This window comes from Lepus europaeus, chromosome 12 (genome assembly GCF_033115175.1).
Source record: "Lepus europaeus isolate LE1 chromosome 12, mLepTim1.pri, whole genome shotgun sequence".
Classification (NCBI taxonomy): Eukaryota; Metazoa; Chordata; class Mammalia; order Lagomorpha; family Leporidae; genus Lepus; species Lepus europaeus.
Genome location: NC_084838.1, coordinates 37,940,662 through 38,083,031, shown reverse-complemented (window position 1 = coordinate 38,083,031; position 142,370 = coordinate 37,940,662). Strand labels below are relative to the sequence as shown.

Genomic DNA, 142,370 nt, shown 5'->3' with positions numbered 1-142,370 from the left:
CCTGGCGAAGCCTTAGGGCTTTTACCCCAAGTAGTTAAACAAACGGCAGTCATGAGGGGTTTCCTATGGGACTTGTTTGTGGTAACAGCAGCAGGCAGATTAAGTCCAGTGAAAAGCTAAAGGGAGAAGTTATATCTGTTCGTCTTTGAGTTCCCAGCATGTAGCCGTGTCTGGGACATAGCAGGGACTTGCCATATATTTAGGAAGTGGAACCAGGCTGAGCATAAACTCTCAATGAAGCAATTTCAAAAAACCGTCAGAACCACCTGAGAAGACGGGCTGCTTAGCGACACAGTGGTTTCCCTGTCATTGGGGCTGTTCAGTCACGTTGGGTAGCCATTCGTGGCATACGTCATGGGAGGAGTTAAGAACGGAGTAAAAGGCTGGTGTCCTGAAGCTCCTCTCATCCTTCGCGGCTGTGATCCAGGAGCAGCGCGGGAGATGCTGGACCAGGCTGTGGCGGCTGGGAGTAGAGCGACAGGAGCCTCGACAGCAGCATTTTAGACAGTCTGGGCTTTTTGGGATTTGGGGATGATGGAACACATTGTGTTTGCTGGGTGTAATAGGGGGAAGTGAAATAGCAATCTTGGTAGCTATCATAGTGAGCATCCAGAACGTGCCAGACCCCACCTGCACTGGCGGATTTGTACCAGAGATCAGCCAACAGTGTTCTGTGGTCTGGCCCGTGGCCACATGTTTTTTTGGGTAAGTTTTATAATGACACAGCTATGCTTGCGTTGTCTTTTGTGATTACAGTGGCAGAGTTGTGTAGTTTTGTCAGCGATTGTATGGCCTGGAAACTATAAAAATTTTTACCATCTAGGGGCTGGCATTGTGGCACAGTGGGTTGAGATGCCACCTGTGGTGGAAGCACCAGTTCAAGTCCCAGCTGCTCCACTTCAGATCCAGCTCCCTGATAATACACCTGGGAAAGCAACGGAAGATGGCCCAAGTGCTTGGGCCCCTGCAGCCTTGGAGACGCAAGTGGAGTTCTGGGCTCCTGGCTTTGGCCTAGCCCAGCCCTGGCTATTGTGACCATTTGTTGAATGAACTAGTGGATGGAAGGTCTCTCTCTCTCTCTCTCTCTCTAACTTTGTCGAGTGTTATTTATTTATTTTTACTGTCTGAACCTTTATGAAAAAAATTTGCTGGGACTGATTCTGATAAAGATTTTTCAAACCGTCGCCACAGCCCTGGATAGTATACAAATCAGCCCGTGTAGTCTTTACATCAGCAAGGTCGGTGGCTTCCCTTTTCACAGAGGCCGGTGAGGCTCAAACAGGTGAGGCCATAGACCTTCCAGGTACATTGGATTTGGACGATGTGTGATGGGGTCTTGCCTGTTCTAGAACTAGAAATACTTTCTCCTCGAGTTGTACCGTATAGGAAAGCAGGAGTGTGTGCCTTCTGATAGCAACGGTCTTAAGGAGGCGGTGGGGATGTAGGAGAACTTGACCAAGCCGACCATAGTGCTGTGCAGCTTACTACAGCTGAATGTGTTGTGTGAATCTGATTAATAAAAGTAACAGCTTCACAGTGTCTTCCTCTGAAAGACTCTAGGCTCCTCAGAACAGAACTGAAAGACTGAGTTCCTGGATTCCATAGTAATTTTCTGTGTTTGAAAAGCTTGGGTTAAGTAATAGCCAACGAAATCATATATTTAAAAGTAAACAAATACTGCTTCATGATTTGCAATTCTAATATTTAATAGGCTGATCTCTGTAGTGGAATGAGAAGGCCATGCGAAGGTGGCCACTGGCAAGCGAGCGTCAGTTAGTCAGGAATGGCTTTGAAACCCACCTGGCTTTGGAAACTGCCTGGCAACAGGCTGTGATTGGATGGCTTTGGAAACTGCCTGGCGACAGGCTGTGATTGGATGGATTTGAAACTGCCTGGCGACAGGCTGTGATTGGATGGCTCTGGAAACTGCCTGGCGACAGGCTGTGATTGGTTGGGGTATAGACCGCCCCTTGACCAGATTGGCTGGTCTTGGCTATATAAGCTGTTGTACCAACTGTAATAAACGAGTCTGCGGGCTGCTCGCCTCAAGCCTGCTTTCACCCGACTCCCGGAGTCTGTGTGTTGACTCCGCGCCTCTTGCCCCCACCACGCTGCTCCTCTCAGAAATGAACCCACTGCAACATTGTGGAGAAATCAACTGCAACAGATCTCTTTCCCCATCTCTTTACAAACTAGTAAGGATTTATGTTATTTTTAAAGAAGCATGTAATTTAAGTACGTCTGAATTTGTTCATTTAGGTTGTTGCATAGATGCCCTCAGGAAAAATATACACTTGTTACAATTCTCTTCTCTGAAGAGGGAAAATGTGCTCAGCACTCAGATCATTGTTATTGGCTTTGAAGTATATTTGGACTGAGGGAGATCCTGGGATACATGGGAAGTGATGAAGCCACGCCAAAGGGCAGCTTCAGCAGAGAGAGCACCGGACACGGAGTCAGAAGTCTGGCGTCTAGCTCGGACTCCTGCTCACCGCCCACAGTCTTGGATGAGTTTCCTTTCTCTGCTCTAACCATCAGTTGTCTAATCTCTGTAATAGAATAATACTCTGCCCAGCAGGCAAGAAAGTGGATATAGTGATCTTTTAGCGACCATAAAGATAAAAAGAGATCAAGATAGAAAGGGATGGCATTACTAGTTCTTTGGATGTGGTATTACACAGAACAGATAGGTGGTGCCTGTGGCCACACGTGGGACTCTGACGCTGACCACAGTGAAGGTGGGACTTGCCTTCCTAGGATATGGGACAGACATGTGGTATCTGCTGCTCCTTTTCCCAGTAGTGCACTGTACCCGGGGCTCTTCCGATTGGCCCACTGCTCACCCAGCAGGCTCCAGGGCAGGATTTGGGATTCATTTCATATATATGAAACACGCTGAGCTTTGGCAAAGCCTTATTTAGCTTGTTCCTCAGTTAGGGGGCTTGGAGGAGGCCGCGGGGCAGGGTCTGAGTTCCTTGGGAAGGGTCGGGAGTGTGCTGCGAGTCGGCCCTGTACTCATTGGTGTTCGCCGAGTGTTCCGTGTTCGAGGTTGTGCGGCACCTTTCTTGGGAGAGTCAGCTTACTGCCAGGAGCATCCTTCGTGGCGTTCCTGTTTAATCCCCTGCCACCCTCCCCTACTGCCACTGCTAAAAGTGTTTGGGATAACCCCAAGCAGAGGATTGAGGGTTAATGTACTAAGATAGTGCCATCCAGTGCCATCAATGTTTCTGAGTCTGGCGAGGCTGTGGAGCAGGTGCTGGAGTGATGGCACGTGATGATGGTGACGGTTCACACGAGGTGAACGCCGCGCCCTGAGAAGCTCTCCGTGTGCTGGCTTATGGGGTCCTCAGAACCCGAGTGACCTAATGATGTTGAGAACATGGTGAGAAACTAAGGCAAATGTATAGGACAGTGGATTCGCCAAGGAAATGAGACGATGTAGAGAAGCCTCGGGGAGCAGAAGGGGCTGAGAATGAGGACCTGAAAGCCACAACGCACGCACACCTGCTCCGGGAAGGGCTGTGCCCACTGACCGGCCACTGGGGCGTCTGCTGGAGCCAGGAACGGAAAGGGAGAGGACCTGGGATTCAAGCTCAGAATCCCGACTACCAAGATGCAGCCTAGATATTCAGATCAGCTGGGACAAGAGACCTTCTGTTAGGTGGCAGGGCTCTGGGGAAGAGTTCATGCTTCCGACAGGTGCTTGACTCAGGGCATCCAGGATGTCTGGTGCTTGCTTCGGGGAGGCGCGGTGGGGGACCCATACCCTTGAACTCACCTCTGGAAATGAGTTCAATGATGTGGGTTGGGGAAGAGGACTGTGGTGGGAGGAGGGACTCAGCAGTCGCTCGAATGTTTCGTTCAGCCCTCGGATGTCGTCAGCCGTTGCCTGAAAGGGATCGGGGGACGGGAGGAACACTTGGCTGTGGCGAAGTCCTTCTGCTAGTCCTGTCTTTTCCATGCTTTCTGAGTTGCCTGGCCCTGGACTGATGTGTGAGGAGGACAGAGGCAAAGTGGCCCCGTGAGGAGAATTGGGTGCGACGCTGTCCCGGCCAGTGTTAGCCATGAAGCTGAGTTAAGCCTCTTTGGTCTCTTTAATTGCTTTCGTAATGCCTGTGAGACAGTCATTTTACGAGGAAGTTGGAATGTATTGGAATATCCTGTAAATGACCCAGACTCATATATTGAATCATAGAACTTTGCACAAAGTGGGTGTTTTGAAAAATGCACTAAGCAGGCTGGGTGGGGGGCAGGGGGATTTGGCACAGCCCTTATACACCACCTGGGACATCTGTATTCCAATCCAAGTGCCAGGGTTCAAGTTCTGGCTCGACTCCTGATTCCAGCTTCCTGCTAATGCATGCCCTGGGGAGCAGCAGGTGATGATTCAAGGAGTTGGGTCCCTGCCACCCACGTGGGAGACCTGGATTGAGTTCTTGGCTCCTGGCCTGGCCCAGCTCTGGCTGTTGCAGGCATTTGTGGGAGTGAATCAGCAGATGGGAGATCTCTTTCAGGTAAATAAAATTGATTAAAACTGTTTTAAAAATTTACTTATTTGAAAGGCAGATACAGAGAGGAGAGAGATAAAGAGATATCTTCCGGGGCTGGCACTGTTGTGCAGCGGATTATTGCCCTGGCCTGGGGTGCCGGCATCCCATATGGGCACCGGTTCTAGTCCCGGCTGCTCCTCCTCTTTTCCAGATCTCTGCTATGGCCTGGGAAAGCAGTGGACAATGGCCCAAGTCCTTTGGGCCCCTGCACCCGTATGGGAGACCTGGAGGAAGTTCCTGGCTCCTGGCTTCAGATTGGCGCAGCTCTGGCCATTGTGGCCATCTGGGGAGTGAACCATTGGACGGAAGACCTCTCTCTCTGCCTCTCCTCTCTGTGTAACTCTGACTTTCAAATAAATAAATCTTTAAAAAAAAAAGAAAAGAGATATCTTCCATCTGCTGGTTCACTCACCAAATGGCTGCAACATTTTTAAATGTGCTGGAAGTTGACTTCAAATCCAAAAATAAATTAATGTAATATACCTTTTTATAGAATAAGAGAAATCACATGATCATCTCAACAGATGCAGAAAAAGCATTGACAAAACCTAACACCCTTCTCTGGTAGAAACATTCAACAAACTAGGATAAGAGGGAACTTTCTCAGTCTGATAAGGGCCACCTGCAAAAAACACAAAGTTAAAATCATACTTTGTGGTGATTGGATGCTTTCTTCCCTAAGATCAAGTACAAATCAAGAATGTGCTTGCCACATCTATTTAGATTTTTACTAGAGGATCTAGCCAGAAATTAAGCTAGAAAAAGAAAGAAAAGGCATCTAGAGTGGAGAGGAAGAATAACATGATCTTGTATATAGCAAACACTAAGAAATACGTGCACACACACAATTAGAACTAATAAATTTGGCAAAGTTGAGGGATACAAGGTCATTATATAAAAATCAATTGTGTTCCTGTACACTAACAATGAGAAATCTGAAAATGAAATTAAGAGAACCAAGATCAATTCAAAAAAGAAAATATGTAGAAAAAAGAATTGTAAGATATCAACAAAAAATTATAAAACAAGAATGAGAGAAATAAGACCTAAGTAATGGAGAGACAGCCCATGTTCATGGATTGCAAGACTTAATTTGGTTAAGATGGCAGTACTCCTAAATGGGGCTGGCATTGTCATGTAACAGGTTGAGCAACTGCCTGAGATGTCAGGATCCCATATGGGCTCTGGTTGGAGTCCCAGCTGCTCTGTTTGTTGTTTTTTTTTTTTTTTTTTTTTTTAAGATTTTATTTATTTATTTGAGAGGTAGATTTACAGACAGTAAGAGGGAAAGAGAGAGAAAGGTTCGGTCCATTGGTTCACTCCCCAAATGGTCACAACAGCCGGAGCTGTGCCAATCTGAAGCCAGGAGCCAGGAGCTTCTTCTGGGTCTCCCATGTAGGTGCAGGGGCCCAATGACTTGGGCTATCTTCTACTGCTTTCCCAGACCATACAGAGAGCTGAATTGGAAGAGGAGCAGCCGGGACTAGAACCGATGCCCATATGGGATGCTGGCGCCACAAGCGGAGGATTAACCTGCGCCATGACGCCAGCCACTGCTCTGCTTCTGATCCAGCTCCCTGTTAATGTGCCTGGGAAAGCAGTGGAAGATGCCGCAAGTGCTTGGGCCCCTGAACCCATGTGGGAGATCTGCATGTACCTCCTGGCTTCTGGCTTCAGTCCTGGCCGTTGCAGCCATCTGGGGAGTGAACGCTGCGGATGGAAGATCTCTCTCTCTGTCTCTTCTTTTCCTTCTCTCTGTAACTCTGCCTTTAAGATAAAATAATAAATACATCTTTTAAAAAATCCCAGCTGATTTTTTTTTAAGAAATGGACAAGCTCGGCCGGCGCCGTGGCTTAACAGGCTAATCCTCCGCCTTGCGGTGCCGGCACACCGGGTTCTAGTCCCGGTCGGGGCGCCGGATTCTATCCCATTTGCCCCTCTTCCAGGCCAGCTCTCTGCTATGGCCCGGGAAGGCAGTGGAGGATGGCCCAAGTGCTTGGGCCCTGCACCCGCGTGGGAGACCAGGAGAAGCACCTGGCTCCTGGCTTTGGATCAGCACGATGCGCTGGCCGCAGCGGCCATTGGAGGGTGAACCAACGGCAAAAAGGAAGACCTTTCTCTCTGTCTCTCTCTCTCACTATCCACTCTGCCTGTCAAAATAAATAAATAAATTAAAAAATTAAAAAAAAAGAATAAAAAAGAAATGGACAAGCTGATTCAAAAATTCATATGAAAATTTAAGAGACCCAAAATAGCCAGAACAATCTTGAAAAACAAATAGAATTGGGGAATTTACATCTCCTGATTTCAAAATGTACTACAAAGCTATAGTAATCAGGGCAGTGGTAGTGCTGTAAGTACATAACTATAAATCAGTGGAACAGGAGAGTCCAAAAATGAACATTTATGATGGTCCTAATTTTTTCACTCAGTCATCACAAATATAGTGACTTAAAACAAACAAACAAACAAGATTTATTATCTTCTAGAGTTAGGAGGTCTACCAGTTGTTTCCCTGGGATAAAATGAAGGCATCAACAGGCTGAATTCCTTTCTGTTCTGGGCAGATCCATTTCCTTGTCTTTTTTTTACTTTTAGGAGCTTCCCACAATCATTGGCTCATGGTTCCCTTCCTTTATTTCTGGAAGTCAGAAACGAGTCAGTTCTTGTCACAACACGTCACTCTGACTTCTTCCATACTCACATTTCCCTCTGACTCTGAACTCTTATGCTTTCTTTTGCCACTTTTAAGGGTACTTATGAGGCCGGCGCCACAGCTCAAGTGCTTGGGCCCTGCACCCCATGGGAGACCAGGAGAAGCACCTGGCTCCTGGCTTCGGATCAGCGCAGTGCGCCGGCTGCAGCACGCCAGCTGCGGCAGCCATTGGAGGGTGAACCAACGGCAAAGGAAGACCTTTCTCTCTGTCTCTCTCTCTCTCACTGTCCACTCTGCCTGTCAAAAAAAAAAAAAAAAAAAAAGGGTACTTACGATTACATAGGGTCCACCCAGACGTGCAGGACCATGTCCTTATGTGTGTTTTTTTAAATTTTATTTATTTGAAAGGCATAGTTAGAGAGAGAGAGAGAGAGATCTCCCATACCCTGGTTCACTCCCCAAATGGCCCCAGTGGCCAGGGCTGGGGCAAACCAAAGCCGAGAACCAAGAGCTTCTTCTGGGTCTCCCACATGGGTGCAGGGGCCCCAGCACTTGGGCCATCTTCCCCTGCTTTCCCAGGTCATTAGCATCTTCCCCTGCTTTCCCAGGTCATTAGCAGGGAGCTGAATGGGAAGTGGAGCAGCTGGGACTTAAACCAGCACGCATATGGGATGCCAGTGCCGTAGGCAGCAGCTCAACCGGCTACACCACAGCACTGACCCTCATTTCCTTATTTTTTTTTATTTTTTTTTTTAAGATTTATTTATTTGAAAGAGAGTTACAGAGAGAGGTAGAAACAGAGAGATCTTCTAAGCTGGTTCACTCCCCAGATGGCCTCAACGGCCGGAGCTGCGCCGATCTGAAGCTAGGAGCCAGGAGCTTCTTCCGGGTCACCCACGCAGGTGCAGGGGCACAAGGACTTGGGCCATCTTCTACTGCCATCCCAGGCCATAGCAGAGAGCTGGATCAGAAGAGGAGCAGCCGGGGCTAGAACCGGCGCCCATATGGGATGCCGGCGTTCCAGGCCAGGGCTTTAACCTGCTGCACCACAGTGCCAGCCCCTCATTTCCTTATCTTAAGGTCAGCTGATTGGCAACTTTAATTCCATCAGAAACCTTAATTCTCATGAGACAATGTCACATTCACAAATCCTGGATGATAGGGTGTTATTCTGCCTATTGCAAAGGCCAACTCCTTTTTTTTTTTTTTTTTTTTTTTTTTGACAGGCAGAGTTAGAGAGAGAGAGAGACAGAGAAAAAGGTCTTCCTTCTGTTGGTTCATCCCTAAATGGCCACTACGGCCGGCACTGCGCTGATCCGAAGCCAGGAGCCAGGTGCTTCCTCCTGGTCTCCCATGTGGGTGCAGGGGCCCAAGGACTTAGGCCATCTTCTACTGCTTTCCCAGGCCATAGCAGAGAGCTGGATCGGAAGTAGAGCAGCCGGGACTAGAACCGGTGCCCATATGGGATGCCGGTGCCGCAGGCAGAGGATTAACCTGCCCCCAAGCCAACTCATTTTTGACAAATACATCAGGACAATTTAAAAGGGGAAAGAATAGGCCGGCCCCGCGGCTCAATAGGCTAATCCTCCACCTAGCGGCGCCGGCACACCAGGTTCTAGTCCCAGTCAGGGCACCGGATTCTGTCCCGGTTGCCCCTCTTCCAGGCCAGCTCTCTGCTGTGGCCAGGGAGTGCAGTGGAGGATGGCCCAAGTCCTTGGGTCCTGCACCCCATGGGAGACCAGGAAAAGCCCCTGGCTCCTGCCATCGGATCAGCGCGGTGCGCCGGCCGCAGCGCGCCAGCCGCAGCGGCCATTGGAGGGTGAACCAACGGCAAAAGGAATACCTTTCTCTCTGTCTCTCTCTCTCTCACTGTCCACTCTGCCTGTCAAAAATAAATAAATTTAAAAAAAAAAAGGGGGGGAAAGAATAGCGTTTGGAGCCAGCATTGTGATGCACCAGGTTAGGACACCGCCTGTGACACTGGCGCTGATTCAAGTCCTGACTGCTTCACTTCCAGTCCAGCTCCCTGCTAATGGCCTGGGAAAGCAGTGGAGGATGGCCCCAGTGCTTGGTCCCCTGCACCCATGTGGGAGACCTGGAAGAAGCTCCTGGCTCCTGGCTTTTGGATCAGCCCTGCTCTGGCTGTTAAGCGGCTGTTTAGGGAATGAACTAGCGAATGGAAGACTTTTCTCTGTCTCTCTGTCTCTCCGTCACTCTGCCTCTCAAATAAATAAATACAATCTAAAAAAAAATGAATCAGGGACCTGGGGGCCTTTGTGGTATAGTGGATTAAACTCCCTCCCCAATGCCAGCATTCCATATCAGAGTGCTGGTTGAAGCCCCAGCTGTTCCACTTCCAATCCAGCTTCCTGCTAATGCTACTGGGAAGGCAGCAAAAACCAAACCCAAGTACTTGGGGCCCCTGCCATCCGTGTTAGAGACCTGGATGGAGTTCCTGGCTCCTGGCTTCAGCCAGACTTGGCTGTTGTGGACATTTGGAGAGTAAGCCAGCAGATGGAAGACTTTCTATCTCTTTCTCTCTCTCTCTCTCTCTCTCTCTCTCTCTCTCTCTCTCTGTGTCCCCCTCTTTCTGCCTTTCAAATAAAAATATTTTTTAAAAGGCAATATAAAAATGGATCAGGGGGCCGGCGCTGTGACTCACTTGGCTAATCCTCTGCCTGCGGCACCGGCACCCCAGGTTCTAGTCCCGGTCGGGGCGCTGGATTCTGTCCCAGTTGCCCCTCTTCCAGGCCAGCTCTCTGCTGTGGCCCGGGAGTGCAGTGGAGGATGGCCCAAGTGCTTGGGCCCTGCACCCCATGGGAGACCAGGATAAGCACAGCGTGCTGGCCATAGTGGCCAGTTGGGGGGTGAACCAACAGAAGGAAGACCTTTCTCTCTGTCTCTCTCTCACTGTCCACTCTGCCTGTCCAAAAAAAAAAAAAAAAAAAATGGATCAGGGGCTTACATGTAAGAGCTAAAATGATTTAAAATTTCTTAGAACAAAATATAGGAGTAAATAATTTATTTTATTTTTTATTTTTTGACAGGCAGAGTGGACAGTGAGAGAGAGAGACAGAGAGAAAGGTCTTCCTTTGCCGTTGGTTCACCCTCCAATGGCCGCCGCGGCTGGCGCGCTGCGGCCAGTGCACTGTGCTGATCCCAAGGCAGGAGTCAGGTGCTTTTCCTGGTCTCCCATGGGGTGCAGGGCCCAAGGACTTGGGCCATCCTCCACTGCACTCCCTGGCCACAGCAGAGAGCTGGCCTGGAAGAGGGGCAACCGGGACATAATCTGGTGCCCCGACCGGGACTAGAACCTGGTGTGCCAGCGCCGCAAGCGGAGGATTAGCCTAGTGAGCTGTGGCGCGGACCAGGAGTAAATAATTTAGATCTTGGATTAGGCAGTAGTTTCACAGATACTACACTAAAGGCACAAGAAGTGAGGAAAAATAGATACGCAGGGCTTCACAAGTTTTTTTTTAAAAAAAAGTTTTGCTTCAAAGGACACCATCAGGAAACCACAACCCACAGAATCAGAGAAAATGTAAAGCATGTTTGATAAATGATTTGTATCTAAAATATAAAAACTTCTTTAAAGTCAACAGTTGGGGCCACTGTTGTGGCATAGTGGGTAAAGTCACTTCCTGCAATGCTAGAATCCCATATGAGTGCTGGTCGAGTCCTGGCTGCTCCAACTCTGACCCAGCTCCCTGCTGATACGCCTGGGAAAGCAGCAGAGGATGGCCCAAGTGTTTGGGCCCCTGCACCCACGTGGGAGACCCGGGTGGAGCCTGGCTACAGCATAGCAGTGTGGCCATTTGTGGAGTGGACCAGTGGATGGAAGATTCTTTCTTTCTCTCTCTCTAACCCCTTTCAAATACATAAATAAAATAAAACATCTTCTGCAGCTTTTCCCAGGCCACTAGCAGAGACCTGGATCAGAAACAGAGCAGCTGGGACACAAACAAGCACTCCTATGGGATGCCGGCATCACAGGCAGCAGCCTTACCCACTGTGCCACGACGCTGGCCGTAAATAAACCTTAAAAAACAACAACCAACTTTAATAGGCAAAAGGTCTGAGCAGATACCTTACCAATGATAGATAGTTGGTAAATAAACACAGGCAAGATGCATAATATCATGTGTCCTCAGGGAATTTCAAATTAAAACAATATGATACACGTCCCCAGTAGAATGGCTAAAATCCAAAAAAAATCCTGACAATACCAAATGCTGACAAGGACATAGAGCAGCAGGAACTCTCTCTCATTGTTAGCAGAAGTACAAAATGGTCCATTCACTCTGGAAAACATTTTTATGGTTTCTAACAAAGCCACACATAATCATAAACATAAGTAATTATGCTTGTAGGTCTTTACCCAACTGATTTAAAAACATAAAAACTTGGGGCTGGTGCTGTGGCGCAACAGGTAAAGCAGCTGTCTGTGGCACCAGCTTCTCATCTGGGTGCCAGCTGCAGTCCCAGCTGCTCCACTCTGATCCAGCTCCCTGCCAACGTGCCTGGCTAGAGCTGGGCAGATCCGAAGCCAGGAGCCAGGAGCTTCTTCTGGGTCTCCCACATGGGTGCTGGTGCCCAAGCACTAGGGCCATCCTCCACTGCTTTCCCAGGCACTTTAGCAGGGAGCTGGATTGGAAGTGGAGCAGCCGAATCTCAAACCAGCACCCATGTGGGATGCCAGCATTGCAGGTGGCGGCTTAACCCACTCCTCCACAGCGCCGCCCCGTTGATGGCAGTTTCAAATGAAAAGCTCTGTTATGTCCTAGCAGCGTGACTTTAAGCAGTTGGTTGGTTTCTTACAGCTTCAGGCTGTCAGCTGCAAGTGCCTTCCTCGAAGTGAGGCCGTAAGGTTAGGATACATGAGCTCCTCGGAGCACAGGGTCTGCCCGAAGGGAGCCCCGTAAGCTCACAGCTGCCTCCCGCCTGACCTCCGTGGGGTGTGACCTGTTCCAGACACAAATCTGATACGTGTTCCCACCCTGACTCGTTCTGTTCTTGACTCACCTATTCAGTCAGCTTTCCTGCATTTGCACGTCGTGGTTGGCGCGGGATGGGGTACGAAAGAGAATACGTGTGTCCTCCTGCCATCAAGGTGTGTGTGGTCTCCAAGAGAAAGACGCAGGGTGGCAGGCAGGTGCACCCACATCCACACACAGGCTGTCTTTGAGCCTCCTTGCTACACAATCTAAGTCAACTTTCCAGGAGAACGGCATGCTATGGTCCTCACAGTGTATGGGTGGGACCTCCTACTCCTTGGGTGCTGCAAAGGATTCGCCAAGAGCAGCAGTGGTCATCCGCGTCACTGTGTGTCGGCTGGCAAAGCACCCAAGCTTGGAGCGCAGACCTGGCTCTGCCATTGCCAGGATTCTTTCTTCACACATGGCACCCACAGGCAAGCAGACGACACATCTATTTTCCAGTCCCTCTGAGCTGACATCACAAGGGGACATCAAGGGTCCGTGTGTCATTTGGGATGATGAATGGTCGTTTCAGCCAGGATAACTGGCTCCAACATTGTGACCTCACTATATGATGTCATCCACACCCCGGGCACAGTGCTCCCTCTGGCCTGGATGACACACCTCTGATGACATTCCGCTGCCCTGCTTGGTGTTCCGAGCTCCCATTCTGGTTTATTCAAAGCCTCAGTCATCCCCTTGATGGAGAGAAGCTGCCTGCATGGAAACAGAATCCAAGTTACCAAACCCAGAGTCACAGAGCGGGAATTTGATGGTTGATCTCCCATGTGAAGTGTCCAGCAGGCCAGGTGCACTGATGGGGGCAGTGGATTTCAATGTTTTATTTCTCAAGGTGCAAAGAACATTTTTGGGGAGTTTTAAAGGAGTGCCTCTCAGGATTTAATATTTTTATTTCTACATTTTAAAAAATTATTCATTTGAAAGGTAGAGTTATATAGACAGAGGGAGAGAGATGGAGAGTGATCTTCCATCTGCTGGTTCATTCCCCAAATGGCCACAACAGCCAGGCCTGGGCCAGGCTGAAGTCAGGATCCTGCAACTCCATCAGGGTCTCCTACATGGGTGCAGGGGCCCAAGCTCTTGAGCCACCTTCTGCTGCCTTCCCAGGAGCATTAGCAGGGAGCTGGACTGGAAGCAGAGCATGTGGGACTCGAACTGGTGCTCATATGGAAGGCTGAGGCTGCAGGCAGCAGTTTAACCCGCTGCCCCACTTGGCCAGCCCCTTTACTCCTCCATTCTAGTGCATGTTTAATGTTAAATGTGGTATCGTTTGGGGCCTGGGTTTTGGAATTAGGAAGCACTGATTTGTAGAATTTCAGAGCCACAAGGGGCCCTTGAGGTGAAGGTCTACTTTTCTGGGCCTCCCCCCTAGCCTGTCCCCGCCATGTCCTTAGCTGGGGGGAGGATCTTTTATTTTTTTCTAGCGAGAGAGATGGAAAGAAATTGCAGGGGGACAAGGCCAGGGTGACGAGAGCCGCCATTCATCATGGCTCCTGACCACGAACAGTTGGAGCCTTTCTCTTTACACTGTGGGCTTTTTTTTTTAATTAACCTTTTTTCATTTTTCCTCCTTTAGAATTTCACATTATAGTCCTTTGTTCATTCTCCTCTTTTCTCTCGATAATGAAAATGGATATAATATGAACTTAAACTCACTTGCCCTGGGTCATTGCCGGTGCTTAATAAAAGTGTATTAGTATTTGTAGTAATGATAATAACCCACAGATAATGATGTCGCTAAAGACCAAAGGGTCCCCTTGCGTGAGAAGTCCTCCCCCTTTCGTCGCCTGGCTTAGCTGGATTTAACGGAGACCTTGACTGCCTCAGATGGTCATTGTCTCTTTTAAATTACCAAGGTTTCATGGAGACAAGCATTCTTCACGTAAGGGTTTTCCAGACGGTCTGACGCGCCGGGCTCCTGGATAACCTTGTTTCTATGTCATCATATGTCATGCTGCCTCTTGGAGGTTGTCCCCTGATGTTCGCAAAAACGAACTACTTAAAGGAAAAACTGAAAGATAGTCCTTTTGTTCCCTAAGCACATACACGCGTGCGTGCACACATTTCATGCTCTTGGAGATGGTTACACCCAGGCGAGTGGGCCGGGGCTGTGAGGGATCTGCGGCTGGGTGATGTGAGGCACAGAGGAAAGAATGGAGGAGGCTGGATGGAGCAGGAGATATGATGGGCACCTTCATGACCCTGGAGATGTATGGAAGAGGGACTTGACCTCTGCTGGTTGGACCCATGGGACATAGAGAAGACCGAAGGCCTGGGTAGAATAAGAAGGCAGGTTTGGCCTGGTAGGAGGTGAGACACTGTTCTTAGCTGTTTGCCCTGGAACTGGCGAGCTCTCCATCCCTGGGTGCCTGGGCAGAGGCAGAAGGAGGTGTTACAAGGAGTAAGCGATGTCTGCCCACAGCAGTTGAGGTCCTCTTCAATCAAACCCAAGAGGCACTAATTCTTTGAGATTCTCAGCATGAGAATCTAGGACCTGGATTTGAGGTTAGAGAGTGGGAGACCTCAGAGTTTCTTGAGAGCAAATTCAAATTTAGGGTGTGGCTTGAGGAAGAGGAAATTGGGCCCTTTCCAACAGGCCAGCACCTGCCCTGACCCCACGGTTCTGTGGCTAGATCCAAGCCCCAGCAGACTGTGACTGCACTCAGCCATGGCAAACCACAGCTCTGAGCCTAGTGAAGGAGTCAAAGAGAGAGGGGAGAGGAAGTAGGGGGAGAGCAAAGTCAAGATGGAGCCCTGGGAAGCTGGCAGCACCGGAGGTGGCAGGGGACAGGCAGGCCAGGGACCAAGAGGGGAGCACTGGCTGTGTCTGGGAGGAAGCAAGCGTGGCCGCCACACTGCGGCAGGGGCAGAAGCTGGGCCGCAGGGAAGTTCCCACCGCGTGCTCATGGCCTTGGCTGCAAGAATGGCTGGGTGGAGGCTACACCACCAAGCCCTAAAGCTGAAATAAGAGGAAAATGGGATAGAAATTGAAAGCGGAAGGGGAAGAGGGTGGGGATGAGCAAAAACGGCTGTATGCTGGAGACAGAAAGGGTGTGAGGTAGGGAAGAGGGGAAGGGAACCCAGTAAAGTAATTACCACTTGCAAAGAACGCTTTAGGTCCCGGGTGCAATTTGGGTTTTGAATGTCATCTCTGCTTCCAGAGGCACAGACTCCACACAGGTGGGACTAGATTTTTTTTTTTTTTTAAGATTTATTTATTTATTTGAAAGGCAGAGTTACAGAGAGACAAACTCAGAGAGAGAGGGAGAAGTCTTCCATCCACTGGTTCACTCCCCAGATGGCCACAATGGCCGGAGCTGTGCCGATCCAAAGCCAGGAGCCTGGAGCTTCTTTAGGGTCTCCCACATGGGTGCAGGGGCCCAAGAACTTGGGCCATCTTCTACTGCTTTCCAGGCCATAGGACAGAGCTGGATTGGAAGTGGAGCAGCTGGGTCTCGAACCGGCACCCATATGGGATGCCGGCACTGCAGGTGGTGGCTTTACCAACTGCACCACAGCGCCGGCTCTGGGACTAGCTTTAAAGAGAAGGTGGAGAGTCTTGGTTTCAAGGGCCTTATACAGGGGGGCTGTGTTGGACACTGCCCGGAGGGCACTTCCGGGGGCACCTGTGGCTGACTTGCTCCATGCCAGGACTCTGCCTCCCACACTGTTGGCCCCTTCCACCACCTGGAGGCCTCCCTGTAACCTCTGTATCATTTTCAACCCTTTCCTCTGCCTACCCCCCACCCATATTAATTCCAGGCATCCAATTCTGGCCCTCCTCCCCTTATATTCTTTTTTCCTTTCTTTTTCTTTTGTAAGATTTATCTATTCACTTGAAAGAGTTACAGAGAGGGAGAGAGAAAGAAAGAGGGAGAGAGAGAGAGAGAGAGATCTGCCAGCTGTTGGGTGGCTCCCCAAATGGCCCCAGTAACCAGGGCTGGGCAAGGCCAAAGCCAGGAGCCAGGAGCTTTTTCCAGGTCTCCCATGCGGGTGCAGGGGCACAAGGACTTGGGCCTTCCGCTGCTGCTTTCCCAGGTGCATTATCAGGGAACTGGACCAAAGTGGTGCAACTGGGACTCAAACCAGCACCCATATAGGATGCAAGCTTCAATGTGGTGGCTTTATCTGCTGTGCCATCTTGCCAGCCCCTGTTCTTCTGATTCTCTGGATGATCTAGACATCCTATGACTCTTGATGGCTCCTAGCTCTGTGTCTCTCCTTAGTTCCAAGCCCCTTTGCCTACCTTGCCACTGTGCAGCTCCAGTTGGGTGTTCCACAGACACGTGACAGGCAGTATTTCTAGACTGAAATTTATTATGCCCCAGATGTTATCCTCCCCAGGCCCCATCTGTAGGATGACCATACATGCAGGTTGCCTGGGACAATCTTAGTGGAAGACTAATTTATAACTTATTTATTTATTTACTTATTTGAAAGGTAGAATTACAGACAGTGAGAGGGAGGGACAGAGAGAAAGGTCTTCCATTTACTGGTTCACTCCCCAAATGGCTGCAACAGCCGGAGCTGTGCCAATCAGAAGCCAGGAGCCAGGAGCCAGGAGCATCTTCCATGTCTCTCATGTGGGTGCAGGGGCCCAAGTACTTGGGCCATCTTCCACTGCTTTCCCAGGCCACAGCAGAGAGCTGAATGGGAAGTGGAACAGCCAGGACTGGAATCGGTGCTCATATGGGATGCTGGCACTGCAGGTGGAGGATTAACCTACTGCGCCACAGCGCCAGCCCCCCAGCGTAACAACTGATAACCCGCCTCTTTTACTTCAAAGTTTCCTGGTCTACAAGAGACGTGAAATGGCCACTCTATCCATTTTGGACAGTGACATGAGCACCTGCTCACATGGCCACGCTGGAAACCCCTCTTGCTCAGCTTGCTCAGTCTATGTCGTTTGTCTCCCGCAGACGCTGGGCCCCGGTGAGTTTGTCACTCACTCTGACACCCATGCCCAGCACAGACTTGCCTAGAGAAGACAGGACACAAGATGGAGCTAAGGGATGGGAGGTGCCATGCCCTTGGGCCTAACTTCTCATTCAGCTGTTGAGGAACCTGAAGCCTAGCGTGGGAAGTGGACTTGACCCAGGTCACATGGCCAGTCCTTGGCAGGGTCGGTGTTAGTCACCAGATTGCTTGGGGCCTATCCAAGGCTCTTTCCTAGGTGCTTCCAATGTTCCTCACTAAATAGCGGGAGGGCTCTGCCGTCAGTCTTCAGTATGCATGTGTGCATGTATGTGTGTGCATGTAAGTGTGTGTGTGTATGATCTGGGGAGTGGCATGGAGGGGAAGAATGAGGTTCTCACTTCCACCAGTGTCCAGGGGAGCTGTGCAGAGCCTGCAAGTCCTCTCTGAGATGCCTTCGCTAGTTTTCTCTTGAAGACATTTTCGCCTTCTACCTGCAGCCAGGCAGGGTTAGAATCAAATCTGATCTCAGAGTCCCCAGGTATTTTTTTTTTTCTGCTTTGTTTTTAAGCTAAGAACCACACGCCCTGACATTCCCGCTCAGCGGGGCAGGGAACAGGAGCCCAGGAACCACGGGAGCTGACTGCACGTCCAGGCCCTTGTGTCGGATGTGGGGCCCACAAAGAGACTGGCTGAGGGGTAGGACAATTCCTTCCCTCGTGCCTCTAAGGTCCCTTCTGATTCTTCTCTTAGCCTGGTCTTGGATAATAAATCATTTGATTTTGAAAATCAAGATTGGGCCAGCGCTGTGGCATAGCTGCCACCTGAAATGCCGGCATCCCATATGGGTACTAGTTCAAGTCCCAGCTGCTCCTCTTCCGATCCAGCTCTCTGCTGTGGCCTGGGAAAGCAGTGGAAGATGATCTAAGTCCTTGGGCCCCTGCACCCGTGTGGGAGACCTGGAAGAAACTCCTGGCTCCTGGCTCCTGGCTTCGGATCGGCGCAGCTCCGGCTGTTGCAGCCATTTGGGGAGTGAACCAGCAGATGGAAGACCTCTCTCTCCACCCCCCCTGTGTAACTCTGACATTCAAATACATAAATAAATCTTAAAAAAAAAAAAAAGAAAGCCAAGAAGCACCTCCCTTTTCTGCACCCTGGACTCCTGCTCTGTGAGCTGAGGCCGTGGCAGGAGATGCCCTCATAGCAGCTCCAGCCTGGGCTCCTGCACGTCCACGCTCGCTCTTCGCGTCTACCGCATAGCTCTCTAGTGCGCGTTCTTGAATAATAAATAATATGTACATTTAAATCATCAAAGTCTGTTTCATCTTAGCCAGATTGAGTGTCTCTCCTTTTCTCCTATTGGATACTGAAGTTCACGATTCTTTAAATTGTGGAGTCTGCTTTCTTTTCTAAATACTCTAATAAGCCTATTATTTCAACCATTTATATTTAACATTAAAGTTTAATCATGAAGTTGTTAACCATAGAAAATTATTAAATAAGTGAGTTCGGAATGAGCCTGGGACAGCTGAAAGAAATGAGGGAGTATTTCAGAATGAGCACTTTGGAAAAGAAATTTATGCATAGAAAACAATGGAGAATTACAATTAAGAACTCTGGGGATCTCAAGCTGATTTGTCCAGCTATTACATAGTCATTTCAATTTAAATTAAAATTGTAACTATTTTCTAGTCTACTAAAAATATGAGGTGTCACATTAAGAGTTTTAATGGTGCGTTCTCTGGGGAATGCAAAAATGTGAGGCTGCAGCACATAAATAACTATACAGTGGGGAGTGAATAAATTCTCTGCCAAAAATGAGTATGATAAGAACAGAAATGACAGTGGATTCTTTTATCCCCTCTAGTGGAGCGCAGCTCCCACATTAGAGCAGAGAAACAGTTCGCAGGGTGTCTAATTCCATATCGCTTTGTCAGAGCTGATGAAAAGAACAACACAAGAACGCCTAGCTGATTGATGAACTCAGGCATAGATGAGGCCGTATATTTCATTCCTAAAGTAAAATGTATTTTTTTCGCCATAGAAAGTAGGTTGATATTAACAGTTGATATCCCTGACTCATAGGAAATTGGATTAGTCAAGGCTTTCACCTTGTGGAACGTGCTTTAGGCCATCAGACTTCCGGGGGAGGAAACCAAGGTGACAGCAGCGGCTGGAGGTGGGACTTCCAGAAGCGTAACCCCTGGTGTGTGTGTGTGTGTGTGTGTACGTGTGGTCGCGTATGCAGAAGCTGGTCAGGCTGGGTGGCAGGTCTGATGGCAGGATGGTTGGAAGACTTGGGATTCTTATTGCATCCTGGTGAATTAAAATAAAAGAAGCAACACCTGGACATATGCAGCAAGGAGAGGGTTAACAGAAACAAGAACCAGGGACCAGGGACTAGGTGGGATGATTGAGCTTCCTGGTGGCCAAGATAGAAGGAAAATTAGTGGGTTTCTTTATTCATATTGTCATATCAATATTTTCCTATTCCTAACATCTTGGGGGAATTTGTTGCTTAGGGCAATGGTTCTCAAACTTTCGATGACTTGGACAATTTCAAAAGTACTGAGGCACAAGCCTCATGCCTAGAAATCCCTTTTAATTGTGTCTAATTTTGTTTAAGGGCTTCTCAGGTGGGTTTGATGCACAGCCCATGGCTCAGTGGTTTATGGAACACAAATGAGTAATTGCTGCTCCTTGGAAGATACAGCAGCTCCGAACACAGCCAATTATCACATTGATTCTTAATGCAAGAGGGGTATTGATTTGTATTTCAGCAAAGGCATTTCTAAAACAATTCAAGCCCAGATTCCTGCCACATGAAATCACAGGTGTCTGTACTTGCGGCAACCCATTCTGAAAAATCCCACGTTCCACACAGAGATGCTGCCTGGGAACCCGTTTTTCCCTTGCTCTTACATTGGAGGAAATACAATGCGTTACAGGCCAGCCCAAACTCTTTAACCAACATGTTCTGTAAGTTGTACAGCATAATCAGAGGCCTTTATTGCTGTTGGAAACGCTCCTCTTAGGAGGTAAGGATGCGTGTACACCCCTTCCTGGCATCCGGTGGTCCACAGGGTCGTTGGTAATTGTGGATGGTGACGAGGCTCCGCCTGGCACGCGTCTTCTCTGGTGATTTCGTAAGCAGCTCTTCGAGATTTCGTCTGGGAGTCTGGGGCTCCAGCGACCGGAGTTGGGCCGTAATTCCAGACTTTGCTCCCACACTGTTTTGTTCGTGATGTCACAGTGAGTTTTTGAAGTCACAAATGTTAAATGTTCCTCTAAGAATACAGACTGAAATAAGATTTTTTTGAAAGGTACATATGTTCTATAAAATTTGGGTATTAAAATGAAGCAGGATTTTATAGGAAAAGATTAAACAGGGAGGCACTTTGTATTCTAATGTATATGCCTTTTTTATAAAAAGATTTTATTTATTTATTTGAAAGTCAGCATTACACAGAGAGAGGAGAGGCAGAGAGAGAGAGAGAGAGAGAGTGGTCTTCCACACGCTGGTTCACTCCCCAGATGGCCGCAAAGGCTGGAGCTGCGCCCATCCGAAGCCAGGAACCAGGAGCTTCTTCCTGGTCTCCCATGTGGGTGCGGGAGCCCAAGGACTTGGGCCATCCTCCACTGCTTTCCCAGGCCATAGCAGAGAGCTGGCCTGGAAGAGGAGCAGCTGGGACTAGAACCGGTGCCCGTATGGGATGGCAGCACTTCAGGCCAGGGCGTTAACCCGCTGCGCCACAGCACCAGCCCCGGCACTTTGTATTCTAAAAGCCCAGGATAGATGGCCCAAGCTGAGACCTGAACTAGTACAGATGGCTGTCTCTTCGGCTGCAAGTAAGAGATCACCCTCCTGGAAGTCAGCGTTCGTCGCGAGACGCCCAGAGGTGGAGGGCTGCAGAAACCGTCCGGTGCCTTAACAAAACAATCAAGGACTGTATGCCTCATCACTTTCCCAGTGAACTCTCACCTCCTGATCACAAGGTGGCTGCGGTCACTCACGGCACCGCATCTGCTCTCCACAAAGCCCCAAAGCAGGAAAGAAGCCCGTGAGAGAACACCTCCTATTTGCCTTTCTTTGTATCAGAAGCACAGTCTTTCTCTCTAGTCTCCCAGCAGAAGTCTCGTTGGTAGAGAGGGGTTACCTGGGCTACTGTGGCTGGGAAGGGGCTGGACCATGGTTATCTGGCAGCCATGACCTCGGTCACGCAAGGAAGAAGGGCGAGGGAGGCCGGGGAGGTCAGTGGAGATGCTGGCACTACTGAGCTGGACGTCTGAGCAGGAGTCTTCCCATCCGGAAACCAGGGTTTTCCAACACGGTACTTTTGCTCACGTTTGAAGACACTACTTATAAAGGCTGTTTTGACTAGGAAGAGGATTTCTCTAGAGATTCTCTGGACACCGTGGCACATAAAAATCTCCAACAAGCACTGCAGTAGAGAGAACGGTTGAACTCTGACCAATCCAGTGTTTCTAAAATACATTTGGCGCTGTGGTACACAGGGTTAAGCTGCAGTCTGCAATGCCAGCATCCCAAATTGGCACAGGCTCAAGTCCTGGCTGCTCCACTTGCAGTCCAGCTCCCTGTGAATGCACTTGGGAAAGCAGCAGAAGACATCAAGTACCTGGGTCCCTGCACCCACCTGGAGACCGGGAAGAAACTCCTTGCTTTGACCTGCCCTAGCATTGACCATTGTAGCCATCTGGGGAGTGAACCAGCAGATGGAAGATTTCTCTTTCTCTCTCCCTCTCCCTCTCCCTCTCTCTCTGCTGTAACTCTGCCTTTCAAATAAATAAATAAATGTTTAAAAAAGAAAATGAATTTGACCTCAGAACCCTTTTTAAAAGATTTATTTATTTAAAAGGCACAGTCTCATTCATCCCAACGAGGATGCTCTCTGAGGACTTTGCCATGGGTGGATGTCTCACCCACGGTGGCCCAGAGAAATGCTGCTGCTTTGTCTCCCAGCACAATACTCTCAGTGTTTTCTTCTAGGATTACCCCTAACCCTTTGTTCTATCCACATGGTGTTCCCACTGGTGATTGGCCCAGGAGTGGGTACCTGGGCCAGTGGGCCCCTTACTGGGACTTCTAAACTTTGAGATGGGCTGGGTGTTTGGTGCAATGGCTATGTCGCCATGTGGGATGCCAGCATCCTGCTCAGTTTCTAATCCAGCTTCCTGCTATCGTGCACCCTGAGAGGCAGCACGTGATGGTTCAAATACTTGAGTCCCTGTCGTTCACGTGGGAGACCAGGATGGAGTTCTGGGCTCCTGGCTTCAGCCTGGCCCAGCTCTGGCTGTTGTGAGCATTGTGGAGTGAACCAGTGGGTGGGAGATCTCATTCGGTCTGCTTCTGTCTCTCTGCCTTTCGAATAAAGTGGAAAAAAAGTTTAAATAAAAAATGAATAAAACTTGAGATAGAAGGAAGGCCAGTATATATTTCATTCTTCCCAGTAGATAGAAATGTAAGAGGCAAAGCTCAGTGAGACAGAGGAGAGAGAGAGAGAGAGGGAGGAAGGGAGGGAGGGAGAGAGAGAAAGAGAGAGAGAGAGGCTATTTTCCTGTTTTGGGTTCCATTTGAGTCTCTTTTCCTTTTTCTTGCCTAAGGTCATTTGAATTGGTTCTCCGCTGCTTGTGAGTCCCACCTAATATAATTTGCTAAGTGAGTTCATTATCAAGCATATTGTCAGATGGACAAAGACAGGGGCCACAGGGCATCTGCGTTCACCATGGTATATGAAAGAGTGAAGCGAGGGACCGAGCTAAACAAACTCGGTGAACCAGGACTCAGCAGAGCATGGCAGGTCCAGGAGAAGGAATCACGTGGTCTGTTTATGTACAAGGTGGTTTTGAGCATCCCGTGAGTTAAGAGGTGCGGGTGTTCTACAAACTGAAATAGAAAGAATTCTCACAGCAAACTCAAATATGCATTGGTGGAGGGGGAGGGGGAAGACTTCAAAAAGCCCAAGCCACGGGCATTAGCGAGGACCTGATGGCCAACAGTCTGTAGCTGTCAACGTCCCCTCGAGTGCCCAGACCTCGGCTGCCTTCCCCACCAAGAGCGTTCAGTCCCACGCTGCCAAACACCTGCTCCACTGCATCGCGCAGGTGTGTTCAAAGTCACTCAGCCTCTTGCTCCTCGTCTGTCCTACCTGGAGACACCACAGGCTGTGTGAAGGACACCATCAGGCCACTGTGGGGTGGCACCTGTGACTGAATAATGCATGAAACCAGCAGTGGCCAAGGGGGGAGGCTTCCCAAGTGGGCGGTGGGTTGAGGACAGGGGCCGGTCTCCACCGGCGGGGACCTGATGTCCCCAGCCGCCAAGGACAAAGCGCCTTCAGTCTGCTTCCCTAAACGAAAGGGGGTGCGGAGGGTGGAAACGCGCAGTGCTGGGAGTTTGCAAAGCACGTGCCTGTCCTATGTGTCTCACGCGGGCCTCCCTCGGCTGTGGAGGCAGAGAGGACGGGATCTACCCGCTACTGCCAAGGAAACGGAGTCCCCCACCGGATGATCTGCCCGGGAGAAGATCGGCCTTCTGGGTCGCCTGCTGAAAACTACCCCTGCAGGAACTGCATTCGCAAGGTTTTCTGTTCTTATGGAAAATTAGAATATAAGAAGGATTTTCTCTTGAAAAAAGTGTGGTGTTGATTCTTTTTTTTTTTTTTAAAGATTTATTTATTTATTTGAAAGGCAGAGTTACAGAGAGGCAGAGGCAGAGAGAGAAAGAGAGAGATCTTCCATCCACTGGTTCATTCTATAGATGGCCACAATAGCTGGAGCTAAGTTGACCTGAAGCCAGGAGCCAGGAGCTTCTTCCAGGTCTCCCACATGGGTGCAGGGGCCCAAGGACTTGGGCCATCTTCTACTGCTTTCCCAGGCCACAGCAGAGAGCTGGATCGGAAGTGGAGCAGATGGGACTCGAACTGGTGTCCACATAGGATGATGGAACTTCAGGCGGCGGATTTACCCGCTAAACCACAGCGCCGGCCCCAGGGTTGATTTTTTTTTTTTTTTAAAGATATAGTGATGTGTCTGTTCATTTTTTTTCTTTTTTTTGTGTGTCTGTTCATTTTTTTAAAAAAATCATTTATTTATTATTGGAATGGCTGAGTTACAGAGAGTCAGAGGCAGAGAGAGAGATGTCTTCCATCGCTGGTTCACTCCCCAAATGGCCGCCACAGCTGGAGCTGCCCCGATCCAAAGCCAGAAGCCAGGAGCTTCCTCCGGGCTTCTTGGACCATCTTTCCTCTGCTTTCCCAGGCCAATGCAGAGAACTGGATTGGAAGTGGAGCAACTGTGATTCGAACCAGTACCCATGTGGGATGCTGGCACTGCATCTGGCCCTGGATTTTTTTTTTTTTTTAATCAGAATTCTGGGATCTACTTCTGGAGAATCTGGTTTAGCCTGGGCAGGCTCTGGGAATCTGCCCATTCATGCATACAATAAAGGAGTTCTTTTTTTTTTTTTTTTTTTTTTTTTTTTTTTTTTTTTTTTTTACAGGCAGAGTGGACAGTGAGAGAGAGAGAGAGAGAAAGGTCTTCCTTTTTACCGTTGGTTCACCCTCCCACGGCCGCCACAGCTGGTGCACTGCGGCCGGCGCACCACGCTGATCCGGAGCCAGGAGCCAGGTGCTTCTCCTGGTCTCCCATGGGGTGCAGGGCCCACGCACTTGGGCCATCCTCCACTGCACTCCCTGGCCACAGCAGAGAGCTGGCCTGGAAGAGGGGCAACCGGGACAGAATCCAGTGCCCCGACCGGGACTAGAACCCAGTGTGCCGGCGCCGCAAGGCGGAGGATTAGCCTAGTGAGCCGTGGCGCCGGCCCAGGAGTTATCTTAAAGCCTCATTCAGTTTTTACATTCTACAAGTCTCTTTAAAAACTGTCCATGGGGACCAGCACTGTGGCATAGCTGGTAAAGCCACCGCCTGCAGTGCCAGCATCCCATTTGGATGCCAGTTTGAGTCCCAGCTGCTCCACTTCCAGTCCAGCTCCCTGGGAAAGCAGCAGAGGATGGCCCAAGTGCTTGGGCCCCTGTTACCCACGTGGGAGACCTGGAAGAAGCTCCTAGCTCCTGGCTTCAGCCTGGCCCAGCTCTAGCCGTGAGGCCATTTGGGAAGTGAACCAGTGGATGGAAGACCCCCCCCCCCCCTCTGTCACTGTGCATTTCAAATAAATAAAAATAAATATTGAAACAAATAAGCAAAATTGTCCACGGAGGGCTGGGCCAGACCCTGGAGGCTCTAGAACAAGGAGAACGTGATAAAAAATGTGGGAGCAGACGCTGGCTGCCATTCTCAGCCTCTGTTCTCTCTCACTGCAGTTCAAGAAAATTCTAATTTTGTTTGGACAGCCTTTCCTCTCTGCGGTCGCCAGGCGCATTCCCTCCCCTTGATGAGAAAGGCGAGTAGAACGGCTCCCTCTACCCAGGCATAGGCTTGATCACAGGCACGCGACTGTTTCCGGCCAGCAGAACACGAGCTGGAGGGTTGCTGGAGGCTTCTGGGAAAGCGGAGGACTTGCTGTTCCCCGAGAGCCTCCGCGGCAGCCCCGTCTTTACCAGGGGCCGTGCACAAGGAAGCCGACGGCCCGGGGTCTCTTGGCAGCCGTCCTGCGTGCAGCGTTCGGGGAGGCTCACGTTGCCGGCAGTCCTGAGAGCTGGCGTGTGGCTCTGGGCTAAGTACAAGGAGCTGCTGTAGGAACCCTCACACCTCCATGTCTCGGCGCCATAGAGGCTTCGTTCTGGCTAGGAGGCTGCGTAAGAGGCCTTCCCTAGGGTGACACGGACTGAACGGGCCTCCCCCAAAATCCATGTCCGAGTCCTGCCCTCAGGCCCCCAGACTGTGAGGGATCGCAGACAGCGGCATACAGGCGCTCTTCCAAGAGGAAATCGTGTCGACGAGTACCCAGGGCCGAGCACGCACAGAGCAGGGCGTGAAGACTCCCCCGAGAAGGCGGCCAGCTGCAAGCCAAGGAGGCCGCCGACCCTACCCTTTGCTCTTGGCCTTCTGGCCTCCAGAACTGGGAGAAAATGCATGTCTGGTATTCAACGCCCCTGTCCACCGTGCTTTGTTGGGGCGACCCTAGCAAACTCAGCACATGCGTGGTTCAGGGAACCTCGCTCTCGGGGTCCAGGCGGTCCTGCCACCCCGTGTGGCCTGGGCTGCCTCTGCACCAGGTGGGCAGGTGGAGGACTGGGTGTGGCAGGCTGCTGTGCAGGGCTTGGAGTGGGCGCACGCATCTACCACACTGAGTTAGATCTCACTCGCGTGGCCACAACCCAAGGGCAAAGGCGGCTGGGAAATGAACCCTAGCTGTGTGTTCTGGGAAAAGACAAAAACAGGTCAGTGAGTTTCCAGTCTTCATTGGAGACAGAAAGATCTCCGATATTTGATGGCAAGGCTGACCCTCCAAATCAACCCAGCCAGGCGACTGCTCTCTCTCTGGCCTGCAGTGATGGGAGCCGAGACATTCCTGGGTTGTTTAGGCCGGTGTTCCCGGTCAGCACAGCTGAACGCATCCTAACTGACGCCTGGGACCATCTTCTCTTTTCTGCTCCCTGCTGGCCCGGGATGCGTTTCGTGGCTGCACTGCAGGACTGTGGTGCGGGTTAGGGTTGGGACTGTCCCTTGGGGTGAAAAGCAGACTTAGCATCCAAAGTAGTTCCAGGCTTTCTTTGTCAGTGCCATTGTGGGGAGGGTCTGCTGCCTTAGAAGAGGATTCTTTTCTTTAAAAAAAATTACTTATTTGAGAAGCAGAGAGAAAAAGAGAGAGAAGAGAGGGAGGGAGGGAGGGAGGGAGGGAGGGAGGGAGAGGGAGAAAGAGAACTCCCTGCTTTAGGCTCATTCCAGAAAGGCCCATGACGGCTGGGCCTGGGCTGGGGCTGGGCCGGGCACTGGGAACACCGTCCAGGTCTACCACGTGGGTGGCAGGAACCAATCACTGGGTTGGGTTACTTCTGCCTCCCAGCCTCTGCAGGGGCAGGAACCTGGAATTAGGAGCTGGAGTTGGGAATTGAACTCATGTACTGAGATGTGGCAGGTGGGTTCTTAACCGCTAAGCTAAACACCTGCCCCAAGAGGATTCTTCGATTTAATATAATAAAGTCAACAAGGGAGGAAATTACTGAGAAATGAGAAGCTCTCCTTTCTATACCCCTCCCCTCTCCTACACACCCCAGAATCTGACACAAGAGTCACAGTGGGCCGGCGCCGTGGCTTAACAGGCTAATCCTCCGCCTTGCGGCGCCAGCACAACGGGTTCTAGTCCCGGTCGGGGCGCCGGATTCTATCCTGGTTGCCCCTCTTCCAGGCCAGCTCTCTGCTATGGCCCGGGAAGGCAGTGGAGGATGGCCCAAGTCCTTGGGCCCTGCACCTGCATGGGAGACCAGGAGAAGCACCTGGCTCCTGGCCTCGGATCAGCGCGATGCACCGGCCGCAGCGGCCATTGGAGGGTGAACCAACGGCAAAAAGGAAGACCTTTCTCTCTCTCTCTCTCACTATCCACTCTGCCTGTCAAAAAAAAAAAAAAAAAAAAAAAGAGTCACAGTGAATGAACAAATGCTCCCCTCAGCTCCCTCCACCTCCTCTTCCGTTCCTCCCCTCACCTGCTCTTCTCTGCAGCCCAACAGGTGTGTGTCCTGATGGCCAGCCCCCCCCCCCAGCACCCCTCCCCCGCACGGAGGACTCCTCCTGGCTCTCTTCCTGGCCAAGGCTCACCCATCGCCCACGCCCAGCTCAAGGGCCTGCCTTTCACGTCCAGTGCCACAGCCTCCCTCCTCGGGGGTCTCTTGCCCCTCCTGGATGCCGCTCCTCAGGTGTGCAGCTTCCTGCCTCTCTGTGCTCCTGTTTCCTCCGTGGAATGGAAGCCCCTGGAGAGCAGGCGTGGCCTGACGCACAAGCATCCTCCGTCCTAGGACCATGTTCTACACGGAAGAAGACTCCTAGAACTGGCCCGGGCTGCCAGTTCTAGGAGGGACTGAACTGAACAGAAGGGAACTGAAGGAACAGATAGACTGAAACACTCCCCCTTGTAGAAAATAACCACCCCCTGCCCGGTGTCTGAGTGCAGCGTGAGTCCAGTGGCTTCCCTCTGCTTCCTTTCCTATCAGAATTTTTTCCCTACAGTGGTAAGGGACGCATAATGTCAAGCCTATGATTTTGACAATGTTTAGGTTCATAGCTCTGTAGCCATAAGTTGTACATTGTCATCTTTCTCTATTTCCAGGACTTTTTCACCGTCTCATGCACCCACTCTATAGCCATTGAACACTGACCCCCCTAATCTGCTCTCCCCCAGCTCCTGGTCACCCCCGTTCTACTGCCTGTGTCTGCGTCCACCTGCTCTAGGTACCTGCCATGCGCGGACTCATACAGCAGGGAACCTCTTGTGCGAGACTCATTCTATTGAGTGTGTTATAAAGGTTCGTCCGTGGGCAGCAGGTACCAGCATCTCCTTCCGTTCTCCAGTTGAGGTCCTTGTTCCCTGCTGTAGAGAGAAAAAGGCCTCTGGACATTAGCAGAGGGAGCCAAGCTGCCGTGGGGGCCATGGGGGCCGGGGGGTCAGGGGGCCGTGGGGGCCAGGGGACGCTGTTCAGAACGTGACTAAGTCGTACCCCAAGTCTACTGCTTCCATGCGAGACGCATCCTCCTCGCCCTCTAGAGGGGCGCCCCCATCAGGACCAGCAGCACCAGGTCCCTCTGCTGCCACTTTGTCCCCATCAGGGCCTAGGTCCTGCGGGACCACGTGACCCATGTGGCTGGAATGCGTCAGGCTCCTGCCGCGGCTTCTCCACAAAGGTGGTGAGGGCTCGACTCCAGGTGCTCTCTGCCAGCCTCAAGCCCAGGCAGAGCTGCCTTCAGGGCCTGGGCCTTTGTGGTCCACTCCGTGCTGGCGGAGCCCCACAGCTCCGCGGGAGCTGGCCACTGCGAGGCAGCGGGTGGAGACTGGAAGGCTGCTGCTCTCTCGGCCTCCTTATCCAAGGCTTCTTCCAGGAGTTTGCAGAGGTTCCCAAACTTCACCTTGCTCCTCAGGCAGTTCCAGGCTCTCCCCAGCAGACGCCCTGAGCTGCAGCACGCAGTGCTTTGCACCAGGCTGGGTCCTGTGCCCTACCGCGAAGCTCGGCGTCCGCACTCACAGCACGAAAGCAGAGCGGCCCCTGCTGTCTGCCTCACCAGTGACACAGGGGACGGACCCCTGCGTCTCCCCCCTGCATAGGCAAGCTCTGCCGCGGAGTCACCTTGGCTGCACACGGGGAGGTGACAGTGCAGCAGCTCAGAGAGGAGCCCTGGCTCCCGGGTTGGTGAGGACCTCACGGAGACCAAGCTTGAGGTTCTCGGAGAGCGCCTTGTAGTTCTCCTTGTCTTCTGCCAGCTCACAGAACTCAAGGCACTTCTTGGCAATGCTTTTGCAAATGGTTTCCAAGGACTTTCTCTCCGCTGGAGCATTTCTCGGGAGAGGTTCAGGGGCAGTCCTCAAAGCCAACCACACCGTGGGTGAAGTTGAGATTCTCTGATGTCACTGCATCTCAGCTGTCCATGGCGAACACGGTGGACACGGAGTTTGGTGTTAGCCCTTTTCTTCTGGTTTGCAAAGAGATCAAGGGCAGCCTGGCAAGGGATGGATAATAATACCCTGACTTCCAACTGACCCAGATAACAATACCCTGACTTCCAACTGACCCGGATAACAATACCCTGACTTCCAACTGACCCGGATAACAATACCCTGACTTCCAACTGACCCGGATAACAATACCCTGACTTCCAACTGACCTTGGATAACAATACCCTGACTTCCAACAAACCCAGATAACAATACCCTGACTTCCAACTGACCCGGATAACAATACCCTGACTTCCAACTGACCCGGATAACAATACCCTGACTTCCAACTGACCCGGATAACAATACCCTGACTTCCAACTGACCCGGATAACAATACCCTGACTTCCAACTGACCCGGATAACAATACCCAGACTTCCAACTGACCTTGGATAACAATACCCTGACTTCCAACTGACCTTGGATAACAATACCCTGACTTCCAACTGACCCGGATAACAATACCCTGACTTCCAATTGACCTTGGATAACAATACCCTGACTTCCAACTGACCTTGGATAACAATACCCTGACTTCCAACTGACCTTGGATAACAATACCCTGACTTCCAACTGACCTTGGATAACAATACCCTGACTTCCAACTGACCTTGGATTACAATACCCTGACTTCCAACTGACCCGGATAACAATACCCAGACTTCCAACTGACCTTGGATAACAATACCCAGACTTCCAACTGACCCGGATAACAATACCCTGACTTCCAACTGACCCAGATAACAATACCCTGACTTCCAACTGACCCGGATAACAATACCCTGACTTCCAACTGACCTGGATAACAATACCCTGACTTCCAACAAACCCAGATAACAATACCCTGACTTCCAACTGACCCGGATAACAATACCCAGATTTCCAACTGACCTGGATAACAATACCCTGACTTCCAACTGACCTGGATAACAATAGCCAGACTTCCAACTGACCTTGGATAACAATACCCTGACTTCCAACTGACCCGGATAACAATACCCTGACTTCCAACTGACCCGGATAACAATACCCTGACTTCCAACTGACCTGGATAACAATACCCTGACTTCCAACTGACCCGGATAACAATAGCCAGACTTCCAACTGACCCGGATAACAATACCCTGACTTCCAACTGACCTGGATAACAATACCCTGACTTCCAACTGACCTTGGATAACAATACCCTGACTTCCAACTGACCTTGGATAACAATACCCAGATTTCCAACTGACCTTGGATAACAATACCCTGACTTCCAACTGACCCAGATAACAATACCCAGACTTCCAACTGACCCGGATAACAATACCCTGACTTCCAACTGACCTTGGATAACAATACCCTGACTTCCAACTGACCCAGATAACAATACCCTGACTTCCAACTGACCTTGGATAACAATACCCTGACTTCCAACTGACCCGGATAACAATACCCTGACTTCCAACAAACCCAGATAACAATACCCTGACTTCCAACTGACCCGGATAACAATACCCTGACTTCCAACTGACCCGGATAACAATACCCTGACTTCCAACTGACCCGGATAACAATACCCTGACTTCCAACTGACCCGGATAACAATACCCTGACTTCCAACTGACCCGGATAACAATACCCAGACTTCCAACTGACCTTGGATAACAATACCCTGACTTCCAACTGACCTTGGATAACAATACCCTGACTTCCAACTGACCCGGATAACAATACCCTGACTTCCAATTGACCTTGGATAACAATACCCTGACTTCCAACTGACCTTGGATAACAATACCCTGACTTCCAACTGACCTTGGATAACAATACCCTGACTTCCAACTGACCTTGGATAACAATACCCTGACTTCCAACTGACCTTGGATTACAATACCCTGACTTCCAACTGACCGGGATAACAATACCCAGACTTCCAACTGACCTTGGATAACAATACCCAGACTTCCAACTGACCCGGATAACAATACCCTGACTTCCAACTGACCCAGATAACAATACCCTGACTTCCAACTGACCCGGATAACAATACCCTGACTTCCAACTGACCTGGATAACAATACCCTGACTTCCAACAAACCCAGATAACAATACCCTGACTTCCAACTGACCCGGATAACAATACCCAGATTTCCAACTGACCTGGATAACAATACCCTGACTTCCAACTGACCTGGATAACAATAGCCAGACTTCCAACTGACCTTGGATAACAATACCCTGACTTCCAACTGACCTGGATAACAATACCCTGACTTCCAACTGACCCGGATAACAATACCCTGACTTCCAACTGACCTGGATAACAATACCCTGACTTCCAACTGACCCGGATAACAATAGCCAGACTTCCAACTGACCCGGATAACAATACCCTGACTTCCAACTGACCTGGATAACAATACCCTGACTTCCAACTGACCTTGGATAACAATACCCTGACTTCCAACTGACCTTGGATAACAATACCCAGATTTCCAACTGACCTTGGATAACAATACCCTGACTTCCAACTGACCCAGATAACAATACCCAGACTTCCAACTGACCCGGATAACAATACCCTGACTTCCAACTGACCTTGGATAACAATACCCTGACTTCCAACTGACCCAGATAACAATACCCTGACTTCCAACTGACCTTGGATAACAATACCCTGACTTCCAACTGACCCGGATAACAATACCCTGACTTCCAACTGACCCGGATAACAATACCCTGACTTCCAACTGACCTGGATAACAATACCCTGACTTCCAACTGACCTTGGATAACAATACCCAGATTTCCAACTGACCTGGATAACAATACCCTGACTTCCAACTGACCCGGATAACAATAGCCAGACTTCCAACTGACCCGGATAACAATAGCCAGACTTCCAACTGACCCGGATAACAATACCCTGACTTCCAACTGACCTTGGATAACAATACCCTGACTTCCAACTGACCCGGATAACAATACCCAGATTTCCAACTGACCTTGGATAACAATACCCTGACTTCCAACTGACCCAGATAACAATACCCTGACTTCCAACTGACCCGGATAACAATACCCTGACTTCCAACTGACCTTGGATAACAATACCCTGACTTCCAACTGACCCGGATAACAATACCCTGACTTCCAACTGACCCGGATAACAATACCCTGACTTCCAATTGATCTTGGATAACAATACCCTGACTTCCAACTGACCTGGATAACAATACCCTGACTTCCAACTGACCTTGTGCAGAGAAGAGCAGGACTGCCAGGTGGCCTCCCCAGTCACCGGTGAGGCTCTTGTGGGGTTCACCATATTCCTCCTGGGTGGTGTCCTCAGCGTCCCTGGCCCAACGTTCTGGTCTTGTTCAGTTCTTCCAGATCAATGATTTTCTCCTTAATCTTCTTGGCATTCTTTTTCTTATCCTTACCACTGCCATCCTCTTCGTCTGATCCCACACCTGCAACCTGGGGCTCATCAGCTTTGTCTTCCTCTTATTTCTCACCTCATCGTCACTGGTTTCCTTCTCTCATTCCTTCTCCAGAAAAGGGTGATAGGACGGGCTACGAACCTCAAGTGTCTGTCGTCACTGCCTGGACCCACCTCTCCTCCGAGCACTCTGCCTGGCAATCTTTCAGACGGAAGACCACTTTGCTGCCACGGCAAACGAGCGCACCATGGCCGGCACAAGCAGCGAAGGAGCTGCCGGCAAAAGACTCCCAGGCAGACCGTGCATCGTCATTGTGTGCCGTGATCACCACCACATTCCCTGCCACTGGGAGGCAGAATACACACCAATGCCAAATCGCCCCCATCACGGAGACGTCTGTTCCGGCTTGAAGAACCTCCATCAATGCATTAGGAGGCGATGAGTCCAAAGTGTTTATGAGATCGGCCTTGACCATGGCAGTGCCCGAGGCTGCCAAGGCCAGGGTGCGTTCCTGGGAGCTGCGGGCGATGTCGCTCTCCAGCTCTCAATCACTGCCCGAATCAGAAGAGCCCTTGAAGCTGTCATGGAGAAGCCTGGCCCCTGCCTCGGAAGCATCCGAGATCAACTTCCGAAGGAAGGATGCTTTGTGGGAACAGAGGTACTGAGGAGACACGAGCTGAGCGGTTTCTGCCTGCAAGGCGGCAGCTCCTTCTCTCCACGGCGCGCGTCTCCACACAGCTTGAAGATAAAGGGCTGCAAACACTGAGGAGCCCCGTGAACCCCGGGCGTCCGACTTGCGAGAGAATCTCCTTTTTAGGGCTGACTAGTACTCCACTGCATGTGTACTCCATGTCGCGTTTAGCCCTTCGTCCACCAGGGGGCGCTGGGATAGCGCCCACCTTCCGCGTATTGTGAACAACGCTGCTATAAACATGGGGATCAAACATCTGGCTGGGTCTCAGGTTTCAGTTCGCTTGGGCGGGGACCCGGGGGTGGCACTGCTGGGTTCTGGACGATGTCTGTGTGTAACTGTTGGAGGAGCTGCCCGCCATGCTGTTTTCCACGGTGGCCGCAGTTTTCCCTCCCCACCACCCCTTTCCTATTTTTCAGCCTCTACCACAGCTCCCCAGCACCTTCCATTCATCTCCACTCCCCGAACACCCGCCCCGGGTACAAAGTGGATGTGGCTGTCCCACTTATTAGAGAGAAAAAGTTGCATTAATAGTTAAAAAGTGTGGTCCAGCGGGCGGGCCTGGCAGCAGGTGATTGATGGTCTCCATTACACCCCATTAGATATTTTATTCTTGTTAAATGAAGAGCAGCCAACTTTGTCAAGTATTTTTAGTTCCCTCTGGTCTTATTGGTCCCATCTATTCTTCAGGCCGGCCTGTAAATGGCCACATATGGCCGAGTGTCTGCAGGACGGATGGCCGTGCAGCTGGTGTTCATTGGCCACCAATTTACCCCGGCCCCTGCATTGTGAGCCTGACAGCGCTGGGGAGCCTTGTAGATCTAACCAAATATATCTATTTTCTAATTGTCTATTTATCACCTTCTGGGGATTTGTGGGCCTCCCATCTGAAGGCAAAGGGGGGATGGCCTTGAACAATGATCCTTGTCAAGGCTTTCGCTCGCTCTAAATTAGGGCCTAGTTGCTAAATAACTAATTTAGTCCTGCTATCAAGCTGAAAAAGTGGGTATTCAGCGCAAAGTGCCAGCTGGGGAATTGATTATGTCTTTTCTCAGCCAGCGTGATAAACCTGCCGCCCGAGCCACCGTGGCAGGCTGGGGACGCTCCCCCGGGGCGGCCCGCATCAGCACGGAGCAGGGGCAGAGGTGCCAGGCCCACTCCCCGCGTGGCGGCTGAAGCTGGGGCCCCAGGGCCTGCCCGCCACGGCGCCCATGGGAGGGTCACGCTCCGGGTCTGTGGTTTCTGCTGGGAGCCGTGGGGGATGTTTGCATCTATCAGGGACGGGGAGACCAAGGTGAGAACCAGAGAGGGGAGAGGAAGGTCACCCTGACAACCCCGATTTCCAATTAGAGCGAGATTATTGAAGGGGGCCCAGGCCGGGGGGCGGGGGAGCTGGGGGGAGACAAATGGGAACGGGAGGCACTTAGGAAAATGTATTAACGACGGCCGCCGGCTTGCGAGCCAGGAAGGGGGAAATAGAGAGTTGAGGTTTACTGCTTGAGAAGTCTAATCATGACAGTGGCGGCAACCGCTTACTCAGGCTGCGCTGCCAGGCGCCGTGCCAGCCGCCCCCAGACCCGGGTCTCCTGGAAGCCGCCCCACGTGCAGGCTCATCCGGGCTCCCACCCCGACGTGCACTCAGAGAAAAGGATGGCAGAATCAACTTGCCTGAGGCTGAGCTCTGTCCCGGAACACGGCCCCCACCCAGCTGTTTGTACGGTGCCTGGAACACCCCCACCGTTCTCCACCCCTCTGATCTTCTTGGGATGCTCTTCTGGGTGCTGGGGGCCGTGGTAGGGAATCGGTGAGACCAGGCCCTGCCTCTGGCGAGCTGCTCTTCCCGGGGCAGGCAGGCTAAGCCCAGACCCGAAGGCCCCTTTATAACAGTTTTTTGAAATTTCCCCTTTATCATCCTGAAATCAAATTCATAGATACAGTAGTCTATGTCTTCACATAATTTTTAAAAATCAATATAACATTTTTACTGGCATTTAATGTAGAAGTGAAAGGCAATCAATTTAAATAAATAATACATATTTAATATTCAAATGTTTGTGCCTAAGGGCACAAGAAAGCCTCATGGAACACTCAGATGCTTACACCTGCTGAAGGTGAGTGTCTGAATTTAAGAAGAGAGCATCCAACTGAATGCTGGTGACAATTTCTCTTTGATAGTTTGGAAAAAGAGTTACAAAAATTGAGGATGCTTAGAATTACCTTGACTGTGATAGCCACAAAGATAGATAGACTGAAAACAAAGGTACCAGTGACAAACCATGAAGTGTTAGCATTGATGGCATTTTCTGAAATGATGAAATCCCAGGCTGGAGAAAGTAAAATCTCTCTCTGTCCCAAAAAACAATAACAACAACAACAAAAAAGCAAAAACAACAACTATAACCACCCCCTCAACGATCCCCTCCCCCCCAACCACCCATCTCCTGTTTCCATGTTGGTTGCATTCCTGGCGAAGTCAGCTTGAATTAGACCAAGCCCGCTCATATTGATCCTTTGTGTTTGTGTGTAGGATGGGGTGGAATTCTGGATCTGGATCAGCAGGAGATGCTTCTGACCCGCACAGATGTCTTGTTGGAATTCTGAAGTTGTGAGACGTGAGCCTGCACATGCCTCCTGGGATGTCTGGTGGCCCTGCCCCTCTCCGCCACCCAGCCCCTGAGACCATGAGAATACCTTCTTGGGGTTAGTTCTGCGCCAACAAGAATCACTGTGCTACATAAAAGACAAGCAAATAAACAAGAAACTACTAAGTGGCAATAACTACAATGATTGGAATAAAACTGGGTGACAGGCTACAAAGAGGATGAGGTCGGGGGGTCGGGGTTTCTGGCTTGGAGTAAGTGGTTCCTCTGGCCCCCGACACTCCTGGGAGGAAGAGGTACCATTCGTTTCTCCCTGAGAACAAAAGGAGGGTCAGGAAGTTGGCTGGCCCGGGGTCCCCAGAAACCCAGGCTGGGCACTGCTCTCTTACCGAGTCACCTTGGGCAAGCAGTGTTTTATCCGTGGGACTCAGCGTTCTCATGTGTTAGAGGGAGAGACTGATTATTGTGTTGTTCTCTCCCCAAGTTAATGAGATCTAAAGTGATGGGAGCAGGTGCTTTAGTCGCTGTAAAATCCCAAGTGGGGGCAGAGGTTTGAGTCTAGTGATGAAGGGTGCTGGTTAAGACACTTGCATCACACCCACCTCCGAGGGACTGGATTTGATGCCTGGCTCTGGCTCCTGACTCCAGCTTCCTGCTAATGCATACCCTGGGAGGCAGCAGGGATGGCTCACGTAATTAGATCCTTGCCACCCACCTGGGAAGCCTGCATTGCACTCCCAGCTCCTGACTTCACAGGCGTTTGAAGAGTGAACCAGCACTCAGACAGAGCTCTCTGTCTCTCTTTATAAAGAAAAATTCCAAGAGGTCTTGTTGGTAAGGAGAAAAACTAGAAACAACTCAAAAGCCTCCACAAAAGGGGATTGGGTTGCAAAACCATGGCACAATCACTCAGTAAAACATAACATCATCATTAAAATGTTGCAAAATCATAGTTGATGCTATAGAAGGATGTTCAGGGAAGGTTGTCAGAGAAGGAAGCTACAGAATAACATTGAGCATACCCTCCTATGTTTGTTATTGAGAGAAGAAAAGCAAGCCAACAAATGAAGCAGTCCTGCACAAAGAAGAAAGAATTAGAAAGGTCTATGTTTTAGGGTAACAATTGGCATCATCACCAGGCATTAGAGTAGGTTTTATCTCTGCTCCTCTGTAGATTGAACTGTGTCATTCTGTTATGAGAAATAAGCCAAGAGCATTTGTAAGGTGCTTGTCACATATCGAGACCTCTGCTAAAGCCACTGGGACTAAGCCTGGGTGGGCGGCCAGTTTAGTTACGAAAGCCTCTCTTCCTCTGGCAATCTCTCACGCGCAGGGATGGATCGGTGTGGTCACTCACTGGCTGGAGACCGAGTGGTTCTCTTTTTAGTTTGTGTTCTTTGCCCTTAGAGCTCAAGTCGGGCAGCTCCAGGCTCTGATGGGCAGGGCATGCAAAGGACCAAGTTCTGGGTCAGGGACTATTATCAAAATCCGTGCAGCAATCCTCGGGCACAGCCATTCTCACCTCTGTTTTATCGGAAGATGAAATGACTCATGACGGCTCATGTCTCCTAGGAGGAAGATCAAGGATTTAAAGCCAGATATCTCATTCCAAAGCCAGCTCTGAGCCACCGGGCAGACATTTGTAACCACAGGGGAGATTAATTATCGACCAGGTTTTCCTGTCTCCACAAATGTGGCTGGAAAATATGCTTCTGTTGCCTTGTGGCTAAAGGTAGGAAAACACCCACCCTGCCGCTGTCTGGCAGAGGGGTGCCCACGTGCTGTTTGTACAGAAGAAGCGCCTGGTCAGTGGGGCTTCCTTTCCCTGGCTTGGGAGTTCCAGCCCTGGTCACCAGCGTCTCTGCCCTCTCTGGACTCCAGCATGCTGGTAGGTCGGCCCTGGAAGTCCCTTGCTAATCCCCGACTTCGGAGGAGGGTCTTGAATGTAGCCAAAGACTCCAACATCTGATGGTTCACTCCCTCCCTTATTGTCTCTCTGAAAAGAGAGATTGACTTCCCATTCAAGTCCTTACTAAATCTGTCGTGTTATAAGACTTTATCTCAATCACTTAATTGTGACCCACAAAGCACTATTTGGGAATGACCTATTAGTCCAACAGAACAGTCAATGCTGTGCTTTCCGTGCTCACAAGGTCACTTACTGGAGCAAAAATGGAGACAAAAACACTAAGCGCCGACTTAGACATTTTTCCTGATAATTGCAAGTGTTGGATGTTGTAAACAAGCCCTTTAAAGATCCCTTTAAAAAACAATACACCAAGTGGTTAGTTCACAGAGCTCATGAATAGAGAATGGGTACTTGGGACTAGGAGTGTAATTTCTAGTGACAGCCGCATCCCCAGATGCTAAACATCCTGTATCTTAAGTGGCTTCGATGGAAGCAAAGCTGATGCGCTCTGGATAGCTGTGCTAGACGACTTGAGAAGCGGCGCTGGTGATGACAGAGACGCCAGTGTTCAAGACGGATGTGAAGAGTGAGCAGAGTTGGTTCATGAATTAAACGTGGACATAGAAAGAGGCAGTGTGTCTGAATAGATGTATTGTTAGCATAGCGTGGGGAACCGCATGCTGGCCACCTGTGAGAACCTCCTCATCTGCATAGCTTGCAGCAATCAGTCGACCACAAGACCTACGAAAACAGCCAGGTGAAACAGATGAAACAGAATGGACTCTGCATAAACAACTAGGAAGAACCAGGTGAAACAGATGAACTTTCAACCTGAGGCTATACGCACCCTTTCATCTGATTGGACAATATCAGCATAAAGGGACATTGGGATCTGGGCGGGGCGCGGCTGCCATTGCTAGCGGCGGCCGCCGCCACGGCCCCTCCTCATCTTTTCTCCTCGCCCCACTTTCCTTTTACCCCCACAAGTAAAAGTTCCTTGAGAACCGATGAACAGTGACCGTGTCGTGACTGTGTTGGACCCTTGCTGGCGAGGGTCCGACAAATGGTGCCATGACTTGGATAGTCGGACCGGTCACTGGAAGCAGGAAAAAAAAATTAGAACACGTGGAAAACGCGGGAATCTAGGCGGTAAAGTCTAGGATTGGTACCAGGAAAAAATTAGGACGTGTGGAAAACACGGGAATCTAGGCAGTAAAGTCTAGGGTTGGCACCAGGAAAAAATTAGAACGTGTGGAAAACACGGGAATCTAGGCGGTGAAGTCTAGGGTTGGTACCGGGAAAAAATTAGAACGTGTGGAAAACACGGGAATCTAGGCGGTGAAGTCTAGGGTTGGTACCGCGGAAAAAAGGGATCCCTCGACAACCAAGTTGTCCTTTAAGAAAAGGAAAAAAAAGTAGCAGGGACGCCCGTGAAAACAGCCGCTGTAAAGCAGTGAGTTAGAACAGGAACAATGGCGTAGGGTCGGAAGACAATTGAGGGCAGCAGAGAAATCGCCTGAAGTCCTTAGGTTACGGCAACTGATCGACCAAGCTAGGAAATAGCAGCCCTCTTAGGTGAAGGGGCTGATTTAACGCAGAGAATCTCAATCTGGGAGCCTAGACGGACAACAAGACGGAGACAGGACCAACATGGGTCAGGACAGAGATAGGGAGGATGAGAGACCCCTTCCTTCCTTCTGTACCCCCCTAGTCAAACCAAGACTCCTCCCCCCCCCTCTGGAGGACTCCTCCATGAGAGACAAAAGGCGGTCTTTCTCCCTGGAGCCTCGAGAAAAATGGGCAGGAGGACGAGGCACTCTAAGTGGGAAGAATATCACCACGTAAATCAGGCTTTCCCTGTGATAGTGGACGCGCAGGGCAAGCGGGGATGGACCAATGGACTAGTCCCAGAGGACTGGAGGAACCTAGCTAAGGCAGTGCTTGGTGGGGGAGACTTCCTCCTCTAGTCTGTGGCTTACAGAGAGCTCACGAGGGCTCAGGCCCATGCTAACGCTAGGAACAGTCAGCCAGCCTGGAATGAGGATAATGACGAACAGGCTCAGGCTAGTTGCCCTAATGAGGTTTTGATGCAAGTGAGTGAACTAGCCCGGAGGGCATGGAAGGTCATTCCAAGGAACGGGCTAGGACGAAAATGTTTAAAGTGTGGAAAAGGTCACAAGGGAATGTACAGGACAGAGACAATTGGGACGCCAACCAGGACTGTGTCCTCGATGTGGTAAAGGTAACCATTGGGCAAATGAGTGCTATTCCAAGCAAGATAAGGCAGGCAATTCGCTTCTACCGCCCACCAGATTAAGTGGCCAGACAAGCGTTTACTGCAGAGCTGCGAGCTACCAACTATTTAGTATTAACACCTCAAATGTGAATCCAGGCAATAGATGTGGAACCTCGAGAGCTCATGGATGATATCCACGGTTTAAGCCTTACTATAGGAAGGGCTACAAATTCATTAACAGGGCCTATTCAGTTGCCTTGTTCACAGCTCAAAGTAATGTTCCAATCTACTAAGGGGATAGTGCAACTGTTGCCATTGCAGCCCGTTGCTCAGCTGTCAACAACAAGCCTTGTAAAGGATACTAGAGGTAATCAAGGAAAGCATTTTGCAGCTCACTATGACTCTTGGCGAGCGCCCACTATGGACTCCTATCAAAAGAAAGGCAATCAAGGGGCTATTAGATACGGGCGCAGATGTTAGTATTATCTCCAAACAAGACTGGCCTCCTTCATGGCCCCTCCAGGAAGGAGATAACACCTTGATTGGGCAACAGCGGTGCCTAATCCTATCTCAAAGCTGTTGCCCAATCTTAAAGCGCGCAAGTGCTAAACTGGAAAGATCAAGAAGGCACCACAGGCAAAGTACAACCTTACGTGTGTGCTATCCCTGTAACTTATGGGAGAGGGATGTCTTAGAGCAACTTCATTTGCTGACGTGCTGTTGGCAGCTATGAGAGAGAGGACACCCTAGAAAGAGCGTTTACCATGCTAACCTCATGCTTGCAGATGGCGGGGTTACAAATTGCACCAGAAAAGATTCAAAAGGGCACCATGGTCCAGTACCTAGGACTAAGGTTAACACCAACTACGGTGGCCCCTTTAGATTTTGTCATATCCACCGCAGGACTTGGGACCTTAAATGACTTACAAAAACTATGTGGTAACTTAAACTGGATACGGCCTTATTGTAAAACATTTTGGAAGGCGATTCACAGCTCGCCTCACCTCGTACAGCTGCAATGTTACAGAAGGTTGAATGCCTTAAAATCACGCAGATGCAAAGACGCCAGAGCTGTTCGCACGTGTCGGTGGACACGTTCTCTGGGATTGTCAGCCACGGCTCTAAAAAGGAACTCAACAGGTTATTCAACACTGTCTACAGTCCTTTGCCGCTTCAGGGGTGCCCAAAATTATCAAAACAGAATGGGTTGGCGTACACTTCGGCCTGTTTTGCTACATTCTTAAAAGAATTCGGCATAAAGCACATTACAGGTGTGCCCTACAATCCCCAAGGGCAGGCAATTGAACACTCACCTGTACTTAAAGACTTTAATAAACAAAGGGGGAATAGGAGAATATATGGTAGCTACTTGCGATGCATTGGCTATAGCTCTATATACTATAAGTCTTTTTGAATAGGAAAAAGTGTGGCAAAACTCCTGAGTTCATGGTGTTTAGTGATGTACTTGCAGTATTGTTTGAAGAATTGTTTTGTCTTAAGGAAAAGACGTTGCACGTGACTTGTACTGCAGCAAATCGGCAAAGTGACCTGAGTTGGATATACTTGAAGGTATTTTGAAAGTTATGCTCAAGGTTGACACCTAAGCTTTGTGTAATGTAAAAATGTGTTTGTATCAGTTTTTTCCTTTGTAAATGGCATTAACATTGCTACTTGGTCTTGCTTAATCACTTTTGTTGTCCTGAGGACTTGAATTTAACAGTGCATATCTGTAGTGGTCCAACAGGCTATGCTTGCTATGTATCACTCTGACCCTCAGCAACAGAAGACAGGCACAACTCCATGCCATAAATAACAAAAAAGGGGGAGCTGTGGGGAACCGCATGCTGGCCACCTGTGAGAACCTCCTCATCTGCATAGCTTGCAGCAATCGGTCGACCACAAGACCTACGAAAACAGCCAGGTGAAACAGATGAAACAGAATGGACTCTGCATAAACAACTAGGAAGAACCAGGTGAAAGATGAACTTTCAACCTGAGGCTATACGCGCCCTTTCATCTGATTGGACGATATCAGCATAAAGGGACATTGGGATCTGGGTGGGCCGCCGTGGTCCCTCTTTTCTCCTCGCCCCACTCTCCTTCTGCTCCCACAAGTAAAAGTTCCTTGAGAACCGATGAACAGTGACCGTGTCGTGACTGCATTGGACCCTTGCTGGCGAGGGTCCGACACAGCACTTTATATGCATATTTTAATTTCCAGTTAACATTGACTTATAATTGCTACATCAGTATACTAATACAGCTCATGTGAATGACTTTAAACATATGTGTAACTAAAAGAAATTAATTGAATATTAAAAGTAGATATTTGATTATCTTGATTCCTGACAGTTTATACACGCAAGCTGGTTGAAAGCTTAGTTTCTGACTTTTCCACTGGGAAAAGGCAGATCTGTCTATAACCTGGGGTTGTCCCATGGTTGGACATCCTACTGTGTGCCAGGCATGGTGTCAGATGTGCAGTGAGGAGAACCCACAGTCCCAAGCTCTCATCTGAATCCTCTTGGGTCTATGTGGGAAGAGGCCTGACGGAACTCCATCACCTTCCCAGGGAGATTACTGGGGCCCAAGGGAGGTGGGTGCTTACAGGTCACACAGGAAAACCCGAGCTCCCCCACAAGGAGCCAGAGCAGACAGCCCACGACCAACTTGATTACAAAACCACACCCCTCTCCGTGACCTTGGCCTAGAGAAGCACAATGCTCGGGTTGCCTGAATCTTGTATTGGCGTTCTGGGCATGAGTCCTGGCTCTGCTCTTGGTCCAGCTTCTTGCTAATGTGCATCCTGAGAGGCAGCAGGTGAGGAACCTGGGCCCCTGCCAGCCACATGGGAGACCTGGATGGAGTTTCTGGCTCCTGGCTTTGGCCGGCCCATCTTCAGCTGTTGTGGGCATCTGGGGAGTGAACCAGTGCTGTTTCTGTCTGCATTCCAAATAAAATGTGAAAAGTAAATAAAATGATAGAGAAAATTATTTTTAAAAAATGGAGTTGACAATCTGAGTACAGTTAATCATTTTTGCTCAATGCCACTGGGATAACTTTGAAAATCTTTGTCCCTTCTTAAACACTTTAAACTTGACACCTAGAATATTTTATAACAGTTTCAAATAATTACAGGGGATGTAACATCTGGCATATTTTAAATATAGACATTATAAGAAACTCTTACATTACGGCTTTAAACGTAGCCAATAAAATACAAATATCACAGCAATTTGATACCCACCACCATCTTTCTAAAAAATACACGAATGAGCTCTTATTTAACAGTAGGAAATTGTATTTCCAATCCGTTTACTCCACAGAATTTTATCCTAATGTAATGTATTTTTATGCTTGAAAGTCTTTTATTGATTTTCCTATCATACTTCTCTACAATAAAAAGATGTATATAAATGGAATTTTTATTTCCTGTGACCATAATCCTTTAAGTATTAAAAAGTTTATCTGGATTGAGTTATAATTCCAACCATTAGTAAGACAAACTTCAAAAAGATGACTATACTGCAAGTATTGATATAAACAGTTAAATTTTATGATTTAATAAACCGAAGTGCTGGAGGAGCTGTCCGCGGTGCTGACCCCACCAGGGCTTTTCACCATTAGCCAGGTCCTCTGTGTCTCCGTCCTGGCTGGCCCTCTGAGCCAGAGCACCAGACCCACAGAGCCCCCCCACAAGGCTTGACCTCTTGACCTTGGCTGTGGGCCTGGTAGATGCCCCATCCCAGGCTAAGGAAGAGCATAATAATCCTGCCCTTGTGCTTAGAACCAAGTCAATGTAGGGCAGCATCCTCACACTTTGCTAATGTCATTTACTTAACCCCCGAGACAAGTGAGTACTCTTGTCCCCATTTTACACATAAGGAAGTAAAGGTTGGCAGATATTCAATAACTTGCCCAAAGCCACACAAGTGTGTGTGTGTGTGTGTGTGCAGAAAGGAGTTTTCAACCTAGCTTAGCTCAGCCTGGCTCTGAAGACTGAGCACTCTTTTCATCCCACCGTGTCTCTTTAAAACATGACAATAGAATGAGACCATTGTATCTGTGGGCCTAATACGAACCAAAGACCTTGCACATGGTAAGCTTTAAAAAGTGTGTATTTATGTGAAAGCCAGGCTGGCAGGAAGGGAGAGACAGATTTTTCACTTGCTGGTTCACTTCCCAAATGTCTGAAAGACCAGGGCTGAACCAGGCTGAGCCTGGGAGTCTGGGACTCTATTCAGATCTCTCACGTGGATGGCAGGAATCCAAGGACTTGGACCATCATCTGCTGCCTCCCAGAATCATTAGCAGGAAGCTGGATGGCAAGTGGAGATGGGACTTAATCCCATACACTTCCATATGGTGTCCCAGAACCACACCTGCCCCTCACACATGGTCAGGTTGAAAGCCCATTCCTGCAAATCCCAATCTTGCAAAGTGACTATAACTGTCTTCTTGTTACAGAGGAGAAAAACAAAATCAGAAGGAGTAAGCAGCAGAGCTGGAGTTTGGCCCTGGACCCATCCAATCCCAAAGAACAGCCTCTTTCCTCTCCCTGAGGCCAACCCTCTGGCCACTGCCTAGCCCAGGACTGGACGCAGAGTCCAGTACCCTTCGTAAGTCCTGGACTGTAAACAGCCTCAGATTTCCCCAGGAAGAGTAAGGGATATAAAAACGTGGAAACCACTGTTGGAAAACTCGGGCTCTGTGTCCATTTGGCCTGGCCCCGCATTTCCCACAATTATATCACTTAATTCCAAGGATGCTCTGAGCCCTGCACATATGCACGGCAGACACTGAGTCAGGCGCAACTGAAGGCCGTGGGGGTGCAGAGAAGGTGATTTGAGCCCGGATGCCGCCTCCTGACCTGCAGCCCCATCTTCCTTTCCAACAAGATGGTGAGCAGCTTGGGGCCGTGGGAGCTGGGGAGGAGGCGTGGATTCCAGTGGGGCCCTGGGGAGGTGTGAACATGGCAGGACCTGAACTAGGATGTCACTGTTGTGTAGTTGAGTCAAACAGGTTTGCACGCCGGGTGCGTGCCTCAGCCTGTCTGCTGTGCTGCCTGGGCGAGTTCTGGGCACTTCTATGCACAGCTCGAGGCTTCCCCGTGCACTGTGCATAGTGTATTCAGTGGAAATAACTTCTGCTAAAACCACCTGAGCTTCTAATAGGACTAGAACAAGGACTGGACTAGTTCCTTCTTTAAAAATTATTTATTTGAAAGGCAGAGTTAGAGAGGAAGAGACCTTCCATCTAATGGGTCACTCCCCAAGTGGGCCCAGGTCTCCAACGTGGGTGCAGGGGCCCAAGCACTTGGGCCATCTTCCCCTGCTTTTCCAGGCACATTAGCAGGGAGCTGGATCAGAAGCGGTGCAGTGGGAACTTGAACCAGCACCCACATGGGATGCCGGTGATGCAGGTGGTGACAACCCACTGTGCCACAGCGCTGGCCCCAAGAACCAGACTTTAACCAGGCTTCATGCCTCATTTCTCTCGCAGGTGGGAGCACTCAGGGTCTTGCTGAGTGGAGTCACCTGAGATCCCTGCAGATCCCAACAGCTCCCTGGGTGTTAGCACATGCGATGTCCATCAGACTGCATGCTCTGGCCAGACATCCTGGGGAGGATGGTGCCTCCCTGGGGTGAGGAGTAAAGCCTCCTATCCTCGCTTCCTGAATGACCCCTGGGCCAGTGGGGGCCTGGCCTAGGACCGCCTCCCCCAGTGGACCCCGCCAGTAGTGAGGGAATCACTCTGCAGAGGGAATCTGCCCACGTGCTCAGAGCCACAGCCTGGGGCGGGCAGCCCCGCTCCCCACGGGGGCTCGAGGGCCCAGCCGGGAGTGATGGAGTGCTGCCCAGGCTGTCTCCACCCTCAGAGCCCATGTTCCTGCTCCAGGGCTGCCGACTCTCTAAGGAAGGGCCACAGGCTTTGCATTGCCCTCTTCTCCTGACTGCTCTGAGGCCTGTCCCTCAGCCACGAGGTTTGGTTCTCACTGCCTTTTCTTTTTGGAGTGAATTTAGAATTTGAAGACAATGAATTGAGTATTAGCACCATTCACTGAGCTTGTTTCTGGTCCCAAGATATCTCATTTCATTTTGCAAATGCAGGCAGAGTTGGACCCATTGTACTGATGAGGTGACTGAGGGTCAGAAACATGGGGGGGGGGGACTTGTAAGGTTCTGGCTGGGGGAGCCAGGATCTGAACCCAGGTCTCTCTGATCCTAAAGAGTATGTTCTCTGCATGGAGACTACTAAGATTTATTTATTTGAAAGGCAGAGTTACAGAGAGGCAGAGAGAGGGAGAAGTCTTCCATCTGCTGGTTCACTCCCCAGATGGCTGCTATGACTGGAGCTGGGCTGATCCAAAGCCAGGAGCCAGGAGCTTCTTCCAGGTCTCCCACGTGGGTGCAGGGGCCCAAGGACTTGGGCCATCTTTTGCTGCTTTCCCAGGCCATAGCGGAGAGCTGGATTGGAAGTGGAGCAGCAAGGACTTTAACTGGCACATATATGGATGCCGCACTGCAGGTGATGGCTTTACTACTATGCCATGGCGCCAGCCCCTGCATGGAGCCTCTCGATCCAGCTCCTCATGTCTGCTCTCCTGCCTCTCAGTGCCATGTAAAGTGTAGCATCTGTCACTAAAGACGCTGTCACTACAGACAGTAGATGGAAGCCCAGGACTTCTCTTGATCTATGTGGCATTAGTGCAGCTTAGGGTCTGGTACCACCTCACTGTGTGACCTTGGGCAAGTCACTCCCCCTCCCTGGACCTGTGGTCCCTCATCTGTACAAAAGGGTGTGGATGACGATCTCCAGGGACAGGGAGCTCCCAAAGTCCTGTGCTTCAAATGCTACAGCAAACTTAGGGGCTTTGTGAAGTCACAGCCCATCCGATACTCTCCCCAACTTGACCTTTTCTTAAATTCATTTCATTAATTCTTGTATTCATAAGAATGCATTTTCATTTCATGGTTCCAATGTTTAGTGCTTTCTCCTGATGATGCTTCTCATCCCCGGTATAATTTTTTGTTCCATTAATTTCCAAGGGCCATTTTGCCAGACCGCAGTGTTAAGAATCAGTCGCACCTCTTCCATTTGTCTAACCAACCGCTCATCCATTTCTCCCCAGAAATAATTGCGTATGGTTCAATAAGTTTATTGTCCAAATCTGTTTACACTTCAGGATGCATCTCATCAGGATCCACCGTAACGGGTGGAAGGCAGCTTCCAATGATCGTCATTGCATCTATTTCTCCAAGTTTGCCAAATATTCATTTTCTACATCTTCAGGAGCTGTTCTTATTTTTGCTCAGTTTATTCGTCTTACACGGTGAAGACAGACTTTAAAAGAAAAAAAAGCGTCGCTTCTTTTAGATTTTCATTGGCGTCTGTTGCCCTGACTCACCTGGGCTGGTGGCTCACCTGGGCGTGATGCCAGCTGGTTCCAGCATGACTCAGCACGTTTTTTCTGAGCAACTCCCCACTGAGGGCAGAGGGCTGAGAAGAGAGAGAGAGAGAGAAGAAAGAGGGGGAAGCAGAAAGGAGTGACAACGGGAAAGGGAGTTTACCACGGGAGACGCTGTTCAGTCTCAGGACAGAAGATGAACTGGCTGCCCAAATGGACAGAGGCTGGGTTCCAGTCCTGTCCCCAGTTAGTAGCGGAGCTGTGTGGACCAGTTCTTACCCTCTCTGTGCTCAGCTCGCCATCTGTAAAGACAGGAGTGATAGTTCCTGCTTTGCAGGATTCTTTGGAGATTTAGTCAAATATTCATTTTTTTCAGGGATTTATTAGGTTCTGAGGCATCGGGGATAGGAGGGAGGGCAAAACCCAGACCGGTCTCTGTTTTTATGGCAGTGTAGTCAGACTGGGATGGCGCGTGGCCATCTATAATCACCTTGACTGACTAGTGCCTTGAATTCTGGGATCCCTGGGGGTCTCCCAGGTGAGGCGGAGCAGGTGCAGCTGGGGTAGAGCGGTGGGGAGCTCAGGTCACTGAGAAGCTGGCTTGGCAGGAGTGGGAAGTGAGTCATGTTCCTCCCAGGAGCTGCTCCCATGGGAACGTGCCCTTGATCGCAGGTTTGTCCCCAGAGCAGCAGCGATGCCTCACTTCCCCCGTGGTAACAGACGTCCTGAAAGCCTCCTGGCCGGCAGTGACAGCCCTGGGGGAAGGGGCCGGGGCCAGGGCTCCCAGTGTGGGGACATTAGGATTCAAGGACGAGCAGCAGGAGGGTCTGGAGTGAGGGGAGGGGCTGTGAGATGAAACTATCTTCAGCTGGAGTTCCTGTTAGCCGGCATCAGTACCACCTGGGGTTTGGTTTTTAAATTTTGTTTATTTTCATCTACTTGAAAGGCAGAGCAACAGAAAGTGAGAGGTTTTCTGTCTGCTGGTTCACTCCCCAAATGTTCCCAGCAACGAGGGCCAGGCCAGGCAGACACCAAGAGCCACGAACTTCATCTGTCTCACCCGTGGGTGCAGGGCCCCAAGCACCTGGGTCTTCTGCTGCCTCCCAAGAGCAGGAAGCTGGATCAGAAGTGGAGGAGCTGGGGCTCGAGCCAGGCACTTGGATACGGGACGTAGGTGACCCAAGTGGCTGCTTCACCTGCCACGCCTCACGTCTAGTCCCGGGGAGTTACTAAAAAGCAGACACTGGGGCTCCACCCCCTGGAGATCAACTTGTCAGATCTGGGTCAGGGGCCAGGAATCTCCATTGTCACAAGAGCTCCAGATGGGGGATTCCACTGGTGGCTTTGCCTTCTGAACGCACTTGGGTTGTGTCTGGGCTCCTGTAGCCTCAGCCGGGGACGCTTCTCACTGGGAAGGGTCCTTCTTGTCTGGGTTGGAATGGGCTCACAACAGCAGTGCCCCCAGAACCTGAGAAAACTGAGCGTCTCATCAAATCCACGCAGCTGTCCCTGCTGCTACTGGCTTGCAAGGAGCTTAGGAAAATTCATGTCAGAATCTGTCAGTCTCCCGAGCTGGTCCCTCATAGCACAATGGCGCCTCTGTCACCCTGGGGTGCTCGGTCCCCTTCCAGGGCAGGCTCTGCAAGGCCAGGTCGTGGGGGCTGCGAGGTCAGCGCACGCTCTCCGTGGGCAGCTGATTTCTCCCACGTGCTCAGAAGCCCATCTGAGTTGAATGCTTGGGGCTGGAGTGGGAGTCTGGGTGGGTGGTGGAGCAGAGTACAGCATGTGGACCACTTTCTGTGGCTCCCTGAGTGACACGCCAGGGCCTCGGGATGCTCAGTGTGGCTGAGTGGGAAGCCACCCCCGGTCCCTCAGGCCGGAGATCTGGGACCGAATCACAGAGCTGTCCCAGGCCCCGGGCTGAGATACACAGTCGTTCCGGGCCGGGCAGGGGCTGGAGGCTGGAGCGCCGCGCCTCTTAAATACACATTGACTGGTGTTTGTTTTCCTGACCAGATATTATGTTTCACTGTACAAAACCTGGAAAAATACAAAGAGAAGAATAAAACCACGGCAACCCCACAATCTAGAGCCATCTTCCTTTAAAATTACAGTGTGCTTTCTATCAGTCTTCTAAAAAATTCTCAGATTTGAGAGGCCCGGGGCAAGAGCACAATTGGAATCCCACGTACCGTATGTTTAAATATTTAATATTTAAATCATTTTTCTCAAAGAATTATTTTTCTTTTAAAACTCTCAAAATTACCTGTTAAGATGAAAAAGAAAAATTCAAATGACAGTAAGTAAGAAATTTAGATCAAAATTGTTCCAATAAAGCTGACATTTTAAATTTAGTTTTTAAACATCTGTCTAAATTCAATTAAATATTAGAAATATCAGGACTCTTCTCTGTCTGAAGGCTCAAGGCCAGTGTAGTGCCAGGGATGGGTAGTGGGTGTGCTTCATGCATAGATGGACATGGGGGCAAATTTAAGAGTAAAATGAGTTGTTAGCTAGTGCAAACTATTCCTGAGCTGTTGCAAATGCCCTGCTAATTAGTGAGTACCTCTGGCACCAGGAGTTAGGACAGAAGGAAGGCAAGGGAATGGACACTCCCGCTGCTGGCGATGATGCTTTGTTACACGGGAAAATGCTGCACTTCATGCTGTCTCAGAGGAATACTTGACAAATGGATTTGTCTTTTCTCTTCCATGCTTATGCACACCCACTGCCCACATCGGCGCTGTGCGTCCACCTCCGACATCAGCGGAGCACAGCCCACACAGGCTGGTGCAACTGGGATCTGTCTCCCCTTGTCTCAGACAGGAGTTTCCTGGGACATGCGGGGTGTCAGGCCCGAGGTGAAGTTCAGGGGCGTGCTATGCAGCGCTGAGCACCACATCCCGAGGCCCACTGTGCCCATGTCTTCTGTGGTGTCTGTTTCCGGGTGTTCTGTGGGTCACGAACACACACAGCAATCAGGGACCCGAGGCAGGGGCTGAGGTTGCCTGGGCATAAGGATATACACTTGCACATATAGGAAGACTCTTATAAAAATTAATGGAAAACAGAACTAGAAGTTTGGTGCGTAAGAAATTGAAATCCAGGCATATGTACAGAATCTTACAAAAGATCACAGAAATTGCACATTAGGAAAAAACTATGCCTGAATTTCAATTTTTTGTATCAAAATTAACTTCATTCTATGTTCTATGAACCTTTTGAAGTATCCTTTCACACATATGTGTATAAAAATGATTTAAAGTAACTATATTTGTTTAAACATAAGGTCTAAATTTTAAAGTTATTCACTTCCACAGCACTAACAGGGAGCTGGAGCAGAAGTGGAGCAGCTGGGACTCGAACTGGTCTCCATATGAGATGCTGGCATCACAGGCAGCAGCTTTACCCATTATGCTACAGTGCTGGCTCCTAAAAATCTTATTTGAACATATTTATGGGGTACAGTCTGAATCCTATACACGCATACAATGGGTAATGGTCAAATCAGGTTAGGTAAGGTGCGTATTTACTTTGAATGATTATACAATATTCCATAACAGATATGTAGCCCTGTACCAGTTGTTTCTAATTTTTCTCTCCTATAAACAGCACCGCAATGAACAGCTGGGGTACCTCTGTGCACGTGGCGTCACTAAGGGGACGCACATTGCGTAGGACTAGATCGGGAAGGGCACCGTGGGAGCATCATGTTGACTGGATCAGCTTTTCTACTGGCTGTTTATTGGTCCCAGGAAGACTGATTTCCTGGCACCAGAATCGGCCCAGGGAATGGGGTCTGGAGTTCTTGGTCCTCAGAGCTCGGGCGAGCCCCTCCCCTGAGTGGGCCTCATTTTCTCCACCAGTGGTAGAGGCATGGCATTAGGTGTTTTCTGAGTCCCCGATGTCTGAAACGCCCATCCGGGGCTCTGTCCTTGAGACCGCCCTGCCCACTGCTGGTCGGTTGCCTGAGGCCAGCCCAGTTCCTGACTCCCTTGGGGAGAGCCCGGGAATTTTCTGGACTTGTCGAAGGTGCATTGATTACCTTGAGTCTAGCAAGTTCGAGGTTGGGAAGAGAGGGCTGTCACCATTGCAATTCATTTGATTGCATTTTCAGAAGTTACTTTAGGCGGTGCTTCCAAATGTCTCATTTTACTCATTTGTTCCGCAAATGTTCCCAAGTTCCTCTTCATGCTAGGGATCTGGGCACTTGGCTTTTGTCCTTGAGGAAATATCCAGGCCAGAAGGGGCACAAGAACCAGCCACAGGTTACTGCCAGGCAGAGCAAAAGGAACGGCACAGAGGACGCGCTGCCCAGCGTCCTGAGCGGGCTCCCGCCGGCTCCCTGCCTCTTCGTATGCACACACAGCCCAGGACCATCATCCCCATCCGTCCTCTCTCCCAGGACCAGGATGGACAATATAGAAGACATTAGGAGCCCTCTGTGGGGTGAGGGGTGGGGGTGGGGAGAGAGGAGGCAGCCGTGTCCGGGTCCATATACCAGGGAGGGAAGCTGTACACGCAGAGCAAGGCCATTCCAATGTCCCCCACCCAAGAGCCCTCTGAGACAGAGGCTGTTAGCCCACTTTACAGACGAGAAAGCTGAGGCTCTAAGAGGGAAGGTGGCTTGCCCGAGGCCACACAGCTAGAGACTGGGAGTTCTGGGATCTGGGCCCACTGGACTGGAGGTTTCTGAACGTCCACTTGGGTCTGGGCTTCTGTTGAACGTGGGCTCAACAGTGAGGGAGTGCACTGTGAGCCTGGGCTCAGAGCACCGGACTCGAGTCCGGGAGTACAGGCTGCCCCGACTGTTCCTCCACGGGCAGTCATCCCAATTCTTAGAACCTCGGTTTCCTTATCTGTATAATGGGGCTGGAGTCCTTGACTCACTCCCGGGGTTAAGAGGTTCCAAGGAAAGCGTATGCAGGGATGTCTGCCACCCTCTCCCCGCAGTGGAGCGGCTGTTGTTCAGATGTCCCTGGACCTGCAAGCTGGGGGTGGCCGTCTGGGAAGAGCTGTGGGTGGGAGCTGGGCCTGCAGACAACAAGGCCACCGTTGCCTCTGAGGGGTGACCCGGGGGGTGCTGCACGCAGGGCCACCTAGCTCTTGGCTGGTGGCGGTTCCAGTTCATTCAACAGGTGTTCACTGGGACAAGCTCTGAGCAGGTGAGGATGGCAAGGCTGGTGCTCCTCACCCTCAGTGACCTCCCAGGCCATCACAGCTGTGAGAGGAGGCAGTGCCTGGTCAGCACTGGCAGAGACGCACACCGTGAGTGGGGACACAGAATCGAGGAGACGACACTGGAAGTCAGATTCTCCACGTGACTCCTCTCTCTCCTTTCCTTTTTCTCTTCCTTCCCTCCCTCTCCCCCTCTCCCCCATTCCTTCCCTCCTACCTTCTTCTCTCCCTCCCTCCCTTCTTGCCTCCCTTCCTCTTTCTTCCTCCTCTCCTACCTCCCTCCCTTCCTAGATTTATTTGAAAGTCGGAGACAGCTCCCATTCCTTGATACGCTCTCAAGTGCCTGCCACAGCTGGCTGGACCGAAGCCAGGAGCCCAGAACGCTGTCCAGGCCTCTTGCAGAAGTAATAGGAACTCAAGCACTGGGGTCGTCATTCCCTCCCTCGCAGGAGCAACAGGAAGCTAGAGCCAGGCCCTCCACTGTGCGATGCTGGCGTCCCGAACAGCAGCTGAACCTGACGTGCTAGACGCCACCCGCCGGCCCCAGGCCCAGGTTCTTTCCTTTCTGAAAAAAGATCTATTTATTTTGTTCAAAAGTCAGAACTACAGAGAGAAGGAGAGACAGAAAGATCTTCTACCCACTGGTTGGTTTACTCCCCAAATAGCCATAACTGCCAGGGCTGACTCCAGGCCTGAGCCAGGAGCTTCTTCCAGGCCTCCCATGTGAGTTCAGGGGCCCAGGGACTTGGGCCATCTTCCACTGCTTTCCCAGGTGCATTAGCAGGGAGCTGGATTGGAAGTAGAGCAGCCAGGACTCTAACTGGTGCCTATATGGGATGCTGGCACTGCAACCGGCAGTTTAATCCGCAGCACCGGCCCCCTGGCTCCAGTTTCTTTAGCTCATCCAGTTTGATCCTCACTCTCACCCTGGGAAGACAGAAAAGGGAGTCGTCATTGCCATAAATCACCTTTAGTGTTTTACGACTTAAAATGTAAGGGCAGGGCCTGCGCTGTGGCATGGTGGGTAGGGCTACTGCCTGCAGTGCCGGCATCCCATATGGGCATCAGTTCGTGCCGTGGCTGCTCCACTTCTGATCCAGCTCTCTGCTATGGCCTGGGAAAACGGCAGAAGATGGCCCAAGTGCTTGGGCCCCTGCGCCCACGTAAGAAGCCCGGAGGGGGCTCCTGTGTCCTGGCTTCGGATGGGGTCGGCTCTGGCCACTGTGGCCAACTGGGGAGTGAACGAGCGGGTGGAAGACCTCTATTTCTCTCTCTCTCCCTCCCTCTCTCTCTCTCTCTCTCTCTCTCTCTCTGCCTCTCTGCCTCTCTGCCTCTCCTCTAACTCTTTCAAATAAATCTTTTTACAAAATGTAAAGGCAAGTGTTTAGCAGTTAATGCCGTTTGGGACACGCACATCTCACATCAAACGTTTGGGTTCAAGTCCCGGTTCCTCTCCTGACTCCATCCTCCTGCCACTGCAGACCCAGGAGGTGGCAGGTGGGTCCCTGCCACCCTGTGGCAGTCCTAGATTGCATTCCTGGCTCCAGCTTTGGCTTGGCCCAGTCCTGGCCATGGTAGGCATGTGGGGAATGAATTGGCAGATGGGAGCTCTTTTTGTCTGTCTCTTAAGCACTCAAGGAATGCTTCAAAAATGCAACGGCCTTTGTTTACATGCATCGCTTCCATGTTCAACAAAAAAGGAAAAATCAGTGCACACCCCTTTGCCCAGCTGTCGGTCCCAGTGCCATAAGGCCAGCATCTCGGTGCCCTAAGGCCAGCATCTCGGTGTGTTTCCTTCTTCCCCACTGTGCACTTTGCCTACTTTTTAGAAAACTTAATGATGGATAATTTTGAGTCACTAGTGCTCTTGCAAACCGAATGTTGATCTTCATCAAACACCTGTATCGTACATACTCCATCCCAAGTGATCGATGGTGAAAGTGTTTCCTTTTGTTATTACAAAGCCAGTCGGGCATAAGAGTCTTCCATCTTGGTTCAGTTATTTCCTCCAATGGAAATCCCAGACCTGGAGTTGCAGTGTCAAAGGGTAAGGCTATCTGAATAGCCACATCTGCCCCCACAAAGGGAGTTCTGCCCCGGGCGCCCCACGTGCGCCAGAGCTGGGCTCTTCTTTCCGTCTTCACCAGTTTGGTCACCAGCAATGATCTCTAATGGGTGTCGGCTGTGTTTCTCAGATGAGCAAGGATTTTGAACATTTTTTCCCTGGAACGTCCCTGGGCACCACCTGTGGGTTTGCGTTTGCCTCGGGAACTGGGAAAGCCCCATGCTGCCCCAGCGCAGGAGTCACCCCACTGATGAGGAGGCTGAGGTTCAAGGAGGGTGAGGGACTTGCCCATGGTGGCCAGGGCACAGAGGAGCCGGCACAGGGACCTCAGCCCTGGGCCCGGGAGCCACTGCCTTGCACTTGGCCCACGGTGTCCCACTGATCGATGACCATCTCTCGTGGTTCTTGGGGGAAAAAAAAATCCAGCTGGTCTTGTTTCAATTTAGTCTCCATTCTTAATCTATCCTGTAACATATAGTAGTGTTAGCAGAGAAAATATGTTCCGCCACTTACTGCTGGGGAAGCCAAGCTCCACGGCGGGCTGTGACCCTGTAAGGGCGTGCCCTCCGTCCTGATAAATCAGGCCCTGGCAGGCTGGGCGGGAGACTAGTGCTGATGCGTGTGCAGACAGTTCGGGTGGTTACGCACGGGACACAAACAGCTGCAGATGAGCCGCAGGATCCTCCAGCCGAGGAGGGACTCTGAGTGCAGCCTGGACTGGGGGCTTCCCACCCCCCCTGCCGCGGTGCCCGGGGACTGCTCTGCTATGTGCATCCAGCCTCCCACTCTGTGCCGTCCGTCTTGTGGCCACTCGCAGTGCCTGGGGAGGGGTTAGGGGGAGCCGGGCCCCAGACCTGGCTCTGCAGGGGTTTGCCTTGGACCCTAAGCAACTCCCTGCTTCTCTCTGCCTTTGCTTCCCCACCTGTCCAGCCGGAAAGTTGCACGCTGTGTGCGCTCAGTCTCTTCCAAGGCTGGGTCTTCCTGCCCTGTGTGGCTGCCTTTCTGGTCTCCTAGCTGCCTGAATACCGGGAAGATGCACAGCCACGGAAGGGGGTGCTTGAAGACCTCGCCATCTGCCCCCAGGTCTAGGCAAGAATGGCATCTTTGGCTTTTGCTCACTTTCTGAGTTGTTCAGCTGTGCAACGGGAAGGAACCTCAGAGCATCTCAAGAGCTCCTGGCTACTCTTCATCCACCAGCTCCTGTCTGAATTTGGGGAGGGAGCTCACCTAGTGCCTTGGCAAAAGAGCCAGCGGCTGGCCTGTGTTCTGGGGGACACCCTCCTGCTGCTGGCCCTTGAGACACAGCTCCGCAGACACTGGAGGCTGAGGCCCACAGCGCCGGCTGCACCGTCAACTTCTCCAGAAAAGATACAATCTGCTAAGGATGATGGGAAAATCCTGTGACAGGAAGCGCTGCCAGGCACTCCCAGGCTCTGTGCCCAGGCGCGCCACACAGCCACTCCTGTGTCCCCCGCACAGCACCCTGGGCGCAGGGCGACTGCACACTTGCTGCCCTGGGCACAGGCTTAGGTCTCTCCTGCCTTCAGATCTCTCTCAATCCGCCGGCGATTTTTGTTCTCCCTGTAACTGCAGGCTCCGGGTGCTGTCCAGCATCGAGCCTGTAATCGGCTCGTTTCCTCTGGCCTAGGGAGGTTTTTCTTTCCTTTTTATTTCTTCTTTTAACAAAGACTTATTTATTTGAAAGGCAGGGTAACAGATAGGGAGAAAGAAAGATCTTCCTGCTGGTTCATTCCCCCAATAACTACAGTAGTCAAGGCTGGGCCAGGCTGAAGCCAGAAGCCAGGAGCTCCATCCAGGCCTCCCACATGGGTTACCAAGCACTTGGGCCAATATCTATCTTCCCAGACACATTAGCAGGGAGCTGGACCAAAAGCAGAGTAGCTGGGACTGAAACCAGCTCAAAGCCTGCATCCCAAGAAGGTTTTGGCTTCCTTTGGGGTGGGGAAAAGCTGACTGACAATGAGGCATTATTCCCAATTCTTTCCAATACTTTTTGTTCTTTTTTCATTGTTCTGACTCTGCTGAAACCTTCTTGTCCATGGCACAATCGGAGTAAGGTAAGAACGAAAGTTATAAGGAACTACAGAGAAACCCCTGCAGTGAGTGGCCCCAACAGCACCTGGCCACGTGGAGACAGGGGCGCTGAGGGGCTCTGTGGGTCCGGGCTGCTCTGCAGCTGAGTCCTGGTTAGCACTTGGATGGGAGACCACCTGGGCCACACCCGGGAGCTGTTTACCTGATTGGTAATCACAAGACCCTTCAACTTCAACAGGGAGCAGGGGTGGGGGAAGGTTCCTGGGGCTCCTGCCACCTGCCAGCAGTCGGGCCATCCTGGGAGCATGGTGTGCCACACCCTCCTACCCCCCTGCAGGGGCTAGGCAGGCAATCCGCCCGCGGGGCGCAGGGTCACCCACACCCCCTCGCACTGCCTGCCTCTGCAGGCAGGCTCAGTGTCAGCCAGCGAACACCATCCCTGTCCGTGTGCTCCCTGCGTTCGCCTCTACCCCAGGCCTGGCAGGGAGCAGCCAGGGAGCTCCCACGGCATCAGCAGGTGCTCTGACGACATGGCCCGGGGGGCTGCTCCTGAGATGATTCAGGTGGGGCCGTGGCAGTGTCCCCCAGTGGCTGTGCTCAGCATCACGGCTCCAGCTCTGAGCCGCCACATTTTACTTAAAAAAAGAGAAGCCCTTTAGTACATCTATTAGGATGCAAGTAGTGCCCATTTATAATACAAATCAGAAAACAGAAGCAAATAAAAACCATACACAACTCCATTATCAAAGGAAACTGCGTGACATCTCGGCCTGTCATTATGGCTGCGTGTGTATTTTTTCCTTTTTATGGAGAAGAGATCAGACCATACACTTTTTTGATAGGTAGTTAGAGAAAGGTCTTCCTTCCGTTGGTTCACCCCCCAAATGGCTGCTACGGCCAGTGCTGCACCAATCCGAAGCCAGGGGCCAGGTGCTTCTTGGTCTTCCATGTAGGTGCAGGGCCCAAGCACCTGGGCTATCCTCCACTGCCTTCCCGGGCCACAGCAGAGAGCTGGACTGGAAGAGGAGCAACTGGGTCTAGAACCCGGTGCTCATATGGGATGTAGGCGCTGCAGGCAGAGGGTTAACCAAGTGAGCCATGGCGCCGGCCCGCATGGTTCTTCACTGACTGCAATCCTAACAGCTTCGTGTTCTGCCAGGTGAACTTCTGCAGCATTATCCCCAACAGCAGGTTGCAGCAGGTGTTGGGACGCAGGCTCCCTATCCCCTATTACTGTGTACTTAGGGACTTTGAAGGTTTTGATTTTATTAAACTGAACAATGAGATTTCTGACAGTTGGCTGCATTGGACCCAAGAAACGGCAATTTCATGATTCATAAATAGCACCGTGATGAACATCCTGGAGGTTGCTCTTCTGATAACTGTTGAATTGCTTTGCATAATTTTTTTCAGTTGCTTCTAGCCCAACCCTCCTAGACATCCACTTGTGGTGTGGAAAGGGAAGCCTGCTCCCAAGTAGTCCCATCCTTTGACGCACTGGCTTCCTGGTTTCAGCCCAAGCAGACGGGGGAGCCCTGGCATGCAAACTGGCACGAGGCGTCGCGTGGGCCTCCGAGGACCGGGCAGAAGTCCTGGCTACTTGGCTTACAAGGAGGTGGCCCTGGACCACTTGCAGCACAGAAGAGCCCGTTACATGGAGGGCACTCAGTGGGGCTTGCCTGGTGGGACAGCCCAGTGGTCTGTTCAAGGGGTATCTGTGGTTCGGCAAAGGCTTGGCCATTTGGAACGCTGCGCAACTTCCATCACACTTGGAAACTCTTTGCTGAGGTTGGGGCCCCTGAGCCTTGGGATTAGAGACTTTCTTTCCCAGGGGAGGGTGACTCGGTCATCGGGCGGTCCTTGCTTCCTGCTCCTTAGAATGAGGCTTTTCAAGGGACTCCTGGTCGCTTGGTGGCTTTGAGCATTTAAAAATGCGACATGGACCTTGGGGTGGACCCAGGTGGCCGGGGAGGGAGGGAGGGAGGGTCTAGTGGGTGTTGGGCAGCAGGCCCCTAGGATCCGCGACCCATGCAGGCTGATTTTTAAAAATAATTGTCCTTTTTAATGATGCAAAACATGTCATCTAGATTACAGAATAAACTTTATAACTTCCTCAGTCCTCTCTGCCCAGCCCCCCGAGGGCCAGATGGGGATTGCTTGAATACTGCTGGCGTATTTCACACACTTAATAACGCCCTCGGAGGTTCTTCCAGATCTGACGGAAGTGTGGAACTGTGCTCTGCTCCTAGACACTGCCCGCAGAAAGAGCTGTGCGCCGGCGTGTGCTGTGTGTGCGCTGTTGTGTATGCTTGTGTGCTGTGTGTTATATGCTTGTGCCGTGTATGTGTGAGTGGTGTGTGTGGTATGTGTGTTTTGCATGTATGTGTGCTGTGTGCGCACTGTGGTGTGCGCGCTGTGTGGTGTGTATTGTGGGTACTGTGTGTATGTGTGTTGTGCATGTATGTGTGCTGTGGGGGGGGTATTGGGGTGGGGCGTGGGGTGCCTCCTCCTCCTCCCCTGGGGAGGCAAAAGGCTGGACTTCATGGAAGGAAACTGTCGCCCTCCCCCTCTCTGCCGAGGAATGGGAAAAACCAGATGGAAGAAAAGGAAAGGGAAGCCTGGGCCGCTGAGAAAGCGCCCCCTCTTTCTGGGGGTCCTGCCTTGCCGACAGTAATGACAGCCTTCATTAATCGTCCCGCTCGGCTGTGGGTGTTGGAAACCTTAGAGGGCCCGAGGGACGAGCACAGCCCAGGGTGAGGGGTGGCCGCCCCGCACCCCCGCAGATCCCCCCCACCCAGTCGCCTTGGCCGGGAGCGATCACCTGGCAAGCAGTGGTGTTGATGGCCTGGGGTTCATTAGCAGGCAGGCTGGGGGCTGGTGAGCACGCGGGCTGCCCGTCAGCTTCCCGCCCTCTTACCTGTTGCCCGGCATCGCCCACCTTCGTGCAGGGCTAGCCCGGGGCTCTCCGATGGCCTGCTTTCTGGGGCTCCCAGGCACCTACCGCTGACCCCACTGTGTGGCCTCTGCTCCCTGCAAAAGCAGCTGCCTCCCTGCACCTTAACCTCAACTGCCTGCTTCCCCGCCCTTGTTCCACCAATGGGCTCTCTCCCCAGCCTGTCCCCCCATGCCCCCAAACCTGGCTCCAGGCCCAAGCAGTCTCCCCTCCTGAGAGACCTTAGCTATCTGCATGCTCCCAGGGAGGGGTCTGGGACCCTAGCCCAACTCTGCCACTTGCTGGCTCTGTGACCTTGGCAATGACCTCACCCGGGCCTTCTGGGGTTCGGAACCCTAAGTTGCCCACCGGGTTGCCATGAGGGTACGCATTCAGACAGCAGGCATCAGGCCTGGTGCTCAGCCCTTGTTCCACCCTGATTGGCCCAGGCCTTCTCCCCCGGCCACAACCCTGTACCCACAAGGTGGCCCAACGCCTGTGCCACTGCCTGCTGTGCTGTGGACCACGGAGTGGAGCCACCTCTGAGTGGCCGCAGGGATCCCCGCTGATCTGGTCTGGGGGAGGGGAGGGGCAGGGTCCCCTCTCCCTTCCTGTGGCAAGCGTTGATGTGTGTTCTCTCCAGGTCTCATCAAGGGTTTAGGAATTCAGACCCTATTGATCGGTTGCAACTCCAAAGCCATCAATCATCATTAAGAAACAAGACCGAGCCCCCGACGGGGCGGCTGGCACTGAGTAAATTAGAGGGCTTTACACACACGCACACGCACACACACCGGGGCTGAAAGTGGCTAAGACAAGCACTGGAGACTCAGGCAGGAGGGGAAAGACCCAGGGGACTTGTCCAGACCGAAGGCAACTGACCAGAGAACGCATCAAATTCTACTTCCTGGTCACAGACGTCTGTGGTTGTCAGACTGGTCTAGAGCCTCTGCCCTTGGCAAATGTGTGTGCCAACGTCTCTGCCACCCTCCTGAGGATGTCTGCCTCTCTTGTTGCTTACAACCATCACTTTTGCCTGGGCCCATGTCCAGGTCTTGGGCCTCTGGTTTGGGCCATCTTGATATTTGCCTTTGAAGGAAAACACCAAGCAACATTTGCCAGGCCACTGTCGCCAGGCACCTTCCCTGGGCCCAGCTGTTACCCAGCGGTGTCCAGCGCCCCCTCGGTGACCGCGGTGTGGCAGAACTCAGCCCTGGGAAGGCAGCCAGGCACTGCAGCTCTAAGCTGGGTGACCTGGGGCGGGCTTGCAGGGAGTGCATGTTGAACCTCGCTGAACTTCATGCTGCATCCATCAAATGGGGATGGTGTTTGTAGGCTCAGTGACTAAGCCCCAGGCAGCAGGAAGTCAGTGGGCAGAAAAGGTAGCGGCAGTGGGCTAAGAGCAGGGCAAAGAGCCAGGGAGGGACCATCCTCCCTCTGCAGGCCCAGGGGTGGCCAAGAGGCCTCCAGGAAGAGGGAGCCTCCTGCTGCTCATTGGAGGGACACAGGAATGGAATGGCTGGGGAAGAGTACCCCAGCAGAGCAGGTGTGAGGGTGAGAGCCCAGTGGGGGACAGGGCAGGGGAGGGGAGGGGAGAGGCAGATGGGAGTTGGGCATGCAGAGCCTTGGGGGCCTGGCTGAGGAGTGTGGCCCCCACTGCAGGTGCCCAGAGCCACAGAAAGATTCTGGAAGTCTTGGGAAGGTGGCAGGTGGTGTGTGGAGCATGGGCTGGAGGGGAGGCAGGGAGGCAGCAACTGTAAGGCCCAGGTTGAGAGATGGTGAGGCCTGAAGGGCCTTAGAGTGTGGGGGCGGTGAGCTGGGTGGGGGTGGAGGCCAAGAGCTTCGGTGGACAGTAAGGGGGAGGGGAGACAGCGGGAGAGGCCTCAGAATTCCATGGAGCAGAGCTGCGGAAGTCCCGGTAATGCAAATGGCCCACAGACTCTTTGCAGAGACCTCCTTCTGTCTGGCCAGAGCCATAGGCACTGTGCTTGCTGGGAGATGATGTTCACAAATGCCTGTGCACCTGCGAGGTGGATGCTTCCTAACACGCATGTCGGCCGCCCCCGTCACAGCACTTGGGCAGGGAACCAACCACAGGAAGAACCATCGGCACAGCCCGATGGGTGGGCTGGGTCAGACCTGGTGCAAACGCTGGCTCCTCCACCTCCCTGCTTGCAGCCCCAGACAAGGTGTGTAACCTCCATGGTCCCATTTTTACAATGGGAAAAAGAATACTGATGAAAATGCATCCGATACTCCCAGAGCCAGGTACTGCACCAAATCCTTCCCAAGAGTCATCGGTCAATCCTCAGCACTGTTGGACAGACGGGACCTCTGTTTCACAGAGCGGGACTAGCCCTTTGTCACTGACGAGGTCCTGCTGTGCCTGCCTGGGAGGCAGCAGATGGGCTCAAGTGCTTGTGTCCCTGCCGCGTATGTGGGAGACAGGGTGGAGTTTCAAGCTCCTGGCTTCAGCCTGGCCCACCCTTGGCTGTTGTGGGCATTTGTGGGAGGGAGTGAACCAGTGGATGGAGTCTCTCTCAAATAAAATGAAAATAAGCTTAAAAATTCCTACCCAAAGCCACCTTTCATCCACCTGTCTTCTTTGGTCTCCAGTTCTTTTTTGGTCTCCACTTCTGCTTAGACCTGCAGTCCATCTGTGAGGGAGACCAGGTGAAAGATCTTCATGCCAGGGAGCCACAGCTCTCCCCACGGGCACAGCACCTGGCAATGTGGCTTCCTTGCTGCTCCCCACAAGGTACAGGTGTACAGCTCTCATCTGGTCCCGAGAGACAGAAGCACTGCCTTGGGCTGTGCTGTAATTCTCACTGAGGCTGGGAAGAAGGAAGGAAGGGAATAAATACATCTTAAAAAAAGGAGGGGGAGGGAGGGTCATAGCTGGTAAGGCCGCCGCCTGCAGTGCCAGCATCCCATATGAGTGCCGGTTCTAGTCCCAGCTGCTCCACTTCCCATCCAGCTCTCTGCTGTGGCCTGGGAAAGCAGTGGAAGATGGCCCAAGCACTTGAGCCCGTGCAACCGCATGGGAGACCCGGAGGAAACTTTGGATCAGCACAGCTCCAGCTATTGTGATCAACTGGGGTGTGAACCATTCGATGGAAGACCCTTCTCTCTGCCTCTCCTCTCTGTCACTCTGACTTTTAAATATTAAAAAACGAAGGAAAGGGACTCCTGTGGCACCAGGACCCTTTCTGGGTAGGCAGGAGTGGGCAGGACATGACAACAATGAGAATGAATTTATTCAGTACCAATCCCATCACTGATGGAAACTCTGCTATGGTTGGAAGTGGTTTATCCCCCAAGATTCATGTGTTGGAGGCTTGGTCCCTGGTGTGGTAATGTTAAGAGGAGGTGGGAGCTTTAAGAGATGGGGCAGGGGCAGACTCCTTGGGTCCCTGGGGTGCTGTCCTCAGAAGGAATTAAGGTGATTCTCTGGGACCCTGTTAGTTCTTGAGAGAGGCTGGCTGTAAGACGGTGACACTGGCTCCTCCCGACCTCCGGCTTGCTGTCTCGCCCTTGAGCCCTGCCTCAGGTGCTCCAGCCCTGCTCCATTCACGACACCATGATGGAAGCAAGGGGCCTTGGCCAGAGCTGGCACTGTGCCCTTTGGACCTTGAGCCTCCAACATTGTGAGCTTCGTAAACCTCTTTTCCTTGCACTTCCCCCAACCTCGGCTATTTCGTTAAGGCAGGGAAAATGGGCAGATGCACTTTTCAGATTTCTGAGATGATCATGGCTCCAAGCTTGGAGTGGCTGGCACGGTATGGAGGGCCACCCCCTCTGCCTGTTGGGGGTGACCTTAATGAGAGCAGAAGACTCCAAGATTGACCTGAGATCGCTGGGCCATTGATTCAGACCTGGGCTTGGTTCCTGAAGATCCTGAGGTCTGGAAGTGGCCCAGCGTGAACCTGCGACTGGAAGAGCCCGCGAGGACTGCTGCCCATGCCCCTCCTCCGCCCCTCCAGGCCTCTGTGCCTGCTCACTCCCTGAGTGATGAGACAGAGGAGCTGCTGTTCTGAATGGGGGTGGTGGGGTAGGCAGCGCGCCGGTCTGCACAGGCGGGCGAGGCTGGCTCTGCTAGGACACAGCTGGCGGGGTTTGGGGAGCAGTGGCGGTTGGCCAGCATGGCCCCTGTGGCTCCCCAGTCTCTATATCCAGCACACAGTAGGTGTCCAGGCAATGTGCTGTTGAGCCAGAGGCTGGCCGAGTAGGGGTGGGGTGGGGGAGCAGAGCAGGGGAGGGGCATCTGGGTGGAAACTTGCTTGGAAAGAAAACAAGAAGTGGTCACATGGAAGATGAGGCTGAAGGTGAGGGCAGGGAACTCCGGTTGGAGGAAGCTGGGGAGCCGCCTCCCCCTTTGCGGCCACTCTGGAGCCGGCAGCCGCCTTCCTGGAGACTCTGTTCACACTTGGACGCCTCTGCAGTGGGGAGCTCAGTCCTCCCTTGATGTCCTTCTGTGTCTTTGTGCGTCCCCAGTGGCTAAAAAGTGAATTTCTCTCCTAAACCAAGTGGGCACTGCCTCCTTCATGAACCCCTGCGCTCCTCAGATGGCCTGCTCCTAAGGGCCACCTCCCGCGGGCCCTGAGTGTCTGGCCAAGGTGTCTGGCCTCTGTTTGCAGTGGGCACCCAGGGCTCTGCTCCGTGAGACAACTCCACTGGCCAGGCTGGGGCCAGAGCACTAGGGACAGGGGTGCCTCATGTCTGCCTGTCTCTGCCTCTGTGCATATCCACAGCTTTAACCCATGACCCGAGGACAGGAAACCAGCGATAACCATTTCTCTCCCCCCCCCCAAAACCAGGTCCAAGGTCACAGCCATCGGTATGGGCTAGGAAGAGGCACCGATAGAAACTTTGCATTTGGGGTCATTCCAAGTCTGGTCATCATGGAAGCCAATGCCCCCAAACCCTGTTGCTCCTCGGGAGTCTGTCTACAGAAGGCCCTGGTCCTGGCTGAAGGGAGTCTCCAGCTCTCCTCTGGCCCTGCTGGAGGGAGGCAGCTGGAGGCCGGAGGCCGATGGCCACGCTGAGGACCAGTGCGTACTGAGAGGGTCAGCAGAGAGCAGGGCCTGTGGCACCTTCACCTGCCCCCGGGTCCCCACTGACCTCTGCTTTCTCCCTAACAAGTCAAGGTGATGACAAGACACATCTATCGCAGCTCAGCCATCATTGCAGTTGAAAGATGGGCCCGGAGCAGGTGGACTGCTTCAATTATGATGGATGGGGACGGTGACAGCTCTCGGGAGAGCCGCGGAGCCAGGCAAGTGTTCACTCAGCTATGACTCCTCTGGTAGCAATCTGACAAGAGCAGAGCACTTTACAGAAGCGGAAAGTTTGGGGGCTTCGGGGTTTACGTGGCCCGGGGGGCCCTGGCTGGGGGAGCCCTTCGCCAACCACACGTGGCCAGCTTGCCACTGCTGGCGGCAACCCTGGGGGCCAACGCGGGGAGAGGGGCAGCTGCGGGGCAGTGCGGGGGGAGTCCCTGCTTCCTGAGGCCTCCTGGCCCTGGGCACGAAGTCTGGGACTTGCCTGCTGCAGTCTTCCTTCCCTGCCGTGAGAATTGTTCCAGCTGCCTGCCTGGGGACAGTCATGGCTACAGCCACAGCCTCCCGGGGTGACCGGACGTTTCCTCCAAGCTGGACGCTATGCTGGGCACTGGCAGACAGCGGCAAGCGGGAGTCAAGCCTGCCTCGTGGTGCTCTCTGTGCAGAGTCCGTGGGGCCCAGGCAGCCCTGTCTGTGTTTGCGTGATGCTGGCATGTCGCCTTTCCTCCCTGAGCTGTGGTTGGGGGATGGTGGCTGAGGGTTCAGTAAAGTGACCGACAGGAAGCAGCAGCTTGTCACAGGCCGGTTTAATAAATGCTGGCTTTCCTCTCTCATGTGTTCAGTTGCGCTTTGATACATTTCTTCATTCGACAGAGTTGGCTGAGAACTCCCTGTGTGCCAGGCACTTGGCCTTGGCTCCTGGGAGTTCAGTGTGGCTGCAGACGAGGGCCTGGCACCTGTCTTCCTAGGGAGTGAAGATGTAGTTGGGTCAGACAGGTCCTCCTGCCCTGCGGAGGCTGCCAGGCTGAGACCAGCGTCTTGCAGAATGATGGTCAGGCCCTGGCTGGCCACACTGCTCCTGGACTGGAAGCTGAGGCCCTGGAGACACCCAGGCACTGATGGGCTTCTCTCCATCAGTCTCAGAAGCCAGGGTGCAGGGGGCTTCTCACCCCAGAGGGGAGCTGTCCTGACACTGGGAAGGAGCCCCCAAAGTGGGCATCTCAGCCCCAAGTACTCAAATTCTTAAAAGACTTCTGTCTACACTGGCAGTGAGGGTGGGCTGGCGGGGAAGTGGAGGAGACTCAGCCAGGCCCTGCCCTCCAGGGACCTTTGAGCTGGCTAAGGGGGAAGCAGGTGTGCTAGTATGGAGGCCCTGCGAGGCTCTGGGCAGCCCTGGGGAGGACGCTGTCCACTCTGGCTGGGGGCCCGGGGAAGGCTTGGAGAAGAGGATTTTCCCTGGACTCTTGGGATGTTCACGACCTCACTGAGAGCGCATGAGCAAAACCTCCCATCCCACAGCCTCAGTGTCCCCATCTGCACGGGGACAGGGCTGTTGGGTAGAAGGTGGGGGTTGCCCCTGGGGTCAGCTCCCCTGGGGAGCCGCCCCACCGTCCTCACCAGTAGTTCCTATGCCAGAGTCCCCTGTGTGCCCCGAGAGGCCCCTGTTGTGTCCCCCACGCCACCGGAGAGCAGCACAGCCTTTCACTCCAGCTTCAGAAGACGCTCGCAGCTACGCGTTTCAGCCAACACCGTGGCTTCACGGGAGAAGAGGAGGTTTTATTTGGCAAGAGTGTGAGAATCGCTCAGCAGCTGTGTGTCCTTGGGAAAGTCGGGCCCTTCCTGGGCCTTCCTTCGTTCCTCTGCCAAGTGGGGATGTGTTTCCTGGGCCTGTCGGTCCTGCCTGGCCCCTGCCCAGTGCCGAGTGGGCACTCCAGGACACCGCTGGGTGAGGAGACCTGGTAGGCGAGGGCTGGGAGGCACGTGGCTTCTGGGAAACTCCGCCCAGGTGCCACACAGGCTCTGCCCTGCTCTTTCTGCCTCTCACGGGCTGGAGGCAGATGTGGAGACTGGGGACAGCTGGGGCTGGGGGTGGAGGTGGGCTGCCCTGTTTCCCTCCCTGGCCCGTGTGCCCAGGTACCAAAAGGGCCGGGTTTCCTTGCACCCACCACAGGCTGCCTCGCAAAGGCGGCCTCTGATCCCACATGTGAATTCTGCAACAAAGAATGTTCAAGGCACAGAAGCCCTGCTCCACACAGACCAGGTCCCCCTGGGCCTTCAAAGCACCCTCAGAATCCAGCCCACGGGCTCGCTGGAGCCACGGTCTCCACCTCCTCCGCCCTAGCAACCTATCCCTGCAGGCAGAGCCATTCCAGATGGCACAGAGCAGGCCTGTGGACCAGAGGGCTCCTGTGCTGCTGCCCCTGCACCCCCCCCCCCCAGGGCTCCTGCTGCTGAGCCAAACGGCCCGAGCCCCTCCAGCACCTCCACGGCTGAGAAGGTGTGATGGTGCCTGTTCCAGCGCATCAGGCTGGTGTTCCACGCTTGGAGGCAAGGAGAATGGGTTTGGGGGTCCAGCTGGCCTGGATCTATTTTTCTACGCCTGGCCCTTCCTCCTTTGGGCTGGGTGACATCGGGCAGATCATGAGGCTCAGTTTCCTCATCTGTGGAGGGGGTGTTCTAACAGTGCCTATTTCACAGAGCGGCTGTGAGGAGTAATGAGTGAACCCTCATAGTTTTTCTGCCCCATCAAACACTCCTCTTTTCCTGGGAAGATCTCATTGTTCCAAGGGCTGCAGGGCACAGTTCTACACATCCATGGCCCAAGCATGTGACCAAGTGGCACCATCTGTCCTGGGGCTGCTGTCCTTGTGCTGGGGAAGAGACTTTCCTCTGCTGTGATGACACAAGAGGTGAGCTGGACACTGCTGCAGACAGGGGTCTGGCCTTAACCCTGGGGGGACAGCTGACACAGCAGAAAAAAACAATCTGGAGAGAAGCATGTAGGGGGAGGGAGAGAGAGGGCAAGTGAGCCCTGATTGCACTTGAACTCTGGTTCCAGTAACCTTGGGCCAGCATCATTTTTGTCCTCCCCATAACATTCCCCTTTAGTTTGGGTTGGGTTTCTATCACTTGTGTCCAGAGGAGGATGCTAATTAAGAAACTATAGCACAGGGGCCAATGCTGTGGTGTAGTAGGTTAAGCATCTGCTTGCGGCACTGGCACCCCATATGGGCACTGGTTTGAGTATTGGCTGCTCCACTTCTGATCTAGCTCCTTGATGATAGTCTGGGAAAGCAGTAGAAGATGGCCCAAGTCCTTGGGCTCCTGCACCTGCATGGGAGACCCAGAAGAAGCTCTTGGCTCCTGGCTTTGGATTGGCCCAGCTCTGGCCTTTGTGGACAACTGGGGAGTGAACCAGTGGGTGGAAGACCTCTCTGTCTCTCCTGTCTGTAGCTCTGCCTCTCAAGTAAAGTAAATATTTTTTAAAAAAAGATTATTAGCATAGTACTTGGCTTAGGGCAAGGGCTCAATAAGTGGGAGCTCACAGTAGTAAGTCAGGCTTTTTGCAGCTGGATCTTGGTGCAGAATTTCTTTTTTTTCCTTGATCACTCTGTCGTGAGCACGTGGTATCCTCCCTGCCACCCTTCCCCCAAGACTCTTGAACTGTCTTTGGGATACACGAAGCTGCCAGGTAGCTCCAGGCCTGAGCCCAGCTAGCAATGAAAGCAGCAGAGCCCGGGTGAAACAGGACCATGGACAGCGGCAGTCCGGAATGCAAATGCCTGCCACAGGACACAGACACAATCAAGCGGCCGACATCCTTCCCCATGTCGGGGCCTGATAATGAACAAGTAATTTATGTCCAGGAGTCAGTGGAGCCTGTCGCAGGCCAGGGCTGAAATGTTGCTACGAGGGATTCCTATGAAGGTCACTGCCCTGCTCTTGTCACTGTTAAGGGTTGTCTGTAAACTGCGTCCCCTAGGAGGTGTCACCTTGTCCTTTTGGCCTCTTCTGGGGGAGAAGGGTGCACCTCTGAGAGGCGGGTTGGGATAAACCTGGGGCTTCCTTTGAGCCAGCCCCTGCAGGGGCCCTGCAGTCTCCACAGTCTGACTTCAGGTTGCCCAAGGTGAGGAGGGCAGAGCCAGGCTGGACTGCACTCAAGCCGCCGTGAGGAATTTGTGAGGGGCAAGGGTGGGGATTTGGCATCTTTCTTTGGGGATGAAGAATAGTGCCAAAGACCTTCTGTCGGAATTGAATCAAGTACCAGGTACAACAGGACGAGTGAGTGCTCCAGCCCAGGATCTCTTCTAAGAGTGGAATGGGGAGGAGACTGGAAGAAAGCGTTAGGGCGCAGAGCAGGTGACCCCTCATCCCCTTCCTTTGGTCCTAGATTTCCCCGCCTGTTAGTGGGCCCACAGGTCTAGGTCATCCTGGGATGTAGTCGGAGCATGTTTTTACAGTCCCATTTCATAGATGAGGACACTGAGGCATAAGGAGGGGTTCAGTCATTCAGTTTCTATGTTCCAGCAGGGGGCTCTGGAGTCTTAGCTCGGTGCTCCAGCCAGCGTGCGGCCCCGTCTGCTCTTTGTGGAGTTTGACATCTTTCTCCAGCAGAGAGATCTTTGTGGCATCTTCTGCAGCAGTGCCAGAGGCCCCCGCACTGTCCTTCGAACATGTCGGCGTAGGCTTCCGCAGGCAGCAGCCCGGGGGGGAGATGGCAGGTGAGAGGTTGCCCTGGAGAATGGGCTTTGCAGACAGTCGGCCTCCTGTGTACACATTGCCCCCACTCAGTTGGGCCAGGTTTGGGTGCAGGGTCTGGAACTGGAACCAACCCCGTCCTTGGGCCATGGCTCCCTCATCAGTGGCTTCCTTTCAGCTCCACAGCCCCACTCCACATGGGCGTTTCTGGTCTGAAACATGCTGAGCACATGCCGAGCTGGGTGCGGTAGCTTCTTTTCCTCCCAGATGGGGATTGCACTAAATCTACTCGAAGGTCAAAAAATACCTTCTGTGGGGTGGGGGGAGGTGAAGGAAAGCAGGCTAGAGTGGGAAGCTGCCTTCCGACAAGGGGCAGTGCCAGCCGCCATCACAGGGCCTGGCATGCAGCTCCTCCACGGTTGTGGGCCAAGCCTGCTCTGGGCACGCGAGCCCTGGGGACCACATCACAGGAACTACTTCACTCCCCAGATGCCTGCAAGGGCTAAGGCAGGGCCCCAGGCTGGGGCTGTGGCCAGGGCAGGAACCAGGAGCTGGCAACGCCATCCAGGTTTCCTATGTGGGTGGCAGGGATCCCAACCACATGAGCCATCACCTGCTGCCTCCCAGGGTCTGCATTAGGGGAAGCGGGGGTCAGAACCTGGAGCTGCGTATCAAACACAGGCACTTCAACATAGGGCACAATCTTGACTAGCATCTTAGTTGCTAGGCTAAATGCCCACCCTAATAAAAGCACTTCCACGGACTTTTTCAAGCCTTTCTCCTGTGAATCCAACTCTATGACAGTCCAGAAAAGGCAATGAACTTTTGCTGGTTTGTTGCTCTGCCTGTTTTCCCCACCGAAGCTCCTATTCATCCTACTACAGCCTCATTCTACCTCTTCCAGGAAGCCCTTCCCCAATACCTCCAAATGAAATGAACCTCCCAGTACTCCGTTTGCACCTGGCAGCCAGCCCTGCAGTCAGAAGGATTCTTTCCTGGCTGCCTCGCTTCTCCTGTGGATGGCGGGCGGCTGGAGGCCAGGGCTTGTGGCTTCCTCATCTCCACCAGCTGCAGAGCCCGGCACAGAGCAGTCGCTCCACTGAGGAGCTTCATTGCCCTGGGAGAGTGGCAGACACCGCCCTCCCATATGGAGGGAGGGCAGAGGCAGGAGGAATCAACCAGCTTGGTGGTGAAAACCCACACACCACGATCCAGGTACACCAGGAGGCAGCAGGTTAGGGCTTCAGAGAAAATGCAGATGCGCTGCTCAACTTGAGTTTCAGATCGACAATTTTTTTAGTACAAGGATGGCCCGTGTTTAGGGCATATAGCACTTACATTACAACATGCTTTGTGGATTACCTGTAAATCAAACGGCGTGGGGCCCCCGGGGTTCTTCTTTGCCACATCTGGCAAACCTGTACGAGAGGAAGGCAGCAATGCTGCGGCGGCAGAGGTGTCATTACCATTTTTTGGGCCATTGCCTCATGAGCAAAGACAGATCGAAGCGTGAGAATCCCCACCGCCCCTGAATGCAGATAAACGTGATGGACGGTAATGGCTCTGGAGGTGCCGACGGGAGCTTTTCCGGGAGCAGGTGAGTGATGGGCGCTGGAAAGTATCAACTGGATGTGGAGCTCACACCCTCGCCTGCCGCCCCTGGGTGGGGGAGCGAGGCTCACAGGAGGTCTCTTCTGAAGGAGAGAGGCCAAAGCCTGGAGAAACATGGCTGGAAGTAGTGGTTAGGTTCCCAGGCTAGCCCACTTAAAGTCTGTTCTCTCTCAAGGGGTGGGGCTTCAGTGCTATTATGAGTGAGACTGGTGTTGGGGGCTGGTGTGGAGCCGATTCCTATTTGGAATCCCATTTCTATGATGATGGGGACTCTTGTCACTGATTGGATGATGGAAGCACAGAGGCGGTTCCTCTGGGCCACGGTCTAAGTGGAAGCGGAGGAAGCACACATTAATGGAAACTTGGGAGTGGAGCCCCTGTCTCTTGTCTCCAGCTGCCAGACCCTCAGGGGAGGAAGCATCCCTTCCTAGGCACCAACCAGGGCTTCCTGCTTGGGGCACATCATTGTGGGTACTTTTCCAGCACTTGTTTGCCAGTATCATTTCATGCAGGTGGAAGTTCAGAGAGGTGGAATAACTTGCCCAGGGCCAGTTCAAAAATGGACTCGAACCTGGGTCTATGCAGCTCCAAAAGCTTGGTTCTTTAGTTTAAGACACACTGGAAGCCACCCCCTGGGAGCCCCAAGGTCTGACTACGAGATGTTCACTCTTGACCCCCTGAACTGCCCACAGTTCCACATGGGCTGGCTGGCCATTCACCCACCCAGGGTGCTTACGCTGCCGGTGCCAAAGCTGGGTGGCTTTGCTGTGGTCCCGGGAGGGACTCAGTGCTGCCGCCGTTTACCCCAAAGCCCCCAAGTGCCCCCTTCATTCCTGAGCAACTCGTTCTGAGCCTTAGCTTGCACCTGTTCATGGACCTCCTGGAATTATTGGTGACCCTGAGTGGAGTGCTCCTGGGGTGGGGACTGGGGCAAGAACGGAGTCTGTTTCCTCTCCCTCCCTGTGCTCCAAATGTCTCCCAGGAAGGAAGAAAACCTTGCAGGTTTCCGGAGCCAGAGCACTTCAGGCGAGAAGAGCTGGGGCCAGCTGTGCTCCCATGGGGATGCTGAACCAGGCTAGACTGAACCTACACTGAGCTCCTCCAGGTGTCCTGCTAAATACAGAATGCCCCAAGAGAGCCACGGTGCATTTGTTATGGTGGTGTTGGCTGCTCCAACAAACACCCAAGTACACGGTGGCTCCAACACAACCCGCATGCACAACTCATGTCCTGCTAGGGGGAGGACTGCTAGGTAGAATTAGGACACGTGGTTACACTCGAATTTCACATAAACAACAAGTGACCTTTTTAAAAAATATTTTGACAGGTAGAGTTATAAACAGTGAGAGGGAAAGACAGAAAGGTCTTCCTTCCGCTGGTTCACTCCCCAAATGGCCACAATGGCCCAAGCTGTGCCGATCCGAAGCCAGGAGCCAGGAGCTTCTTCCTGGTCTCCCAGGGCGCAGGGGTCCAAGGACTTGGGCCATCCTCCACTGTCCCCTCCCCCGCCCAGGCCACAGCAGAGAGCTGGACTGGAAGAGGAGCAGCCAGGACTCAGACCAGCACCCATAAGGGATGCCGGCGCCACAGGCGGAGGATTAACCCACTGCACCACAGCGCCAGCCCCAACAAGTGACCTTTTAGGATGAGTAGTTTCCAAATGCTGACTCTTCCCAGTGATTCTCAGGGCCCCAAACTGGTCCAGCAAGGTGGCTGGGGTTGCCTCCCTCCCGAGTTGGGACATGTTACAACCACAAAGTATTCACTGCTCTGAAATTCCAACGTAGCCAGTGTCCTGGTTTTGCTTCGTTTTTGCCACTTCTAGCAACTCAATGGGTGGGTGGTCCTCCTTCAAAACCGAGTTTGGGACCCCAACTTTCCCTGCCACTCCCCTCCCCCCACTTCAACCTGTGGTTTCTGAGGTCATGCCCCTCATTTGCATAAAATGATAAGGGAGTGAGCTTGGAGGATCTTGGGGCTCTGATCTCATTCCATTGGCCAGGACCAATCACATGGACCTGCCTAACTGCAAGCAAGGGAGGCAGGGAATTGTAGCCTAGCTCTGTGCTCTAGAAGAAATAGTGTCAGGACTAGCTGGCCAATCTGTCATCAAAACCAAAAACTCTTCTAGGAGGAGACACGATGCATTTTCTAGGGTTGTCTTCTTAAGACTCCAGCATGCGTGCGTGTGCGCACACACGCTCCAGTGCTCATACTTGTGGATCACAGCCCTTCCCTCTGCTTCCCGTACGGAAAGCAAACACAACATTCGTAACTTCTGAGAGACCTCAAAGAGTTCCCTTGTTCCTTCACCCCGTGAGGCCATCGGCAAGAAGGGAGCCGTCTATGTATGAGGGGGTGGGCCTTCGCCACACCTGCTGCTCCCTTGAACTTGCACTTCCGGCGGCCCAGAACATGAGAAACACGTTTCTGTCGCTCACAGGCCCCTGGGTCTGAGCGGAAGCAGGTGGGCGGAGCCTGGCACAATCTTCTGACTCCGGGACCTCGGAGCTTCAGCTTGGATGTCAGCGAACCCAAGCTAACAGAATTTGCTGAAGGGGTTGCTATGAAGGCACGGCCTGGGCCAGCCAACACGTGCCATATTTCTGGGGCTCAGCAAACAGGAGCAGGTGACCCCGCCATGCCTGTCCCCTCAGTGCTCCTGTGACGCAAGCCAGACTTGATGAGCTGAGTCTCCAGGGGACCGATCACAGGGTCTTCCTGGGGTCTGCCTGCAGCACCAGGGCCAACGGGACGGAGGACCTCAGCCTGGCAGCCAGGAGCCCCCAAACAGGAGCATCCGCAAACCTCTCTCCCTGTCGGAGCCCCTCACGGACTCATGTCTGGGGAAGGGGCTCAGTGGCTGATGACAGAAAGGACTGTCCCACTAAAGCTGCAAAACACTGGGACAAGAGCGTCCCAGAACTCCCGAGTGGGAGGGAGGCAGCCCCAGCAGAGACTCAAGGCCAGGGAGGGTTGAGACACTTCCAGGGGAGGTACTGCCTGGTGGGAGGCGGCTGAAGCGGGGGAGCGAGGTGGTGTGGGGGGATGCTCCCCGGAGACTTGGCACAAGGCTGAAGGAGGACGGGGACCGGCAGGAGACGACAGGACTTGAGTTTTCCGGAAATAACTGAGACGGTGCTCGAAGCCGCTAGAGAGCCTGAATCACCAAGTGGAGGGCGCCCCTTAAACCAGTGAGAAGCAGTTATCAGTAACGACACACACCACTGTGAGCCCAGAGGTGGGGTGGCTGTTGTCTGCCATGCACAGCTCCCTGCTCCACCTGCCCGCCTTTGCATGGGCCCTTCCCCTTCCCCCTACCCGCCCGTGGGCCTGGCTCCCCTATGGGGGTTGGTCTGTGTCTTTGGGTGGAAAACACTTTGCCATCCTTGGCTCGAACTTGACCCCTGCATCGTCCCCTGCCCATGGCCCACACCCCCCCGCTTACAAGAGATTGTCTTTGGGTCTCTGATTCATTAATTTTGGTTGTGGAGCTCTTGCCTGGTAGAGCTTTCTCTGCTCTGAAAAACTCTGATTATAAATAGTTCAATAATACATGTCCTCCTGAGCTTAAGACTCGGGCTTATGTAATTGGAAGTCTGGATGTGAAGCAAGTGAAAGTTGATGCCATAAAGACAGTAAAATAATTAATCACTTTGCTCTGTTTAATAGATTCAAGGGCACCAGAACAGCCTTGTGCTAGGGTGAGTTGTCAGCAGTGGCACCTGCTGTCAGGGCTGGGGTGAGGGGTGGGGCCTCCCCAGGGTGCATCCCCCATGCTTGCTGAGGCCCTGTTATCACAGTGTCAGGTGTCTGGGCCCCTCTAATCCCTCCCTGTCCTGTCCCAGGATTCTCACAGACCCCCGTGCAGCCTTGCAGGCGTCTCTCCCTGGATGGGTGGCTTTGATGCGGTCGATCCCTCCTGAGCTCACCAAGGACTCAAGTCTGCAGCTGAGTTCTGTCCTCAGGACACTCCACAAGGCAGGCAGAGCAGCTACTGCCTCCCTCTCCGCTGACCCCCAGGGGAAGAGGGGCCTTCGCCTGGCATGAAAGGAAATGGTCCCTCTCGCACTGGTCCATCCCAAACCCACACAGCCAGGGGGCGGAGCTGGGGTCTGCGTTCCGCCTGGGCGACTCCTCAGCCTGTGCTCTCTTGGTTCTGCCTCGCTGCCCGTGGAGGGGCTAGGAGCACAAGGCCGTGGTGTCCCTCTGAGGGCAGGGCCTGGCACGGAGCTGCAAGAGTGACGACTGTTAGAGCACTCACACCGTGGTGGGCACTATGCCAATCACTTTCACACACGGACCTCTGAGTCTTCAGATCATTGCTTAAGGTTGCCACCCAAGTGCCCATTCTATACACAGAAAAATGGAGGCACAAAGAGGGTGCACCATCACACAGCCAGCAAGCGGTAGACTTGGGATTCAAACCTGTGCTCTGAACCGTTGTACCCAAGCCGAGCAACCTGGAGGCAGGGTTGGTCTCTTTCTTGATTTAATGCCTTAGTGTCAAGCCCAGGACCTGGATCAAAGGAGAAGCTCCTGAGATGCTTTGCTGAAGGACTGGGAAGCCTGGCAGGTGGGGTGTGGGAGTTGGAGATGAGGTGTGTCAGGTGGAAGGGCCCAATTACCAAAGGCCATGGGGCAGGGGGTGAGGCTGCTGGGGGACAGAGCCCAGGGCAGAGAGTGGCAGGCGAAGGGCAGGAGAACTAGGAATTTCTCCAGAGCCACTGAGGAGTGGCATGGCCCATGTGGCTTTAGGAATTAGGAAGCTGGGGTGGTGGTGGTGGGGGAGAGATTGAGAGAGAGACTGACTGGGGTCAGGGGCCCCAGGAGCAGAGAGAGGGTATCTGGGCTGTGGCTGTGGAGGGGGAGAGGAAGGGGGTCCTGGGGCCTGGTGTGACCCCATGCCAGCGTGCCGACAGCAGCTTTAAGCTTATTCTGCCAGCGTGCCAACAGGCAGCAGTCGGGATTCGAAGGCTGCTCCTATCTCACTGGGTCAGTCCCTCCCGTCGCTGCCGCAGAGGCCACTTGCGTCAGGAAAGGCTCGGGTCCTGAGGCAGCTCGGGCATCTGTTAGGGGCTGAGAGAGCTGCAGGTATGGCACCGAGGAGCCAGGAGGGAAACGGGAACACGGCGATGGGTGCAAGGTGCGTGTGCATGCGTGTGAGGTCAGAGCTACAGACCGGGCAGCCCCGGCACTTAGCCACTGAGGCTGGGCAAGGGCATTGTGCACCGGGGGGCCGCGTGGGCAAGGGCAGAGGAGGTACAATGCTGTGAAGACGTGGCTCTTCGAGATGTTGGAAGCACAAAATATTGTCATGAAAACGACTGGGGAGGTGGGTTAGGGTATGTCAGCAGGAAGCTGCTTATCAGGAGAGATGAATGATGGGACTCACTCCGAGACGCCTTGGTAGCCATAGTAGGGTTTTAGGCAGATGTGGCTGAAGTGTTTTCCTGGAAGGCGCATCGGGCAGCTCAATGAAAGTGGCCAAGAAGGGGCACAGGATGAGACAGAGGAAGACAGGGGTGAGACAAGGCGGGGAGGGGCCGGTGTGAGAGGCGCCCGGGGACTTTGGGCCTTCTGGCCAAGAAAATTGAGAGGAGACAGCGGTGACAGCAAGAGCAGGGACAAGTTTGGGGAAGACCAGGCCTGCCCTGGGACGTGGCTTCCGGTGCCTCAGGGCAGTTAACTACCCCAAGGCAGTGAGCACATGCCTGTATCTGTGCTGTCTTAGTCCCACTCGCTCATAAGAGAGTGGGGATTTCACTGCCTTGTTCCCAGCGTCCACAAATGTGCCCTGCACATCGCAGGTGGTCTCCAAGGATTTTTTAAATAAATGGGCGACTCATGCTGTCCTGGAGGAGCACTGTGAGATAAGAACTCAACTGGACCGCAAAACAGCCCCAGTGCCCGCTGCACAGCCTGGCACGGAGCTGGTGTTGAGTGTGTGCTGACCAATTCATGGATGAGCCTGGCCTTCCTCCGGGAGTGAATCTTCTTGTGCGTAGTGGGCTGGAGCAGGAAGAGAGTAGGAAACAGCGGTGAGGGTTCCAACTACCGCCCAGAAATAGCCCCTGCTCCACGCATGTCATGTTTCACCTGTGATTACCCAGGTGCCTCTGCGCGGGAGGAAATGGGTGTAGACTCAGGGAGAGGGGTACTTCCTTGGTTGCATCTCTAGCCAATGAGGAGGCGCACTGCAGAAAAGCCCGCCCCCAGAGGTGGGCGGGGTCCTGCCCCCGCCTCAGCTGATTGGCCTGAGGTCCTCCAGGGCAGAGGAAGGCACTGTAGGCCTTCAAGGGTTAGCTCAGTGAGTCCGGTTTAATAACCGTGTTGATCAGCACTTCTGCCAGCGCTGTTGTGGGTTCTGAGGAGAGCGCTTCAGACTCTGGGGACGGGGAGACGGAAAGGAAGCAAACCTACCTCCAGTGTACCCTAGTTGCTTGTTTTCATAAGCTGCTGCCAAGAAAGGAAAGAATGGGGTGTAATTTAGGGAGAGCTACTGGGAAAGACACATTTGAGCTGAACTTGAGAGCCACGGAGCAGCGTGGGCCTGGCAGTCAGCGTGCAGCCTGCAGCCCAAGACGAGAGAGGCGGAGCCCCGGCCACACAGGCCTCCCTAGGCCGTCTTCAGTTTGACTTTGACAATCACTCTGACTCGTGTGTGGAGCGGACGAGAGAAGAGGAAGAAGACTTTTACTGCGGTGGCCCAATTTTCCTCTTGTTGATTATGAAAGGAAATTTGAGAGGAGGCCACCCCCAGAGCCTCGAGTCGAAGGGCATCACAGGATTAGCCCCGACCCCCTCCAGAAATCCTGCAGCTCGCCGTGGCCACGCAGCTGTCGGGACTCAGATGAGGCGTGGAGGGAGAGGTGCAGGGCGAGGATGTCTCGGGAGCCCTGTGAGTGGGCGCAGGTGCCCCCGGCATCCTGACCCTCACATCCCGTCTGAAGCCAGCTTTCCTCTCCTGTCCTGGTCCCAGCTCCCCGTTTCTACAGCTGGGTTCTTCTGCGGCCCTGGGCAGCCGGAAGGCGCCGCTCACGCCCCGGGTTTGTCCGCTGCCTTGCTGCAGGGCCCCGCGTCTTTGAGCGGGCGTTCCGCTGTCTGAGTTGCATTTCCCTGTCAGGAATCTGAGCGCCTGGCCTCACAGTTGAGACGGGCCCCAAGCAATCCTGGGCAAGGAAAGACTGCGCAGCCTGCGGTTGTTGGAGGGGATGCTGACCCGGGGAGCCCGCTGCCTGGGAGCGTGCACCTCGCCCGTTGTGCGGGAGGGGCTCATTCCCTGCCGACAGCCCCAACTTACAACTTTTCAGGAAACGCAGAAAGGAAGATCCTAGTGATACTAAAGAAGATCCCAGTGATACCATGCGTCCCGATAATAGGAGTACTACAATGTGAAAAAAACAAGACGAACATTGGAGCATCAAGAACTCGGGTGCTGGGGCCGGCGCTGTGGTGCAGGGGGTTAACGCCCTGGCCTGAAGTGTCGGCATCCCATATGGGCGCCGGCTGCTCCACTTTCGATCCAGCTCTCTGCTGTGACCTGGGAAAGCAGTAGAAGATGGCCCAAGTCCTTAAGCCCCTGCACCCACATGGGAGACCGGAAGAAGCTCCTGGCTTCGGATTGGTGCAGCTCCAGCCGTTGCAGCCATCTGGGGAGTGAACCAGCAGATGGAAGACCTACCTCTCTCTCTCTCTCTCTCTCTCTCTCTCTCTCTCTCTCTCTCTCTCTCCCGCTCTTCTCTCTATGTAACTCTTTCAAATAAATACATCTTTAAAAAAAAGGAAGAAAGCTAGCCAGAGAAAAGCTGTGCGTGCATTGCTTAGAGGTAAATAATAATTTAAGTGACTCTGAAGCAGTTGGAAGCATAACATTTAAAAAACTCCTGTGCTAACGATCATCCCGCCCACACTCAACCTGACTCTTGGGGTCCCCTGGGCTGTGCAGAGCTGGGGTCCACTGGGGCTGTCTTCTGCCAGCACTAGCTCTCCCACAGGCCCCGGGGGTTTCAGGAGCCCGGTGTCCCTCTTCTCCGGGTAGTCGCCAGAGCCTCCTGTCTGCACTGGTGCAGAGATGGACCCTCCCGGTGTCATCTGGCCACCCACTTAGCAAATGACCAGCTCCGCAAAAATTTTCTCTGGAGTTCATAGGAATAATGGAAGTGACATAGAACCTTGCAGCCAGATTCGAATGAAAGGACAAATGTAGTTGGCCGAAATGAACAATTATAGGAAACAAAGGGAAAATAACGATTAAAGATCTTTCATTACAGCCGGCTAATTATCATGAGTTCTGGACTTAACTGTTCAGGCATAGAATTAAAAACCTTAATTATATTGTCACCTTTGTCTCTCATCTCCCAGTGCCTCAAATGAATCCATTTACTGTAAGTGCCGCTGGTGAGCAGAAATTGATGGCAGTCCCAGCGAGGTGGGAGAGGGGGCCCAGGAGTGTGTGTGTGTGTGGGGGGGGGGGGTCGCCAGGCAGGACTACCAGGCCTGCACAGCTGGGTGGCATCTGCATTCCAGGACATTATAAATTAGAAACACTTTTAATGAGACAAATACAGGTTTGATGGATTTTATGATTTCTTCTCCCCTTCAAGCCACTAACAATGCCCCTCCTCTTGCTTCCTTCTATTAGAGCAGGCCTCTTGTTAAGTGATTGCGTTAATGGTCTTTGGAGACAGACTGAGTGTGGAAGGACAACGGGGACTTCCCCTGGAGGGCACGGAAGGAAGACAATTCCTGGCTGTTCCAAATGGGAGGCTCTCAAAGCCCAGCTCAGCGAGCGGAACCGCAAGATCACGTTGAGAGCGAGGGAATGGAAGGGGAAGCAGCAGGCTGGCTGGGGGAATCAAACCTCCAGGTGGGCTAGTCCAGCGAGAGCCAGGTGCAGCCGCGGGGGACACAGCCAAGTGGTCCGTGTCTTGATTTTGGGGTGGGGTCGGGTGCAGCGGGGGAGTCAGGCGCCATGGAATTTTTCCAATCAAACATAGCATCATGGCTCTGGGCACAGACTCGGGAGCCAGGCTGCCTGGACGGGAATCCGGGCTCCGTCTCTTTCTGTGTGACTCTGGGTCATTTACCCAACTTCTCTGTGCCACTTTGCCTCCTCTGCAAGGGGAGCATGTGGTGGTGTCCACTCCACAATGTTGCTCTGAGGATCAGAAGGGTTAATGTGACAAAGCCCAGGGCAGGGCCTGCCGCTAAATGTACCAAGCGGAAGCATCCTGAATCCCAGCGTCAAGTCTCCCACTTGATGGCAGTGCAACCTTGGGCATGCAGCTTAACTTCTCTGGGCCTGGATTTCTTCTATAAATTGGAGGGGGTTGCCGCGTGTACTTCAGAAGTTTACATGGGGAAGCGATGAGGAGACGTGAGTGGACAAGTGCTAGGTGCCATCACCAATACACTCCAGGTCTATAATGCTCCAGCCTGGATTTTTTTTTAAAGGTATTTTATTTACTTGATTGACATGCAGAGTTACAGAGGGGCAGAGGAAGAGAGAGAGAGGTTTTCCATCTGCTGGCTCACTTCCCAGTAGGCTGCAATGGCCAGAGCTGTGCTGATCTGAAGCCAGGAGCCAGGTTTCTTCCAGGTCTCCCATGTGAGTGCAGGGGCCCAAGCACTTGGGCCATCTTCTACTGCTTTCCCAGGCCATAGCAGAGAGCTGGGTCGGAAGTGGAGCAGCCGGCACTCGACCCAGTGCCCAAATGGGTTGCCAGCACCGCCAGCAGTGGCTTTACCTGCTATGCCACAGCGCTGGCCCCTCCAGTCTAGCTTTTGGTGCTGGAGTGGGCATTTAGCACAGTACTGAAGACACTGCTTGCAAAGCCTGCAGCCCCCATGAGCAGGTGCATGGGTTCAAGTCCCAGCTTGTGCTGAGGCACATCCTGGGAAGCAGCAGGTGGTAGTGCTTGTGTCCTTGCAGTCCACACAGAAGACCCGGGTGGAGTTTCGGGCTCCTGGTTTCAGGCTGGCTTAGCCCTGGCTGTTGCAGGCATTTGGGGAGTGAACTAGTGGGTGGGAGATCTCTATTCATACGTCTCTCTTTCAAATGAGTTTTAAAAATTTAAAAACTAGAGTTCAGTACTATGGAGGGAAAAAGCAGGTCTGTAGTGTGAAGGAGGCTGGAAGCCATGTGCACACCCCGTGGCCATGTGTGTCTTGGGGGGGGGGCGTCTCTGGAGGCAGGGGCTGTGCTGGGTGCTGAGCAGGAGCTCAGGCAGTGTGGCTGGAAATGAGCTGAGGTCTCCGCCCCTCCCCACATGCCCCGTCTGGCATCTGACCCATCCCGGCTCACTCCTATCTCCCATCTTTGGGTGAGATGGGAGCCTGTGTTGCCATGGTGATGTGAAGCAGTTAATGGGATGGAACTCCTCCTGGGGCTGCCAGTGGGATGGCAGCAGAGGCTGCAGTGTTAAGAAGCCAAAAACAGAAAGGTGCACCTCTTGGCCACGCAAGGTCACTAGCAAACCCAGCTAGGGTAGGCGGGGGGCTTCAGATCCTGCTGCCCAGAGAACAGGGAGTCTTTGACGCTGTCGGGGTGGGGGGAAGTGGTCTTTCCTCCCTCTGTCTGGCCCTCCTTGTCCCAGGCTGCCTCCTTCAGAGAAGGCAGAGACAAGAAAGGACAGAGACAAGGACCGGAAGGAGATGCCAGCTGGGCAGAGGACAGTGGGTGCCCATTAGAGACAGCAAGGGGCAAAGAAAACTTCCCCATGGGGTACGTGAGAGAGCCCCCCCACCCCACCACCACACAGTGTCCTAAGAGCAGACCCCAGCCTCTGCCCATATGAGTCACCCTGGGCTTCTGTGTCCCGTATCACCCTTGCTTTTTCAAAAACCCTTGGGTGTCACCAAAGCGAAGTGTACTAAGTTACTTCTACGACGAGTAAGTAGAGACTCAGTAAGTAAGGAGCCTTCCCTGGGATCGGTGACAGTGCTGAGGTCAGCCTCCTGCCTCTAGGTCCTGTGTCCTTTGTCTTAAGACCAGCAGGACCATGGGGGCTGGGGAGAGGCAGAGCCCTGTGCTGCTGTCCCTCCTGGCCTTGGCTTGCTGGGTGGAAGCCCAGGGCGCTTCTCCAGCCTCAGAGCCAGAACTCCACCACAGAGGCCAGGTGACAGTGGCAGCTTTGGCCATCAGCGAAGGCGAGCGCTGCATCAGCAGGTGTCCTGGGACTGTGCCCTGCCGAGCTGATGGGGGCCCATGGAGGACCGCGGGACTGGGCCCAGGAGAGGGCCAGCCTGCACTGCTCCTCCCCATGAGTTCCCGTGTGGCTCGGCTTCCAGGAAATGGGACAACTCTGACTCGCCGTCCCTCCCCACAGGGCGACCGTGGTGCAGAAGTATTCATGAACTGGGCACCAAGGCAGCAGAGAGGCAGCTGGGAGGCTGCTGGAAGCCATGGAGGTTGACCTGTTGCCACCAAGGTTCCTCAGCCTGGCCCAGGGAACCTGGCCCTGCCCTCTGAGACCTCTGCCCTCCACCCCCTCCCCCGGCTCCCCCCACACTCCCAAGCCTCTTGGGCACATTTGGGTCTGTACCTCTCTATTTCCCCTGCCTGTCTGATGTCAGATTTTCCCCGACTCCCTCTGTGATGCTTTCCTGACCCCTGGGCACTGCGCCTCTGCCGTGTCCTGCTGTGCTGTGAGGGTGGTGGCCCCAATCCCAGCCCTGACCCCAGCTAGAATAGGCATCTGAAGACCTGGCCCAGTGAACGTGGGGGAATTGAGGAGAGGCCCCCCACTGGATCCAGGGCATTACTAGAATGGTGCGCAGGGCACTGCTTCTTCACACACTGGGCTCTGGCAAATACCGCCCCCCCTGCCAAGTGCATCTGATTGGCTGAGCCTAGGTCACACCTTAGCTGCCATGGCACCTGGGAAATGTAGTTTCTGGTCTTTAAACATTTTTACGTGTACTGACATGTTAAAAATGGTCCATATTGCTGGGTTCCATGGCATGTATACATTGTGCAACGTCCAGTTGGGACAAAAATCTGTTTCCTCAAACACTTCATATTTCTTTATGGTGAAAATGTTCACAATGCTTTCTTTTTTTAAAAAATGTTTGAAAGTCAGAGTTATACAGAGAGGAGAGGCAGAGAGAGAAAGGACTTCCATCCACTGGTTCACTCCCCAGTTGGCCGCAATGGCCAGAGCTGTGCCGATCTGAAGCCAGGAGCCAGGAGCCCCTTCTGGGTCTCCCACGTGGTTGTAGGGGCTCAAGGACCCGGGCCATCTTCCACTGCTTTCCCAGACCACCATCAGGGAGCTAGATCAGAAGTGGAGCAGTCGGGACTTGAACCGGCGCCCATGTGGGATTGCGGCACTGCAGGCAGTGGCCTTACCCGCTAGGCCACAGCGCCAGCTCCTCACAATGCTTTGTCATTTTCCCTTAGAGAAATCCACCTTCAAGCTATGTCGCCCTACTGTGCGCTTTTTGTCTTCTTGCCTGCAGCGGAGGAAGGCCACCCGGAAGTGGGGTAAGGGTGCTGTGTGCTGAGCCACATGTCCACCAGGCCTTGAGGCTGTCTAAGGCCAAGAGTCCATAGACCAAATGGGACCCGGAGGGTCGCTCCCTCGGGGAGGATCTGACCTTGGCCAAAGGCTCTTGTAGTGCTGTCGTCTTAAGGAAAAAGTACTGGAGTTAGAGGGTAGGGCCCTGAGGCCCCCAGCTCCATGAGGAGCTGCTGGGTGACCTTGGATAGCTCCCTGTCCAGGCACAAGGGCACCTCCCAGGGGGTCAGCGTGACAACTGATGGAGAACGCCTTGCAATCGATAAGATCGTGGTCTCTGGGGTCAGGCCCTTTGCCATCTGGGTCATCGTCCTGTGAGCTGGCCTCCTACCGCCACCATCTGCCGAGAGCCAGCGCCCAGGGGGTGGTTATGAGCAGGGGTGTGAGTCCACCTCGAGTTCACCAGGCACGTGCTTTGCCCAACACCAAACCACTGCAAAGCTGGGGCTGGCGGCCGCCACTTCTGGGGCTGTGCCCCCTCCTTAACTGCGATGGAGAGCCGACACTCGGAAGGGAGCTGGCGAAAGTGTCCCAGCCATGGACTCGGGTGAAATCCTCCTCTGCCTCGTAGGACCCATGTGACAACTGGACAGCTACTGACCCCTCTAACAGTGCTACCCCTGGGGTTAAGATGAGGCCGAGAAGAGACCCAGTCCAGGCCACGCACCCAGTGCAGCTCAGCATCTGCTTCGCACTCACCGCCGTGCTTCAAGTCAGCGTCCCCACGGCTGCGCCGTCACCAGTGTGTCATCACTCCTTTGCCCCTCCTTATGAGGGTCACCGCCCTGAGCCCGCTGAACCCAATCACCTATTAACCACTTTGTGCCTGATCCTGGGGCGGGAGGAGGGGGCTGGGGGAGAGGCAAACCGAGCGAGAACAGCAACCCTGGCCCTGCTGGCAGAGGTGTTTGATTGATTGAATGATGAGTTAATGTTGCACCTCCCTGGTGATACTGAGACACGGCCCAGGCTGGGACCCTGGACAGGTGTTCCGCTGTGATCAGGTTAGGACCGAGTAGTGATGGATGGCGCTTGCGTCTCCCCAGGGTATATACATGGTTTCTGGAATCCTTGCAGGACAGGAATTAAGACCTCCTTTTATGACTGCAGAAAGTGAGGCCAGCGGGGTTTCAGTGACCTTGACCTGCCCTCCTGGAAGGGCAGCAAAGAGACAGAAGAGGATGACTCCCGTGATCTTGCTTTGTGAAAAGCCCCAGGAGGACTTCTTTCTCAAGGCCCAATTAGCTCTTGCAGGAGCCGAAGGTTCGGACTGGAGTGAAGGCCACGCAGCCTGTCTTGCCCTCCACTGTAGGGGCTGTGCCAGGGGCCCTGCCATTCATTGAGGCAGGCTTCAGCGTGTCCGGGCCCAGGTAAAGAGGCCAGCTGGCAAGAGGGAATAATTACCGCTGGGAACAAAGTGCCGCTCCTCCCAGGGGACGCATTGGCATGCTGGCTCTCTTTCTCTTTCCTATTTAAGGAAGGGGAAGATTGGAGAGCCCCCATCCACTGGTTCACACCCCAGATGCAATGGCCGGGGCTAAAGCCCGGAGCTGGGGACTCACCCAGGTCCCCCGCGTGGGTGGCAGGAACCCAATTACTTGAACCATCACCACCGCTTCCCAGGGTCCGCATGAGCAGGAGCTTGCACTGGGAATGGAACCTGGGCACTTGTGGGATGCAGATGTCCTGCGCCAAACCCCTGTCCCTGTAGTGGCTTCTTGAACCCATGGTGCCCCGAGGGCTCATCGGCATGAGGGTCCTGAGCTGGGCCAGCAGGTCCCGCAGTGAGGTTCCCCTCTCTCCCTGGGCCTGGCGCGCGTTCGTCACCCTGAGTGTCCCAAACCCTGAACGAGATGGGGTTATCGGTGGCGCCAGGAGGAAACTGGAGCTCCAGCTCTGGAGCGGACGACTTTCTCTCTTCCCAGCCCAGGCCCGGACGAGACAGGCTGCAGGAAGAAGTCATTTCTCTCTGAGAGATGATGTTGGAAGCAGAGTCGTGGACCTGTCAGCTCCGTGCTTTCCTGCTCGGGGGTGACGGGGAGGAGCGAGTGTCTTCTGCCCGCAGTGACCAGCGGCTCTGCCTGACAGCGGGGTCCTGGTGTCGGGTGCTAATTACTCCAGCCTTGGCGGAATTGGAGGCTGTGTGGTTCCTCTTCACTTCCTTTTGATTATCTCAGGGCAATTCCGCGAGAGCAGGGGATGAATTAAGCAGAGCGGGTGTGCACATTATCATGGCCTGTCTCGGGGCTGGAATGGCTCTCTCGAAAATAGGCCTTTTTATGTGTCTTCTTGCCTCTTCTCCTTAAATCGTAGCCCAGCCCCAAAGGCGTGGATTGATTGTGCATATCCTCCACCTTGTAATGAGCCTGTTTATCACTTCTGTGGGGCTGTGGCTCCTCCCACCCACCTTGAAGCCCACTCAGACCAAAGGCTGCTCTTCCCCCGCCCATCCACGTCTAAAGCAGCTGTACTAGGGTCTGAGGGTGCAGGTGTATGGGGGAGTCGGGTTTGTTGATCTCCGTAGGAGTGGGTAGACCTTGCTCCAGCACAGGTGCTGTTAAAGGTCCAGGTAGATGAGTGACGCTGCACCTGTGAACTCCTGGCTGCAGGCTGCTGTGGTGGCATCACTACAAGTGGATCCGGGCCCAGGTGCACCTGTTCCCGTCAGGGGCCAAGGCCACTGGTCTTCACCCTGACTTCTGAGTCTGGGAGTTAACGGTGAAGCTGACACCAGAGGTGGGGTCACTTAGCCCCTCCTACAGCAGTCTTCTAGTCTCTCCTTGCTCTTCCTCAACATTTTAACTCTCCCAAATTTTGGGAAGGGCCAGAGAGACACAGCCCACATATGCTGTGCCTGGCTTGTGTCCTGGAAGATGCAGGCAGTCCTGTAGGCAGCCCACCCAGCTCCAGGCACCACAAGTGGGCTTCAGGTCAAAGGGAATAACCTCCCTGTTACTCAGGACTTCATGTGTACTCACTTGCTAGATGCTGCCCACTACACAGGTGAGAACACTGAGGCACAGATTCTACAACTTACCCTCGAGCACCGAGTGAGTGAGTGCAGAAGACAGGATCCAACAGAGGCAGTTGGGTGCCTTGGTGTGGGCTCAGAACACTGCCCTGGGAGCCCACGCCAGGCCTGGAGGGCTGATCAGGGAACTGTCCACTGACTGGTCCTTCTGTCACCACTTCTTTCTCCCCTGGCCACATTCTAGCCGCTCCACTGAGGGCCACACCTGTAGTTGATCAACCAGAGAGAATAGAGAATAAAACAGCACGACCTGTGCACTTCCTGTCCCTTTTATCAAGCAGGTCCTTTCTCTCTGGGTCCTTTCTCTCTGCGTATTTGCACATTGTGAACCCTGTGGGGTGGGGATGTGCAAATGGTCCACATTATTCTGAAAGCTGTACCCTGCCCCCACCTCCCCTCCCACTTGACAAATCACAAATACTTTTCCAAGGCTAACGAGCATTCTTTGCAAAGATATGCAAAAGCTTAGTTGACCAATCCCCTATTTTGGGACATTTAAAACTATCCATAATGTGCATTTGCAACTATTTACTAAACATATTCAGAGAAGTAGAATTATAGATCAAAGATGACCATTTTGATATATTCGACCAAATTGGCTTTTCTGATAGTTACGCTCATTTCCATTTCCATAAACATTGTATCAAAATACTAACCTTGATTCCTCTTGGTGAGCATGGGGTAGCATCCGTGTTTACCGAACCTCCTCAGCTACGAATGAAGACGCTTTCACAGGGTGGAGCTGTCACTCTGACTGTGAGGGGTGGGCAGGTGAGGGCGGAGGGCTGACTTCCTGACCATCTCACCGCGGCTTGCAGACTCTAGGCGGGTCTGAGAAGTGACCGGGCAGCCACAGGAATGACCCTTGGTTGGGCCAGGTTAATGTGCTCTTCCTGGCTGCGCGGATCAATACCGTACTTACTGCAGATTAGCTAAATGAGCCAGCGCAGCTGGGAATGAGCTTCCCGAGACAATTACTAGGCGAAATGCAGCCATATTTTAGTGGGCACCACATGCATGAGCCTCTTTGCAAATATCAATATATATTTGCTTGCTTGACAAAAATAGATCAAGCCCAAGTCAGGGGATTAATCCAGATGATGGGACTGTAAATGATCCTTGTGTGTCCAGTGTGGCAAAACCTTGACCTTTCCCATGGTTACTGTTGTTCAGATTGTGCTGGAAATAACCCAAAACGGGCTGGTGGTTGGCCCATGTGGTTGCCTGCAAGTTTATTATGGGTAGAAATAGTGATGATGCTGGGCCAGCGCTGTGGTGTAGTGGGTAAAGCTACCACCTGCAATGCCAGCATCCCACATGGGCGCAGGGTTGAGGCCTGGCTGCTGTAAGGCCACCACAGAACACACCAAACACCGGAGTTTAGGGAAAGGTTTGTTGTTGGCTGAGAGGGTGGTGGAGACAGAGAGGGAGAGAGAGAGAGAGAGAACAAGTGTGTTGGAAGTGTTACCGGAGAAGCAAGGGTTCTTGTCTTCGCGCAAGAAAGAATTCAGGCGTGAGACAGTAGTAGAAAGCAAAATAGCAAGGTTTATTAGGGCAGGGACATCCGTAAGAACAGATGGGCGCCTCTTCAGACAGAACCTGAGAGAGAGTGCGCAGTCGCTCAGACTGGGGGAGAGCGGGGTGACAAGGCTGAGTGGAGAGAGTACACCTGACCAGGCCTCAGAGAGGCAGAGGGCTGAGCGTCCATTTGCATTTAGGCCAGGGTGTGTGTGTGTGTTAAGGGGTTGCGTCTTGACTTCCCACCTCCTCTTCTCCTGGAACAAAGGACTTCTTGGATGTAAATATGAAAAATTCCTTTGAGTTTCCCTCCTGAACTTATCACACAGGGGGAAGCCTGGCTGGTGCCCCGCCCCCCTCCCCGCCTTAGAGGAAGGATGGTTATTGGGTAGAAGGGCAGGGCAGGATGCATATTTAAAATGCAGATACTGGGATGCACCTGGAAGGTCATCAGGCAGAAGGGGCAGGCCCCCTGCCTGGCAGGTTATGGGATGACTGAGATACAGATGCTGGACCTAGATGTCAACTCTTTAGGCCTTTGTCACACACACAGAAGCTCATGTCTGACTTCCTACCTAACAGAAGCAGTCCTGTTATACCTTTGCTGGGGGGCAGGGAAGTAGGAGCAGCAGATCCCGTTAGGTGGGGGTGGAGCTGACACCTGTGGTTGGGCCATGAGGCTTAGGACAGAAGCTTGCTGTGCAAGGTGGCAACGGTGGCGGAGCCTAAGATGGCTTCCGGGCATAGATGGCGCCGCAGATAAGATGGCACCATTTTACTAACAGCTGCTCCATTTCCCATCTAGCTCCCTGCTCCTGACCTTGGAGAAACAGCACAAGATGGCCCAAGTCCTTGGACCCCTGCATCCTCACGGGAGACTGGGAAGAAGCTCCTGGCTCCTGACTTCCGCTTGGCCCACCTCTGGCCATTGTGGCCATCTGGGGAGTGTGTTAGGAAACCGGCACAGTTTTATCTATGGCGCGATCTACACCCTGATCTATATCCTATGCCCTGGCTCCTCCCACCCCCACTGCTGAAAGCCAGGTGGCCACATGGCCTAGCTACCAGTGTCAAGCTCCACCCCATCCTAATAGGATTCGCTGCTCCTGCTTCCCTGCCCGCCCTCAGGCAAAATTTTAAAAGGGCCTGTTCTGAACACGTGGCTCTCTTGGCTCCTCTCATCTGCTCTCCTCTCCTCGTCTCTCCTCTCCTCACTAGGTCCTCTCCTCTGTTTTATACTCTCCCTCTCTCCCTTTTTACCTCTTTGCCCCTTCCCTCCAGCCTGCTGGTTTTCCCCAATAAACCCTTTTTCTTACTACGGTGTTTGGTGTGTTTGGTGATGGCCTAATGGAAATACATAACAGTGAACCAGCAGGTGGAAGATTTCTGTCTCTCTCACTCTGACTGACTTCCAAATAAACAATTTTTTTTTCTTTAAAAAGAAAGAGCGATGGTACCACTGATGATAACGGGTCATTCACATGGCATAATCAACCTGGGTCTTTCCCACAAGCTTATTTAACTAACTTGTGCATTCAACAAATCATAATTCAGCAGCCTTTATGTTCTGGGTGTTGCTCTAGGCGTGGGGGAACAGTATTAAACAGGGTCTTTTTCATGGGAACTTGCAGCATGGGGGCAAGACTAACAATAATAAGCAAGTGTGCAAACAGATAAGCAGTCACACACGGGGGCAGGTGCCACCCGGAGGAGGGCAACGGTGCTCAGGATGGAAGGTGTCTGTGCAGTGGAGCTTCATGTCAAAGAGAACCTGTGCAGGCTTCTGGGAGGAGGTGACCTTCCAGTTGCAGTGTGATGATGGGAAGGAGTGAGCCAAGGTAAGGCGAGAGGAGAAAGTGCATGAGTTCTGAGCCCTCAGAATGGAAGCCCAGGCGCCCACGTGAACGTGGCTGTCATCATGGGTGAGACCAACAGACTCGGAGCGCGCGACATCTGGGGACGTGAAGCCTCGTCACACTGGTTCCCCCTGCCATTTTCCCTTCTTCCTCTTCCTCCTCCTTCTCTTCCTTGTTCTTCTGACTTTAGCCTGCAGATTTGCTTGAAAGAAGGCATTCTGAAAGGTGCACAGCACTCTTCCCCGGTGGGTATGAGGAACACGAGGACTCCCGTTACGTCCCCGCGGGTCCCCCCAGCACTGGGAAACCATCCCAGAACCGGGGCACAGTGGCCACTGTGGGGACAGTGGTCGCTGGTGTCCCTCCCTGTCCTGTGCCTGGGAGACAAGGACTCTGTAGATGACTCACGTCCATGCCAGCAACTTCCAACCAAAACACCCAGAGGGCAGGAGAAGGTTCCAGCAGCAGGATTCTGTTCTGGGCTGGGCAAGTGCGCCTGTTCACTCGGCGACCTTTGCCAAGTACACCAGCTAACGGAGCGGGCGACGTGACAGATCTTCACGGGCCATGTGGAAATGTAATTCAAACCCAGCCTGAGGAGGTCACAGGAAGTTAGATTCATTTTCATCCTGCCTTTTCTTACAGCACTAACCTTTGCCTTACAGAAAAGTTCTTTAAAAAGAGATAAGTCGGTGTTTATCTGGCCTTTGAAGGAGCTCTAATCCGAGTGACGCTGTTGGCAGCGGCCACGTTGCCCTGGGATTCAGCTTGGGCAAGCGCGTATTGATCCATTACGTCAGAAATAATTGTTCGGGGTTTGAAATCTATCAAGTATTGGAAATTCAAATTAAGCCATTTGTGCAGTTCTGTTTAATGAGGGTTATCAGCCAAGGGGTCGTTTATTAGTAGCACCTGGGGGCCTCCTCGCCCCCTCTTTGCCAATCCTGCAGGGGGCCAAGGTCTCTCTTCAGATGCCATCAGCTGTGCCCCCTCTTGTTTTCTGTCCCTTTGTCTTGCCAGCGGCCCAGCTGCGAGCCCTGTTTCCGGGTCGGCTTCTCTGCTGTCCTCTCTCCCCATTGCTGCATCCCCTTTCTTCCCTGACTTCCCTTCCAGCTCCCTGTCTTTTTTTTTTTTTTTTTTTTTTTTTTTGGACAGGCAGAGTTAGACGTGAGAGACACAGAGAAAGGTCTTCCTTCCGTTGGTTCACCCCCCAAATGGCCGCTACGGCCAGCGCTGTGCCGATCCAAAGCCAGGAGCCAGGTGCTTCCTCTTGGTCTCCCATGCGGGTGCAGGGCCCAAGCACTTGGGCCATCCTCCACTGCCTTCTCGGGCCACAGCAGAGAGCTGGACTGGAAGAGGAGCAACCGGGACAGAACTGGCGCCCCGAATGGGACTAGAACCCGGGGTGCCAGGACCGCAGGCGGAGGATTAGCCTAGTGAGCCGCGGCACTGGCCCCTGTCTTGGTCTTGCACTCACCCTGTCTGCCAGCAACACCAAGCCCCGCAGTGTTACCAAAGCGTCTCCTGTCAGAAGCCCCTGGAATCCCACGGCCCCCCGGCCTCTGGCAGGTTGCAGGTGGACAGCAGGGCCGCCAGGTTCTGAAAGTGCACTGCTCCTGCTCAGGCCTGGCGCTTGTTTCTGGCCTGGAACTTTGTCCCCGCCTGCTAAGGGCTGCCTCGGAGTGCTGGGGTCGTGGGCCAGCTCTCTTCTCTGCCACTCCGGCTTCTGAGCAGTGTGATCTTGGGTTCTACAGAGTGGAATGGTCCGCTGCTCAGGCAAGACCCCTACCGGAAGAGCCTTCAACCATCTCTCTGCAGGGCTGTGTCACCCTGGGGTTTCTTGTAGGAGTCCAAGGACCAGACTGGAGACAGCTGGAGAGAAGGGGCTGGCCGGACCTGGAGAGGGAGGTGGGAAAGGGAGCTATTGAAAAGATCTCCCCTTCTCTTCTTCCTCCTCTTCCTCTACCTCCTCCTTCCTCCCTTACGTTTCCCCCTATGACACCCAAGGCTTTGTTGAGGCCCAGTCCCCTAAATTCCCACAGGAACATCTTCATTTCTTTTTCTTCCAATTCTCTGCTTCCAACTCGGGAACCCGATGAGATTCCCAGGAAGCTCCCTGCAACCCCTGTTGCTCTCTGCCGGCCACTGGCTACTTTTTAGTCCATGGGAACCATCCCAAGAGCCCCATGTCACTTTAAAGAAACTTGGTTGCAAGGCGTTAAGAAGGACAACCCCAAATAGGAGTGTGTCTGGGAAGGGTTGGGAAGAGCAGTGTGATGAGATGCTGGGGCCACACTTCCTGCTAGTGCTGAACTTGGGAGGTGGTGTTGATCACTCAAGTGACTGGATTTCCGCCACCCATGCAGAACACCTGGAATGAGTTCCTGGCTCCTGGCTCTGGCACAATCCAGTCTCAGCCAGTCCTAGCCATTGTGGGCGTTTGTGGAGTGAATCAGTGGATGGAGAGCCCTCTCTCTTCCTCGAACAAAAATATGGGTGTTTATCATTCCCCATCGTGGGTATTGGGCCTGGTGGGTCCAGAGCCTCACCCACACCATCAGAGCCCCATCTCCTGGGAGGCAGTGTTAGCTAGTGGTTGGTACTGCCTGGATTTGGATCCTGTTCCTAACAGCTTTGTGCCTTTGTTTTCTCACTTGTAAATGGGGCTAAAATAACGCTACACCGTAGGGTTCCTGTGAATATGAAGTGAGCTCATATAGGCAAAGGATCTTTGATCAGCGTGGAACATGCAGGAAGTGAGTTCAAGCAGCTGTATTAGTTTCCTATGATTGTCATAACCAAAGGTCACAGACTGGAGAGCTCAAAACATCAGAGACGTGTTGTCTCACTGTTCTGGAAGCTAGAAACCCCGGGTGCAGGTGTTGGCCGAGCCTCTCCCTTGGAAACCTGCAGAGGCCCCGTCCTTGGCTCCCTGTAGCTTCTGGCCTGCCAGCCATCTCCAGCCTTGGCTTACAGAGGAAGCTTCACTCCAACCCCCTGCCTCCACGTGGCATTTCTGTATCTGTCTTCACACCACCCCCCCCTTTTTTTTTTAAAGATTTTATTTATTCATTTGAGAGGTGGAGTCACAGACAATGAGAGAGAGAGACAGAGAGGTCTTCCATCCGCTGGTTCACTCCCCAGATGGCTACAATGGCCAGAACTGCGCTGATCTGAAGCCAGGAGCCAGAGATTCTTCCCAGTCTCCCACGCGGGTGCAGGGGCCCAAGGATTTAGGCTGTCTTTTACTGCTATCCCAGGCCATAGCAGAGAGCTGGATTGGAAGAGGAGCAACTGGGTCTAGAACCAGCGCTCATATGGGATGCCGGCGCCGCAGGCAGGGGATTAACCTACTGTGCCACGGCTGGCACCAGCCCCCACACCCTCTTCCCTTTGTCTGTCTCTGTATCCAAATTTCCCCGTTTCCCCCCTGCCCCTTCTTATAAGGACACCAGTTCTATTGGATTAAGGCCCCCTCTAATGACCTCATGCTAAGTGGATTACTTTTGTAAAGACCCTATTTCTGATACTGAGTTAGGATTTAACATGTCTTTGGGGACACAGTTCAGCCTTTAACAACAGCTATTATTCAAACTTTGAAAACAAAATAAGAGGTTGGGAGAGAGACACAGATTTATTAATTTATTCAAAAGTCAGAGTTACAGGGAGAGAGAGGGGGAGAGAGAGAAGTCCCAACAGCCAGTACTGGGCCAGGCTGAAGCCAGGAGCCAGTAGTTTCATCCAGGTCTCCCATTTGGGAGAGACAATTGGGTCATCTGCTGCTGCTTTTCCCAGGAGAATTAGCAGGGAGCTGGACTGGAAGTGGAGCAGCCAGCACACGAACCGGCGCCCATAAGGGATGCGGGCACTGCAAGTGGCAGCTTTACCCGCTACACCACAGCGCCCGCCCCTCTCCATCCTTTCCTTACTTTCCTTTGGGTTGGCTTCAACCAACGGCAGAACTGAGGTTTAGTTCTGGGCTTCTCGTCTGCTTGGTATCTACTCTTCCCTCCTAATCGACGGGGCAAGAGGCTGTGATTGTGTCTGACTGGCTCAGCTTGGAACATGTGCCCGCTCCGGAGCCCGTCCCTGTGACCAAGAGTGGACGATGAGCCCGATTACAGTCCCTGACTGGGCTCAGCCCCACCCCGTCCATGTGGCGTGCGAGTTAGCAGAGGCAATGGCCCACACCGAAGACCCAAGTCTTGCTCCCTGGAGAAAGGATTCCGAGCAAGCAAGAGAAAGAAGCTTGAAAGCATTGGCAGAGCGCTGAAAGACCAGGTTGCCTTGGGACGTTGCCTGTTCTGGGAGCTGTGTGCCTTTTGCTGGGAACACTTGAATGGTAATTCACACTGTGGGTGGGGAGTGGACCGGATTTACGCCTTTCAAACGTTGACTTACTGTGACCCACAGAAGTGGATCTATACCATGAGCCAACACACACACACACACACTGAAATAAAACTCCCACGAAGCCGTTTTACCTTTACCGTGAGCAATGCACTCTGACATAGTCCTTTCTCTTCATTTTTAAAAGACTCTCATCTCAGTCACTTGCTGCCCCAGCCTGGAGTTCGGAAACCTGGACGAGAGGACTCTGCGGTCTGCAGTCCAGTGTTTCTGGGATTCCGTGACAGCCACCATGGGGCCAAGGGACAGGAAACGTGTTTGGTGTCACCAGATTTCACCTGCGTGAGCCGAGTTGACTGAGCCCTGGCGCCCCGCCCCCGGCCACTCCCCGATCTCTGCCGGCGGCCTTCAGTCTATAAAGCGGAGATTTCGTGACCACATCGGTCCTTTGCCCAGGCACCTTCAGGGATTCCTTGTTGTCTACGGGGTAAAGGTTTTGTGCCCTCATCTGCTGTCCCCACTTCCCGGGATCCTCTGCCCTCTGAGCCACCCCTCGCCTCGCCCCAAGCCACACCTTCGGTCTCCCCATTGCACCTTCTCTGAATTCTCCCATCGCCCAGCTGTAACGCCAGCGTCCTTCTTCCAGGATGCCTTTTCTGCCTCGTTCTGACTGCCAGGGACCTGGTGCCTTTCTGGGTCCTCAGCTTTATACTGATCCCATTCTCCCTGGACACTAAAGTGAAGGCTGTACAGTTTGAGTTTCCTACGGTACCTAGCCTGGTGTGTCCAGAGAAGATTCTCAGTAAATGCTTAACGAATTGTTGGATGGATGGATGGATTCCACAGCGCTGAATTTAGCTCATTAATGCATTCATTTCAACACCTATGTATTGAGATGTGCCTGCTGCATGCAAGGCACTGTTCCAGGTGCTTCTGGGGATGCCACATTGAGAGCAGACAGACCCCTGCTCTGATAACACTTACCCTCCAGCTGTGCATCGTGTGCTAGGCGCTAGTAAGGGCTAAGGAGAGAAATGGGACAGGGAAGAAGGTAGGGAAGGGAAGGGGAAGGGGAAGGGGAAGGGGACCAATGGATAGAATGAGGGGAGGGGAGGCAGGGGGGAGGGAGAGAGAAGGGGGAATTGCAAGAAGCAGGACTCGGTGAAGAGAGCTGGGAAGTAATGCAGTCACAATGGAGGCCACGGCTTGCCCTGCAGGGGGCGCTGACGGACCCGCTCTTTACATGTGTTCTGTGTTGAGGGCAGGGGCGGGACCTTGCCCCTCTGTGTTGATCCGGCATTGGGTGCAGGCTGCTCTTGGAAGGGGCGTGACCCTAGGTGGGGGGACTTTTCCTAGCTGAGGCAGTCCCTGAGGGGCTGGTGCGACGCTCAACACGGGGCGGGGGGCGCACCCTTCTTGAAGGGGAGGAGCGGGTCCATCAGGGCACCCCCAGAGCCTGGTAGACCAGCTTGAGGGGACCATTGTGACTCAGCGTGATCCAGGACGACCCCGGAGGGGTTTGAGAAGTGACAAAGCTGCCCTTAACACTTTCAAAGGCTCCCTCGGGATGCTCTGGGAAGGAGGCGCTGTGGAGCCACTGGGGGAAGCAAGGAGATGGGCACGAACCAAGGGCACATGGCCCGGGCGGCAGGTGGCAACCGCGTGGACCAGCATGGCAGCACCAGGGGGTGAGCAGCCTTCGGATTGCGAATGTGTCTGCAAGGCAGGACTGCTGGGGTTCACTGGCAGAGTTGACCTGGGGCTCCGGAGAAGTGGGAGGAGCAGGGGTGTCAGGACTTCCGCAGGAACAGTGCCGAGGGCCGAGCTGTGGCTCCCCGAGGTGGGGAAGCCTTGGTGTGCAGGAGTAGGGAGCAGATGGGGTGCTGGGGTGGCCGGCAGGCAGCTCCAGCGGCATCCAGACTCTGGTGCACAGGAGATGGGGCGTGGCTGGGGTAGTCTCTGTCTCAGACGCAGGGTCCCCCTCTCCTGGACTTGGCAAGGACTGAGCCCCAGTGGGCAGACTCAGGAGGATTATGGGACAGCCCTCAGCGCCACCCGCCGGGGGCTGACGGCCCCGTCCTTGAACTGGGGAGCTCAGACTTGGCCTCTGCTGCTGAGACAGGGGCTGCATACGTTGCTTCCGGGATCCCTTTCCTGTTGTGATTTCTGGAACTTTCTTGGCCCTGCCTGGGTGTTCCTCTGTCTTCACCGCTCTGTGTCTACCCGTCTTGTGCCACGTCTCCCAGGGAGATTTTCCTGGAACTTCCTCATTTTATTCTGTCTCCTCAAACTTCTGGAGGAGATTAGCAGCACGCACCCTGAAGAGGAGAGGGGCATTGACAAGATGAATCCTGACACAGATAATTACGTGACTCCTTTGTAGCTCGGCGCCGAACATGGCTCCACACTGTCAGTTCTTATTTTATTCAAGTGCTGGGGTAGAGCGCCTGCCGGGGTGGGGTGGGGGGAGTTGGGGGAGAAGGGGAGAAGGGCAGCGGGCTGCAGACCAGAGGCTAGATGGACCCCTGCGGCTGGGGTCTTCCAGGGACTGGGCTGCAGGGCCATGTCCCTCGGCTTCCTTTGCTCTAGGGACCCAGAGAGGGCTCCAGCATGGACCGGCAGACGTGCAAGGGGCTTAAGGGACCACCACGTTGGCACTGCCTGCCGGGCTGGGAATCTCAGCCTTAATGAACGCTGAGCTTCTTGATGAAGCAGGCACAGGCTCGTCCCTCCTGGGTGAGAAGTGGGAGCCACAGGCAGAAGGCGGGGTCACGGTGACCTTGCAGGACTGTGCCGCAGCCAGCTCTCCTTGGGGTTCCTCACCGTCCTCGTAGCTGACAGGGCCTCTGCCCTCCACGCCCTCCAAGCGTGCTCTCCGTGACTGCTTGGCAGCTGCTCACCGGGCCGCTGTGCAATGTCCCGGCTCACGGCCTGCTTTGGGATCAGGAACCAAGCGTTCCTGGGGTGCATGGTGTGGGTGTTCCCGTGGACGGGCCACATGGCCGAGCCTTTGGTGTCCTGGCCCCTTAGCCTGGGGTGACCTTTCTCAACATCCCAGTGTTGACTGTGTGACATCCAAGGCCCCCATCAGCACCTTGCTCCAGACTTCAGAATCTTTCTCAACACCATCTCCATCCATTGCCACGGAACAATGGCCACAGGCAAGACGGGAAACATATTTACCATCCCTGATCTAGAACAGGGATCCAGAATTTACCCACTGTTTGTTTTAGGGGCCCTGGAGTTCAGCTTGTGTGCACCCTGTGCCATGGGCACGGGAAGTCAGTCCGATCACTATTTCATAAAGTCCGGTCACCATGTGCGATGCTCTGGATTGGAAGGGCTGATGGACACCCATCTTCCTACAGGCTGTGTCGAACCTCCCTTCAGCCGTTCCACACCATGAGAATTTGCACGTGGACGAAAGCCTGTGTCTCTCATGGTAAAGGCCTTACCGTGGACAATTATGCCCTGTCAGTCACCTCAGGGAGCAGCGAGGGAACCAGTAGGCCTGGCCCAAGTCCTCACTCGGGCAGTCTGCTGGGAAACCCACCACCCGGGGCCCAGGGGCTTCTTGCTTCTGCAGCTGGGATGCTCCACTTGGCCCTCCCTGTGTGGAATAACATTGCCAAGAGTTAAGATCTATTTCCAGAGAGAAGATGGGAGCCGGTCTCCTGGAGAAGCGAGCCGGCTTGTTGTGGAAGGCCAGAAGTCAGTGACTTCTCTCAGCCTCTGTGCCCTCATTTGTAGAATGAAGAACTAGCACCTGCCCCACTTGGAGTGTTCCAGAGGCCTGGATTTTGATTCTATAACTTTCTGTGTTATTAATTTTAATTTTAATTTTATTTGAAACACGCACACATGGAGGGGTACAAAAAGAGACATGGAGAGATCTTCTGTCTACCAGCTCACACCCCAAATGTTTGCAACAGCCAGGGCTGGGTGGGGCCAAAGCCAGGAACCTGGAACTCCATCAGGGTCTTCCCACATGGATGGCAGAGACCCAAGTCCTTGAGCCATCATCTACTGCTTCCCAGTATGTGCATTAGCAGGAAGCTGGATCAGAACTGGAGTAGTGGGGACTGGAGCCAGGCACTCTGGTATGGGATGTGGGCGCCCCAAGCAGTGACTTAACTGCTGCACCGTACACCTGCTCCAGTGGCTACTGCTTTAGGATGAGCGCCTGCGGGTAGGCTAAACATGTTGAAGACCAAACAGAGTCTGAATATTTATCAGGTCACCCAACTAGCTAGCACCTGCTGGTGTGGACTGCCAGGTTGGCGAGTTAGGTGAGTGCCGTCCGGGATCACACTCGTGAGGGATAGGTCCGAGATGCAGGGTAGAAGGGAGGGCTGCCCTAGGAGAGGTGCAGAGACTGCCCTCAGAGCGCTGGGGGAGGGCAGGCCCGCCTGAGGCGGGGGCATGCAGGCCTGAGAAAGCATTAAGGAAGCAGTGGTCTGAGCAGAGCCCTGCAGCCTGGCTGGGGTTGGGAAGGGAAGCCAACAGGCAGCGCACTGTCCTTATGGGGCTTGGTACCCTGGAGACGTCTGGGAGAGGCACCTCCCTCACCGCTGCTGCCTTCCTTGGGGCCCTCGGGCCATCACACAGGGTTTACCAAAGCCCCCTGGGGACAGAAGGAAGGGCAAAGACCTGCAGGACAGGGCTTTGTCATAGCTCTGCTCTGAGACCCTCCAGAGCCAGGCCAGGCATCATTTTGAGGCAAGGCATAGAAATCCACTGTGATCGCAGGTTAAGGAAAAGGGAGGGAGTTGGCTGTTAGGTATGGAATAGTTCGGGGTTCTCGCCTTTTGTACCCCCAGAAAGTAGAGATGGAAAAAGGAGATGGAGACCGACCTCATCAGAGACAGGTGTTTTATTGGAAGCAGAGGTTGGCAACAGTCTGTTCTTGCGAGGATACTGTGTGCCGGGCGTGTTTAGAACTCAGGTTTTTATCCAGTTAAGGAGGGAATTTGCCACTTCCGGGGAAGGGGTGGTTGAAGGCTCTTTGAAGTCTCAGGGAACTTTCCCCTTACCTGTTTCATGGCTGCCCTTCGCAGCTTTTCTGCTTTGCCATTTGCTTTTTTTTTGACAGGCAGAGTGGACAGACAGAGAAAGGTCTTCCTTTGCCGGTGGTTCACCCTTCTATGGCCACCGTGGCCAGCGTGCTGCGGCCAGCGCACTGCGCTGATCCGAAGGCAGGAGCCAGATGCTTCTCCTGGTCTCCCATGCGGGTGCAGGGCCCAAGCACTTGGGCCATCCTTCACTGCACTCCCAGGCCACAGCAGAGAGCTGGCCTGGAAGAGGGGCAACCGGGACTAGAACCCGGTGCCCCAACCGGGACTAGAACCCGGTGTCCCAACCGGGACTAGAACCCGGTGTGCTGGCGCCACAAGGTGGAGGATTAGCCTGTTGAGCCACAGCGCCAGTGCCTGCCCTTTGCCATTTGCATTGCAAGGAGTTGAGAAGGGCCTGGTTAGGCACCAAGGATTTCCACAAAAGGGAGGAAATGGGGTGGGGGAGGGAGGAAGGACAGGTGCCACAAGTCCCTTACTGGCACTGTGGCGCAGTGGGCAAAGCTGCCTCCTGCTGCACTGGCCACCCACATGGGTGCCGGTTTGTGTCCCAGCTGCTCCACTTCCAATCTAGCTCCCTGCTATCAGTTGGGAAAAGCAGCGGAGGATGGCCCAAATGTTTGGGTTCCTGCCATCCATGTGGGAGACCCGGATGAGGCTCCTGCTCCTGGCTTCCACCTGGCCCAGCCCTGGTCGTTGTAGTCATCTGGGGAGTGAGCCAGTGGATGAAAGATATCACCTCCCCCTTTTCTCTCTGAAACTCTGACTTTCAAAATAAATTTTAAAAATCTTAAGACGCAAAAGGGACCTAGGCAGACGCTGGGGACTGCTACATGTCCAGTTACAAGCACGGGAAAGACCTGAGACAGCTCCTCAGGGCACTTTGTCACGGGCTCCTGTGGAGGGCTGGCTTCCTCCTTTTGAGCACTGGTTCCTCCTGCTTGCTCCCAGGCTGCCTCTTGCGCTCACTCAGCGGCTCGCACATGGCCCGTCAATGCCTCCACCGAAGGTAGCCTCAGCCCGCCAGCTTCCAAGGCCTTCCTACCCCAGTCCCTGTGGCTGTTGGCCAGTGTCAGAGTTCGACTCCAAATTCGCCAGGGAGAGACTCAGATGGGGTCAGCTCCGGTGAGCCATCTGCCTCTGGCCTATTCAGCTACAGCAGGGCCCGACCCAGGCCCTTAGGCATCGTAGGGCCGTGCCCTTCCAAGCTGTTTTTCCAAGAAGAGATGGTGGGGAGGTGATGAGCCCCTCCAGCAGGAAGAGCTTCCATCTCCTGCAGAGGCTGTGGGCGCCCACACCCGCTACACAGAGGACAGGCTTGTGGGCCTGGGCCTGTTCCTGCCGCCGTCAGTAGGATTGGGGTGAACATACCACGAGTAACTGAGCAAGGGCGACCCTACACAGCCTACCTGCCGCCTTTTCTCTCTAGACCTCATCAGGCCATTTAAAATATGGCATTTGTTTATTTGGGAGGTAGAGTTACACACACAGAGAGGTCTTCCATCCACTGGTTCACTCCCCAAATGGCCACAACCAGTGGAGTTGTGCAGATCCAAAGCCAGGAGCCAGGAGCTTCTTCCAGGTCTGCCATGTGAGTGAAGGGCCCCCAAGCACTTGGGCCATCTTCTGCTTTCCCAGGCCACAGCAGAGAGCTGGATGGGAAGTGCAGCAGCCAGGACTAGAACCAGCGCCCATATGGGATGCCGGCGCTTCAGGCCAGGGCTCTAACCCACTGTGCCACAGCGCCAGCCCCCTCATCAGGCCATTTTAAAAGAAAGTTTTGTGACTCTGTTAGAAGAAGGAATGATGGAGGCAGCTCCCTCACTCCCTCACTCCCTCCACTCCCCAGACCAAGTCCTCGGCTGCCATCACGGGCTCTCCCAGATCTCTAGGTTCTGGGCGCCCCAACGAGACGCAGCCAGCTGTAGAAACATTGAATGGGGTAGGCTCAGGGGAGGACGGGACAGTGAAGACAAAGCAGCGAGTTCAGATAGGGGAGGCAGAGTTGACAATGGCCAGGCAGTTGCGTGTCTTGGCCACCAGGGGTCCCCGTCAGCCCCCTGCAGCTTTGTTTCTGAGGTGGAAGAGGCCAGCCGCAGCCTGTGAGAGGGCCTGAGAGGCGGGGCACTGGCTCGTCCCCTTCTGCTAAGCACGGCTCTAAGCGCGTCTCGAGGAACCCGGATGAGGCACGTACTGCTTCACCCCATTTTACAGAAGGGACCACCGAGTCCGGGCCGACTGCTCTTCCACTGGGGTCTAGAGCCCCGCCTAGAGTGCCTGTCTATAGCAGCAGCCCGCTGGCTCCCTCCGCCTCTGAGCGTGGGGCAGTATTCTTCCAACCTGTATGTTTTGGCTACAGCGGCTTCCTCTCATTCATTTATTCACTCCGGCGCTCCACAAGGAGCCAGGGAGCATTGCTGTGTGCTGAGGCTGGGAGGACAAAGCGTCCACTGCGCCTGCCCCTGGAGCTTACGGCTCAGCCCCTCGGCCTGGAGCTGCAAAGGCATGGACGCCCAGCTGCCCGCGGTGAAGGGAGAAGCAGGAGCCAGGGGCAGGGGCGGTCCAGGCGTCTGGGCTGCGCCCAGGGCTCTTTGGAGATGGAGCTCCAGCCGGACCTGCCCATGTTTCCCCTGCAGGGATCAGTGCCTCCCTGGGGAAATTCGGGGCTGGAGCCACCCCACGCTCCCACGCTGAGGCCCCAGTGCGCTGGTGCGCAGCTGCAGGCTGTTCCTGCTCCTCCCGCCCCCCCTACCCCACCCGACTTTATCGGGATCCAGAGTGGTGAGCGCTGCCCCCCCAGGCCCTGCCCGCACTCCCCGAGCCCGGATTCCTGGGCAGTCAGGCGGGCTCCCTGGGACCTGTCCTGCAAGGCTTGGAAGCCCGGTCCCCGCGGACCTGCTAGTTAATGAGTTCTGCAAAAACTAGGTCTGTGGGTAATCGAAGTGGGAGAGTGCAGGGCGCGTGCGGGCCCTGCATGAATTCAGTCCAGTGGGCAGAGGAGCCGGGCGGGCTCCGTGCGCTGCTGCAGGACCCGCAGAGCGCTCTGGGCGCGTCCATTTGCAGGCCCGTTGTTTCTCAGGCCCTCGGCCCCGTGTGGCAGCCCGTCTCCAGTCCGTTCTTTCCATCTCCTGCTGCCACGCGGAGGCGCTGGGTATCAGTGCCCTCTGTCCACCCCCACCGAGCTGCCTGATGGGCGCCCACAGCATTGAATGACTGCTCCGGACTACAGCTGGCCTCTTGCTTTATTCTCTTCTGCTCTCGGCCGATTTCCTGCCAGACGGGGACAAGTGGGTAGAGTAAATGAAGCTGGAATTACAGCGGTGAGCACACAGGTCTGGGTGCAGTGGGGACATTCCACCTGGCTGGAGAATGAGTCCAGATCCCTACAGGCGTGTCCCCTGAGGTCCTGCGGGCCACCAGCCCCAGCACCCCAGGCCTGGCCACCTGCCAGTGTGCGGGGAATAAGACCAGGCCCCGCCTCCTTGTCACTGGAGTGGTCTGAGCATGGGGAATGAAGGCAGGGGGACATTCGGGGAGGGGTCTCTCAGAGTACCAGCCCTGGAGGAGCACGGGCAATGCTAGCCTCTGGCTGCCTTGATCTGAGACATCAGACCCCAGTAGGAACGCATGTGGCCTTGCTGCGGTTCTCTCCTCTCTTTACTTAAATGCCACCTCTGCTGGGAAGCCTTCCGTGGTGACTCCAGAGTTGGTTGCTTACTTGTGCTTCCCGGAACTCTGTGTCCACACTGAAGGTGCTCTTGGCCCTTGATGCCTGTCTGCCTCACGAGCCTGTTGCTACTCCTGTCTGGAGACCTCCTATGAAGAGGAGGCCTTGGCCATGTGCATGCTTAGGGGTGGTCCTGCTCCTCCCCTGGCCGGAGGTGTAACTGTGTAACTCTTGCACTGAGCCGCTCCCGGGGCTGCCAGGCATCAGTATGGCCTGTGTTCCATCCCTGAGGACTAGATGAGATGCCCCCTCCCTTCTTGCCACCTCCTGGCCTTTTACATCACTTGCTATTTAGGGCACCTGGGTTCTGGGGTCAGAAGGACCTGGATTTGAACTTGGCTCTGTCTCTTATGACCTCTCTCCCTAGCTTAGGCTTTGTGTGCCAGTCGGGAGAATACAATGGGGTGATGTGTGGAGTGCTTAGCACAGGCCTGGCACAAACAGCCAGCAGGCCGGCGACCGCCGCAGCTGGGGTCGTTGTGAGCTGTGTGAGTTGGGAGGGGCAGAAGTCTCAGGCGCCCTGGTGCCCCGTGGCCAGCAAGGGCTGAGTACAGAAAGCAAAGGGAGATGTTGCATCGCATCCTGGGGAGCGTGTGACAAATGGAATGGTGTCTTGTCCCCCTCTGTCATCAAGAGTGCTGAGGACAGGATGCAGTGCCTGGCCAGAGTGTGGGTCTGGGAAGGCGCCCGGGGTCCCTACCCCCCAGAGCTGTCACCGCCCTCCTCACCTCCCCGCTCTCCCAGCCTCTGCCAGAGGTGACAGACACGCAGCCACTGATAGCCAGAAACTTAACCCAGATGGAAAGAAAATCCATGGCTGCCAGCTCCCACGGACGCTGGAGCAATTGCTAGAGAGTCAAGGTCGATGGCCAGGCAGACCGGGAGAACCGAGGGAAGGGCTGGCGCTGGCTGGGGGTGGCGGCTTCCCAAGCTCTGGGCCGGGGTGTGGCCGCAGAAATGGGCAAAGCTGTGGACACCTCGGCCCGCCTTGCTGGCCCAGGGTCCCGTCCATGTGTGCGGCTCCCTGCGACGTGGAGACGCACGCAGCTGGCCTTTACTGCGTGTTATACACTCTGCTCTCCGTGGGCCAGCCTGTGCGCTGCTCGGCCCTAGCCACTTTGCTCAGATGAACCAGGGATGGCCATGGGCCCTGGGGACCAGTCGGGACCCGAGGTAGTGAGCTCCTCTCCCCGTGTCTCCATGGCTCACGTGGCCTCGATCACTTTGCGTGAGCCTCCTGGATCAGTCATAGGCACTGTCATTGTCAGCCTGGGGTCCAGACAAACAGGACAACCAGTACGTGAACACTGCTGGTCGCGGGAACAGAGGGAGAGACAGAGGGACGGGACCCTGCCCAGACTCGGGCTTCCTCCAAGCTGCTGCTTACGTCCCGCTGGGTGAAGCAAGTGACATGCCTGCATCTAACTCCCCATGAGGCACAAGGCAAGGCTGCTGCGTTTCAGGGAGGTGGCATGAATTTGTCCCTTAAGCACTTACAACAGCACCTTGTGCCCAGTGAGCCCCATGCAGTGTTAGCTGGGACCCCGCTGCTGTCTCTGCTGTTAAGGACGGGGACCCCGAGGTTCAGGAAGGTGCAGTGACTTGCTCAAAGCCAGGGCCCGGGCCGGGGAGGCTCAGACAGAAACTTGCGACGGTCGGTGGCCTCTTGGTGCTGTCCTCAAGGCCCGAGTCCCGGCTGTTCAAGGAACAGGGCCAACTCGGGAGTGGACAAGCCCCACTCTCTACTCCTAGAGAGGAGCCAGGTGTGTGTGTGCCTGTGTGTCTGTATCTGCGTGTGTTTACATGTGTCTGCACATGTGTCTCTGTGTGTGCCTGGACTCCCCAGCCTGGAGTCAGAGACGGGGGAGGAGAGCGAGAGCTTCTACTGAGGGTGTCTGGGGCAAGAGCAAGGCCGCGGTCTGTTCTGACCACAGCGCACTGCCACGAAGGGGCACACACGGCAACTGCCAGCCACTCCTGCGCTGCCGGCAGCATGGACTGGAGGCTTATCATGGCATTCCGGCAGATGGCAGCAAACGCCAGGACCCAGTGCTGGGCCGGGGATTCCCTTGGTCCCTGCTGCTGGCTGGGCACCCTGTGTCCCTCTGTGGGTGTGTCCCCTCCAGAGGCCGCTCCCGGGGCTTTTCGAAAGTCCCTTCCACTGAGTCCCCAGGGAAAGGCCTCTTGCATGCCAGGTGTGCCCCATCTGAGCCAGGGTCACACGGTCCCAGGCGGTCTTGGCTCAGCGCTCTCCGTCACCCCCGAGTGAGCCATCATTCTCCAGGCTGAACCCCAACAACGCAGAGTGCTTCCTCCAAGAGGCTACTCTGGCCCACAGCAGCTCAGAAAACCCCCTGATGCTGCTGCACAGCCCTCGGGGGAGTTACCCTGAGCAGGAAGGCCCAGGAGTGGCCCGGACGCCGTCAGTCCTGGGGAGGCAGGAGCCCAGGTGAGGGGAGCAGGGCTGGCAGCAGGGTGGCACCTCTGGCCTTCTTGTGGCAGCTCCTGGGATCTCCGTGAATGCCGTGCTGGGATTGGGTGGGTTCTGTGAGCCTGGGGAGGAGCGCCAGGGCCCTGGGGGTCAGTGACAGCGACCAGCAGGCGCTGGTTCCTCATGGCTGCCCCCTGCAGGGTGAGGGTGTTGCCTCGACTTTCCCATTAGTCTGTGCGCTCTTGGCCAAGGCTTAGCCCCTTAAGTCTCTGTCTGTGTGGGCACAACCACGTGGGAAGACACAGGAAGTAGCTGGGGAGGTCCCTGAGCTGAGCCGGGCTGGGTGGTCTCGACCTGGAGACCGCCTTTCGGGCGGGACCCCTGTCTTCCCCTGCAAGGCACGCCCGCCGGTAGCAGAGAAAAGTCTGACTTACAAGGATTTTAGAAAACACCATTTTACTCTTTATTTTTTTCCAAAACGCAAGCGAGTAATCGAGAACATTCCTCCCGAGTCCAGCGCTATTTCCTCTCCAGTTGGCTGCCCCGCAAGGCAAATCCCAAGCCTGCTTTAATGAATATAGAAAACTCACTTGTCATTAGTTGGACAAAAGCTAATGGAGTGGAGTCCTTGAGGACAGTGGGTCTCTTGAGCAAATTAAACACTCCCTTGCAATCTCTACCGCAATGTTCAATTGTTTACCAAAGCCTGCCTTCCCAGGTAGCATTAAGGTGAAATTTCCCAAGTTCTGGCCATTAGATCAGAAGATTTTATTGAGCGGTTTTGTTTTGAAGAGAAAAAAGGCATATCGGGTAGGGTTTGCAGAGGGGCCCATAAATACATTTCACCTCTGGTGTCACTCTGGCCTCTGCTCGTGGCAGACATCGCTAATCAATCATGCGCTCCCGCCTATTAACTCCAAACAAACCACCTGCAAAGCAGGGCACAAGGTATGTGGGTCTCCGTGCGGGGCAGAGGGATGAGCCCTGGGCAGGGCGTCAGAGAGCTCAGCCCGTCATGCCCTGTGACTTTCCCTCTCTGAGTCCAGCTCCCACTTTGCTCCACTGGGCAACCATTGCTTACCTGCTGCCTGAGGCTGTGGCAAGCACAGAGCTTTCCAGAGCTGTGGGCACGGCTGCACCTGCTGCCCTGTCAGGGCTGTCCTGGTGGCATAGCCCATCTTCTGCTGTTTTTTTTTTTTTGACAGGCAGAGTGGACAGTGAGAGAGACACAGAAAGGTCTTCCTTTGCCGTTGGTTCACTCTCCAATGGCCGCTGTGGCTGGTGCACCGCGCTGATCCGATGGCAGGAGCCAGGTGCTTCTCCTGGTCTCCCATGCGGGTGCAGGGCCCAAGGACCTGGGCCATCCCCCACTGCACTCCCGGGCCACAGCAGAGAGCTGGACTGGAAGAGGGGCAACCGGGACAGAACCGGCACCCTGACAGGGACTAGAACCCGGTGTGCCGGTGCCGCAGGTGGAGGATTAGCCTATTGAGCCACGGCACCGGCCTGCTGTTTTTGCTGTGAGCTGGAGCAAAAAGTCTGCAGAAGGGAGCCTTGTCTTGGGTGGCAGAGATTCTCCAGTCAGCAGTGGTCTCTGCAGGAGCCCGAGTGGGCGCTGTTGTCTCAGCGTCAGCTCCGGTGGGAGACGGCCAGCAAACTCGGATGACCTCGCACGGACTTGTGTTGTGAGGAGCCTTACGAACAGCATGAGTTTGGAAGCAGACTCACCGTTGCTGCCTCTGTGGCCTTGGGCAAGCCATTGCGCCGCTCCGGGTCTCAGCTTCCCCGTCTGGGGAGCAGGTGCAACATCCCTTTCAGAGGGTTCTTGCAGGCACTGAGTGAGGTCACACATGTAAAAATGCAAGGCACACAGCAAGCAAGGAGCGTCAGCCACCTGCTGGGTATCTGGACCAATTATGCCTCCACAAACGTTTACAGAATGGAATTCAGTGCAAATACCCCAAAGAGGAGCTTTCCAAGTGCCGGAAACATTTTTATATTTGTGCAGGGAGAAAACAAATATTATTTGTCCTAAAACAGTGAGGAGCATGTTAAAGGCTCAGAATGAGGGCGTTGAAAATTGAATAACTTCACTTGCAGACATTGCATCAATTCCATTCAATTTGTAAGCCCTCGTCTGTGTTCAGGAGGAAAAATGAATTCATCTCAATCAATCAGCCTGTTCCTGGGTGGTTTGGGGGAAGCCACCCTCTCTCAAAGGCCCCAGAGGCCCAGCCTCGCCTGGAGCAGAGCCTCTGGAACTTGGCTGTTTTTGCTGTGAGCTGGAGAGAGAACCTGCATTGTCCTTGACCACGTTCTTTCTCTACTCCCGCGTCGTGCCCTGCAAGGGATGGCTTTGGGTGGGTGTCTCAGCCTCACGTCTGGGGGCCTTCCGTGAGGACATGCCCTGGCTGCTCCCGTGGCCACGGCTCAATGCCATGGGGTAACACCCAAGTATAGGCCAAAGGAAATTCTAGGTGGCAACCACTATCTCCTTGAGCTCTCCTCATCTCTGCTTTACAATACTTAACCCAAGTTGCCCCTGGCCACGGTCAAGTACAGAAACATTATGTCTCTGGACCCGACATCCGTGTGGAGGAACTGTGGCACCAAGCCCTCAGTACCCACCTGGTCATTCTTCTCTGTCCCCTAGTAAAAGAGGTGAAACCAGAAACATGAACAAGAGGCCCTGAACACAGGCGCCACTGAGCAGGGCCGTCCTCTGCCGTGTGTTTCTCCTCTCTCCCCTTCTCGAATAGCTTGGGGCTCCTGGGTTTCACTGGGATTCTACTTTTTCTCTCTTTTTAATGATTTATTTATTTATTTGAAAGTTAGAGCAACTGAGATAAAGGGAGACACACACACAGAAAAAGAGAAAGGGAGAGAAAGAGAGTGAGCTTCCACCTGCTGGTTCACTCCCCAGATGGCCACTACCACCAGAACTAGTCCAGGCCAAAGCCAGGAGCCTGGAACTCCATCCTTGTCTCCCACCTGGGTGGTGGGGGCCCGAGTACCCAGGCCATCTTGTGCTGCCTTCCCAGGCTCATTAGCCAGGAGCTGGATTGGAAGTGGGGCGGCCGGGATTCCAACTGGAATGCTGATGTGTCCCAGGTGCAGCTGGACCTGCTGAGCCGAAATGCGGCCCCAACTGGGATTCTTTACCTTAGAACTGTCCACTGGGACCTGTGTTTCTAGAAATTCAGTGTTCAGGTACAAGAGTTACTATAGAAGAGCCACCATCCCCAGCGCCAGGCCACTGACTGCTGTATAGCCATGGTCAGGTAAGAACATTTGAATGAGGCCAAGACAGGCTGGAAGCACAAGGCTTGGCTGGGGCGGGAGAGGCGAGCGTTCCCAGGGGGCCAATGTGTGTGTTTGTCCTGCCCTGGCTCCTTGATGAGAGGGGGAAGGAGGAGGAAGGCCTGGACAGAGACTGCAGGCGGGGAAGACAGCCGCCCCTCCCCCCCGCGGAACAAGCTCTGATTGTGTTAAATGTTGACGATTCTCCTGCCACAGCCCTCGGGGACAGATTCTGGCAAAGATGATGGATAGGCCCTGGAGTGGGAAAGCAGATGATGTTGAAAGTGCAGCGCTGGGGGTGAGCCAGGCTGGGCTCATCCTGTTTGTTTTTGTTTGTTGCAGCTGTATCACGTTTAAGGGAGGTGGAGGGGAGGTTGCAAAATGCGCTTTTTTTTTTTTGTCTGCTGTGAATGCTCAGGCTTTGGGGAAGTTGATGTCTAGCATCCTGTGCTGTGGTGTCAGAAGCCCCCACTCTGCATCAGGCCTGGTGGGGTCTCTGGGGACACAGAAAGAAATCAGATGTGGTCCCTGCCCTGAGCGCCTCAGTGTGGGGGTGGGGAGACAACGTGCACAGACAAGGGGCTGCAGAGTGACCCAGGCTGTGATGGGGCAGGCACTGGGGGGCTGGGTAACAGAGGGAGGGAGCCACAGAGGGGCTTGTGCATGACAGTGTGTGTGTGTGCTTGCACAGTTGTGTGTGTGTGTGCATGTGTGATTGTGTGTGCACATGCAGCTGGCGAAGATCAGAAAGGGGTTGGGGGAGCCCGACATGCTTGTGCCTGAGAGGTCTGGGTTATTGCAAGGTTTCTTCTGTCCTGCTTCGTGCTTGGCTGTCTGTGCCTTCGCGTGGACCGTTGCATGCTTTATCTCAGACTCCCCGTGCTCCGTGGTTTCATCCCCATGCTATAGAGGAGGGCATGGAGATGCTTGCACAGTCCCGGTTTGGTTGTTCACAGCCACTCATAACCTGCGGCCATGGGCGCCGGAAGTCTGGCTGCGGCCCGTGAAACGCAGTGGAGGACAAGGTGGGCACTCGGGAGCCTGTGAGTGAGCGGCGAGGCCGCCTGGCCGTGGGCCTCCTTCAGAGGCAAGGCGGGAGGGATAGTGATGGCGGGAAAGGAAGCGGAGCCCAGTCACGGGGCCGTGAGTGCCAAACCTCTCTCCTGAGGGCACCGGGAGCCTTGGAATGGCTTTAGCAAACTGAGGAGCTCAGTGAGATTGAATTTTAGGTGGAAAGTGCCTCAGGATAGGAGGGAGAGCACCAGTCACAAGGGAACGGAACCTGGGCTGGCACTGTGGCACAGCAGGCTATGCCTCCACCTGCGGCCTCAGCAGCCCATATGGGTGAGGGTTCATGTCCTGGCTGCTCCACTTCCAATGCAGCTCCCTGCTGATGGCCTGGGAAAGCACTAGAAGAAGGACCAAGTACTTGGGCCCCTGAACCCATGTGGGAGACCTGGAAGAAGTTCCTGGCTCCTGGCTTTGGATTGGCCCAGCTCCATTGCAGCCATCTGGGGAGCCAATCAGCAGATGGAAAATATTTTTCTCTGTCTCTCCCTCTGTATCGCTACCTCTCAAATCTGAAAAAAAGAGGGGCCTGGCGCTGTGGTGTAGCAGGTAAAGCCGCAACCTGCAGTGCTGGCATCCCATGTGGGCACCGGTTCAAGACCCGGATGCTCCACTTCTGATCCAGCTCTCTGCTATGGCCTGGGAAAGCAGTAGAAGATGGCCCAAGTCCCTGGGCCCCTGCACCCCTGCACCCACATGCGAGACCAGGAAGAAGCTCCTGGCTTTGGATGGGCCCAGCTCCGGCCACTGCAGCCATTTGGGGAGTGAGCCAGCAGATGGAAGACTTCTCTCTCTGCCTCTGCCTCTCTGTAACTCTGCCTTTCAAATAAACAAATCTTAAAGAAAAATGGCAACAGGACCATAGGAGAGAGGATTTCATGCACTTCCTGTGCCCTTGAGGTCCAGGGGGCTATAGAGGAGCATTTCCAGGGGGCAGGGAACTACTTCCTGCTGGGTGGAGTGGAGTGGCTCGGCTCCATGTGGCCCTTGGCGTTTGATTATAGCAGGCTGAGGCCAGGAACGCCACATGGCATTGGACTTGGGGGTCAGGAAGAAGAGAAGTGGTGTGATAATGGAAAGGCTGGAGCACAGACTTCGGCATCAGACAAACCTGGCTTCCAATCCCACTGAAGCACTGGAGCACAACTGAGTAGCACCAGTGTGTGTAGAAAGGGGGATAAAGCCAGGCACGTGTGCCTTTTGGGGTTTCCCAGGCGGCACAGCTGAGTTCCCGGAGAATGCCGCCGTGGCGGGAACAGCCGCATCAGGAGCTGTGGCCTCACCAGTGACCCCAGGAGCCATCCATGCGCCTCCAGGCTGAGCAGGCAGCTCCAGGCCTCGGCTCCAAGGCTCTGCGTTTCAAACACCAACCAACTGCTTCTCCTGCTGCCGCCAAAGCCCCGCGGAAGCAGCTTTTCTGTTCCAAGAATCGGTGCCATTCATCACCGTGAAGCGCAATACCTAGGGGGAAGCGGAAGCTGAGACTCCGGGAGTCTCCGAAGACAGGGCCGAGCCTGCCCGCGCCGAGTAATTAGAGCCGTTTGCTGCACACACGCCTGATCTGTATTTAAGACATTTCACTTAGGTGCACATGGAAGATAAGCAGAAGTCAGCTCAGTCGGAGCCGTGCACGTGAGCAGACATTGCCTGCCTCCGTTTTGAATAGTTTTAGCAGCTAAATGAGCGCCGATCACCCTGGCGGGTGTATTTGTATGGAGGCTCCCCACGTGCTGGGCCACTGCCTTCGGCACTTCAGCTCGTGTCATTCTAACAACCCTTTGTTGTTTCTCGGACTTGATGGGAGGAACGTCCAGGACCCCCATATAACGGAGTCTTAAGTCATCTTTAAGGGGAAGTGGGAGTAAACGGAGAGTATTTACGTGGTGGGACCAAGAAAGCGCTGGCGGCGAACTCGCAGCCCGAGCTTGTGACGCCCAGGTGCTGAGTTCAACATGCCGCCCCTCAGTCTCAGTGAGGGCAGCTGAGGTGCGGAGAGATGGATAACGCTCTGAACACAGGGACCGCCAGCAGGTGCAGAGCCTGGGCGTGAACCTAGAGGGTCCCCCCACTGCCTCTTGGCATCTGGTGGCCTCAGTGGCCCAAAACACTGGGAAGACCACGAGAGGAAGACTTCTAAGTTCTAGATCAACAGAATCAGAACAAGGGGGTAAGCCACAAAGGCACATTTAATATATATATAATATGTAATATAAATAAAATTTTATATACAATACATTATAATATAAATAAAATATTTTAAAGATGAGAGAGAGCGAGCTCTTCTACCCACTGGTTCACTTCCCAAATGGCTGCAACACCCAAGGCTGGGCCAGGAGTCAGGAGCTCTGTTCAGGTCTCCCACACAGGTGCAGGGGCCCGAGCACCCTCTCAGGTGCTGCATTGGAAGTGGAGCATCCAGGATTGGAACCTGGGCTCATATGGGCTGCCAGGGCTGCAAGCCACAGCTTAACCTACTGTGGCGCTCCAGGGCCAGCCCCAAGAGGCAGATTTTGACTCCACCTGAGAAGGAACTACCCCTCAACTAGTGTTGCTCAGAGATCAGACAGAGTGCTGGTAGGTGGTAGGTTCCGCAGCTCCAGAAATCCTCAACAGTGCGGGTGGTGGACCACTCCCGGAGAGACGTGGGGAGCTTCTTGCCAGGGCTTGCAGTGGGCACAGGTGGCCTCTGCTGCCCCTTAACAAGACGATTACATGAACTCAGCAGCTGACCCCACAGCTGAACAAGGCAGGATGTTTCTTTTAAATTTTTTTGAAAGATGTATTTATTTGAAAGGCAGAGAGAGAGAGATCCTCCATCTGCTGGTTCACTCTCCAAATGGCCGCAATGGCTGGATCTGGGCCAGTCTGAAACCAGGAGCCAGGAGTTTCTTTCGGGTCTCCCACACAGGTGCAGGGGCCCACGCACTTGTGCCATTTTCTACTGCTTTCCCAGGCCATAGCAGAGAGCTGGATTGAAAGTGCAGTAGCTGGGACTTGAACCGGTGCCCATATGGGATGCTGGCACTGCAGGTGACAGCTCCACCGCTACACCACAGCGCTGGCCCCAGTGTTTTAAGCTAATGCATGCAGCCTCTCCCTCCTTAGAACCTGGAGCGGACAAAGCCATCGGTGCTGTGGAAGCCCAGGGCACTTCACCAGAGCCCAGCGCCATCACCAAGTCCAACTCGGAGCAGAGGTTCACCGACACGTGATAATGATGCAAATAATTGCTGCTATCTAGATGACCAATTAACCCAAGTTCACGTCATCGATTCTAAGCCATGTAGATCCCATTAATCAGACCTACAGTTCTGTTTTTCTTTCCTAACTTAGGGGATTTATCCACTTTTAAAGCAGAGGGATGCTGTTGCATAGTTGCACACTTCTTGCTGCAGCCACAACAGGATGGCAGCTGGGGCGCCACTCGTGAGGCCAGAGCAATGTGGCAAGAGGCAAGGACCTGCGTGGAGAGCAGGAGGCATGGGTTGGGGACACCTGGCTGGTGGAGGGGTCTGAGGAATGTGGCTCTGCCAGGAGCACGCCTGCTGGCAGCAGGTTGAAACAGAAGCGGTGCTGAGCCCACAGAAGTGTCCATTTCCTTCGTGGCCAAAGGCCAGGGCAAAGAGCAAGCAGCTGGTCAGAAGCGATGGAACAGGGCAAGCCGGGAGGAACGATCTAGAAGAGATGTGGTGCCAGCCTCAACTCTGGGCTCTGGTCTGTCCCTCCTGGGGCAGGAGACAGTCCTGGTAGGTGGGCTTAGGCTCTAGGGGCAAGGGCAAGAGCTCAGTGATAACTGATGAGAGCAAAAAGGCCCAGCTCGGGGTCCCAGGTGCCCCAGCAGCAAACCCAGAGCAGTGGTTCCCGCTCTCGTCCAGGCTTCCAGTGCCAGCACTGCCCTGGACTCAACCTGAAGCCCTGACAGCACCTCTCCCTTCTCTGGCCTCAGTTCCTTGTCTCTGCAGTGCGAGAATCGGTCCAGATATTTCCAAGGGAACTGCCGGTTCCACGCCACAATGGCGGCAGCTTGCGAACATCTTCATCTCCTTCCAAAGGGCTGACAGGGAGGTTAGACCAACTTGGAGTCTCTCTGTTGTGCAAGGATGGAGGATTTCTATGAGCTGAAATTTTTGATTTACAGTCCCCAGAGCGATGCAGTGTAGGAGGGAATAATCAGCTCTTTAGACTCGGAAGCTCTGGCGAGGAGTGATGGATGTCCCCAAGGGAAGGTGCATCTAGGAAGGTGTCCCCAAGTCCCCAGCAGGAATCAATCTCCCTGTCCCCCAGACACATGACATCCCCCTAATAGCATTTGCTACCTGTTCTTTTTTTTTTTTTTTTTTAGATTTATTTATTTTGAAAGTCAGATACAGAGAGAGGGCGAGCGAGCCCGAGCTGGGTCAGGCCAAAGCCAGGAGCTTCATTCAGGTATCCCACATGGGTGCAGGGGCCCAGGCACTTGGGCCATCTTTGGCTGCTTTCCCAGGTGCATTAACAGGGAGCTGGATCAGAAGTGGAGCGGCCGGGACACCAACCAGCGCCCACGTGGGATCCAGTGTTGCAGGCGGTGGCTTAGCCTGCTATTCCATGATGCTGGTCCCCTGCGCCCTGTGTTCTGGGCGGCTGTTTATGTGTCTTCTACCCCTCAGCTGAATCACAAGCCCCTGGGGTCAGCAACCTTGCGCTCGGGAGGCGGTTGGCTGTGATTCACAGAATGGCTGCTGCTGGCCAGGACTTCTCTGATTCTCAGACAAGCCTCCCTCCTGCAGACCAAAGGCTCTGGTTGGGAGGATCTGCCAGGGACTGTGTTCCTTTAAAAATGCACCAAAGCCTAGGCACTTAGGCATTCTCTGCAAACAGAACTTACAGGGGTGAGGGGGTGCGAGTGGAGCTGTGCCATTGCCCCTGCACCGCAGTGCCTCCTCGGGGACTTTGCTGCTCCTGCTTCTGGCCCAGCCTCAGGCTGGAGTCTCGGGCTGTGCCTGGGAACCTCCCAGAGGCCTCCTTGCTATCTTTTTAGTGTGTGTGTGTGTGGGGGGGGGTACACGAGCTGGCACCTGCTGGCATCATGTTCTGAAATAAATAAAAATAATGGTGAACAAGAGTCTCCATCACAACCCCGTGACAGTCAAACCTCAGATCAGCTGAGGAAACAGGCTCACGTGCACACGGCCAGGGGTGCCCTTTCTCAGGCTCTCGCCCACATCCTCCTCATCCCCGAGGCTCACCGTGACCCCCTCTTCCTTAGGCCAGTCACTGGCATTCTGCACCCCTGCCAAGCTGAGCCTACACCAGAGCCACTGGGAGGCCTCACCCCATCCCCACCTCACTCCTGATCCAGGATGTCTGGGGCAGGACCTGAGAAACTGCATTTCTAGCATGTTCCCAGGTGATGTTGATACTTCTGGTCCGAGACCACCCTTTAAGACCAGGGCCTCTGTTGGTGTAGTGGTTAAGCCACCACCTGCAATGCCAGCATCCCATATGGGCGCTGGTTCAAGTACTGGCTGTTCCACTTCCGATCCAGCTTCCTGCTAATGCGCCTGGGAAAGCAGTGGAGGAGGGCCCGGGTACTTGGCGTTCTAATGGAGTTCCAGGCCTGGCCAAACAGTCATCAGCGCCTGTAACCATGTATTTTTTTTTTTTTCTGAATTCTCTAGGTTCTTTTTAAAAGATTTGTTTATCTAATTGAAAGGCAGTGTTACAGATAGGCAGAGTCAGAGAGAGAGGTCTTCCTTCCGTTGGTTCACCCCTTAGATGGCTGCAGCGGCCAGGGCTGAACCGATCCAAAGCCAGGAGCTTCTTCTAGGTCTCCCATGAGGGTGCAGGGGCCCAAGCACTTGAGCCATCTTCTACTGCTTTCCCAGGCCACAGGAGGGAGCTGGATCAGAAGTGGAGCAACCAGGACTCGAACTGGCGCCCGTATGGGATACTGGTACTGCAGGCAGAGGGTTAGTCCACTACGCCACAGTGCTGGCCCCATGAATTGATGGTTGTTTGTTCCCCGAGACTGTCAGTGTCAGGAGCAACCTCTGGCTCAGCGCCCTGCTACCAGTGTCCAGCACAGTACCTGGTACAAGATAGGTGTTTGAGAATATTTCTTGACTGAATGAGAGAGAATGGTTGAGCTGAAATTAAACCCAGGCCTGTCTGTCTGCAAAGTCTATGTTCTAACCGTGACTCGGAACCAGGTCCTCCTGACTCCACCCCCTCCAGCTGGGCTAAGGAAGAGGACGCACCAAACTTCTACCCATGTCTACAATGACTGGACGGCCACAGTGCCGCTGTGTATATCTTGGAATCTACCCAGAACCAAGACAGGCAGGGCAAGTGCATGTCAGTTCCTGGGAGAGGCCTGCACGTGCCCCCATGTGCCAGGGCAGCCCAGAGCCCGGGATGAGCTGCCCCGCCATGGCACTGGCCCAGCTCGTTCTGCGGGAGCCCCAGGTCCCCCGCGCTGACCACGGAGGACAGCTGGCGGCTCTGGGACGGTGGCTGCAGGTGGAGGCAGGCAGCGCTGAAGATGTGACCTCAGAGGAGGAGGGAGGCCGAGAGAAGATGATCAAAGCACATGGCTCACTGGGCCTCTTCTGGGCGAACTAAACGCTTATTGAAATGAAGATGAGCGGGAGGGACTTTTATGAGCAGGTTTTCGGGGCCTGTCTGAGGATACGGCGCCTGGCGAGACTTCTATTAGAACTGACTCCACGAGTAATAATGTGGTCTCTGTCATTTAACTCAGAAGTCCCTCCTGGACCGGCACAGTGAAGCGTTAAGGAAATGAAATCTTTTTTTTTTTTTTTTAAACGTTTTTTTTTTTTTTTTCAACAGCAAAGTTTGACTTGTTGAGAACATTTCTTCAACTGACAAGTTACAAGCCATGTCTGAGAGGCCCGTGGGGACCCTGCAAATTTGAGCAGCAGTTTCTAATCACTGACGATCATTAGCATTTTAGTGAATAGATTTTTGATAAGAAAAATCTTTGCTCTGTGGGAAGGGGAAAAAAAAAAAAACCCTGACATTTGATAATGCAAACAGAGTCGCGGTTTTAATTAGCACTCCCGCACTGCATGACTCGCAGGCACACTGCAAAGGGCCCAGATGTTTCCCGGCTTGGAGGATGCGGGCTGTGGGCTGTGGAAAGGTCACTGGCAGTGGCTAGCACACTCTCCAGGGTCGATAAGCGTAGCCGCTGTTTCCTGGGCACTGGCTTGCTGTGTGCCAGGTGCCCTGCTATTTCACATACACTCTCTCAATCATATCAGCCAGTCCCATTTTACAGATGGAAAAACTGAAGGTCAGAAATGTTCACCAACCCAAAGGCCCTGAGCTTGTTCACGGTGGACACACTGCCTGTGTGACTCTGGAGTCTCTGTGCTCCCCACTGAGCCACACTGCCTCCCCGATGCCACTGAAGTGGGCACAGGGTGAGTGGGCAGGGAGGAGCGTTGGGCTCTGGCTCTGCTTCTGTCACTGTGGGTCCTGTCGGCTATGTCTTCTCCACTGGACTCCCCGGAGACTCTGGGGAGGAGCAAGGCTCTCCCACAGTGAAGCCTCTTCCCATTGATCTTTCCCTACTCTTGGGGGTCGTTGGAGGAACTGAAATGCCTTGTCCTCTGAGCTTCTGGAATTTGTAAGCAGCCCTGTGGTCTTCTCAATGTTACGTTCTCCAGCTAAGCACCTGCAGTTCCTCCAACTGGTGGTGCTGGGTTTCGATACTTTATGTAGCAGAGAATCTGCCAACTGCATAATGGGATACTACCAGGCGAGCTGTGAGACCCAGGCCGGCCTTGGGATTGTGCGGGTGTCCAGTTTCCCACCCACGATTCCTTCTGCCCTTCTGCCCTTCTGCCCTTCTGCCCGGTGATGGAGCTCTGACTTTACCTGGAGTATCCCAGGGGCGTGACTGCCCCGCCTCCCTTGCAGGTGGCGGCCGACCCCGCTGGTGTAATTTGTATTGAGCTCTTCGGGTCCTAAGTGTGTGTTCCATCAGTTTCACAAGCACATTATTAAGACAGGGCTTTGGGGGCGGGTGCTGTGGCGTAGCAGGTAGAGTCGCCACCTGCAATGCCGGCATCCCATATGGGCACCGGTTCGAGTCCCAGCTGCTCCATTTCCAATCCTGCTCTCTGCTGTGGGCTGGGAAAATAGTAGAAGATGGTCCAAGTCCTTGGGCCCCTGCACCCATGTGGGAGACCTAAAGGAAGCTCCTGGCTCCTGGCTTTGGATCAGTGCAGCTCCAGCCATTGTGGCCAACTGGGGAGTGAATTAGTGGATGGAAGACCTTTCTCTTTCTTTGCCTCTCCTCTCTGTGTAACTCTGACTTTCAAATAAATAAATCTTAAAAAAAAAAAAAGACAGGGCTTTTCCAGGCAGCCCCCACCTCAACTAATCTGAGTTCTGTTAGTACAAGTCATTGGGCCTGTTCTAGACGAAGTGGAATCATGAATTAGTTTTTGCTTCAGGCTTCTTCCATTTATCATCATACTTTGGGAGTCCTCCATGTTGCTGCACGCATCTGTGGTGGTTTTCCCTATTGCTGAGTGGAATTCCACTGAGTGACGACACACAGCTTCCTAACCCATGCTCCTGATGGTAGACAGCCAGGTTCCTGCCAGTGTTGATCTCTCGTGGCTGCCTTCTCTGTGCCAATCCTCGTACTGCCTCTCTGTGGACGCAGGCTTTTACTTCTCTTGGAAGAATGCTGGAAGTGAAGTCACTGGGTCGTACAGTAGGTCTACAAGGGGCTTCGCAAAGATTGTGGACATTCGTGCCATCTTTTCGTGCTACTTTTCTTGCATGTTTAACTTTTTAAAATATTTATTCATTTTGGAAGTCAGCGTTAGAGAGAGAGAGGTCTTCCATTCTCTCATTCACTCCCCAGATGGCCACAACAGCGAGGGCTGAACTAGACCAAAGCCAGGAGCCAGGAGCTTCATATAGGTCTCCCGTGTGGGTGCAGGCCCAGGGCACTTAGGCCATCCTCTGCTGCTTTCCCTGGTGCATTAGCAGGGAGCTGGATCAGAAGTCGAGCAGCTGGGACACAAACCAGCGCCCATGTGGGACGCCGGCATTGTAGTCAGCAGCTTTACCTGCTATGCCACAGTGCTGGTCTCATAAGTTTAACTTTTCGAGAAATAGTGGGACAGTTTCAGAAGTGGTTGTACCAAACCACAGTGCATGTGACTTACGTCCTGCGTCATCTTAGCCACTCTAGATGGCAGGTGGCCTTGCACCGTAGTTTTGATTTGCAAATTCCTGATGGCAGATGATGTTAAGTGACCTGTAGTGCACTTATTAGGCATTGCTATATCTTCCTTTGTAAAGTGCCTGTTCAAGTATTTTGACCTTTTTAAAATATAAATTGTACTACTTACCTCTGTTTTTGGGTTATGGGAGCTTATATATTTTGGATACAAGTCGTCTTGTCCAACGTTGTATTGTAAATACCTTCAGTCTATGGCTTACCTATTTATTTTCTTGATAGCACTTGCTGATGAGAATAAGCTTGAAGTTTGATCAAGTCCATTTTCTCAATTTTTTTGTTTATAATTGATATTTTCTGTGTTCTTAACAAAACTTTGCTTTCCCCAATATAAGATATCCCATGCTCTTTTAAAATAATTTTATTGTTCTCACTCTTTTAAAAAAAGAAGTTTTGTTTATTTTTAGTTGTTTGACAGAGTGACAGAAGAAGAGAGAGGGAGCTCTTCCATTTGCTGGTTTATTCCCCAAATGCCTTCAACAGCCAGGGCTGGGCCAGACCAGAGCCAGGAGCCCAGAACTCCTTCTTGGTCTCTGATGTGGGGAGCAGAGACCCAAATACATGACCCATCACTCGTTGCCTACCAGGGTGCTCATTAGCAGGAAGCCGGATCAGAAGCAGAGCAGGGACTCCAGCCTTATGTGGGCTGAGGGGTCCCCAGAGGCACCTTAACCACTGCGCCACAACACCTGCTCCCATAACACCTGCTCCTATGATTCACTTTTTTTTTTTTAACCTTTAGGTTTGTAACCATCTTGAAGTAGTGTTTATATATGGTGTGAGATGGGTCAAGGTTCTTTGTTTCTCATTTGATGTCCAGTTGTTCCAGTACCGTTTGTCCTTCTCCATTTAACTGCTGTGCCTTCCTTGTAAAAAGTTGAGTGACAGTGGATGTGTGGACTTGTGTCTAGACCCTCTGTTCTGTTCTATTGAATGATTTCTCCTTCCTTTCACCAAAACCACACTGCTTTGACTGTTATAGCTTCATAGTAAGTCTTTTTTTAAAAAAGATTTATTATTTATTTGAAAGTCAGAGTTACACACAGAGAGAGAAGTCTTCCATCCACTGGTTCACTCCCCAATTAGCCGCAACGGCGGGAGCTACACTGATCCGGAGCCAGGAGCTTCTTCAGGTCTCCCACGTGGGTGTAGGGGCCCAAGGACTTGGTCCATCTTCTACTGCTTTCCTAGGCCATAGCAGAGAGCTGGATGGGAAGTGAAACATCCAGGACTTGAACTGACGCCCATATAGGATGCTGGCACTGCAGCTGGTGGCTTTACCCATTACACCACAGTGCCAGCCCCCTTAGTAACTCTTGAAATCTGGTAGGGCAAGTCTCCTCAACTTGTAATTCACCTTTTAAAAAAGATTTATTGATCTATTTAAAAGGCAGAGCTACACAGAGAGAGGGACAAACAGAGAGAGAGAGAGATCTTAGTCCCACTAGTTCATGCCCCAAATGTTCACATTGGCTGGGGCTAGGCCAGGCAGAAGTCAGGAGCCTGGATCTTCTTCTGGGTCTTCCATGTGGGTTCAGGGACTCAAGCGCTTGATCCACCTTCTACTGCTTTCCTAGGTGCACTGGCAGGGATGTGGATGAGAAGTGGAGCAGCCAGAACTAGAATCGGCGCCCATACGAGAATCTGGCGTTGCGGAAGGCAGCTTACCCACTGTGCCAAAATACTGGCCTCATTATAATTCACTTTTGAGATTGTTTCAGCCATTATCAATCAGCCTTTGCCTTTCCAAATAAAATGTAAAATTCTTTTGGGGCTGACACTGTGGCATAGCTGGTAAAGCCACCGCCTGTAGTGTCAGCATCCCATAGGGGCACAGGTGCGAGTCCTGGCTGCTCCACTTCTGATGGAGATCCAGATGTTACGGCCGTTCAGGGAGTGAACCAGCAGGTGGAAGACTTCTTCTCTCTCTGCCTCTGCCTCTCTAACTCTGCCTTAGAGATAAATAAATAAAATTTAAAAAAAATCCTTCTGATTAGGATTACAATAGATTTTTATATCCAGTTGAGGAAAATTGATCTCATAAAAATATTGAGTCTTCAATTTACTTTTTACTTCAAGCTTTCATTTACTCAATTTGTCTTTTAAATTCTTTTCAACTTTGTTTTATAGTTTCAGCATAGAAGTTTTTCATATCTTTTGTTAAGTTTATCTTTAAGTTTTTGAGTGCTATTATAAATGGTATTTAATACTATTTTCTAATTGTTCACTCCTAATATATAGATATTCAATAGATTCTTATACTGGTTTTTTACATAGTTAGTCAAAGTTCACTAATTAGATTTTTTGGTAGCCTTTAGCATGTCCTATGTCCATAGCCATTCCATCTGCACACTTTGTAAACTGTAGGCCATTTATTTTTCTTGTCTTACTGCACTAACTAGAAATTTCCCCTTAAGATATCCAAGATGTTCTTGATTTTAGTAAAAGTCAATCTTTGAGCAGATCTTAAATGTTTTTCTTTTGCTCTCCTAAAAAAGCACAAGAAGTCAGTTGCAAAAAAAAAAAAAAAATCCCCTCTTTCCAGAGTTGATATTTGCCTGAACTTAAAGACAAGCTCAAGGATTTGGCTTTGAGGTGGGCTTTTAGTAAGTTAAGATGCCCCAGGCCCCATCAGAGTACCTGGGTTTGGCTCTTAACTCTAGCTTCGTGCTAACACAGACCCCAACAGGCAGTGGTGATGGTCCCTGCATCAGGGTGCAAGTCCCGGATTGAGCTTCAGGTACCCAGCTTCCACCGGCCAAGGCCCTGCTGCTTCAAGTGTTTGGATAGGAGCTTTCTGTCTCTCTCATGCATGTACTCTCTCCTTCCCCTTCTCAAACACACAAACATTCTCTAACAGCCCAGAATGTGGCTTCAGCTTTCCTGGCATGTGCAGCAGTTTTCCTGCCGTGTGCCAGGTATTTCCAGCCCTCTCCACCTCTGGAGACAGAAGCCTTGCACTTCCCGGATGCCTTGTGGTTCGGTGGAACCACGCGATTGGCTTTGGCCAAGAAGCCAGTGCTGAAATGAGGCCTTGAGATCCCACCAATGCAACAGTTCCTGTGATCTGTTTTTTCCTTTAGCACATTAACCAACGATGTTTGAGATGAAAGCTACTTCATCCGCCAGCGCCTCTGGGTGTCTGCAGTGAGCAGAGCCCCTGCCCCCACTGTTGGCTTGAAGTAGAAATGAAATTTTGCAGTGTAAAAGCACTGTGATTTGGGGATTGTTTGTTGTAGCACCATTACGTGGCCGAGCCTGACTGATAACAACTCGCAAAGAGTTTCCAAAGCGAGACGGCCAAGCAAAGCATTCGGTGGAGGTGACGCAGCTGCCACACCATCTGTCTCTCTTGGTAAGACACAGGTCACCCAGACATGGGCCAGAGCCTGGAATGAGATGCAGGGCTGTGTCCAGCCAGCTCCCAGGACCCAGCGCAGCATAGTGGGCATTCTAACAAAATGGTGCTTGCATTCAATTAGGCCAGAGTTCTCCTCTCAGCTCACGCTCCGCCCAACAGAAGCACAGCACAGCGCTCCCTGTCCCCTTCCCGCGCTCCCTTCTCCACTGCTGCGGATGGGAATGCCAAGGGCAAGCTGTCCTGGAGAATTGTTGGGAGAAGTCGTGTTGATTACACAACGCTTTGCGAAATGTAAAACCCCATCTAAGCAGCAATTTTCTCCATTTTCCTGCCAGTTGTAATAAATAAATATTGTGTTTTAAAGCCGGCTCCTGGCTTGCTTCCCCACGCCTGTTGTATGAAACATGCCAACATGCCCGGGGTCCTGGTGCACTCTGGATCTGCCTGTGTGTGCACAGTGCTTGTGTAATGCTGTCTGCTGTGGAGGTGAGTCAGCCCCTCCTTAGCAGTGACACCTGAGAAGGATGTCATAGTTAGCTGGAGAGGTGCTGGGTCGGAACAACCCCCACAGCGGGACTGTACCATGTGCTCCCCCAGAGCGGGGGCGCTGGGCAGCCGTTTCTGCAGCCCCAATGTGCCTGGAGCAGGGAATGTTCCCCATAGTGATGAAAATATTTTCGTTCTTAGTTCAGCTCAGATTAGGGCTCTAGGTCCATGGCTCATGCTGTAACCTTAGCTGTCATAAACTGTGCACCTGCTGATGTTAAACTCATGTTCACTGACCATCTCCTGTGATTGCATGCCGGGAACGATGAGGGGTGTAAAGACCAGTGATATGGTCCCTGAATCCAGCGAGAGAACTAGGCAAGACCTTTATTTCAGTCCTTCCTTTGCACGTTCAGGCACTGATTCCACTAGCACTGACAGAGGCTCCAGGCGCCACTCCAGTTACAAGAAAATGGTCTCAGCCTTCAGGAACATGTTACAGGCATTAGTCAAATAAATAAAACCTTAAACAAAAACAAACAAAAGCCATGCTGATGGGGCCGGTATTGCGGCATAGTGGGTAAAGCCTCTGACTGTGATGCCAGCATCCCATAAAGATGCCAGTTCATGTCCTGGCTGCTCCACTTCCTATCCAGCTTCCTGCTGATGGTCTGGGAAAGCAGTAGAAGACGGTCCAAGCGCTTGGGCCCTTGTGCCCATATGGGAGACTTGGAAGAAACTCTTGGTTCCTGGCTTCAGACCATTCCAGCACTGGCTGTTGCAGCCCTCTGGGGAGTAAACCAGAGGATGGAAGACTCCTCTGTCTCTGTCTCCTGTGTCTTTCTCTAACTCTGACTTTCAAAATAGATAAATAAGGGGCTGGCGCTGTGGCTCAGTGGGTTGATGTCCTGGCCTGAAGCTCCAGCATCCCATACGGGCACCGGTTTGAGACCCAGCTGCTCCACTTCTGATCCAGCTCTCTGCTGTGACCTAGGAAAGCAGTAGAAGATGGCCCAAGTCCTTGGGCCCCTGCACCCACGTGGGAGACCCAGAAAGAAGCTCCTGGCTCCTGGCTTCAGATCAGCGCAGCTCCAGCCATTGCTGCCATCTGGGGAGTGAACCAGCGGATAGAGGACCTCTCTCTCTCTCTCTCTGCCTCTCCTCTCTGTGTAACTCTGACTTTCAAATAAATAAATATTTAAAAAAAGTAAAAAAAAATCAAACATTCCGAGAAGGGCTTTGCACTAGTCTGAGCAAGGAGAAGAATCCCAGATCGATCTAATATAAAGACTAAAGATCAGTTGATCCAGGGCACTAGGTACCTGGCTGAATCCAGGCTTAAGCCAAATAAACAGAATTCTCTTTTTCCCTCTATTTCTGGGATTTTCTTCCATTTGTATATTGACCTAATTGTTTCCCACTTGCCATTTGGTTTCCTTGATGCAGGTTAAAAAAAAAAAAAAAAGTTGTTGAAAGCTTAAGCCCTACATCACAGCATACAGCAGAGAGGGAGTTTTGTGTACAGAAATCCCAGGGAAGCACTCTGATTGGTCCTTACGGATCACATACTCATTTCCTAGACCAATCATTTTTGCTGAAGGGAAGAAGTACTAGAGGTGGTGAGGCCTGTCCTGAGAGATTGACTGCCAGCCCCAGCCAATCAGACACAGTGCAGGAGAGCAGAGCCCCAGTGGGAGGAAATCTGAGCCAACCAAACAGCCCCAGGGCCGGGATGGTCCTTTCTCAGCTGTCCATGGCAGAGGAAATGAGCTGTGGGAGGGTGTTCACAAATCGGCTTCTTTATCCCAGAAATGTGGGCGACCAGGCCATTTGAGGGGCGACTGTTAAAGACAGGTATATCGGTAATTTCAATATGCCAATGTTGATTAGCACTGTGGACTCTAGAAATGTAGGGGTCTTGTTGCTTCTCCATGAAGGAGTTTTGTTTTTTTTTTTAAGATTTATTTTATTTATTTGAAAGAGTTACAGAAAGAGGTAGAAACAGAAAGGTCTTCCATCCTCTGGTTCACTCCCCAGATGGCTGCAAAGGCTGGAGCTGCGCTGATCCAGAGCCAGGAGCCTCCTCCGGGTCTCCCACATGGGTGCATGGGCCCCAGGCCCTAGCAGAGAGCTGGATCAGAAGAGGAGCAGCCAGGACTGGAACTGGCGCCCATATGGAATGCTGGTGCTTCAGGCCAGGGCTTTAACCCACTGTACCACAGCGCTGGCCCCCTCCAGGAGGTTTTAATGCCAAGGGGCCAGTGGCTGTGCTGCATTGTGGGGAGAGCCCTGGTGGGAAGTCAGGTGACCTGCGGCCTGGCTCCGGGCCTGCCTCTGGCTCATGCTGTGGTCTCGGATGAGTCCTGTCCTCTCTCAGGGCCTCAGTTTGGATCTCTACAGTGAGAGGGGTGGTGTCGGCTAGAAGGGCTCATGGGCAGGTGCCCACGCCGGAACCATCAGCTCTCTCTACAAAACTCTGCAGGAGAAGTCCAGCGCCCCCCGCAGGCACTGGCGGCTTCACACAAGCAGCGGAGTTCTGCTGTGAGTCCAGAGCACAGGACTTGGAACGAGCTGAAACAGCATCTGGACGCTCCTGGCCTGGTCCACAAACAGGACATTTGCCAGCCGGGGTGCACAGAGTCCCGGGGAGCCTGGGCTCGCAGATCCTGGGTGATTTCATCCTGCAGTGGTGGCTCCCGGTGGTCCCAGGCCTGGGACCTCTCCCTACAGGGCCCTGTGCAGAGAAGAGAATCCCAGCCAGTGGGAGGGAGGGGCCGGGGAGAGGGAGCCCTTGTTCAGAGACTCAGGGAACTAAGAGCTCCGGAGGGCTGGAGTATTGAGCAAGTGGCAGGAGCAGGAGGAAAACAGGCTGGGCTCCCGGGCTGACCTGCAGTCTGCCAAGCTCAGCCCCCTTCAGAAGGGTCCCAGGCTGCAGTGTAGGGGAGGGGGTGGGGCCACACTGGCCTGGGAGCCCCACCAGGTGAGTAGGGTGCAAGCCAAAGAGAGATGACGGACCCTGGCACTGTGGGAGATGGGGGCTGGGCAGGCGGGAGACCGAGCGGTCGCTGAGCAGCTCTGGTGGGTGACCTGCTAGGTATGGGTTAAAGCGCAAGTCAGAGGACCGGGGCTGTCACTCAGCACAGGTGCAGGAGCGTCGCCCTGTCCCCTGGGAGTCGGGGCTCTTCTGTACCGCCCAGGTCCCCAGCTGGTATCTCGCAGGGGTGCCCCCAGGTAGGCTCATCCGGGCATTTGGGGCAGGTGAGGGGCCTGTGGCCCCACCCGGAGAGTTCAGGCAGAAGGTTCAGACCAGGGCGCCAGATCTGTGCAGGCTCCACCCTGGGTACCTGAGGGAAAGAATCAGACTGACTCCTGTCGGGGGTGGGGCTCCCGATTGCATAGTCCTGCGGGGTCTGTAGGACCATGGGAGGGACTGGCGGGGGCATCTGGACTGGCCAGAGGTAGCAGAGGTAGGCCCTGACTCTCGGGACACGGCGAGTCCCCCACAATGACAGCTCCAGGCCAGCTTGACGGGTGGGTGTGAGCCCCCAGGTGGCAGGGCTGGCTCCAGGGTCCTCTGCTGCTGGTTGACCAAGTGCACCTGGGGAAACCTTCCTTGTGCCAGGGGCCACCTGAGGGGACCCCGAGAATGTCATGTGCATTGAAGAAAGGCAGAGTGGGGGTCCCGGGGTGACGGCGGGCCTGGGTTCCCCACCCCTGTCTTCCAGGTCCAGCCCGCGGTCCTGCAGGCCTTGGCTTTGACCTTGGGCCACCTCCTCCGGAAAATGGGCCGAGGCGAGGTGTCCAGCAGCGGTGTGGGGGCGGGGCGGGCGGCCTGCAGCCAGGGGGCCCGAGCTGCTGACGGGCACGAGGCAGGGGACGCGGGGAGCCGGCTGGAAGCTGGTAATTAATAAATGAAACGCCCTGGGACCGCCGCGAGCCGCCTCCGATGACATATCTGTCGCGGGCTCGGCAAACCATTAAATGACCATTTTCTGACAGAACGACTTCCCCGCCGCCGCCGAGCTGCCACGGCTTGCCAGGGGACGCGTCTTCTCCCCTCGCCCTCTGCCCCCCGCGGCGGCCCCCGGCCCTGCCCTCCGGCGCCCCGGCCCCTGCCGGGGGCGCCCCCTGCCGCTCCGGGCCGCTGGCCGCCTGGGCCCCGCACCGCCAGCGCCGTCTCCCCGCGTCTCCGGCTCTCCCGCCCGCACCCCTCCCCCCCGCCGCTCCGTGTCTGGCTCAGCCTCCCCCCTCCCCGGCTGCCTGACGGCTCCAGTTCATTTCTGCCTGTTTAATTGGGCCCCGGATGAGTTTGGTCGACAGGGCCATTCATCATGTGGCCGCGGCTGGCGGCGGAGCCCGGGGGAGCCGGGCTGACAGCTCCGCCAGGCTGGGATGCGGCCTGCGTCGGGAAGTTCACATATTTGGGCATTAGTGCAGCTATTAGTTTAACAAGCTTCGTTTATCCTTGTCACTACCACTTCAGCTTCCCATGTAATCATTTGAAATGTAGATTACAGCCAGACAAATGGGACAGCGCAAGACGCGCGGGGTGGAGGGAGTGACACGCAGCTCGTTAGGGCCGCCTTCCCGGCCGCAGCCCTGCCCAGGCGGGCTTTTGATTAGCTTAATATTCGCATGATTTCGGTGGGAAGCGCCAGTCACCTGTGCCCGGCCCGGGGGCCAGGCGGAGGTGTCCAGGGTACACGCAGGTGAGGGTCCGGTCCTGCCAGGGAGGGGTCTCTCTGACCCAACGACTGACCCCAGCCCTTCAGGGGCCTTGGCGGTGGGCGGGGCCTCAGACGCGCCCCGCCCCCAACTCCGCAGCACCTCCTGGGAGGAGGGGGCTTCCAGACCAGGTTGTTCCTTCCACCTGGATTTCCGCACCTGAATCCTAGGTTTCTCCCTAAGCAGGATCTGCCCTCTCTGGGCCTGGTGCCCCCATCTGGGAAGTAGGGGTGGGGGGCTCAGATTAGAGTGGGTCCACTGCTTCCCCTCCCCTGCCAAGAGCTGGCTCACCCCAGTTCCTCTGACCTCTGGAGTCACCCAGCCTCTTGCCTATTTCTGTTCTGTGCAGTGTGGACCCAGGGCTCTTGTGCAAATGTAAACCTGGCCCCCAGGGTGCAGGCAGAACCCTTAGCAGGGCTGGGGCGGGGGCAGAGAACTGCAGATCCGCACGCCGCACCCCCTACACCCTTGTGTGTGCAAGCTCCCTGCACCCCTGGCAGCTGTCAGACGCCCCGGCGCTCCTATCTGCCTTCTGTGCCTGCTGTCCCCTCTGCCACGAACACGTCCTGCCTCTTTCTCACCCTTTGGATTCTTGGCTTGGATGTTCCTTTCTCCAGGAAACCTTTCCTCCCAGCCCCTCTGCCCAGAGGCTTCGCTCCTCCGTGCTTTCAGAGCCCCGAGCTGCCTTCTGACAGCACTTAATGCATAGGATCCTAGGACCGTGGGTTTGTTCACTGCTGCACCAGAAACTCCACGAGCGCAGGGCCTGCCTGGCACAGAACCTGGGCCCTGGAAGTGACCCATCCAATTCTTCCATGTTTGCTGAGCGATTAGACAAAGCACAGGGAGTGAGGTGCCTGGGAAGCCTCAGGTGAGAGGCAGCCAAGCCCCAGTATTCCTCATAACCGCTCCATTACGGCCAGGCTCCTCCTTCCTGGCTCCCCTCACCCCGTCCTGCAGGCTCCGCCTTCCCCAGCCCCATGCCAGCTCCTGGGACGAGCAGGATCTGATTCCCACGGGAAAGGCTCTACTGCACCGTCCAGAGTCCCTTCAAGAGTTTCGCTGTTTCCAGGTTCCCAAGGCCCCGCCCAGTTCCAGGAATTCACCTCTGCCTGCTACCCCTACCCCCACCCCCATCCTTAGCCCTCCTAAAATATAGAGGGTGGGGCCTTCTGCCACGTGTTCTGTCATGTGCATGCTGGCAGTTGATCACTCACCTCTGTTAATTTTATTTTCTCTGAATAAATTTGGTTTGGCTTTTTTTTTTTTTTTTTTTAATAGTTTCGCTGGGAAGACCACTGGCCGAGCAGTGAGCAGGCAGGGCTGGGGCAGCCTCAGGGGGGAGCCACTTCCATCCTAGGCCCAAGGACAAAGGGAGGGAGGGAATGAGTCACCAGGACCTTGACAAAGACCAGGAGCCTTGGGAGAGTTCTAGGCGGAAGCAACCCGGGAAGACAAGGAGAGCAGGGGGATAAGTCCCTGGACATTTCGCTCCTCTTCCTTGGTCTCCTGCTGGTGCCACCCATTGGTTTGCTCCATCTAATCAGAAGGCAGAGGGCCAGGGGGTCTGGGTGATGTGGTCCACAGAGATTGACCTCCTGGGATCCAGGATGGAACACAGTGCAGGAAATGGTAGCAGGAGAGGACAAATGAAGAGAACCCAGCCTGGCCCTGTGGTGCCTCAGGCCAGACCCTCTACAGGGGGGCCACAGGCACCCCCAGGAGAAACGATCCCAGGACCAAATGGAGGAGTCTCTAGAGCAGACTCCCAGGGAGTGGGCCAGGTTCTCAGCCGTCATCCCTCCCTGTCACGTCTCCCTGCCCGGGCTGAGCCGTCCCCAACTCTGAGCTGCTTCTTTCGCCTCCCCCTGTGAGGAGCTTGTCTTTGCTTTTCCTGACACCTCCTGAATAATGACACCAGACCTTGAAACCAACGAGTCGTGAATCAAAGTGGCTTCTTGCTATCATAAAAGAGATGTTCTAAACCCCAAACATAAAGATCGTTTTATCTTTATTAATAGTTTAATGCATCTGAGAAAGCTATTTGACATTTTTTACACCTCCAACTCTTTCCTTCATGCATTGCTGGTCAGATTACACCAGGGTTCAGCCACTTAAATCCACTTAATAACTGACTAAATTCTACACTGAATTTACATTGAGCTACAAGCTGATTCTAGGATACAGATGAATTTTCTAGTGAGGAAAAAAAAATGTGCCCAACACCCTGACTCCAAAGTTGTAAATCTGCTGTAATAATGAAAAAGGAATTAGTCAAACGATTGGGATTGATGTCATGTTTAACAGCACTTTGGATGAAGCCTGCACTGCATAGTGACAGAAGGTACCTCGATTAATAATTGAGAGTGAGACATTTTCTTCACCTATATAATCAAAGCGCTGCAATTGCAAACACACATGTGAAATCAAAACACACAATAGTTAGGGCAGGGAAAACAATTTAACCCTCCCAACTGCTGTCAGGTCCAACACACATCTGTGCAGGATGTTGAGGAGAAAAAGGCTTGGTTATTAATGACATTGGAACTGGACTAACATCCAATTGGTTAATGTTTCTATCATAGATATACACACATACCCCACCACTGCCTAATCACAAACCCATTTTCAAATATATAGGACTATCCTTAACAGGTATGTGTCCAGAACTTCAGCCCAGTATACAATACACAAACATATTACCCCACATCTGGACACACACACTCAAATATTGTTCAGCAGGAGATGCACATAGATGCATATTCAATATTACAGAAGCTTCTAAGCAAGACCTAGTGGAAGAGGAGAAAATGTGTTCTCTGACTCTCCCCAACTTCCCAGAAAGAAAAAAAAATTGTAACTGTCGGAACTGTGACAGGACTGTCAAAGACATATGGACAGAATCTAAACAAACCACACAAGTTGTGAAACATAAATCCCAATTCTATTTGTTCTGCGACAGTGTATAAACCACACATTTTTCATCAAGATAGAAAATTAAAACCCTCACCAGGCTCAGAATTGCCAGGGAAGTCAGATAGAAACCTTAGCATCCTGGCAAATGGAGAAACATCTGTTGGCAGGGCTGGGCGGGGATGATGCTTTCAGGACCACGGACAGCAGGTTGAGCTGGCCTCCGCAGCCCTGAATTCTGGCCTGCCAGGGCTGTGATCAGCCAAATAGTACCTAGTACTATTTGTACCCCCCTTTAAAACCTTCTCCAGTTAAGCTTAGGTTCCACTACTAGAGAGTCCTCAAGCAGCCTTAATCTGCACCTGCTCCTGAGCTGTGTCTCCTATTCCTCCAAATCCCCCAACTCATGCCCACCCACCTAGTCTGATTCAAATCTCCACTTAGCCTGGGAGCCCTTCTGGTGCTTTAATTCCAATGGGCTTAACTTATTCCTCATGAGAAATGGCCCCAATAGCTATCAAATATTAACTAAACCCTGTTAATCCTAGTCCTTAGAGAATTACATAGTGTTGCTATATTCCATTCAGAGAAATAACTATCTCCACATTTGTTTTTTCTTTCTCTAAGCCAGTTTGTTGTTTATCATGATAAAATGTCCAAAGCTCAATGTTTTTAGTGGATTTCCTAAAGAATGTCCCCAAAGCCATTTGAAGTCCAAATAATATATTTTGGCTTATTCTTATCTAGACATCATTGTGAAACACATCTGGGTCCTCTACCATCCCCACACAAGTCCCTCCTAGCTCCCATCTTCCCTCCATTCAGCAAACATTTATGCAACAGCAATTGGTTGAATAAGTGAAGAAATGGGTCTCTACTCTGAACCCACGGGCAATGCAGATGTGGCAGAAGCATCTAGGTGTGTTCCAGTATCCACCTCTCTCCCCTTCCCAACACGATAGAGTTCATACCCAGACAAGTAGCGCTCTCAGAATTGAGATCACACCCCAGCCTCTCTTGCAGCTATGTGTGGCCATGTACTTCTGTTCGAGTCCATGGGATAAATGCAGAAATGGGATAAATGCAGCTGCCAGTCTCTGGAACCTCACTCAATAGACAGCTGGTTCTCTTACCTTTGCCTCTCTGGCTGCTTGAGATCCTATTGCTCCCTCTCGGACCTTGGAGCTGAGGAACACAGCCTCAAAAGCCCACAGAAGACAGTCTGGCCCCTGCAGGCTTTCGCAGCTGAGGTGCCATTTCAGCCATGGGTCACTGGCCTCCGGACCCCATGTGTGAGAGAAAATTCTGTCTTGTTTCAGCCACTATTATTCTGGATCTTTCATTCATAGTTCATCCAGTTCTAACTACTACACATGGGGTTGAAAATATTCCTATTTACCAAGGAAAAAATAGACTTGTTTTCAAAAGGAAATTTTACTGAGAAACTGGGTTCTATGGTTGAAAATATTATAAGTGAAGCGGTGTATGTATAAGTCTGTACAGTCTGCCTACATGTATGCTTGTATAACGTATGCCTTAATCATAAGGGCACAGAGACAAACTGTAGGGGGGATGGAGACTCACGTTCTGCTTTTTTGTGTTAGCTTTTTTCAAACACTTTAAAAAATGACATTCCAGCTTATCCTGTCCGGTCCCCCAGTGCAGTCTCCATCGGATGAGCCCTTTATGCGGCCACAGGGACATTCAGCTTGTGCTTGGCACCCCGGTGACATCCTCAGACAGCTTTATCTGTGGAGAATGAGAAAAACGACAACCGTGCCAACCTCTCTGGATGCATTTCTCCATCCGGCGCAGGTGCAGAGTGCCCTCAGGATGGCCTGGAGAGCTCACCAGGCGCGCATCGTCGGCACAGCCTCTGCCCAAGCGCTCCTAGAGGGCCTGCCCCTCAGCACCCAGCAGAGCCCCCTCTTGTAATTGCTGTCCTGCCCTGGATTTGCCTCCCCATCCACCGAAGAGGGTGCCCCTCCACCCATGGCCCCATCTTGGCACGAGGCAGAGACCAAGGAGCGCTCCTGGCAATTGCAATCAAGCAGCAATCATTTCAGAACGCAGAGCCCACCAGCAGTTCCAAGTCAGCCCGGTTGATTCATGATCTTTGCTGGTGTTTTGTTTTTTCCTGGATTCGATTTTCCAGTGCATCCAGAAGTGCCAAGATGAGACACAACAGGAGGAGGGGCCCTGGGAACGCTGCTGGAGGAATCACCAGCAGATGCTTTCCCTATGGAGGACAAGAAACCCTCTTGGCTTCTCCACCAAGCTTGTAGCACACGCTGCAGGGCTGGGGTGCTGAGAGCTCATGAGCAGAGCATGCATTGTGGTATAGTCTTGTTCAGGAACCTCCACCCTGGGGGCCTATGGTCTTGCTTTAAGTCAAGCATGCTGCCTGACAGCTATGTGACCCCAGGTGAGGCCACCAAGCTCTCCGGGCTTGGCCCATGCCCGTGTAAAAGTGAGGACGGCAACAGCTATACTTGCCTCGTGGATTCAGTGAGATGATGCATGTGAAATCGGCTCATGAGGGGGTCACAGCTCTCTGGGGTATAAGCATGACGTGAGGTTAATGTTTCCCTCCAGCCCTCTCTGTGCAGCTGTGCTATGTAGAACTCTCTCTTCCCTGTTTTTGGAGGGGTAGCAGGACCCGTACTGAGCTCTTGGTCACATTCCAGAACTGCTGGTCATTTTGGTATTTAACACTCAATCTTACTCCTTTTGAAACTGCAGTCCCAAACATAACTCAAAGCTGAGCCTCTCCCCGGCTCTTCCCTGCCCTCTTGCCTCCTGCCATTCCCCAGAACAGGCTGGATCTTTCTGTAGAAAATCTATATTAACTTTCTTTTTAAAAGGAATTCCTGGTCAAAGGATGCACTTTTTTTTTATTTGACAGGCAGAGTTAGAGAGAGACAGAGAGAAAGGTCTTCCTTCCATTGGTTCACCCCCCAAATGGCCACTGCGGCCGGTGTGCCATGCTGATCCAAAGCCAGGAGCCAGGTGCTTCCTCCTGGTCTCCCATGCGGGTGCAGGTCCCAAGGACCTGGGCCATCCTCCACTGCCTTTCCGGGCTACAGCAGAGAGCTGGACTGGAAGAGGAGCAACCGGGACTAGAACCGGTGTCCATATGGGATGCCAGTGCCACAGACAGAGGATTAACCAAGTGAACCACGGCGCCAGCCCCTATATTAATTTTCAATCACTGCATAACAAGTCACCACAACAAAATCAGTGGCTGACAACAGCACTGGTTTACCCTCTCCCAGTCTCAGGAGCGCAGGCCTCCCTTAGCTGGTCCTCTCCTTGGAGCACTGCAGGGTGGGAGTCAAGGAGTGAGCTGGGGCTGCAGCTCACCCGGAAGCCTTGGGGTCCTCTCCCATGTCAACTACTTGGTGACTGAATCTGGTCCCTCATGGTTGTGGCGTGGATGCCCTCAGCCCCTCGAGGCTGCCAGCCACTCCTTACCGTGTGGCCCCCTCTCCTACCCAACACCCTGCTTCCTGGTGGTGGGGAAAGGGTAGCTGTTTTCAGATCTCTGCTTAGATTCAGCCCTTGTAGCTTCCCTTTTGTGTTTAAAGACATTTTTATTTATTCGAAAGGTAGAGTGATAAGAGCGAGAGCGAGAGAGATGGATCTTCCATCATCTGGTTCACTCCCCAAATGGCAGCAACAGTCAAGGCTGAACCAGGCTGAAGCCAGGAGCCAGGAACACCATCTGGGTCTCCCTTGTGAGTGGCAGGGGCCCAGGTACTCGGGCCATCGTCCTTTGCTTTCCAGCTGCATTAGCAGGGAGCTGGATCAGTAGTGGAGCAGCCAGGAATTGAACCAGTGCTCCAACATGGGACGCCTGGGTGACAGCTGGCGGCCACAATGCCAGCTGCCCTTTCTAATACTCAAAGGCAACTGACGAGGACCTTTGATTGCCTTTTCTGTCTGTGCTGATCCCCTAGGCCTGTCCTTCCGACTCCTGCACACAGCCCCCGGGCAGTGGGGAGCGTGGCCCTATTTCTTTGGCTCCTTCCCTCAGCCCTCACCAAAGACCACATTGCAATGCACAGGCTCCAGGTTGCAGAGTCTCCTTGCAGGGTGAGGCGCTTGGGATGGGGGTTCCAGCAGGGCTGTGTGAAGGCAGCTGTCCCCCTGCCTCACCCAGGGAGGTGAGAGTCTCCCACAGCCAGTGTGCTCTGGCTCAGAGAGGGAGCAGCAGCCTGCCTGGGGCTGGGGGGCGGGAGGTGGGGGAGAAACTAGTGTCTTTCCTGCCCCTGCAGCAGCCTGGAGCTGACCACCTCCTCCTCGCTCAGCCCGCTTGTATTTGCGGTGGGGACATTGGGGGTGTCATCGGACGGTCAGGTCAAGTCTCTGAACTGTCACCTCTCAGCACTGCAGGGGGTTAATGCACCATCTTTATGCTTCAAGTCTGGGCCTTGGCTGTGCAATTCTGGGGCGACAGCAAAACTCCCACTAAGCACGAGTGCCTGGGAGACAGGTGGTGAGACAAACACTAGCAGGTGTTCTTGCTCCCTGCTCAGATCCGAGAGGCCTGTGTTTAGAAGCAGGGCAGGTGATCGGAGTGGCCCAGGAGCCGGGCGGCTGAGGACAAGCCATGGAACTCCTTCATCTCTTCCAGGCCAGGAGGAAACTTGTTCTCCGTGTGTGGTGTCAGCTGAAGTTCAAGGTGAGGAGCAGGGCGCTGGAAGAGGAGCAACTGGGACTCACGCCCGTCCTCTCCTCCAGTCTGTCCTGGCCTCGCTGCCTCAGAGCTGGCAGCCACGAGCTGAGGGAAGCCGCGGCTGAGATCCTCCGGAATTCGCAGAGGTCGCCAATGAACAGCTCTGCTAACCTGTGCCCCTGGATCCCTTCCTCCTCACCGCACAGCAGGACCGAGTGTCTCAGCCACCCAGGCAGCGGGGGTGTGGCCGCAGGACGGAGCTGTGGCCAATAGGATCTGGGCGGAAGTGACGCAAGCCGCTGCTGCCCCGCCTCCCGGGGCGCGGCCCGCCACCTGCTGCCCTGCTCTGCAGGCCTGAGGCCCACGGACCCGGTGGCCGCCGCGTGGGAGGTGCCTGCCGGTATCCAGCGGTTCTGAGAGTGAGAGACAGGTGTCTGTTGTGTTGGGACACTGGGGTTCTGGGACGTGCTTGTTGGGCCAGCTGGCGTGGCCTTGACCGCACACGCGGGTTCGCGGGGTCAAGGAGAGGCAGCCGTGGTACGAGCTCCAAACGCCCAGGAGCTTCAAAGGCCGGCGGCGCGCTCTGCCGCGATGCACAGGGTCTCCATTGCACTTCCCAGAGAGGGCTTCTCGCCAAGCCCTCTTCAGGGGCCGTTCCTATCCACAAGGCCCATTTATAGAAACCACGACTTAGCGTTTTTGGAACTTGTTATCCTACTCAGCAGAGTCTGAGTCAGACGGCTTTGAGCTCGGACAATTACTGCTCTTGATTAACAACAAGAACTGATGAGCTGGCCTTTCCCGTGCTCGCAGCGCAGTCAGCCAAGCAGAAAATACCACTGAAGGGGAAACAACGGGCGGCGATTTTCTCAGTGACATTACGAGCCGTCGCGATATTTACACGTGTTTGTGGATAATGCGGAACCTCTGCTGCTAGCGCCTTCCGGAGGGTCCCGCAGGGCGGGGGGCCGTGCTTCCCACCCGACCTGGGCTCTGCGTGCCATCCCGCGACTGCTGGCAGCTGGCCATACGGAGAAACCGCAGATCTGGGGGTAGCCTGGGATCCCCGCCCTGGCCCTGTCGGGCCCCGGCTCCTCCCAGTGTCTCAGGGACCAGCACCCAGGCCGGGACACGAACCCTCGGCTCTGGATCCTACCATCAAACCACTCAGCCACAGTGTCGAGTGTCCATTTCTCTGCACCCTCCCCAGCGCTGTTTTAGTTCTTTTTGCCTGACTTATTTGAAAGGCAGAGAGAGAGAGAGAGAGAGAGAGAAAGGGAGAAATCAATCTTCCATCCACTGGTTCACTCCTCAAATGGCCACAACAGCAGAATTTCATATGGGTCTCTTAAGTGGGTGCAGGGGCCCAAGTACTTGGGGCACCTTTCACTGCTTTCCCTGATGCCTTAGCAGGCCGCTGGACCTGAAGTGGAGCAGCCAGGACTCAGTCTTGTGAGCATTGCCAGCAGGGGCTTAGCCTGCTGCACCACACCACCGTTCTGTTTCTTTCTTTTCTTTTTCTTTTTTTTTTTTTAAGACTTATTTATTTGTAAGTCAGTTATGGAGAAGGAGAGCCAGAGGCAGAGAGAGAAAGAGAGGAAGAGATGGATCTTCCATCTACTGGGTCACTCCCCAGATGGCTCACAACAGCCAGAGCTCAGCTGGTCTGCAGTCAGGAGCTTCATCCTGGTCTCCCACGTGGGTGCAGGGGCCCAAGGACTTGGGCCATCTTCTACTGCTTTCCCAGGCCAAAGCAGAGAGCTGAATCAGAAGTGGAGCAGCCGGGACTCAAACTGGTGCCCGTATGGGATGCCAGCACTGCAGGCAGTGGCTTTACCCACCATGCCACAGCGCCGGCCCCAGTCTGCTTCTTTAAAAAAAAAAAAAAGGGTCTTTGTGACCTTGAATTTTGTCTTCACACTTATATTGAACATTTACTAATAGTACGTGTTCATTTGTGAATGATCTGTGTCCTTCCACACATTTCCCTACTGAAGATGGTAGTATCTTATGATTGCATACAAAATTTTCGTATAAGGGGATCATAGCTTGTCACACCCCTTAGGTTTCTTTTTTGATTATTTGTATTTTTTAAAAGATTGATTTGTCTATTTGAGAGGCAGAGTTACAGAGGAAAAGGGAGAACCAGGGAAAGAGAGCTCTTCCGTCCACCGGCTCACTCTCCAAATGGCCACAATGGCCAGGGCTGGGCCAAGCCAAAGCCAGGAGCCATCCAGATCCTCACGTGGGTGGCAGGGGCCCAAGCACTTGGGCCATGTTCCACTGGCTTCCCAGGCACATGAGCAGGGAGCTGCATGGGAAATGGAGCAGCCATGACTTGAATTGTGCTCATGTCGGATGCCAGCATCAGAGGCCATGCCTTAACTCACAGCACCACAGTGCCAGCCCCTGGCATTTGTATTTTGTTAAGGTTTTTGGGACACATAAAAGTAAACAGAATCAAATATGTCAATCTTCTCCTTTGAGACGCTTCCATCTTTTTGAGCTTATGAAGTCCCACTCCACATGGAGATGTGAGACACGTAGCCATCTATAGCCCACTGGTCTCGTGCATGTTTTCAGTAACTCTGTACTCCACCAGAAATGCATCTGAATGTAGAGTGGGAGTGGGAGACTCTACCTGGGGGTTCCTGTGGGAGTTAACTGGGGGCAGAGCCTCTGGCTGGACACGCAGAGGGGACAGCACTGGGTGAGGCGGCATTGCACAGCCCAGGTGGGGTGACTGTGGAAGAGCAGAATGATCCTCAGGGGATGTTACCCCCAGATGTGTCCCCCCAAAATCTCACGTGGAAGTCCCAAGTGGCTCAGGATGTGACTGCACTTGGAGACAGGGTCTGAAGAGATCATTTATTTTTTGAGACTCAGAGTTACAGAGAAAGAGGGAAAGAGACAGAGAGGTCTTCCATCTGCTGGTTCACTCTCCAAATGGCCGCAATGGCTGGACTGTGCTGATCCAAAGCCAGGAACAGGAGCTTCCTCTGGGTCTTCCACGCAGGTGCAGGGGCCCAAGCACTTGGGCCATCTTCCACTGCTTTCGCAGGCCATTTGCAGAGAGCTGGATAGGAAATGGAGCATCTGGGACTCAAACCAACACCGATATGGGATGCCAGTGCCTAAGGCAGAGGCTCAACTTACTGCGCCACAGCATTGGCCCTGATAATTAAGGTTTTTAAAGAATTATTTTATGTATTTGAAACAGTGACTGGGTTGAGGGCTGGGGGGAGGTCACAGTAACAGGCCAGACCCCGCTCCCCCAACACAGCAGTCTCCTCACTCCCACGACTTTGTTCACACTGCTGCCTCCACCTGGAATGACTTTCTTATTTGCCATAAAATTTCCTGTCAAAGTCCTATCCACTCTTTTCAGATTAGAGCAAAAGCCACCTCTTCCAGGAAGCTTTCCATGCCCTCCTTCAACTGAATGGCATCCACTACTGGACCCACACTGCACCTGCCTTACCAACAGGTGACACTGGTCATGTGGTGCCTAGAATTCGGCTATCACGTCACCCGCCCCATGCTCCTGGGCAGTTCCTTCAGTATTGCACCCTCCTCTGGCCCCCAGCACAGAGATTCTGGATAGAGTTGGACTTTGAGGCATAAAATTTGAGGTTTTTTTTTTTTTTTGGTCCCAGCAGAGAAAACATCTTGGAGAGACTCGTATTTCTCACTTGGCAAAGCTTTCGGGTGATGCACAACATTTGTTTCTTGTAACACCATTGAGGCAATGAGGTTTTATGCCCATTTCACAGATGAAGACTCAAGGCTTCTTTGAGATGTCAAGAGACTGCTTAGATCAGCAGGAGCTGGAGCTGAGACTCGCACACAGCGCCCCCGAGGTGCCTCACCCCGCTCCAGAGGGCTCTTTTGCACTCAGCACCAGCATGGGAGAACGAGGGAGGGGAGGGCCGGAGCCTGAGGCAGGCAGCGCCCTGTGGCCCCCAAGGCTGTTGCGGGGGCTTGCTCAGGGCTGGCCTGTCCTCTGTCCTCCCCTGGCGGGGGCGGGGGGCTGCACCTGCCCTGTTGATTGCAGATGCTGACACCCCACTTCTGAGAGGGGCAGGTGGGAGGCGTCTTTCCCTACGACACCAGGGACCAGGGCTGTGGCAGCCTCAGGGACCAGAGTGCCTGCCCTACCTCACCTGCTCCTGGAGCTCCAGGCTCCAATTTCAGTTCCAAAACCTGGCTACTTTTCTTGGCAGCTTGTGCTCTATCAGGCAAGCACTGGGGAGATGAAGGGGCCCGCGCTGTGCTGTGGCCGTCTCTCCCCCAGGAATCACCTTCGTCACCATCCATTGTGGAAATGAATGGAGGCCGTGCAGCCTGCTTTATTAAATATGAATGAGCCGCAGTCCATGTACCCCACGCGGTCACTCACCCACTCCATCTCTGGCAATTACGGAGTTGCACACACTGTGCCAAGGGGCGCCAGGTCCCTGCCCACCCTTGCACGCTGACCCCACCCAGCAGGGGCAGGGCTCAGGCCTGCAGCTGCCTGGCCCTGATGAGAAGCCACTTCTGGGCTACCCGGCAGCCATATACACCCAGTTTTAAAGGCTTCAGGGCACGGCACCTCCCACAGAAGGATGGCAGCGCCCCGGGCTCTGAGTCCTGGCACTGAATAGCTATCAAAGCACTGAAATGACATTTCGTGTGGGGCCCAAGGCCAGGGCTCCATCCAAAGCCAGGAGCTTCTTCCAGGTCTCCCATGTGGGTACAGGGGCCCAAAAACTTGGGCCATCTTCTGCTGCTTTCCCAGGCCATAGCAGAGAGCTGGATGGGAAGAGGAGCAGCTGGGACTCAAACCGGCACCCATATGGGATGCCAGCGCCTCAGGCCAAGGCGTTAACCCACTGTGCCACAGCGCTGGCCCCGACTTCATTCTTAAGACTTTGCCTTTTAAATTAAAAAAAAAAAAAAGTAAGAGAGAGGAAGGGAGAGATACAGAGAGAGACTCTTTCATCTGCTGGTTCACTCCCCCAAATGGCAGAAATGGCTGGGGCTGGGCCAGGTTGAAGCCAGGCACTCCATCCAGGTCTCCCACTTGGGTGGCAGGGGTCCAAGCACTTGGGCTTCCCCGGGTACACGAGCAGGGAGCTGGATCGGGAGCAGAGCAGCCGGGACCAGACCCGTTGCTCCCCGCTGCGCCACAACGCCGGCCCCACGAGTGACCTCGAGACCATGCCTGTCCTCAGACAACTTTAAGTTCTGGGCGGTTGAGACTGGGTCAAGGGTAAACGCCTCAGGGCAGGTTCACTGTACACCATCACTGAGCATCTTCCCTGTGTTGACTTAAGCTTCCCCACAACCCACTGGACTGTGAGAGGGTGTGCGGGGCCCGGGTTGCCCAGGTTCCTGCTGTCTCCCAGGGCCGCAGACACAGCAGCTGCTGCAGCCATGTCTCTAGAATGAATGGACGGACTTCAGAGCTCAGGAAGCTGCCGCTCAGAGCCGGCCAAGGCTCCACGGCGAGTGAGGACTGCACATCCTGGGGCCTTGCGGGTGGACTTTGCCCGCTGCCCTCTGCCCACAGGGGTCCCTGCCTCCACACCGGTCAGTCCAAGCTGTCACAGGCCCTCTAGGAACCGGAAAAATGAAGGAGCTCAAGAGCCTTTTCTGAACTTAAAAAATTACTTTTATTTTAGGAACCAATAAAATTATGGCAAATATTTACAAATAATTATCTCACATAAAGTTTACATAAAACCAATTCTTCACAAGTAACAGTCACTCATGAAAAGACACACAGATATTGAAACTACGCCAATCTTATTGCATGTTTCTCCAACTAATCTAAAATAAAGGTGTTGCAGTCAATCATTTAACTTAAAACCACAAACTCCAGGTTTGACAAGAAAAATTTTTTTTAAAAATTAAACCAAATCCCCCCCCTTGTTCTTCTCCCCAAGTCCCACCCCCAGCCCCCTGCCCACCTCCCAACCAAAGAAAAATATGTCCAACATCTTTGGCAAATTGGCACTGCTGTAATTACATTCAAATAGTATCACACACAAAAGCAACACACGGCACTAAGAAAAAAAAAAACCACCAATATTTCAAGTCAGTTATTTCTACTAGAAAAAAAGAATACAAAACATACACATTTTTAAGAAGCATTTTTTTTTCAATCTGTTGGAGACCGATTATCTCCCACTTTCAAAGGCAATTCAATTGTGGGTTTTTTTGTTGGGTTTTGTATTTTTTTTTTTTTTAACAAGTAAGCGTCTATGCAGGCATCACAAACTTTGGCGGATACAGTAGATATGTATTTCTTTGATGCTGGAAATTCAGTCCCTAAGACAATGTCAATTGTCTCAAAGGATGAGAAGCAAAATCCATGTTTTCCTGGTAAGGAGCTCCATTGGCAATGTAATCTGCTCTTCTATAAATACTCAACGTCCAAAGGCCACTCGAGGGTGAAAAACCAGGGTAGCGTCTTCC

General features: G+C 53.3%; 1 pseudogene; it reads right to left on the bottom strand.

Annotated features, from left to right (window-relative positions):
* Positions 1 to 25,556: 25,556 nt before the first annotated feature.
* On the bottom strand, positions 25,557 to 119,683 carry LOC133770953 (heat shock protein HSP 90-beta-like; annotated as a pseudogene).
* Positions 119,684 to 142,370: the final 22,687 nt, after the last annotated feature.